This window comes from Balaenoptera ricei, chromosome 1 (genome assembly GCF_028023285.1).
Source record: "Balaenoptera ricei isolate mBalRic1 chromosome 1, mBalRic1.hap2, whole genome shotgun sequence".
Taxonomy (NCBI): domain Eukaryota; kingdom Metazoa; phylum Chordata; class Mammalia; order Artiodactyla; family Balaenopteridae; genus Balaenoptera; species Balaenoptera ricei.
In genome coordinates this window covers 84006761-84150939 of record NC_082639.1, presented here as the reverse complement: position 1 = coordinate 84150939, position 144179 = coordinate 84006761, and the positions used below count along the sequence as shown (strand labels likewise).

Genomic DNA, 144179 nt, shown 5'->3' with positions numbered 1-144179 from the left:
ACACTCAAAAACATGAATGGATCAAAATTATTTTGCTGAATAAAAGAAGCCAGACAAAAAGAGTATGTATTGTATAATTCTATTTATATAGAACTGTAGAAAATGCAAAGTATTCTATAGTGACAGAGAGCACAGCAATAGTTGCTGAGAGATGGTGGGGATGGGGGAGTGAGAGAGATGAATAAGTTCTAGGAATATAATGTGACTATAGGTAGCAATACTGTATTGTATATTTGAAGTTGCTAAAATTTTTTAAGTTCTCACCAAAGAAAATATTATACTCAAGTGATGGATATGTTAACTAACCTCATTGTGGTAATCATTTCACAATATATGTATATATGTATATCAAAGCATCACATTGTGTATCTTAAACTTGCACAGCGTTATATGTCAATTATATCTCCATAAAGCTGGGGAAAAAAGTATTGAGAGACAATAACTGTCAATTTAGAAGATTTCTATCCAGCTAAATTATTATTAAAAATGAAGGTCAAGGGAATTCCCTGGCACGCCAGTGGTTCAGACTTGGTGCTTCCACTGCAGGGGGCACGGATGCGATCCCTGGTCGGGGAACTAAGATCCCGCATGCTGTGCAGCGCGGTCAGAAAAAAAAAAAGAAAAATGAAGATCAAATAAAATGTTTTAGACTAAGATTAAGAAAAAGATTTTGGTGAAAGAACGACTAAAGTGTGTCCTTCAATAGAAGGAAATCAAACTCGAGGGAAATGAATGTGTTGCAAGAAACAATGGTGAGCAAAGAAACTGGCAAATGCATCAGTAATTCTAAATAAGCGTTGATTGAAATAGAGTAAAAATTCAAAACAATGACTAATATTGGACTGTTTACAAATGATAGAATTAAAATACTAGGTAACAATAACATGGAAACTAGGAAGGCAAAGGCCATTAGTACACCATTCTAAATTCCATATACTATTCAGGAGGATCACAAGATGTTGATTAATTTTAGACGTTGTTAAGTTAAGCATATTAAAATTTAAAGACAACTACCAAAGGAATAAGCAGGCAGAAGCAAAGTCAGTTTTGCACAGAAGCAAAACAAAGAAAGCGTTTGCTAAAAAGGTTAAATAGTTATTATCTGTATTTCACATAGCATACCTATATGCTCTTAATATAATGTTATATCTATTATTGAGCTTCATAACTACAAGGATTCTCTCCAGAAACAGAACCACTAGAACATGTAACGGATTCCACAGTCTTAAGACTAAATCCATTAGAGGCAATGAGGCAGTATAAGTGCAAAATTAGGAGCTGGACCTCCTGAGTATAAATTCCAGCTCTGTCATTGATTAACTGAATGATCTTGAGCCAGTTAGTTAATCTCTGATTGTCTCAGTTGCCTTACCTATAATGCTATTATACTTTAAGTGTTGCAATCAATTATTGATCTATTTCATAAGTGAAGTGCTCAATAAGGTATCTGGTACATAGTAAGCATTCAATAAATGGTGGTTTCTATTATTTCTGCATCTCTGTCTTTCTCAGAATATGTTGATAACTTATGAAAACAAGCCTGGATCAGCTGGTGAGTGGTTAAGTGTTGGCTTGCCCAAGACCGATCCCCCGCTTATTCTGGCCTCCTAGAAGAAATCTAGCTCCTGCCATTCCATGGATGCTAGCTATGGCCTACTGTTTAAGACAATCAGTCCTGGTCAACCCCAACCTTGGACCCCACACACAATATGCCAAGGGAAAGGCTGGCATCAAAGAAGCAGATGTGGTGAATCCTTCCCCTAGTTTGCCCTGGTATATAGATCCAACTGCAAGATGTGGAACTCGGCTTCCTGACTCCACAGGGAGAGCCTGGCTCTCCCTCCACTACTAACACTGAGCTGGCAAGATAAGGTTGGAGCCAGGGTTCTGCCATGTCATAGTACTATTGTATCCACACCACTGACTTTGTCAAAGGAGGGGCCAGTGCTTCCCTGTCCAAGCAGTTTTTAAGGCTGACAGCCCCCAGGCTCACCTGGCCCTGCTGGATCTCGACGTGCCACCTTGGAATGCAATGGACAGTGGCGGACCTGCACAGAACTGCTGCTCCAGCTCGGAAAGTTTTCCCCAGTAACACTGCTCCAGCAAGCTTTGTGTGCATACTGCTTGGCCATCTGTCCTTGTCTACATGACAATCAGCTAATCAGACGTAAGATACAGCAACAGGTATTGAACTTCAGTTGACCCTTGAACAACACGGGTTTGTACAGCATAGGTCCACTTGTACACGGATTTTTTTCAATAGTAAATATTACGATCTGTTGGGTGAATCCTAGGATGGAGAAGCGTGTATACAGAGGAAACACAGACACGGAAGGCCCACTATAAATTATACTAGGATTTTTGACTGTTCAGAGGGTCGGTGTCCCTAACCCCCACGTTGTTCGAGGCCCAACTGTACATGGATCCTATTCTACTGGCTCTACCTGACCTCTCCTGACACACTCCTGATCCACAGCCCTTGTGATCTCTTCAGGGATCAGCCCTGATGTCTTCTTTGTTCTACCTTCTCTTAAGCATGAAGTCTTTAACCACTTTTCCCTCATCTATTCTGCAGCTGCCTAGTCTATCCTACATCTACTGCTTCCTTTCCCTGGCCAATTTCACTGGGTAACTTTACACCACAATTGAGATTAAGGTCTCATTTAGTATTGAGCAACGAAACTGTGCTCCTGCTTTCTTGTTGGGGAGATTAGGATGCAGTGGTCAAGGTGGGTAAAGAGATTGAAGTCCCTAGAAGGACTTCCTAACAACGCTGACCTTGGATTGGTTACTGTGTGATCCTTACACAGCTGTTTAATAGGTAAAGCATCATGGAAAGCAGGGAAAGATCTATCAACTTCAACCTGCCGGTCTCTAAGTACCCACTATGTCTAGATGGTAAACTAATTACTGAGAGATCAATAAATACAAAGTGGTAATTGGAAACAATGAAATGGGAAATTGTTAGAAATGCAAGACTCATGTCTGCAACAACCTGTATGATTTAAATAACAGGCTAATCAACCTTTTTTTTAAAACCCTGGATGGCAAAGATTTAGTTTTTTAATCAAGAGATCAAATGTATATAGCAGATTGGGGCCTTTTTCTAATGCAGATCAAAGAAATATCAGCGATCATTGCACAGATGTGGGTTTCACTCCTCTGCTTTCCACCTCCATCTTTCATTCATTCAACAAATACGTGTCAGGCACTAGACTGAGTTACTCATATACAGGGTGGAAACTCTGGGATACTGTTTGAATCTCTGTGTGCTTCCATATAAGAAACAGCAAACAATATCTGTATCACTGCAAGAGAACCTTGGTCTGGAAATAGTGACTTCAGAGAAGGATTCAGCATAAGGCATGTCTAAGGGGGTTTCATTAGTGAGGTAGCAGAAGATGCCAAGGTGCAGTGGTCTCAGCCTGAGGCCGCTCAGGGCTGTGGACCCAAAGGCAGAGTTACAGCAGGGCTCTGCTACAGAACTGCCTGGAAGGTCACCTCTCTTCCCACTCGAACCTGAGGGCAAAGAAACCTAGTGGCTATTTCTTCAACTTAAACAAACCTTTGACCTGAAGGCGAGGGGGGCTCTCTTCACGCCCAAACAAAATCTGTCTGTCAGCTTTCAGGGAAACAAATACAAAAACCAAACATGCCTTTAAAAATCAACTAACTCATATCCCGAGAAAGATCTCACCTTGATTCCTTTGAGGTCTCATCTATTTAACTCCCCGATCCACTCTATGCTCCTTATTAATTATCAAAACTTACTTATGCACTAGCTATTTAGATAGTCTGCTAAGTTCTTATGGAAACAAGCAAACGCATTTTTTTTAATTTGCCAAAATCTGTTGTTCCCTTTCCCTCAGAAGCATGGAGAGTAAGTTCTTGTGGTTTCTTAGATGGATGACAGATTTTGATCTAATTAATCCAGAGCCCTGTGTGTAGAAATGACTGTAAAGCAAACATGTCTATTAACAAAAAGCAGTGATTACTGGTTGGCACTGGGCCAGTAACTCTACATAAGCAATGAATGGATGCCTACAACTGTCTCTCTGCCATATGGGTTCTGCTGTAGCAGTGAATTTGATCCAATGCAAGGTTAAGAGATGTCAAATTTAACTGGGGTTTAATTGATACTGGTAAGCGGTTCTAAATAAAGAAACAGTGTGTGCACTATCAGAAACAGGCAAGATGGCAGGTTCTAGCCTCCCAGTTTGCTGGCAACTCAGTTACAGCCAGACATTCAAATTACTTTTCAAACTCAACTTTTTCAAATGTAACTTTTTTTTGGAAGTTGGGTTAATGGTTTATTAGCAGTTTACTGAAGCAGAACACTCTATCATTAATCAGGCTGTGGTTACTTCTCTCTTCACCACTAAGTTATTGAGTATACAAACCATGTAGAAAACTCAAATTCAACATGTCCAACATGAGCTCATTATCTTCCCTAAACTCACTCTTGCATCTGCATTTCCTGTTCAGATAATGGCCCCTCTGATTACCAAAGTGAAAGATCTCAAAGTCATCTTGACTCCTCCAACTTTCTCATCCCCAACATCCAATAAGCCACCGAGTTCCATCAATTCAACTTCTAAGTGGCTCTCACATGTATTTACTTCTCTCCCACAGCCAGCTGCTAAGCCCTCCTCGTCCCTCACCTGCTTTACAACAGCCTCCCAGCTAGAATGCCTGCCTCTTTCCTCCCAACTGCTGGACACCTTCCTGCTAAAAACCCCCTGATAGCTTGTTTTCTGTATCTCCCAAGACAGAATTCAGACTTTGCTCCAGCCACACTTATCCTTCCCCAGGCACATGCATGCATCTTTGTCTGCACTGTTCCCTCTGCTTAAAATACCCTCACCTTCTGCCCTAAATTTTTACCTGAAAATTAAGAGGGAAAAGCTCAAATCTTACTTTTCTGAGCTTTTCCCATCCTCAAGCAGAACTCATCTCCTCTTTCTCTGCTCCCACAGATCTTTGTTCATAACTTTATTATAGCACTGAACTGATGCATTAGAGCTGTGTTTATGTCTATCTGTCCACCTCAGTTATGAGTCCCTATGATTCCTACCCATCTCAGTTATGGAAAATCATGCCATTTATCTTGATACAGGCGTAACACAGTGTTGGGCCTGACTCTCTGGGGAGAGTGAAGAACACACAGAAGAGCATATTCAAGCCACGTGGATAGTCTTACTGAACCCACATTAACAACAACAGTACCCATCATCTCACCCATAGTGTGACAGGAGATAGCTCTTCTGCCGCAGATGGACTCAAGTTCAACTAGGTGTGTCTCTTACCAATTAGCAATGACAACAACGAATGTTTATTGAACACTACATTTTGCAAAACACTTTACAATCATTGTTTCATTTATTATTCAGAATAGTCCTATAGGGTAAGGATTTTTCTCTGCTTTTTTTCTCTTGGATTTGGCACTTATTGAATAAACCATAAATTGTCAACGAATGAATAACAAACTCACTATATTATTACACTGATTTTACTGATAAAGTAACCGAGAAGTAGAGAAGTTAAATAACTTATCCAGCTTTATAGAATGAATTATGTCCCTCTAAAATCCATATATTGAAGCCCTAACATCCACTATGACTGAATTTGGAGATAGGGCTTTTAATAGGTTAATTAAGGTAAATGACATCATAAGAGTCCTGTAGGATTGGTGGCCTTAAAAGAAGAGGAAGAGAGAGATCTCTCCCCCTCTCTCTCCATGCACATGTACAAGGAAGGGCCATGTGAGGACATAGCAATAAGGCAGCTGTCTACAAGCCAGGAAGAGGATCCTCACCAAAACCCAACCATTGTTGGCACCCTGATCTCAGATTTCCATCCTCCAGAATGGTGAGAAAATAAATTTCTGCTGCTTAAGCCATCCAGTTCATGGTATTTTGTTATGAAAGTTCAAACTGACTAACATATCAAGTTACTTAGGGCAATTAGAACATGGAAGAATCAAGATTTGAACCTAGATTAACAGATCCAGAACCTTTCCTCGGTTGCCTTGTAGTACTTACCAAACTATGTGTTGTGATCCTTTAGTGGGTCCTGAATTCAATCTAATGGTTCACAATCAGCATTTTTTTAGGAAATTGAATGGGCAAGTATAGACTAGAATAGAACTGAATAGAGACTACCAGAGTATATCACATGTAGAAAGGATGCTTTATTTTATAAAGCATTTGTTCCAAGAGAGTGTGGGGAAGTGTGCAGGGGTATAAGAACCGCAATGTAAAACATAATTCTTACTGTGAGTTATAGTCAAAAACATTTTTAAAAACATTGTGGGTTTCTTCTACTCTGCCTCACAAATAGCTCATTCATCCTACCTCTAGTCAGTCCTTTTCTGATGTAAGTAAAGGCCAGCACCACAGGTGAACCCCAATATTCATTTTCTTTATACAGTTTCTTAGTCACAGCTCATCCCAGCATGACACGGTTTGTCACTTAAGCTCTACAAATCACATATGTGTGCGGCCCTACTCATTTTGTGCCATGATTTTTCCTTACAACAGAGCATGGAAGTGGGACCACAAGCTTGACTGTTCATCCTTACTCCCTGTTTCCTATGACCCTTACCTCACTCATCTCAGGGATAATCCATTATACGCGCACACTAAATGTACATAAAATAAATTCAATTAATTGCTCCAATCAAGTATGTGATATCCACTGGAGAGTTTTCATGGTAGGCATCAGTGACCCACCTGTGAAAGCCAGGAGATTACTGGCAGGAAATTCAGTCCCTAAAAAGTCCAGACTCAGTTACAGGGACATAAAGCAGGCACTAGCTCTGTTTCTGGAAAATTTGGGTCTTCAAGCCTAGAATCACACCATCAATGGATTTTTTTTAATGCTGAGACAGTGTAAACATTCATAATTTTCTTTCTGGCTCTCTCTTGATTTCGGCATGGTAGTCAGGCCCCTTCACTGTAATGGGAGGAGGGTCTGGGATGTTCACCCTAGTGGGACAGGCTTGGTAGTGCAGGTTATAGTCAACTCAGGGACCATATCTGAGTATGGGCCAAATGGGTAGCTATCACCACAAAATGATCTGTGTGGATCCTGAGCATCGAGGCCAGACATGCTCCAGAAGGACAGGTATAGCATGTGCAGTCCATTGGTCAGCACCATGCACTGCTCTAAAGTGCACCTGTCTGACTGTGGAATAGCAGGAAGCCCTGTGTTCTGGGGTCGGCCCCAGCACGCTTGGCTTATTGCCTCTCCAATGTGCAGCTGACTCCATAAAGGGAGCCTCACACTGCAAGTATGTGTCCCAGTGGCAGAGGCCAAGCAGTTCTCCACCAAGGAGTCCCCTCTACCAATTTCTGGAGATAGTGCTTCTTCCTCTGGGTGGATATGGATGGGTCCCTCATGTGGGGGTGGGGAGTAGAAAAGGTGGGTTCAGCTCTCCCCCGACCCCTTGTTTCAGCAGCATCCTTTTCCAAGTTCCTATACCTTCTATGACCCAGCTCAGAACCTAACACAGGTTGGAGTTAGGGAAGAGAGTCTCTGGTCTATCTTATTATAATGTAAAATGCATTTGTTGCTTTTTTTTCTGACTGCCCAGCATCTACTCCATCATAATTTAGTAACAGATCCCAATTTCTGACAATCTACTCTCCTCTTGTGGTATATTATGTCTATTAACCAAGCAGCCCCATCATCCCCAGCCAAGGGGACAGACATGGGACCCTAACTGGCCAATCAGATACTTCCTTCCTAGAATTTGAATTGTGAGAGTAACAGTGAAACAGTTAAAATTCCATTATTACTGAGGCAGCCCTTCATTCTGATAAGGCAGTTGGGTAGTTGTTTCTATCCAGAAATACTGGAGCTGCATGTTTCCTGTCTGATCCAAACCTGGTTCTCTGATTTCATGCGCAACTTGCACATCTTTCTATAAATATCTCTTTTGCTTCAATTAGCTAGCATCAGTTTCTATTGCTTATAACCAAAAATTCCTAACAGTTTCATGTACTAAGGACAAAGATTAGGCTTGGGGTTTGGGGGTTGGGAGATGGAGGGTGGGGAGAGTAATAAACCTACAAGTGGCAGAGAACCAAGCCCAATCAAGAGACTAGGAGCCAAGACTCCATAGGATTTATTTCTAAATCCTTACATACCTTAGTACCTGCTTTATACATAGGTGTACTCAAAACATACCTATTGAATTGCATTGTAGATAACATTTACAATAAAGTGGGTATAGCTAGGAGAGAAGGATACATGGTGGTGAACCTTTATTGTGAATAGTATAAATTTTGAAGGAAAGAAATTGCTCTCAAAAAAAGTTACTGTTACCGCCTAGCCTCTCTCACTCTCCTTCTATCTCTCTCCTACTCACATTCCCCCCACTTTCAACCACAAATAAAAATTTCAAAGCCTCATCTTGGCCCTCTCATTTGTTAGGGCAGAAAATGCAGTGTCTGTTACACCATGGAGTAAAGCATTGAAGCAATGTAAAATAAAACCAATGTAAAATAAAGACTTTTCAAAGAATTCCTAAATTCTGATCCTTTCTGATATTCCCCTGACTCCAGTTAATAAAAATAGCTACAGTTAATAAAACATTCTATCCACTCCTTTTCAACGCTGCCTATTATTCTCGAATGCTCAAAAGCCCCAGGCTCCCAGCCAGGTCAAAAGGTTTCACAAAACATCCACAAATTATTTCGAAGCAGTGAGACTCCCACAGCATGTCTCCCCGGAAGCTGTAAGGCAAGAAAATCCATCCTCTCTTTCTGATCGAAAGTTAGAATTCACTGGAGGAGATATAAAGAAACCACCAGATAAAGGTTTATTCTCATTTTTCACCTTCAACCTGTAATCCCGGGTGTGCTCCTCACCTAAGTATAGGAGCATTCTCTACCAGGAGAAGAACCCCAACATACCTTCTATGACAAGGTATTTTCAGCTTCTTTTTATAACAACTACAAATTTGGTTTAAAAAAAAAAAACAACAACAATTCCATTCTCCAGTATGCTGGAGAGCACTAGTAGTTTTCTCTCCCAAGCACTGAAGGGAGAAAATGCTCCCACCTTAGCCCTTTCGTCTATTCTCTTTCAATCAGACTTTAGCAGGTTCAAGTTGAGCCTGCTGAATAGGAGCCTCTGTTCACTCCCCTGTCAAACCAAACCTGTGTGTACAACCCTTTGGCTTTGCTGGATGCTGTCATAATAGTGTGGTCCCTACAATCAACACAGCATGTACAGCGTGAGCCAGCCACCTTTGATTCCTTATCCAAAACCCTGCTTCTTCAGGTGTGGATTGTGACTTTAGAGTGAGACCCCCTAAACCCCAAACTCCTGGAGCTGCTCATTTATATAATTCCACCCTTGTTTGGTCCCAACCCTTATTTGGTCAGCATTACATTCCCTGCTGACATTGCCAACAGCAAAAAGGCTTTGAAAGTCAAAAGGTAATAGGTTCCAGGGAAGGCCAACAGGGACATGCAAATAACTCTGCTTTAATATTCACATTTTTTAAATCAAATCAAACTTTTTGGTAAACAGACTCTACACTCTCCCAATAATTCAAAACCCTAAATTACTAGTTTATCTCCTCCTTTTACTAGGCTGCCTTCAACAAGTGTGTGATAGTTTTGTCAGAATCAAGTCTCCAGAATCTATTTGCTTTGTGGATTCTTCAAATTATTCTTCATCCTGGTCTGGAGAATCTCAAAAGTTGGAGGAGATAGTGGGGTATTTTTTTTTGCTTTGTTTCTACTGCATAATCCTAGTATATGACAATAAAAAAGCAATTTTAAGCCAATTGCATATTATAAGTACCACTTCCTGAGCCCATAACATTTCACATTCATTCATTAAGAGACGTTCCTTGAGCACCTATTTTCTGCCAGGCTTTGTACTAGGCACAACACAGGAAACAGTAAAGTGGATGATGGATTTTTACATTTTAGCACTTTGAATGTGCCACTGGCCATCTTCACCTTGTGAAACAATCTCCTTAATTAGCATAAAGTCTTTTTTGTAGAGATTGCTTTGCTGTCCTATTTCTAGGTAAAATTAGAACTTCCGTTAGAGCCTGCATTTCCACTTAGGCTTCTATCAGACTTGGGCTTTTAAAAATTATGATATTTTATTGCAGCAAATTGAGTCCTCAGGCCAGATCCTTCTACAGCAATTACAATTACAACAAAAAGTCTATTACAACAGAAAATATTCCAAAGTCCTGTTGATGGCATATAGAGGGAGTGCTCAGTTGACTTCTAAATGTCTTCCCACTGGCAGTGACTAGGAGCCACATTAGCTGGTGGATCTCTGTGGCAGATTCTGTCGCTATTGTCCCCTCTCCTCACCATTGCAATGTGCAGGGTTCTCTTCCTGGAGAGATTTTTACTGTAACTAACATCCTCTATAACCCCTGTCCAATTTCTTCTTCAGGGTGATCTAAGACATCAGGGAGCTAAAAATTAACCAAAAATAAAGGAGGAAAATAGTTCTCAACTCTTCAAATACAGCCTAGTCTCCTTCACTGGGTGATCAGAATGCTGCTAAGTCAGGCCCTAACCCAACTTTCCCATCTCATCTTTCTTAATGGAGAATTCTAGTCAACTGCTCAGCTCAGTACCGTCCAAAAGGGCCCTATGCTTTCTCATCATGAGTCCTTCGCTCAAAACATCCTCACCACATAGAATATCCTTCAAAATTCTAACTATTCTTTAATACTTAATTCAAAAACCACCCCCTTAAAAAAGCCCTCCCTTAACTTCCCCAGGCTGACATCATCATACTCACCTTTTCACAAATTACAGTAATTACACAGCTGAAAGACATTGAGGGTCTGAGTTAGAACAATGGTAGCAGGAATGCACAAAAGAGAATAGATTCAAAATCCATAATGGTGATCAAATGATCAGGGCTAGATGGCTGATGGTGGATGTAATTATGGCTGCTTCTTGCCAGAAATCTGTTTGGGAATGAGGCTGAGGCCATGGACAGAACCTGAAGCTTTTTCCTTACAATTCCTACTAAGGTACAATATTTAGAATCTGAGGCAGAAATGACAACTGTTCTGACCTAATGGGAAAATTCTCAAGATTTTGTATTTTCCCAAAGGAAGTAGGAAGTAAAGAAACATCTTCATAGCACAGAGATCTGCTGCTGTCTCTAATTACAATAATCTCTCATTCTGAAATTACTTTTTTTCCTCCTCACTGGTTCTTTTATCACAGACACCCAATTTGAAATCAAAGATAACTGACGTCACCTCTGCCTTTTTCATTACTTGAAGTATGGGAAAGGGAGGATATACCTTTCATGGCCCTTGAGCCATACACGTGCATGTCTCAGTCTGTCTTGACTGAAATAAATTTGCTACAATCACTGTTTTTACAATATGCTAAAGATATATTACCAAAATAAGCTTGCTCCTCCACAGAGAAAGTGAGCCGAAGGCATTGTATTCCATCTTTACGGTGAAATGCAGATTTCTCATTGAAAGACTAATCTTCAGTTTCAAAAGACTGAACAAAATGGTGCTTAAGCAGAATTATAGTTGGTTAAATATAAGCTGCTAAAAACATCAAGGACGAGAATATTCTTTAAGTATCCAAGCGTATTCATCTGCTTATGATTTAAACAAAATTTTTTCCAGCAGATCTTGTCCCAGTATTTTCTTCTGAGATCAGCAAACAAAAATCAGTTAAGTATGCTGACCCAGAGCCTTCTTTACCTAAATGGCCTTATTTCTCCATAACTGTGTCTATAAGAGATTGCTTCATAGTGGCAAGATTGGCCCCTCCCTTGGCCTTGACATCTCACTAGCAGAATTGAAGGGCCACTGGTAAAAACTCCCCTCCCCTGGCCTGGACCCACTTACAGCAGAACTGAAGGGAGTCCTGGTGTGACATTCATGCTCACATTCACTCAACATCTCCTCTCAGACCACTGCTCACGGACAGAGACCAGTTTAAAGAGACTCTGCTTAAAACTAATTATCCATCCCTTCCTTAGAATACTTAGGGACCAATTTCAATGCCTTTCATCCCTGTCACCTACCCAGCCTCATACAGTTTTCTCTATCCCCCAATCTATCCCATCTCCTTTCCCTTCACCACCCTCCAAACCCTTCCCCTGGGTCCTCTGGAACTCATGGTCTGTCAAGAGTAAAAACAGCTTCTACTCAACTTCTCTGAATATACTAAGTTCTCAATCCAACTGAAATCTCAAGTAGATCTTCAAGGCACTGCTTCTGCTGCAGCTCTCCCAAGTGGTGGATGTTTGTTCTCTGATACCATTTGTCCTGAAGGAGGTGGTCAGTCTCTTCATTTCTCATTGCCACTTCCAGACCAGTATTCTGATTCTGCCCTACAAACTTCAGCTATACCACCCATACTTCTCCTTGCAATGATCTACTTTCCTCTCTGCCAACTACTCTCATTAAATGAAAGGATTTGTCTCTTACTCACTGTCTTTCTCTCCACTTCTATTTCCATAATAATTTTTGGTGGATTCAATGGCCACACAGATCTGTCGGATCCTTGATCTTTTCACCTGCCATTGACATTATCCTGTACCCCACCTCAGCTACTTGCTTCCATAATCAAACCCTCTCTCTTTTCATCACCAATAATTTCACTCCTTCAAATTTTCAGTTTCAAGTATTCCTCTAATTATAAACCATGATCTTTTCAGCTTTTCTTTTACCTCAACTCCAACAATGCTTTGGCTCCCCCAGAATATCCAAATCATTGGTCTTACCACTCTTGTACTGCCTGTCCATCAGATTCTCACTTCCCCCCTTCCCCAGCTTAAATTCCACTTCTAAAATCACTCCCTCATATACACTCTCAACTCTCCTGCTCATCTCTCCCACCATGTACTCAGCTGATAAAACTGCAGTCCTGGTTAAATTCAGCTACTCTGTGCCTACACCCAAACCAAGACTAAATGCTAGAGAAAAACACTCAATCCTTCTGACTAATCCCATTTTAAAATCATGACCACAAACTTCAGCTACGTCCTCAACAGTAACCAAGAATTCCAACATATTGTCCTGGCCAATTCATCCTCCTGCCCTCTAAGACAAGTATATCTCACACACTCTTTGCTCAGAACTCCAACATTTCCAATACATTCCTCTCTCAAGTGATAACATCATTTCTTATTTTATAAATTAAAAAGGAACAGGCAGAAGAGAACTTTCTCATCCTGCAACCAAATCTGGCATCCTATCTGCTGCTGTGCCCACACTTTGGTTGTCCTCCTATCATGGTGACCGAGCTGTGTGTCCTTTCTGAGGCCACCCCCTCCTCTTAGGAGGTTGACCAATCTCCCCTTGCCTGCTCAAGGACTTTGGCACAGCAACAATCTCGTCCCCTGAATAAGCATTTTGAGTTTACTACCAGATCACACGTATCAGCGAACAAAATTGTAATATTCTCCTTTGGAAAAAAAAAAGCCTTCCGTTGACCCTGCATCTTCCTCCTCTTCCTGTTAACTCTCCTCTCCACTTCTTGGCTCCCATTCACAACAAAACTATTCAAGTGTCCATGCTCTCTGTATCCAATTTCTCACTCCCATTCTTTCTTGAACCCCTTCCATTCAGGTTAAGTCTCCTAAATGTTAAGCATCTTACTAAAACTGCTCCTTTCAGGGTCTCTAAAGACCTTCTGAATTGCCAAATTTAAGTCTTTTCTTAGTCATCATCTAATTTGGCTTTTCAGCATCATTTAATAACTTCTCTCTCCCTCTTTCTTGGAACACTTTGTTTTCTTGGACTTGGAATATCAGATGTTTCTGGTTTTCTTCTTACCTCACAGTTACTTCCAATCTCATTTACTGGATTCTTCACTCCATCCAAGACTCAGTCCTCAGACCTCTTCTCTCTCAACTCTCATATCTTAATCCTTCCATTGTTTTTGATACTGCCTATGTGTTGATGGCCCCAAATTCATATCTCTGTCCCTTAACTTCTCCCATAAACTTCATATACGTATATCCAACTCCCTACATGACATTTCCACTTGGATGTCCAACAGGAATCTCTGCAGATATACTGCAAAACAATCAAAGATTGTTGGGTCACAGGGTAGTTCTATTTTTACTTTTTTAAGGAAGCTCCGTACTGTTCTCCATAGCGGCTGTACCAATTTACAGTCCCACCAGCAGTATAGGAGGGTTCCTTTTTCTCCACACCCTCTCCAGCATTTATTGTTTGTAGATTTTTTGATGATGGCCATTCTGACTGGTGTGAGGTGATACCTTGATTTGCATTTCTCTAATAATTAATGGTGTTGAGCATCTTTTCATGTGCGTTTTGGTCATCTGTATGTCTTCTTTGGAACAATGTCTGTTTAGATCTTCGGCCCATTTTTTTGATTGGATTATTTGTTTTTTTGGAAATTGAGCTGCATGAGCTGTCTGTATATTTTGGAGATTAATCCCTTGTCAGTTGCTTCGTTTGCAAATATTTTCTCACATTCTGAGGGTTATCTTTTTGTTTTGTTTATGGTTTCCTTTGCTGTGCAAAAGCTTTTAATTAGATCCCATTTATTTTTGTTTTTATTTTCATTACTCTAGGAGGTGGATCAAAAAAGATCTTGCTGCAATTTATGTCAGAGTGTTCTGTCTATGTTTCCTCTAAGAGTTTTATAGTGTCCCAGCAATCCCATTCCTGGGCATATACCCAGAGAAAACCATAATTCGAAAAGATACATGCACCCCAATGTTCACTGCAGCACTATGTACAATAGCCAGGACATGGAAGCAACCTAAATGTCCATCAACAGAGAAATGGATAAAGAAGATGTGGTACATATATACAATGGAATATTACTCAGCCATAAAAAAGAACAAAATAATGCCATCTGCAGCAACATGGATGGACCTAGAGATTGCCATACTGAGTGAAGTAAGTCAGACACAGAAGGACAAATATCATATTATACCGCTCATATGTGGAATCTAAAAAAAAAAAAAGGCAGGGGATACAAATGAACTTATTTACAAAACAGAAGTAGAGTCACAGATGCAGAAAACAAACTTATGGTTACCAGGGGATAAGTGGGGAGAAGGGATAAATTGGGAGATTGGGATTGACAAATACACACTACTAAAATAGATAACTAATAGGATCCTTAACAGGATCCTGCTGTATAGCACAGGGAACTCTACTCAATACTCTGTAATGGCCTATATGTGAAAAGAATCTTAAACAAAAAGAGTGGATAAAAGTATATGTAAAACTGAATCACTTTGCTGTACACCTGAAACTAACACAACATTGTAAATCAACTACTCCAATAAAAATTAAAAAAAAAAAAAAATCAAAGAATCCCCTGCCATCAATGACCAATAACCATGAGAAGGTGGTTAACTTCACTAGTAATCAGGTTGTGGCAAACACAAAGCACAATGCATTTTTCCTATCACATCATTATTACCAGTTGGTTGTGCTGCTATGAATATTCATGTGCATGTCATCAGTGCACGTGCACACACACTTCTATTGGGAACTGTGGGGTCATAGGGCCCGCAGAAGTTCACCTTGAGAAAATGCCAAACATTTCCAAAGCCTTTATATATTCTCAGCAGTGTTTACAATTCCCTATTTTTAACATCCTTGTCACCACTACCAGTCATATTAATTTTCATCATTTTGCTGTGTGTTTAGTGTTATGATGTCATGTTTTTGATTTGCATTTTCTTGATTAGTGATGAGGTTGAAAACTTTTACCATTATTGGTCATGCAAACTAAACTATAATATTTAGGGATGCAAGCTTAGCTAAGTAGTTAAATTATAAAGAAAACCAATGAAAGGATTACCATAAAAAATTACCATAAAAATTGAGGGAAATGGAAGATAAAATACTAGGAGACATGCAGAAGGTAAGGGGCTTTCTGAATGCTGGCAATACTGTCTTTTTGCTCTGCGCAGTAGTTTACACAATGTTCACTCTGTGATAAGACATTGGGCTATAAAGTCTTGTTTTGTATACTTCTCTATATTTATTTTATCTTATAGTAAACATTTCAAATGGAAGGTTAAGTAAACAAAATGAGTATTATCTGAATACCAAGTGCTAGGCTGTATGACAAATACCGGGAATTCAAAGATTAATGAGGAAGGTTCTTTGCCTCAGGTTACTGTGAATCACACAATGAATTGGTGACGGCATGAATTGTTCCTGGAGTACTGAGAACCTGTGAAAGATGCCAAGGAGAGGGGGGACTTGTGATGGGCCTTGAAATGTAAGTGGGACTGAATAAGCAAAGAAAAGGAAGAGGCACCGTGGACACCTTTTGATTTGTAACTAGGGCCACCTCCCAGTCAATGCACACACTGACACTCAGATGCCCACAGTCACACACACACACTCTCTGTATTAGTTGCCTAGGGCTGCCATAACAGAGTACAACAGATGGGGTGGTATTGTCTCACAGTTCTGGAAGCTAGAACTCTGAAATCAAGGTGTCACAGGGTTGTTTCTTTCTGAGGTCTGTGAGGGAAGGATCTGCTCTAGGCCTCTCTCCTTAGTTTGTAGATGGCCAGCTTCTTCCTGTGTCTCTTCACATGGTCTCCCTTATATGAGTGTGTCTGTCAAAATTTTCCCTTTTGATAAGGACACCAGTCATATTCGATGGGGGTCTACCCTGATGACCTCATTTTAACTTGATTACCTCTGTAAAGACCCTATCTCCAAATAAGGTCATATTCTGAGGTACTGGGAGTTAGGACTTCAAAATATGAATTTGAGGGGGGACACGATTCCACCCGTAACACTCACATGTACACACTTACAAATTCATACATACATGTACTCCCATGCATATACACAATCACACATACACACACACATTCACACACAGACTCACTACACATACTCTCACACACATCCATATATATACACAAACACTCCCACACACTCACACTCATACACACACTCACATATTCTTGAAATACACTTAGATACTTGCACCCTTGCACATCCAGATTACCTTTCTTACACACGTCTCACATTTGTAGGGGATCTGTCCTTTCTCCCACTCTGCCTCCCAAGGACCCTGTCACCTTAGGCAGGAATGTGACCTGAGCCAAGGAAAGCAGAGCCTTCACCGAGGATGAGTCAAACTGGAACTAAGGAAAGATCCCCTTACTCTCCGGTGGCAAATTTGGGAAGATGCATACCAGGCCACTGTGAGAAACCCTGTCCCAGGTCACCTGTGGGAAAAGCCTGACTGCCTGAGGAAAATGAAGGAGACCCACATGACAGAAGAAGAAAGTGAGCCTCAGTGACCCTCACTCCCAGGTTCCAGCCACCCATGGGGTCAGCTGCACCCTGACTGGCTCACAGTTCAGTAGTCCCCTTTCCTGACCACATTAGGTGGGTTGGTTTTCTGTCACTTGTAATTTATAGAAGTCAGATTCCTTAAAAGGGTTTTTTCTAAAGGAAGCCTAGGAGGCCTGAAAGATACTGTGATGACAGAAGTTACTGACCAAGAGGGAACTTGTCACCATGCCTGGGTTTTCTTTTCTTTTTGTTCCTTCTTCTTTTAATTGAAGTATAGTTGATGTACATTATTGGCTTCAGATGAACACCACAGTGATTCAACATTGAAATACATTACGAAATAACGGATCACCAAGATAAGTCTAGAAACCATCTGTCGCCACGCAAAGCTTTGTTCCATTTTATTATTCCAGTGCCTGTAACCGCACTGCTTTCTTTCAGCACTTCACCAATCTTGTTTCCCCGTGAAAACTTTGCAGTCCTCCCTTCCCCTTAACACGGAAGGTCTCTATTTGCATGCCAATCTCTTCAAAAGCATATAATGCCCACCCTATGAAAAGTAGTTTACCATCATTTTATCCCCTAACTCAGAACTTTGATTATTTTTCTCATAGCACATTATCACAATTTAGAATGATTTTATTTGTGTGCATTTACTTAGGTTTATCTCTCTTTCCTACTAGCCTATAAGGCCTGTAGGACAAAAACTGGTTGTCTATTGTTCCCCATTTTATCCCTGGAACCCAGCACCTTGGATCAGTGTGGTGATCCAAGAATATCAGTGGAAGAGAAGAGAGAGAAAGGAGGGAGAAGGATGGATTCTCCATTCCTGCATTAACTTGCCAGCTGTGCCCCCAAATCCAGGCCTTCTGCTAAGACTGTTTTCAGTTGGCAATTTCACCGTTGCTACCTATGCCTCTTGCTCACTGAAGGCTGTGCTGCGTCCAGCTCCTCCATGACTCTTCCCCTTAGTCTCCCAGGCTGCTCCCCAGGAACGGCCCTGCTGTGTGACCTGCTTGCTTTAAGGGCATGGTGGCTGGGCCCTTAGTCTTAGCACAGTCACAGGTGGGTCGCTTACCAGGCATTACCTTGTTCTGGTTTGGGCCAAGGAGAAAACAGGCTGAAAACTTTCAAGCTACTGAACAAGTTTTAATCACCCCACCCCTCCATTTTTGCGATTTCTTAACCCTTAAGGCCACAGGCAATGATGGATTTGAGACAGAGCAGTGAAGAGCAATATCTTGCTCATTCAATATCTTGCACGTGAAACATGCACAGTGACCAGTAACAGCCTGGACAGCCTCTTTGGGGCTGAGGACAGAGGACTGCTTTAAGGTCCCTATTCACAAAATCCTGCTGGGGGAGATGGGGGCTGTTTTTCAAAGTAACACATGTGGGAAAATTACTGTGGTTTGTTAACATTCCAGAGTCTTCGATACCAAAGCTCTCATTTACCACAAGGAGTCCTCCAGGGGGAAAAAATAGTTGGCTGTGGTGTTTCTAACGCACCTGCAAACCACATTCCCTCCTCCCTTTCCTTTCAGATACTCAATCTCTGGAAAACCAAACTGGCAAGTTACCGGCAATTCAGTACCATGCAGTATCGCGTGTCAGAAATTAGTATGGAATGTTACACTCACTTTGCCCGTAACTTTTTACAGCCTTTAAATTGCCATCTCTCTAACTACACTTCTTCAAACAATATTGCCATTTGAGTGGTATCAATCAGACAGGGTTGCCCTTTGATGTCAAAATTCTCAGAGTCAGCCCATGTGAATAAATTCTGATTACTTCTGTATTCCAAAGAGAAAATGTATTTTTTTTAGATCATGGTCATGAGCTGTGAGTGGCATTTAATAAAAGATAATATTGACTTCTCATTTGTAGGTGTCTGGTGCTAAAATTAGTGTATTTTGCTAACAGAACCAGCCCAAGCCTAGCTCCTTCTTAGCCGTGGCCTTAACACTCTATTGTTTTGCCTAATTCCTAATTCTAAGCAACTCTCATGACCTAGTTTGTTTTGCTGATTAAAAAAATGCACCGGTTTAAACTTCACATTTCAGGTCTGATCGTTGTGGGACAAAGTGGCTCATAAATCTTCGCTAGGCTACTAGTAACTAGGGAGAAGTCGCTTTCTTCAGTAAACATCCCCTGCTTCTCAGTAATAGGGTGCCTTCCATCACCCAGAGGTTTTTTCCTTTTAATTGAGTGTTTGTTGAAGCATGACTCTGAGATAGGAGGCCTATTCAGGAATAGAAATTGCAACCCAAAGTGCCCATTACTTACCTGAGACAGGGCCTGAGACCAACTGTGCTTTCCAGAGCCTGGACACCCTGGCAGGTGGATTCAGACTGCAGGGCTGGCTGGCGACATTGCCGAAAATCATGGGGGTACAGGAGGATGAGGGGAGCCTAGGTCTGGCTAATCTCTCCACCCCGCTGGAAAAGCTGAGGGGAAAAAATAATGCAGCCACTCTGTCTTTGCTCTCTACCTTAAAAAAAGAAAAAGAAAAAAAATTCAACTTCTCTGCACACCAGAACAACACATCTGTGGTTTTCTAACCCATTTTTCCTCTCTAGGAGTCAGGAGTCCATTTTCAAAGCTTCCCATGCTTGTTGAAAAGAGAACTAATAGCTTTTTGAATCTCCATTTTGAGCCTGGCATTATATTAGCTGCTTTCAGTATATCGTCTTAATTCTTTCAACAGCGCAATTTGCTTGATCCACATGTTATGAACAACTATGAGAAGGACCTTTACTCTGTCTTAGCTCTCCTTGTCCTGACCTCCTGGGCCCCATTTTTCCTAGCCCACAGCTCTTCTTACACATCAACATGGATGAGGTTTTACTTTGAATTGTTCATCCTTCCAGGAATGACAGATGTCGGATTAAACTGCAAAATCCCCCAACTTTATATTCACTGCCTTCACCTCCAATCAATAACCGCGTTCTGGTGCTTCTCAGCAGGAGGACTCCTCATTACCGCCCTCCTCAGCAATGCTCTCCTCCCGGCCCCTCAGAGCTTACACTGTTTTGCACATACACTTCTCACCCCTGATGTGAAGCAGTATAGTGTCTTCAAATGTGATTTATTTGAATTCTAGCAGAAACATCTGAGGTGCATCTGGGTGGTCCCCTGTCCAGAGCTGAATCTTGCCAGTGCTATAGAAATGGGTTATTACTGATCCCTAGAATAGTTAACAGCTTGTCTCTTGGCTGGGATGATTTACGATGACCTCTCTGTGGTATCCAGCATGTTGTGAGCCCTCTGCCTTCAGACAAAATGGCTCCAATGTCACAAATCTCTGCCCACACAAATACTTGAAGGTTGTTCTTCCCTCTATGCTCCAACACAGCAAAACCTCTGCTTTGATCCGTGTCCTCACTGCCCTATCCCTATGCCCACCCCTTCTCTGTCACTGGGCTCCTGAAAGTCCCTGTCCTTCTCACTATCACCTATACACTCTTCAATAACAGCTAAAAACCCTCCTGAGAAGGGCATGGCTGCTGAGCTAGGTTTTCAGAGGATGGGAACACCCGGTGCACCGCCCTCAGGAGAAACATGGGTCCAGGAAGGAAACGTGCCTGTCGACATCCTGATCAGGAATTGTTTCTCGATATGAAGCAGACCCCAACTCTAAGAAGCTCTAGTGAAAAGGAAGCTTATTATTAGTATTTAAGGGAATAGTACAGAAACCAATTTCGGGCAGTAATGCCAGAAACTAGTGCCACACTAACTCTCATCTCCAACCCAAATATCTGCCCCATTCTCCTCTCTCGTAATCAGCTCCCTCTGCCTGCTGTTTTATGCCTATTCTCATAATTTTGACAATATGAGCCCATGGGTTGGGCTACCTGGAAGCATTAGCCTTAATTTCACAGGGCTTAAATCTTCAACACCTCACTGTATTGTCAAACTGTATATAGAAAAGTAATCTGATTGGTTCAGCTTGGGTCAGGTGATCACCCCTGGTCCAATCAGCTGTGGCTGGTGCATTCCACTATGGGTGTGGCTACTGAAGTCTACTTCTGCAGCAGCAACTAAGGGTGGAAGGCACCTCCAAACAGAGGAAGTAGGCAAATCAATTGTGCCTAGAACGGGAAACTCTCAGTAGCTCAGTATTCTGGAAGCTTAAAGAACAAGGAAGAGAATGCTGCAAAAGAAGTCTGGTTTCTTGCTGGCTAATTAGTATTCCTAGACATGGCTCTATAAATTGTTGTCTGGTGTTAAATCATTTTAAAATATTTTTATACTTTCAACCTTTTTAAAATTTTACTAAAATTTCCCCCCATTATTTAAAAACATTATCAACTGATTGGTGTCTCAGGTGGGGGGGAAAGAAAGAAATACTCCAATCAAGCCTTTCTTCTCAAGCATTTCCCAATGACTCTATCAGGACCTCTCTCCCTACTCAAGGTAGTTATTTTTGTCAGTATTCTCTACACCAAATGTCTAACAATTTCATGTAGTCTTTTTCTACTTATCTGTACCATGGAGTCTGCCATAGGTTTACAAATTGTGTACTTAATTCCCAAACTAGTTTGCAAGCTTTTAAATGTCAAAACCTGCTGTTTTTATTTTCTTGCTTCTGTATTTCCTTGACTGTCATATTAGGTATTTAAATAGTTATCAGAGATTGATTTTTTGGGCATCTATTACAATGGACTTCAACATTTTATTACAATTCAGTAAATAACCTCCGATGACATGTATTATCTACTACTCTTTTAGTTACAAATTGTAGAAATCAGCTCAAACTAGCTTAAGCAAAAAATGAGAATTTCTTGGAAAGATGTTAGAGAATGTCGCATCTAAAACATGGAAAGGGCAGAGATATAAGATGGGTAAAAGGTCAAGAGAACTCAGAGACTCAGAGTCTTTCTCTCCATCTCCCCCTCTCCCCTCTCTCCTTCTCCCCCTCTCTCTGACTTTCTCAGTCTTGGTTTTCTCTCACCTTTACTCCCGACGGTTCCTGAGTTTAACATCTACATCTTCTACTGCTGGAGCAGACCTGAGTGACTTTCTTGGTTTGAGTTTTAAAATGCAGGGATAGGACACTAGTTGGCTCAGTTTGAGTCAGGTGGCCACCCTTGAATCAGTAAAGTGTATCTGGGGATCTGGATGAGCTGTGGGCTTTAAGAACATGGCTTTGCCTACATGGACGGAGGAGAACAGCAGGTCCCAAAATAAAAGGTGTTTAAGTTAGGGTAACACTAACTACTGGAAATTGATAAGCCCCTAAACCTCTGTGGTTTAACATGATAAAAGTTTATTTCTCACTCATACACAGTTCTGGTCAGATGACCACAGGGCGCCCAGGAGGAACAGGGAGCATGTTTCAGTGGACGTATACAGTCTCTATCACAAGAGGCATAATGTTTCCTAGGGAAGGGGATGGAGGAAAGGGCATTCTTGGTCTCCCAAACAAGAGGTGTTCATTACACTGGACATGATAACGTCAGTCCATAACACAATTGTCAGGGAATAATTATCTATGAAAAAATCTACAAACAGGCAAAAAAGATATAGATACACAAAACTGAACATGAAATTATGAAAAAACTCAAGGAAAACAGGAAAAACGTGGGTTTCAAGAAAATGTTACAAACATTCACATGGACCATCCTGAGAAATGTTCTTGTTTGATGATCTATGATGTTACAGAGTTACAAAGTAGCAGGTTGTTTTCCTCCTCCACTGTTCCAGAAAATGATAAAATCACTTTATTTGTATACATATTCACTCCAGAAATCTTAATTGGTGCCAGAGGTTGTAATGAACTAACACAGTAAGAGGCTGGAATCAAGACCTTTTCTTCTTCCAATTCTTTGATCCCAGGCTTAATTATGATTCCTCTTAGGATCTTATTTGCCAAAAAGAGACTGCAGCTGGTTCCAGCCCAGACCTCATCATTTCAATTAAGCAGCCTCTTTGAACAAAACATACCACAGCCTTTATCAGTCTCTCTTAGTTACCTCCAGGTCAAAGGGCTGACTCTCACCTGCAGGTTTCTATGATGCCTCTGTGCCTTGCTCCCCTTCATCTTCCTCTTCCCCTCCTGCTGATGGAAGACCAACCAGCTCTACCATTTCACTGTGTTACTGATGAGAATCCATTCCATACCCCATCCAGCCAGTGCCGCTGGTTGCTTTTTTTTTTTTTTTTTTTTTTTTTTTTATTTATTTGTGGCTGTGCTGGTCTTCGTTTCTGTGTGAGGGCTTTCTCTAGTTGCAGCAAGTGGGGGCCACTCTTCATCGCAGTGCGCGGGCCTCTCACTATCGCGGCCTCTCTTGTTGCGGAGCACAGGCTCCAGACGCGCAGGCTCAGTAATTGTGGGTCATGGGCCTAGTTGGTCCGCGGCATGTGGGATCTTCCCAGACCAGGGCTCGAACCCGTGTCCCCTGCATTGGCAGGCAGACTCTCAACCACTGCGCCACCAGGGAAGCCCCCCACTGGTTGCTTTTTATCACCTTTTTTTCTTATACCCTACATCAAAGTAATTGTTGGGCCAGTCCTTGGAGAGGGTGGTAAGAGAGTCAGAACAATCACAGAGGAAGCAAAAAACTGCAGGAGAGAAAGAAAATCTACCCATGTACAATGACAACTCCAAGGAAGCTTTCAAGACTGATGAATGGGTACAAACATGTGTAATTTAGGGAGAATCCCAAGTTAAACCTTTAAACTCACAAAAGCATCCCAAATCACTGCCTCTAAGTCACAGTTCATCATCAGGACTCTTAGAACTTGAGCCCAAGCTGAAACAGGGCACAGCAAGCAAGCATCACACAGCATTCCTCCTATAATCATCTACATTCCCAAAATGCCTTTATGAAAGTATCTGCCAGATATATCATCCGCTTGCCTCTCCTTGACTGGAAACACTGAAGCACAGTAAAAGGTGGAGCGAACCACCCTCCACGTGACAGAGTAGCAGAGAGAGTCCGGGGAATAAAACTCAGGATTACATCCCTGGTGTCTGCCTTACCATGCAGCCATTCTGCTGCACATGTTTTTCATAATGTACCTCAGGGCGTTGAATTATTGCTGGGTTTTGCTTTTTTAGGTGGATAGGGAAAACTCAAGTGGAGAACACTAGTAAAATGCAAGAAGTTAAAGCATTATTGGTATAACAAATAGAGAATGTTTTGTTCCAGTTGAAAGAGCTCCAATATTTCATCCCAAAGTCATCTTCTGGGAAAACCGAAATGTAAGGAGTCTGACACACACTGAATAAGATTCAGTAGACACATTTCCAGGGTATGCACAGAGCTTGTGTTTTGCTGATTTTATACTTCCTCTTTAACCACAGGTCTACCTGGTTAAGTATCTACAGTGACTCATTTGAGCAAACTTTCAGGACAATGTAGTCAATAGAACACAACATTTCCATTATATATTAGTTTCTCTTTTCAGATGCTTGTAATCATAGTCAGCTTTCTCCTTTAAAATTAAATTATGCAAAAACAGTTTCAAAGGTATTTTTCCCCATGAGAAAAAAGACTGAAAGAAAAAATACCCAGATGTTAATAATGATTCCTAGATGAAGGTATTATTATGTGTGATTTTTTTTCTACTTCTGTTTTCTATTCTCTCTGAAATCTCTGCCATGAGTTCAGATTACTTTTGTAATCAGAAATGAAAAATTAAGTTAAAACCGAGGCAGGAAATAGACAGTTCTATGTGTGTCTGTGTCACCTCTAGACGGCAGGTCAAAGCCCTGGAGTGGCAGGTGGGAAGCAGCATCCTGAGGCTACAGCAAAGAAGCGGTGTGGTGAAATGGCCAACCTGAGCACCTACCTGGGTTTAAACCCAGGACAGCTCCGCACTGGTTATTTGACCTTGAACTGGATGCTTCATGCCTCGGTGCTTCAGATTTCTCATTTCTCACCTTTAAATTGCGGCAAATGATCCTAATACCTACTCAGAGTTGAATGAGTTGTAAGGACTAAGTGAAGTAAAATTTTAAAAATTGAGATCAATGTCTGGTACATGTTAATAACTTAATAAACACGAGGTACTGCATCAGCCAAGATCCAATTAGAAACAAGAAACTACTCTAGGTATTTCAACTGAAGGACATATAATACAGGGAATTGATTACATGGAAGACGATAGAAAAGATGAGGAGTCAGAGAGGGACAGAGAGGCAATTCAGAGATAAGCCACAACAAGAAGCTGCTACCACCTCTAATTTGAAGGGAAGAGACAGGACAACATGGCAGAAGGTAGAACCACGGTGGGTGTGCTGAGTGGGAACCCGAGCCACGGAGGAGACCCAGCTGCCACCAGAGAAGCTGCCCAAAGCAGAAAGGGGAAAAATACTGGCTTCTCTCTCTCCCTGCCCTCCAGTCTTCTGCTTGTGTCTCCCATTGGCCAAACCTCTTCTCAAGCTAAAAGACACAGGAGCCTGGAAAATGTAGGTCAGGGTTTGGAAGGGCAGGAAATGAAGTTGACGGGCAAAGTTAATGGGCAAAGTTAAATTAAGTTAAATGGGCAAAAGATTAGCATAGTCATTATCCTTATTTCCCAAGAAATAGCTCTTTAAAAGAGCTTCATATTTGCTTAAAACCATGTTAGGTGGTATTCCATATTATCACCTTTTTTAGCTTCCTCCCAAGCAAATTGTGGGAATATACCAGCCCAAGGATCAGGTGCAGTGACTATCCCCAAACAAAGAATGTCATCTTCCATCCCCACACCAAGATTCAAGCCTCTTACTCCCTTGAAGTGTCGCAAAGTACAATGACTCTCTCCTGGAAGGGTATTCATAACAAGTTGCTAATTTCTCCATGTGGCCTTCAAGGCACGCATAACACGGATATTCTTATGCATATTAAGACCACCTGTATTTCCGTTTCTATATCTGGGTAATGGAATGCTATTACCTACCATACCCTGAAGCCCAAATTTTGCTAAGGTACATTACAAACTGTGAAGCACTTCACACAAATGACTTGTCATTACCTTTTGATTCCTGCTTTTTTGCCACTCCACGCCACTCCTCTTACCAAGGACGACTTGGTCATTCTGACGTGTTGAAAGACATCATGAACGTGTCCAAAAAAAGCAGACACCAAGTAGAATAGCTTCTGCTAAATTTCCATGTGGTCCCAAACTAAATCATCCTTAAGGCATGCTGAAATAGAAAATAAATTTGATCACATATTAGAGTTCTCAGCCAGGCCCGACCACACAAACGCAGTCATATTGGGAGTCAAATTCTAAAATATGACAACTGATGTGTCTAAAAGCATGCTTTTGTTATTTTAGAAGCATATGTAAGCACATTTTAAAACCCAAGGTATTGAGCAAACAAAAAATCTAGTCAACCCTAAAACAGAATCACAAAACCGTTTCCCCTTATGGAATATCTGCTCTGTGGTAGGCACAGTACAAGACATCATCTCATTTTGCCCTCACAGCATCCTGCAAGATGAGTGTTATCACCCCCATTTTACGGATAGGAAAATTGAGGTTCAGCAATCCAAAGTATCTTTCTCAAGGCCAAGCAGCCAGTTAACAGCAGAGCTAAAAACCGGATCAGTAGTAAAGCACTGACGTTCTTTCCACCAAGCCCACACTAACCCTAATTCTACATGGTAGAATGTGCACGTCTTCAGAGATCTGTGTTTTTCCCCTCATCCTCCTTTGGCTACTCCAGACACCACTGTAACCCTAGCAGCTCCACTCCCCACCATGTGGCCCACACCCAGAAAGAGCTCCAAGTGGGCTCCCCTGACTATAGGAACCACCATGGCCTGACCATGCACCCCTCAGATCTCTGCTGACAAGGTGCATGCCTGAGCGACAGCCCCGATAGCCACTCTCTGAACTTCCTCACCACGTTCACACAGAGGCCACACTCCCTACCGCCTACTCCCCCATACAAGGATGGACCACAGCAGGGACACTAAGACGGGGCCACTCCTGGAAAACAGGGGACTGACAGGCACCCTTGGCTCCTTATCAACCTAAAACTCTTCCACCCAACTTTCCTTCCTTCTTTCTCTCATTCACTCGGGTCAGACCTGCATCGTGATCTCACAGGTCTCCCAGCTCCCTCCTTGTGTTCTCTCACAGGCGTTTCTTCTAATAAATCTCTAGTTTGTCTAATCCAGCCTGGCATACGCTTCTCAGAGGACCCAGCCTAGACAGCATCCTAGCTCTTGTTCTTTCTCTCACCTTACACCTCCCGAGCTCATGTTGCAGACCTCAGAGTCCCAGTACCGAACTTTACCATCAATGCACATAACCAATCAACTTATTCCACCCTCACTCCTACTCCCAGGCCCAAAACAGGGGTGGGACTAAATGCTTCCCCCATTTGCAACACCCCCACTGCAAGCATCAATTCAACCCCCCTGTGCTGCCTGAAAGGCCCCTCTCATCAGGGAATAAAAAGAAAGTTATAAATCTACTGCCTCTAAGGTGTAAATATTAACAGCTTAATATGCTATCTCTCCAGGCAGTCTGCATTTTAAAGAGGCCAAATCGAGAGGGCAATCACTTAACCCAAAGAAATGAACAAATCTACAGATATTTCTTGAGTATCCAAGTCAGAGAGCTCGAGAGAAGCTGGATTCAAATTTAAAGAGTATAGCTCTTGGGTGGAATTTGAATAGTCTGCCCCTTGGGTGGGAGATCTTATTCTCATCAGAGCAACTTCCCCTGCTCCACAACACTTTGAAGGCAATCCTGGCTAAAACCTTCTCTCCCCCAAACATTACATTCTTTTTCAAAGGGTGACCAGACATGCTCTTGTTCATGCAGGGGATAGAGGGGTTTCAGTTCAGCCTGAAGCCACCCAAACTCCAGCAGGTTGGTGGGAGTACCTGGATAATTCTCTACCCTGTCTTCCCTGGCTTCCTTCAAGTTACAGTCTTTTAGGTACAACAAGCCGGAGAACTCTCATGTGGCATATTCTATCACAGAGGGTACTCCATCCTGGGTCTTACAAAGCACTGGCCAGTCCCCTCCCTGAGCCCCTTGGGCAAGTTGTTTCCTTTACCTGGGGCTTGCTCCCCTATACATAAGAAAATAAGCAACAGCACGATGGGGATACTCCTTTATCTTCCTAAACACTGAGAGGGGAGAATAAGTTAATACCTTCAGAATACTTTGATACATGACAGTAAATAATTTCCGATTGTTGGCTGGAAGATGTCATGGATGTTCGATATTAAAACAAAATAACAACTTCAAAGCACTTAATAGACAGAGTAATTATGGAGTCATTCAAATGAATGCGCTCAGTGTGAAACCCCCAAGTCAAGCATATTACACACATGCAGATTTCTTTTTTCACTCAAAAAAAGAAAAACCCTCACACATACACACACATGCACACACACACACACAAAAGTAACAAGAAGATTAACCGTGTAATGCAAAGTTAATGCATCATTACTTTCCTACATTTTAAACACAAAAGTCTAGAAATGTGCAATTACTGTAAATCAAGGTCTTTGGTTCCATGCTAGCTAGCACAGTCTGGCAGACAGTGCCCCCCAAGTTAATAATCTGAAGGTCCACTTCCACTTTGGTCATCAACTTAGCAAGTGACACTAACAAAGGCATTTAGGTGTAACTCCATTTTCATCTATTAAAGCAAAACAATGCATGCAAATAATTTCAAGTTCCCCCGTAGTTTCACAGGAAGGTTGCAAATATTCATGAGAGGTAACTCAAAACTCTTCCTCACCCTCAGAACAAAAATCCCACTGCAATCCCCACACCAGAGGGATTCCATGTCCCCTGGGATAACTCACCCACCTGAGTCAGACTGCTGAAGAACCAGTTAAATATTGGTTTAACTCTTGGTTGACTAGAAAAGGACATCCCAACCAAGAAAGAAGGAACTAAGCCAAGAAAGGGCTAAGTCTGGTGACTATGTCCCTCCTGGGTGATGGGACCCAGGGGCTGCTGTAGCCTGGGCTGCTCACAAGGGTCTTCAACAGTTTTTTGTTTGTTTGTTTTTGTTTTTGTTTTGGCCGGGCTGCACGGCATGTGGGATCTTAGTGCCCCAATCGAACCCTCGGCCCTACAGTGGAATTAACTATAGTTCTCTCTGAAGAGCTATGCCAAGGATCCAGCAAACTGCTTCTTCAGTTTTCAGAGCATCAGAATAGAGAATTCCTGTCCCCAACCACAGAGTCCCATGTCCCTTCCCAGAGCCATGGGGCTATATCAGCTGATTCTCTGAGTTTGCTCCAAGAAAATAACTTCTGGGAGATAGTAATAACTGTTCTGCAAGAAGAGGCAAGGGAAAGAGGCCCTGTGATTAAAATATGTTAGGAAATTTTTTATTAAACAAAATTAAGGGAGGAATATTTTGTTTTTTGTTTTTTTTTCACTGCAACGCTTTTCAGGGCCTAGATTATACTGTCATAGTGACTCTCCAGTGTTGTATAATATGCAGGATTTCCAGAACTTATTTGATATTAATTATGAGAATTTCTGAGAAATTCTTTACTGTAGTGGTCTCCAAACTTCCAAGTACTGTGGACTCTTAATCTGAACATGGATATGATAAAAGCTTCAAAGGACAGTTGTGAGAACTAAAAAAAATAATCCACAGCAGCACAATGAACAGTACCTGACACATGGTCAACACTCAGTAAATGGTGGCTATTGTCCATGTCCAAAAAATAGAGTTTTCCCACAAATTTAATGTAATACCTTATAGTTATGTTTATCACTCTTGTACTCCCATCGACCTAGGAAAATGTCATAAAATGCCAGAATAAACAGGGTTCATCTTCTTTGAAGTATCAATTTTGCTTTAAGATTTTGGAATCAAAAAATGAAGTAGTTTAACTTAAAAGTAAATTTAAATATATGTATTTTAAAGAAATTATTTCGGGGGCTTCCCTGACGGTCCAGCGGTTAAGACTCCACACTTCCACTGCAGGGGGCACGGGTTCAATCCCTGGCTGGGGAACAAAGATCCCACATGCTGCACAGCCAAAAAAAAAGAAAAAAGAAAATATTTCAGAATAAAATGCAAACTCTTGTGAAATTCAGAAAACACAAACATTCAAAATATTTCCTGCCTGCAGGAGGCAGCTTTGAGCAAAGCCCCAGAGCCCTTGAGCCATCCTTCCCCTTCCTCTGACATGAGGGGTCCTTTGACAGAACCTCTGAGAGGCACAGCTCAGGACTGAGCCCTACGCATAAACTAAGCAAGGAGAAAAGAACATGTGCTATCAAATATGATTCAGGATTCAAATATATTTTAATATCTTATTCTTTTCATACTCTGAGAAACCATCTGATAATGTGATTGTTTTGTAAAAGAATAAAACTCTTCAGATAATATAAGCTATTGCACTAAAGCTATTATAGCTATTGCACAGATTTAGTAAGCAAAAGACTTGCTAGCATGAACTAGGTTCAACCCAAACCACTGTACAATTTAATTCAACACAATATTCCTCTGTTTAAAGTGCGTGTAATTGCCAATTTATGTAGTCACCAAGACCAAAGATTTGCTAAATAGAGTTCTGCAAACAAACATAGTACGGAAAGCTTTATCCCCAAGTACCATACACCAAGAATGAATGAAACTAATCACTAATCAATCATGTATCTAATTCATTCCAAGAGCTTCTTTCAACTGTACAATTATTCAGTGAGTAAAATCAAATCCACTTCTGTTACTATTTCTCTAGATTTTATCACTATGAAGTTTTAAAAAATCCTTACAAACTCAAGAGAATGTGTAAAATGAAATTGACATTATCTTAAACAGTATTAGATCGTTATTCCCTCCTCTTTTATAAAGATTTCCTTTATGGAGAGTTATTCTTAAATATCACCGATTTTTCTGAAACTTTCCCCAAGTGCTCTTTTCTACTTAAAGAAGTCTTTACTTAATGGACGAACAATATATAGCACTGCCCTCTGGGGGTATGTTTCAGTTAAAGACATTGTACTGTAAAAATTCATTCTGCAACCTTTTCTCAAGGTGAGATTTTTAAGATGCACATTGCTACATAGAGATAGATCTATTTCCACTGACCAAAAGAAAACGTTCATGATAGAGGTTGTTTCTGGGAAGCTGGGAAGAGGACTAAGATAGGGCGTGGCAGACAAAAGGCATGTGAGCTTTGTTTGTAGTGGTTTATTTATTGCACTAAGTACTGAAGTAAATCTGACAAAATGGCAACAGTTGTTCATTGTGGATGGTGATTTCCTTGTGCTTTTCTGCAATTTTTAAATTTCTCAAATTTAAGTAAATATATTAAAGATTTTTAAATATATTCCTCTTTTCTTACCTAATAAAGACAAATTTTCCCCTTTTTATAAGAAAATCTGGGTTTACAAGATGGCAGAGCCCTTGATTCAGCTCCCTCCTTCCCTCCTTTCCTTCAACAACTATTTTTTGAGTCTGCTCTGTGGTTGGCACTGTCCTACGTGCTGGCAAATACAGGAGTGAAAAGGTGGAGATCCATCCTCAGTTTACACTCCAGAGTGGGTAGACTGACAATGAACAAATTAAATAAGTAATTACCTGGTATTTGAAAAGGTGATAAATACTACTATAGAAAGTAATAGAGACAGAGCGCTAGGGGTGGGGGTGGTCAAGAAGACATCACTGCAAAGGTAACATCTGAGAGGCTGAGAAAGAGAAGGTGTGAGCCATGTGGTTACCTACGAATAAAAACATTCCAGGCAGAAGGGAAAGCACATGCAAAGGCCCTGAGGTGGGAGTGGGCACGGAGTGCTCAAAAAAACAGCAAGGAGTCCAGTGTGGCTGGAGTGGAATAAGCAAGGGGTGTGTAGCAGGAAATGATGTCAGATGCGTAATATGAGGGATGGGGCAGGTGGCTAGAGGGAAGCCCAACTGCATAGGAAATTCAATGCAAATTTGAGCAGTAAAGTCCACTCGAACCTCTATGTCAGTGCTACTCAACACGTAGCCAGCAGACCAGCAGTGTCAGCATCACCTGGAGCTTGTCAGAAATACACAGTCTTAGATGTCACCCCACACCTACTGAGTCATAACGTCTGAGGGTATTTGAACTCTTAATGCGATTCTCATTCATGCTACAGTTTGAGAAACACTCTTTGTAATAAATAGAAGAACCCGTCAGGGACTTCCCTGGTGGTCCAGTGATTAAGAATCTGCCTTCCAATGCAAGGGACATGGGTTTTATCCCTGGTCGGGAAACTAAGATCCCACACGTTGCGGGGCAACCAAGCCCGCACGCCACAACTAGAAAGCCACACACTCTGGAGCCCGCATGCCACAACTAGAGAACTTGCGCACTGCAACTACTGAGCCCACGCACTCTGGAGCCCACGCGCTGCAACTAGAGAAGCCCACACGCCGCAACGAAGCGAAGACCCAGCGCAGCCAAAAAAATTTTTTAATTAAAAATTTTTTTAAATAAAAAAAAAGAACCCATCAATCTTAGCTTGAAAACTCCTGAGCTAAAAATTCAGTTCTGTTCCTTACGAATAGTCTAACATTAAACTAATTGCACAATCTGTCCAGTCCTCAGCTTTTCTCGTCTGTAAAGCAGATAAATTCATGTCTGTCACCTTTTTAACAAGAGACTTCCTTTTGAAATGTTTTAAATCAAATTTGATGGTAAATGTTAAAGAAATGTGGTGACTGTGAATCTCTTGACAAATGTGAGTTTTTGTTATCATGAACCTGAGCCTCCAAGTCCTTCCACCCTCAGGGGTCTGCTCTTTTCCTTGGGACCCCCCAGTGAGGTTGGGTAAGTTAAGACTTGCACATGAAAGGCTTACAGTGAGTCTGGTCTGGTTTTGTTAAACCTGGCACGGAACCTCAGCACTTGAGACTGCAGCTGGTGTGGTGCTGTAACAAAATATATGGTACCTGTCCTCACTTTGGCAGGCAAGACCCTCTCATCCAAGCATTTCAGACTAGGATAATGGGACAACAGAGATGCTGTGGGATACTTAGCCCAGAACATTCCATCACTCTTTCTACCCCAAAGTATTTGCTAGGTTTTATGCAAACAACATTCATTTGCTGAGACTTGGTATAGGTTGTGGGAAGGACATTGAATTCAGAGTCAAAAGAGAAGGGCTCAAGCCCCCAGGTTTACAACTTATAAGCTAGGTGACCCAGAGAGCTCACATCACCATGCCAGCCTGCCTTCCCTGTCTGCCCCCCAAGTTGGTGGGAGGTTAAGCAAGATGATGTACATGAAAGCTCTCTGAAAAAAATAAACCAGCATAAAAGAGAATAGGACATTGCTATCATATCCAGTCCCTCAGTCAGTCAGTCAATAAACATTCAACAAATATGTACAAAGTCCACAACATACCTGGCTCTCTGCTAGGCCCTGGGGCACAGCAATGAATGACAGACTAAAATCACACCCCATGTGGCACTTATATTCTAGTATGAGAAGAGCGAAAACAAAGGGCAACATAAACAAAAATATAGTTTTTCAAACGGTGATAAGCACATTAAAGAAAAATGAAGAAAAAGGGGAAGAGGAAATGTTGCGGGGGAAGGGGTTACGAAGTCAGAAACCGTGGTCTCCTCACTGAGAAGGCAAATTTGACCAAAGACCTGAGGGGATGGAGTCCACTTTGGAAAAAAAGCACGTTCAGACCTATTCTAGACTTACTTGGTCTTTATACATCTGTGATTCATTCAGAATACTTGCAGAGTTTTCCTTATTTGTTAATATCTCTTTTTCTTCCTGTATCATTTGTAGTTAGCTATTATCTGTGCCATGAGTAACTCACACAAAGGCACAAACTCAAGCCAGGTGAACAGTTTATTTGAGAACTTATTTGTTTACTGAGGTGTCTGGGACAGTGCCTGATTGTTAAGTGAACCCCTCTTTGCAAACCCCAGAAACCAGCAACTTTCCCTCAGTGTAAGAATGGGAGCCACATACTCTATAGATCAGAGACAAACTCCATGTCTGCCTTGTTTTTATTGTTAATATGATTGTTTTCATTCTATAATTAGCTCCCAATTTGCTGAACACCTATTATAGATTTAGTATTTTGCACTCATAACAAGAAGAGGAACAATTATTGTTTTATAAAAGAACTTACTATAGCACTTTTACACAGTAGGGGAGGGACAGAATTTATGTCGGGATAGATAGATTCCTAAGTGCATTTTTAGATTCAACAAAGGTGGACTCCAGAACCTAGTGTGAAATGGAAGTGTTAAATGCACAACATAATCAATTAAGAGAATGTTTCTGTTTCTAGTGGCAGATGTGCAGACTGGGGTTCGGGGACCAGGAAACATGAGGATCTGAGAGAAGATGGCAGAGACTGTGGGAGTGAATGATCTGAGGGGCTGCCAGAGTTGAAGAAGCAAGACAGCAAATGAGAATCCCCTGGGGCCAGAATGGGCAGGGAATTTAAGAACAGTAAAAATAAATATTTCATTTTAAATGTTTTTTAATTCCATGTTATAGCTCTTCTCCATTGTCTGAGTCTGCAGTAAAAGCAACCTTCTGATATTGCCTTTAAAGACTGAAAAATGAGGGGCTACATCTGCAACAGCATCTATGGAAAACAAGATGGCAAACAAGGTCTTAGCAGAAACCAGAGTTGAAAGCAAGAGACAACCAGGCAAATGAGAGTCCCCTCCACCACACCCTCAGAGAATCCTTGGAAATTTGAGAAAGGTATGGGTCTTGCATCAATCCAAGGGATTGTAGCTCAAGTTGTTTTACATTTACCTTAAAGTTGAGGTAGGTCTCAGATTATTGGAGGGGGTAGCGACCAGACTGTCTCATTGCACAACTCCAGGGGCCACCATTCACATAACCGTATCTATGAGATGGCAGCCTTGTTGGGAACACTCAAGTTACACATACATCACCTCATTTAATCTTCAAAACACTCCTGGAAGAAAGGTATTATTATCCCTGCCTTTCAGATGAGGAAACCGAGACTCTGAGAGACAGTCATTTGTCCAAGTTATCATGAGTATAGGTGAAATCAATATTGAGATTCAGTTCATCCCAACCACAGAATCCATTCTAATTCCATACATCATCTAGTTCCATGAAGTGGTGAATGGAAGCAGGTCCTCCACACACAGTGCTTTGTTGCCACTTTAGAACTACACTCCTCCACCTAAAGCAAGAACCTACAGAAACTCAAATGGACCCAAAAAATCCACTAATTTTGAATCATAGCACCCCAGTTAATACAAACTTATGCAAACCTGTACACATCACGTCTGAAAAAAAAAGGGCAAAGGTAATAGGCAGAAGTGTAGAGAGTTAATAAGTGAAGGGAAATCATGGCATATGGAACACCCCACTTGCTTCTGCCTTATTTCCAAATCTAAACATCATTCCACTTTAAATATATAATGCAGTTTCCTAAGGCAACTCCAAAGAATCAAGTGTGCTCTCCTGTTTCTCTTTCCCCTAAGAAAGCCGCAAATGCAGTTCATTTTAAACATCACCAAGGTTTTAGACTGACTGTAGCCAATCAACTCTCAGCACCAAAGGAGTTCTGAAAGCAAGTCAAGTCTTATTTCCCTGGAGCTTTTCCACCTTCTCCATTATCTTCTCACCAATAACATCCCTGATATCTTCCATTTCACCTCACAGTCAGTGCGTCTGGCTCTGTACACCACGAAACCAAGCCTTCTCTGCATTTCCATTTTCTTGTTTATATCTTCATTTTCATCCAGTCTTTAGACCCTCTCTATGTGACTCAACCTTCAATCAGACAAACTTTGCTCTGCTTCTTTGATGCTGTGAGTCTAGTGAAAATCAAGTGGCTACAGACAAGGGTTCTATTGTCTGTCACTCTAGCTAACCAGCAAAGAATTTAGGCTTGTGACAAGTTGATTCCTTAGAATAAATGACATCATGCCATGTTGCAGAGCACTCACTCTAATGGACTCCGTGACCCTGGTTCCAGGGAAGCTTGTCCAGACTTTAGTCATGATCTGGGAGATTTTATCAAGGAAAGACAGGAGGCACTATTAGTGATAACTGAAAAGGGGCAACCTTTTTTTCCAGGCTGGTTCTCAGTTATTCCTAGCCCCCCGAAATGAAAGTACCAGATCTTACAGTAACTCTGATGCCTACTGTTTGGTGGGAGAAATCTGTTCCGAGAGTTTGTTTCCCCAGTTAATATCTGCAACATAAAAAAATGGAAGGAAGTGGGAAGAAGAGCAAAAGGATGTTTTTCTTTTCTTTCACACAGCTGTTGTTGACAACCTAGGTTTTCCTCTGCTGTAATAATCCAAGCTGTGAAGCTCCTCCCACACTATGGGGACATTTCTGCAGGGGCTCTCACCTTGACCACCCGCACAGATCTTTCCTATTTTAGTTCAAGTTGACAGAGACGTCATTATATCCCTTTTCTAACTATTCTCCACTAGAGCCGGCTAGTGAAAACTACAAGAAGCACTTTGGAGGCTGAGAGTGTCCCTGTCTCCGCAATTTACTGGCCCTCTATTCTGTGGCGTGCAGTGAGCCTGGAGCTAGTCAGAACTCGGTGCTGGGTACATCTGTTAGAAACCAAACTGCTCAAGGCAAAAAGGAAATGTATTGGTTTGTGTCAGTGAAAAGCCTGGGGTAGCTCTGGACTGGCAAGGCTGGATTCAGGTGCTTACCTCTCTCTACCCCCATCTCCCCACTGCATGGCAAGAAGGCTGCCAGCAGCTCCATGTCCATTTCTGTTATCTCATAAGACCTACTGGAAAGAGAGTCTCTTCCCAAAAATTTCAAAGAAAATCTTAGGACTGTATTTCATTGCCATGACCTGAGGGGGTAAAATGTCTAGACCATGTGCCCACCCAGGAGCTGACAGTGAGGTTATAGACTGAACCACATAAACTGTGAATCATGGAGAAATGCTCCGAAATGAAATCAAGTTGTTGTTACCAGAAAAAGAGTGAGCAGGTACTGGACATACAAAGACAATAAACCACTACAGGGAGATGAATGAAGGTGAACAATCAACCCACCAACAAGCATTTGCTCATTTCCAGCTGACCCTAGAAGTTGTCAAGAGCCCCATACTCAGGGTTTTGGACGATGCGCAGAACCAGACGGTAACGAGGGGAAGGGAACAACGTTAGAAGAGAAAGAACATTCTTTGTTGAGGAGCACAATCACCTTTCGGGTAGGCCCGAAGCCTACCACCTTTCCTAGAAAACCAACTGGAATGACTACTCTCCCTCTTCCAGCCACCTTGCTCATCCTGAGACTGCAGAACACAGCTTTTTTATTGCTACTTTCTTTTCCCTTCCAAGTTGTCCTTGATGATTATCTAACATTCTTTTAAAGTAAATCCCCTCTTTATTGATGGCGGGTCAATCAACAAGACCACAGGCAAGTTCAGCTATACCAATAACTAACAGAATTTTAAAGTCAGAACTATAGAATAAACACCTGAAACCAGTCATGTCAAAACAAAGTCAGCAGCACCAGAGCAAAGATCAAAAATCAACTGATAATCCAGATTCCTCACTGTATAAAATTGAAGGAGGCAGAAACAAACACTGCAATTTGCCCCAGATGTTACATCTCCTTAAAGATGACTTTAGGTCCCACACACTCGGTGGGGGATGGCTCCCATGTCCACAACTGTATTGGATAAAAAAGAACCGAAAGATATGGTTCCAATCATATACGTGTTGAATGGTTATTAAGAGATCCAAAACCTAAATTGATAGAAAAATAGAGTTGACAATTATGGTGACTATTCTAGGAACCTTAGGCAGTCGATGAAGGAAGAGTTATTTTAGGGATCCTCAAAGTGATCCAGGAAGGTTTGTCACACAATACGGGATGAGTGTCAGTGTCATTAGTTACATCTGATAGGATTCTTTCATTATAAGCTATTGAAATTTGCTCTGGCTTGCTTAACCAGAAAGAGGTTTATAGAAAAGCAGCTCACAGAATTGAAAGAGTAGGTAAAAAATGGATGCAGAAGGGGCAAGAATAAAGGTTGCTCCAGGGATCAAGGCAGCAGCAGCAAATTGATATCCTGACAGGGCACAGCTTGGGTGAATCATCTCCAGCTGCTTTTCAATCCAGGTGCTCTTCTGCTCAAGTTTAGTGTCTCAAGAGAAAAACTGATTGGCCCTGATTGGGTCACATGTCACTACCCGGCTACAGGGGGGTGGTAGTATGGCGGGGGGAGGGGTGGAAGACCTCCAGATTAGCTTTCCCACCAAGGCTGCACCCAATGTGGAAAAGATAATTCCAGAATGCCATCAGAGAACTATTAGCTGAAGAAAAGGGCAGTGGTGCTCAGCAGAAAAAGAGAGAGAAAAGGAAGGTAGAGAGGGAAGGAAGGAAGGAGGGAAGAAGGGAGGGAGGGAGGGAGAGGAGGATGGGAGGGGGGGAAAACGCTGCAGCATATGTAGTCCTTTATTCCTACCCCATAACCTCTGTAACACAGAGATAATCATACTACCTCTGTTTACTTTTTCCACCTCTGTAACACAGAGATAATCATACTACCAACCTCCCAAAGTACTGCAGAATTAAACGAGATAATATCTTGTATGTAGTAAGAATTCCATAAATTTCAGCTTCTTTTTAATTGTTGCTATTATCATTATCGCTATTCATTAATCACATGAAGTTCAATTCACAAGTGAGCAACGCCTTGGAGGAGGAAGGGGACTTTGGGGAGGCAAGTGGAAGGGAGGCATTCCGGAGAGTGTGGAAAATCAGGAGGGTGGTGATCTGGCTGCAGGGAAGGGGCGGCCAGGGGACCAAAATCCTTTGCCCTTCAGGGTTCTCTGATGGCTGCTGTTGAACACAGCTGCCTCCACATGAACCCTCCAGGTGATCTTAGGGAACTCCAGAGCCATCAGGCTGTGGATGATGAAAACACTAACTGAATCAGCTTTTGTCTAGAATGGCTACCATCACATCACAGTCAACAGCATGGGCTTGGAAGTCAAACCTCAGCTTGAACCCCAGCTCCAGCTCTAAATGGCTGTGTGTCCTTGGGGAAATTACCAAATCTCTTTAAACTGTAGTTTCCTCAGTAGTCAAATGTAAAAACAAGAGCACCTTTCCCATGGGTTATCGTGAGAATTCAATGAGATAATGCAGATGTTGTATTAGCCAAATGATTAGTATTATTAATAGACTATCTGTTGTTATGAAGAAGGTAGGAAACCCCAACCAACCCTTAGAATGGAGCATGGATAGAAGAATAACAGACATATCTAACACCCAAGTCTGGGGACTCCAAGTTCTGCTGAATTTGCTATGCTTTCGTTTGCCCTGGCATATTCTTATTCTTTAGTTTAATCTGCCTTTGGGTGAGTTCAACACACATATATTACCTTCTATAAGGCGCACGCGGCCCTGGGCACTGGGGATACAAGGATGAGCACCACACACTCCTTGCTCTCAGGTAGCTCGTGGTCTTTCAGGGTGGCATACAAATGAAAAATTATAAAGGCATGCTAAATATTCAGACAGGGGCCAAGGGAAGTCCAGTGGAGGGGCAAAAATTGGGTCCAAGCAGACAATTTGAGAAGTTCTACCACAGGAAATGACCCCTGAGCTGAGTCTCAAAGAAGGAATAAAAGTTGGCCAGGTACCAAAGTTGGGAAAGGATGTTCCAGGCAGGAGAAGCAAAGGCCCAGGCACAGAGGAGTGACACTGCATGGGGTCTGGGGAATCACAAGCAGTTAAGCATCGTGTCAAGTGCAAAGCACCACATATGGAGGCAGGAGAGATGGGACACTTTCATGTCCTTCCTGAAGATACTTGTATGCCACAAAGCCCTGTGTGATTTGCTCCCACTCATCCCCCGGCTCTCGGCTCTCGTCACTTCCCCTCTACTCTGCACACTGGCACGGTGACCTGCTTTGTGGTCTTTGAACACAGCACACATATCCCCACTCATGGCCTCTGCCTTTGCAGTTAGCTCTTTCTTCCCACAAAATTTCCGTGTCTGGCTCCTTCTTATTAAGGTCCAAGTTCAAATACCATCTCCTGAGAGAGACCTTCTCTAACCACCCGACCTACTCTTTCTGTTTCCCACCAGTCACTAAAGTACCTGATCCTGGTTCTTTATACTTTCTTATTCCTATTTAAAACCTTTTTTTTTTTTTTTTTTTTTTGCTTGTTTGATGATGTCTGACCTCTTCCATATCACTAGAATGAAGGTTCCATGAGATACTTTACCTATTTTAGCTATAACTCTAACACTTAAATCAGAATCTAGTACATTGGAAGCATTTGAAAAATATTTGTTGTGCCTGATAAGTGCCAAGCCAAGGAACATCGAGTAGAGGGTAAGAACTCAGACTCCAGGATCGAAATGCTTGGATTTAAATCCCTCTCTACCACCGGCAGCTGGGGGACCTTAGACAGGTCACTTAGCCTCTCTATACTTTAGTTTCCCTTCAATAAAATGGAGATCATTATTGCATCTACTTCATAGGAGTGTCATGAGGACCATGTAAAGTGCTTAGCACAGTACCTGAAATATAGTAAATGCTCACTATATTTTAGGTATTCATCCTATATGGAAAGTCACTTAAGGAACTATTATCAAGAAGAAATAGAAAAACATCTGCTTTTCTGAGGTAATTGCTAAATTCTCTGTTTGTATGGACTTAACTTACTTAAAATAATCAAACAATCAATTATCCAAGATAAACGGTGGATCAATGGAAAGAGACATATAATGCAGAGTGTCCCCAAAATGGAAACCTTCAGGAATGCCAAGGCATGTAAGGAACATAAGTTGACAGGATGCTGTCGAACTATGAACATGCAGTAGTTATTCATAAGGTCTGAAGCTGAGTTTTCAGCAAGGATTTTAACACAATTGTGAATGCTTAGCCCAGGTGAAAGTCCCAGATGACTGACACCCCATCCCAGATACACTCGATGAATAGGTGCACATTTCATCACCATATCTTCTCTGCACTGCCCACTAACATGCTTTCTCTTGGAATTCCCTGGTGGTGCAGTGGTTAAGAATCCGCCTGCCAATGCAGGGGACACGGGTTTGATCCCTGGTCCGGGAAGATCTCACATGCCACAGAGCAACTAAGCCCATGCGCCACAACTACTGAACCCTCATGCCACAACTACTGAAGCCCAGGCACCTAAAGCCCGTGTTCTGCAATGAAGACAAGCCACCGCAATGAGAAGGCCGCACACCGCAACGAAGAGTAGCCCCCACTCGCTGCAACTAGAGGAAGCCCATGCGCAGCAACGAAGACCCAATGCAGCCAAAAATAAATAAATTAATTAATTAATAAAGAAAAAAAAAAAAAAAACATGCTTTCTCTCAGCTATGCCAGCACAAGTTTCCCAGGTCTGTCACACTTGGCTTCTGCCTAAGTCTGCTCGGAATGATGACAATCAAGGTTCCACACTGCCCAGCAATCCCTTCCACACAGCCGAGCTAAAGGAAACCCCCAGCAGAGTAGGGGTGTTATCAGAGTCAAACCAGCCCTCGATTTGCTCTGTTCTTAGATGTCAATTACTCACAACCCAGAGTCAATTTTGACCGGGGGGAAGGAGAGATATTTCAGGTAAGAATGCTAAAATAAATATACCCACCAAGGAAGCAAGCTGTCATTCTAGGAACTGTGTTCCTATGCTGGTACATAAGCGACACAGACTGTCGACTAGCCAGTCTATTCTACACACAAACATATGCATGTACACAATAGCAGTGAGTTTCTGATGGGCATTTCTCAGCGAGCAAGTGTATTACTGAAAAAATAGAGATTTGGGTTGAGATGAAATGGGAAAGGGGGAGGCATCCCCATGAGCCTGCTATGTTTTCATCACTAGTATCAGCTGCTCTGTTCCATCCTAAAGGGGAACTACTCTCTTCCCCATCATCATGTCATTTTTATTATGCCAACAAATGATAAGGCAAAAACCCATCACCACAAACCAGCCTGTGAAAAACCAATTAACAACATGAAGTTGAAAATGAAGAAGAAAGTCTTGCATTTCCTTTCACCTGTAGGGGAAAAACTGATGAAACCCAAGGCAAGCCCCCATCACCATTCAGCAGGCCATCTTACTTTAAAATATAGAGCACACAGACTGAACAGGAAGATTTCTGCTATGCATGGCAATTGTTCCATTTTCTGTATTTCATAACCTGCCATTTTGAAGCCATGCTTGGTACACATGCTTGTAAAATGGTCATATCAGATAAAAGCAGAGGGATGCTAAACTATTGGAAAATAAATCAAATTCTCAGCAAGCAGTTATATCCATCATGTTGCAGCAAGCACACATATAGTTTAAGCTCTGCGCACACGGTCTATCCATTGTAATGATTTGGGGTCAGGATCCTGCCACATGCATTTAGCATTCACTAAGAAGTAAGCCCAAGAGTGCAGCAGGGAAGAGTGCAAAGTTGTAACTCGTGGTCCTGGAAGTTGCCCTCAATGCATTTCTTTGAGTACAGCCATTGTTTCTAAGTACAAGGCAGAGAAGAATTAACACATGCATAGAACCTGACCGTTTACAAGGTGCTTACAGGAGCATTATCTCACTTGATCCTTAAAGGAACCTCAGGAGATAAATGGAGAAAAGCATTCCTGTGTTACAGCAGCAAAAGGACATTTGGAAACATCTGTAAAATGTTGAGAAAAAGTCTGAACACCCATCCACATCCACTCCCTTTCAAAATTAGAGTGGAGTTGTGGGAGGGATGTGTTTCAGCAACATCTTGCCCTAAATCCAACATATTTGCATTTGACCACAATAAATATTCCCTGTCTTTGACTTTTTTTTCTTTTAATACAAATAGGCTAGTTTATTAAATTAATTAAGCTAGTTTATTAGATGATTGCACAAGACTCTGTGATGCACCAAACATGAAAATTATTCAGAGAGAGGAACCAAAGCTTGTAAATACCATGAAACCAAAGAACAGTATCCAATTATGAGGTCTTAAAAAATATTTCATAATGTTCTAATGTAAAAAATAAAGAGATTGAAAATCCTTGGGTATTACTTAGGAAAAAAAACCACATAAAGGAAAAAAAACCACATAAAGCTTCAAATTCCAAATCTGAATATCACAGTAAAGCCACATTTACTCACAATGCTACACAATAACAGCCTTAACCTGCTCAATACTGTGCTCTCCCAGACACGAACATCCAATAACCAGCCTCCAGTTCTCTCAAAACTCCACGCCCTCCCACGACGAGCTCTTCTTGACTCTTTCCCTCCCCCGTAGCTTGGACTCCAAATTTGATATCTAAATCATTGTCTCTCTCCTGCCTTCAACTTCATAGTACACTTGTCCTTCCCTTTTACCATATGATGAAAACTCAACCGTGGAACCAGGCTACAATCCATATTTTTCACCTGTGAAAAAGATCACAGAAATCCGTAAATTGGCCCCTGTATTAGTCTTCTCATGCTGCTGTAACAAAACAGCACAGATTGAGTGGCTTACACAACAGACATTTATTTCTCACAGATCTGGAAGCTGGGAAGTCCAAGGTCAAGGTGCTGGACAATTCAGTTTCAGGTGAGGGTCCTCTTCCTGGTTTTCAGATAGCTCCCTTCTCACTTTGTCCTCACATGGAGGAGACAGCTCTGGAGTCGCTTCATCTTCTTATAATGGCACTAATCCCATCATGAGGGCCCCAGCCTCATGACCTCATCTAAATCTAATTATCTCCAAAAGGTCCCATCTCTAAATACCATCACATTGGAGGTTGGGGCTTCAACATACGAATTTGGAGGGGGGTGCACAATTGAGTCCATAGCAGCCCCATTTCTAACATTTGATGTATATCCTCAGCAGTGCTCAACAGCAATTCTTTCACTCAGTCTTGTCATACCCCCTATCTTAAACTTATATATAAAGCCAAAGAATTGCCCTGGTAATAGCTGAGATCATATATATAAGAATAATGTTACCATACACCTGTATAAAAGAATAGAAAGACAAAATCTGATGTATTAAAGAACCCATATAACAAACCCTTTTAATGATCCTGAACACCCCTTCAAGTGTTCCCCTAAAGTTTTAAAAATTCTCTGCTAATTAAAATTGTTTTTCCCAACATCTAGCAATTAATATATTATAAATAAATATTGGTTTCTTTTTCAGTCTTCACATATTTAGTCTTATTTGCTATTTTAGCAATTTTTTTTCTCTTTACTTTTCAATATAAATACACAACATTTCAGGTGCATTATGGATGAAAAGAGTTGTGTGGGAAACTAACCATTTCATAATATGTCTTTGGGAAAAGTGCTTTATGAGTTCCAAATAAGCAATTTTTTTGAAAAATAAACTTACAGGGAAGAAATTGCCTGTAAGTTGGGGACTATCCTGTAAAAGACATCACATTTACCAACATAATATTTAAGATTTGAGGCAATATAATTAAATTTAGAAATTTTTACAAAGGGAGAGAGAGAGATACACAAGGGTCAGATGACAGCAAGTACCAATGTATAATTATTGGATTCTACATGAAAGTGGAAAACTTCATAGTAATGCCAGGGTTTCCAAATAGGAATTGAATAACTCTATCCAACTTCTTAGAAAAGTTGACACTCATTCAAAACAACTTTTTAAAAAATATATTCTAGGAACCAACTATTTCTGTAACATTTAGAACCAAGGACAACCAACCAAAAGGAAAGATACAAGAAAGCACCACAGAGATATAGAGATGACTTTCCCCTAAAGAGAAGATGTGTTCTGCTCAAAAACCGCCAGTTCTTAATCTGAAACGATAAGGCAATTCCAAGGACTCTTGCAGTCCTAGAGCAGACCTTCCCCTGCCCAGAGCTAGCCAAGATATGTCACGAACCACCTGTCACACTAGAAAACTAAAGGACACATCAGGTCCTGCTGAAGAGGATGTTCAAATAAATCTATTACTGTTTATTACCCTACTCCTTCCAACCCCACTTTCAAGTTCTTAAAAACTACTAGCATATCTAAAGACATCTTTGGAGGAAGTGTCCAGCCCTGATCAACAAATGATACATGATCGCTACTCACCATGCTTTCTATTCCTGCAAATTTCAACTCCAACATCTAGAGAGAAGCAGAACCAGGGTATGGGCACGACGAACTGAATCTTTCCAGGATCCTGACGAATTATCATAACCCATTTTGAAATCATCTTTCCCAAAAGCCTCATAAATAAATCAAACAAGGTCACTGAACTGGGAAGAAAACAAATCAAAAGAAAAAGCCTGTGATGCAGGACAAGCAGGAGACGCCCAAACCCTTTCAGCTACTCCATCATTTGTAAGCCCTGCCCCACTGGACTAGCTGCATTGCCACCTTCCTGGAGCTTTTGATCCATTACTCAAGACGGTGAGAATCACTTATCACTGCCCTTTTAAAAAACGACATCAGGGGCTTCCCTGGTGGCGCAGTGGTTGAGAATCTGCCTGCCAATGCAGGGCACACGGGTTCGAGCCCTGGTCTGGGAAGGTCCCACATGCCGCGGAGCAACTAGGCCCGTGAGCCACAACTACTGAGCCTGCGCGTCTGGAGCCTGTGCTCCACAACAAGAGAGGCCGCGATAGTGAGAGGCCCGTGCACCGCGATGAAGAGTGGCCCCCACTTGCCGCAACTAGAGAAAGCCCTCGCACAGAAACGAAGACCCAACACAGCCAAAAATTAATTAATTAAAAAAAAAAAACAAACCGACATCAGGGGGTGGTCATGGTAATAACAATAAGAAGTTCATCTCTATAGCCACTTTAGTCCAACGAGCTCCAGGATCATACTACAAGTCACTGGATTTTAGAGTTTGGGGATTATTGATTTTATCCCTTTGTGTGTGTGTGGGGGGGGGGTTGTTGTTTACAAAAACTGTGGGGCATTTTTAATGTTATGCTGAGCAAAGCATTAACTCCCGCCCTCTCAGCCCCAATACACCATAATTATACTGTGACACGACAACTGCCAAGCGTTCTCAGACTGTTACTTCAAGCCGCACACCCTGTGGCACGGGGGAAGGAGGAAGAGGGAGTTCCCCAGGTGGATCTCAGAAGGGCCTGCTTCTGGAGCCCGGAGAGGACGCCCCGGCCCAAAGCCCACGCCCCTGGGACAACCCCCCCTCCACACCCCTCCGGCCCGCAAGCCTCCCTCCACCCACCGGCTCACCCAGCTGGGCCGCCACCCACCGCCCCCTCCAAGCCAATCCACTCCCTTAGGAGCCCGGTGCCGCCCGCGTACCCGGGCCCGCCGCTTCCACCGCCAGCCATGCCCGTACCCAGGAGCCTCCGCGCGACCGATTCTCCAGCCCGCAGCGCCCCCTGGGAGCGGAAGTCCAGAAGTGCGATCCGGCGGTGCCCCGCCACAAGGTGCCCGCCAGGGGGCGCGCGTCTGCGCCCGCCGCCCGCCTGCCCTGACGCTCCTGCAGCGCCGGCTTTGTGGAGGGGGGTTTGTTTGTTTTTAATTCAGTGTGAAGCATTACGCCTACAGACTTAAAAATATGCCATATAAATTATGTTACAACTTAAAGTAAATATATGTACTGGAAGGAAGAATCCGTTCTCAAAGAAACAAGTGCCTGAAACTTAGGAGGGACTGAATAAATACATTTCAAATGAATGAATGAAGTGTTATTTAGAGAGCGTTAATTAGCGCCAAACCCAATGATGTGCCCATGCGCATTATCGCATCAGTTTGGAGTCGTTCTTACTTTATGAATGAGAAAAGAGTTACTTGCCCAAGGACGCAAAGCTGATAGTGACACTGGAACTCAGGAAGACACTGGATGTGGTTGCGAAGTCAACCGACTGGTGTCTAGACTGGTGTCTGGGAAGCTAGGTTCTAGCCCTGGCCATGCCACTAAAGTTCAATGACCTTGACTACGATTCTTAATTCTTTTGGTCCTTGGTTTCCTCGTATAAGGTTCCCTTCTCTAAAATCCTACAATTCTACAAATGCATGTCATCCCGCACCTGCATTTCAATTAAACATTCTTTCAAACAAGTGGCTGGATGAAAATCTCCCAGATGTGATGTAAAACCACACAGTTCTAACGTGCAGCACTCTCGTATTAGTCATGCCTTGAGTGCACTACCTCGATCTTCTAATCCATGCAAGTGCTTAATTTGTTGTATGTAATTTGTTCCCTTTCAAGTTAATATCCCTGTATTATAAAAATCAATAAACACACATTGAAAATAATTACAAAGATATAAATCTCTTACTTTGCAAAAATACGTGGTAATGCATGAATTTTTGTACCCAGCAACATTTACTATGTGTTAAAATGATGTTCTATGCAATCTTAGGCAGAAGAAAATGTTTCCTAGGGAAATTTCAAACATCTACACAAGAAAAGAGAATACACATAATCAACATAACGATCTCAAGAATGGAATCAACAGAAATAAAATTGCCTCTTTTGGTTCTTCTGGGAGAATAGCTAGTTAAAGATAAAAATCAATGCTAGCAAGAGGGGTTGTTTTGTTAGCAAGGATCAACTTATTGCTGTTCAGTGGGTGCATTTGTTTATGGTTTTGCTACTAAAACATTGCAGGATCAATGAAGTTGCCCTAGATTTCTTACCCTGTACAGCTACTAGTACCAGCCCCATGTGGGCTGATGAGGTAGACAGCATGGAAACGCAGGCCCTCATGGCAGGAACTTGTTTCCTGGGCTCTGACCACTGCTTCCAAGGAGACCTTAAGACCAGAGTTCAGTGGATTCAGGCATTAGGATTCAGGCATTTTCCAAAGTGTGCTTTATGAGATACTCATTCAGGTCAATTAAATTTTAGAAATATTGCATCTTTATCCCCTTTTTGAAGAGTCACAAGGCATATTAGCATATTAAAGTCTCTAAGAAGTCTTTTGTAAAGATATATGCTTAAACTGGTTTAAGTCATAATCTCCAGATTTATTTGCCCAGAGGACCCTCCCCATATCTATTAACACCTCACAAAGCATTCTAGGGAACACACTCTCTTTAGCCATTTCTAGGGCTACTGATTCTCTGACATGAAGGTTAAACAAGAGAGAGGGAAGAGGGACTCCATTCATGGATCACCTGCTGTGGGCCTAGCTTTGCTCTCTGTGCTTTCATGTACAATTTCATTTAATCTTCATAACAATCCTGTGAAATAATATCTTGTTATCCTCATCTAACAGATAAGGGAACTGAAAAATATATGTAAAATTGACTGAGAAAGAAGCTCACAAATAAGTGAAAAAAATCAGATTATAAATATATATATTTATAAATATATGCATATATTTATATATATAGTCTAGAATAAAGATTGTTAACTAGCAGGCTATAGGTTTTTTTAATTAAAAAAAAAAGCTTTAGTTGTCAGTATTTAAAACCCAGGAGATTTCAAATTAAAGAAAAAAAAAACAAAAACCAGAAGCTTTAGCAATGAGAGGCCACTTCCTTTGGGTAATGTCCTACTGAGGCTAAGTAGCAGCTGCCCCCTTATTAAGGCCTGCAATCTCGACTTCCCCAGATCTCAGCTGGCTGGCTTGACTCACCTATGTGAGCTGTCTGGTTCGTACAAACATTCAGGTGCGTGATGTCTGGTCTAAAAAGGCATACCGAAATGCTCTTTTTTAAAAAGTACTGTGAATGGTCCTAGGTTACAACCAGTCAGAACAGTTCCTGCCCTCTCAGAGCTCATACTGTAGCAGGAAAGACAAACAATTATATAAGAAATTTCATAACTGCTTAGAAAGTACTAAGTTGGAAATATTAAAATGAGAAAACAAAGGGATACCTTGGGCGTTCAGGATAGGAGCACACAAGGGAAGTGATTTTTAAGCAGAGAACTGAAAGATTAATAGAAGATGTCCAGGAAAACCGAAAGGGTAAAGTGTATTATAGGCAGACTCCATCAATAAATATTTATTGAGCAACCACTACAAGCTTATAATCATTTGGGAAGACAAGACAACAGGCCATCAGTAAGAGCACACGCGATGTTGACTGGTATCAGGGTTAATCATGTGAACTGGGTACTGAGGCAAGGCGGTGCTCTTCCATAACAAAGTCATTCAGACCGGCAAGAAGAAGGCTGAGAAACAATATAATATGATAATAAGAGCAGACTGCTCCCAAACGCACTACAAATTCTGTTCCCATCATGCACAGGATCCCCGTGTCCAAGCCTCACACCCATAGGGAGCTTGCGTAGAAAGAATGTTCCAGGTGAGGCTGTGGTGGGGAGGTCACAGGGCCATGGGGACAGATAGGCCAGGGAGCTTTGATACATCAGTGAATGATGTATCCGTTCCACCACAGCTCCTGAAAAGTTAGAGCCTCTGATCTTTCAGTTATGCCAGGTCTTATCTTCCCAACCAAAAACATAAAAATAAATACAAATATATATAGAGAGAGAGAGAGCCTATATAAAAATATAAATTAATTTTAGATTAATATTCAATCCAATTATTTTCAATCTCATTATTCAATTACAAAATAGGAAATTAGGTAGGAATTAGTATCCCACTTTACAGAAGAGGCAACAGACCTGGTGATTACACATCTTACTGAATGTTACATAGCAGTAGTAGGTGGAGGAGCCAGAACTAAACGTAGGCATTCCAACCCCAAAGCTCACACCCTAAGTTACGGTTCTGCAAACTGTAGGTTAAGACCCATTATTGAATCATAACATCCAATTAGTGGCTTATAATAATTACTTTTAAGTGAAATAAGATTAAATAGAATAAACGATCATCCTTCACCTACAGTAACACTAAATATTATTTCATGAGGTTTTCCTAATTTTTGTGTCTACTGGGTCCCAGTGTAAAGTTATTTCTTACTATATATCATGGATGAAGAGTTTTAAAGCCATTGTTCTGAGATCTTATAAAGGTATATAAAAAAGCAAATCACATTTAGTTTTACATCCAGTAACTGACCCTTTTTTTAAACAATAAAATTACCCCAAATCAGTGCTGTCCTGAAAATTTAGTGTTTTTATGATCACTATGTAGAGGAGAAGGCAAGAGATAAAGTTTTAGGAATTATATCAGTTAGAATAGCAGGCGATGGTGTGGTAACAAACACCTAGCCTAAAATCACAAAGGTTTATTTCTCAAAACCGTGCAAGTTCAGGTGTTCTGTGTCATACTCACTAGGGCCCCTGGCTCTGCCTGGAAAAGTACTTTCACAATCACTATGACACTGAGGAGGGAACATGGAACATATTTTATTGTCTCTTAAGCTGCCACATTGAAGTTACACATGTCATTTCCCATGTTTCATTAGCAAAGCAAACCGTGTGGTCACATCTAACTTCAAAAATGCAGCAAGGACAATCCTATGATGTGGCTGGGAAGCAGAATCCAAAGTATTGGTTGAACAGCACTAATGACGGCCATAGGAATCACAGTCATGAAGACAATAGTTAAAGCCAAGAAGATGGATGAGGTCTTATTCTACTCTCAATGAGGAAAAAATGCCAAGACACCTTTTAATATTGGGCTGGCCAAAAAGTTCGTTCGGGTTTCCTGTACAATGTTAACCAAAAACCCAAATGAACTTTTTGGCCAACCCAATAATATGGTCCCTATACTCACATTTCCAAACATCCTATTAGTAGCTTAAACTCAAAATGTCCCAAATCAAACTCATTACCCTCCCTACAACATGAGTTCCTTTTACTACATCCTTCATTTTGATTAATATCATCCCCATTCACTCAGTTGCCCAAGTGAGTCACCTTGGAGTCATCTTCAACTCCTTCCCGGCCTTCATTGACCTAGCCAATGAATCACAGCCCCACCTCCAATAAATATCTCACAAATCCATCCTTACTTCACTATTCCCATACTCACTGCATTGGTGACAATCCACATCATCTCAACCAAGGCTAGCTATCCTAAGTAAGACTATATTTCTTTCATATAATTGTCAAATTTGGAAATCTATCTTTTTAAAATTAACTGTTCTTGTGCCATATAAAGTTTCTACAATTTTTTTTTCTGTTTCTTATTGGAATTTTTCAAATATCTTTTCTTGAAAATGCCTCCTATAGTGGAAAAACCCAGGTATAGGTATGATTAAAGAAGAAGAAAACATTTAGAGAATCCTTAAGAGAAGTAAAACAGGAAAAGAGGAGCCAGAAGAGTCAGGCATACGTATATGGCTACTCTATCTTTTAAAGTTCTTCTTTCTGCCTCTAACTTGGAGGGTTTATAGTTTTATATTAATGAGAGAGGCTGATTCCTTGTAGAGAATCTTCTACTGTTCCAGGAGTTGAGACTATAAGACAATAAAATCTCCAAAGAAGAAAATGACAAAAAAAGAATAGAAAAGTGAAGATTTAAATAGACATTGCTCAAAAAAAAAAAAAAAAAAAAAAGACTAGTCCACATTAATAAGCAAAATTTCTACCTGATACTTTTGGTAAGGTTCCAAACTTTGCCCTCCACACCCCAAATAAAAACTCCACCCTTTTATCAAGATATATTTTGAAATAATAATAATATTAGCTAACATTTATTTCATTCTTATCATGGGTCAAAACCCTTGCTAATTATTAACACCAACTTAATGAGGTAGGTGTTACTATGCTCATGGATGAAAAAAATGAGATCAGAGCAGTTAAGCGATTTGCTGGGTCACATTTACTTCACTATCTAAGTGTTCTTATCCACTATAGTGTAATGACTAAGTTAGCAATTTATTATCATATGTAAAAGCTACTAACAACTTCGGAATTTTGCTGGCTTCAAAAATACTATAAAATCAAAAAGAAGGTACAGAGGGTTTTTTCCTCTTTTGTCAGCCATCGAGATGAGAATCAAGTAGAAGTTACAGAATTTGTGTGCTTTCCTACTATCTCTCAAATAACATTAAATAGTATCAGCGATAATGCACATCTTTACCATTTTCCTGTCTCTAAAAGGAATGCCTGTACTGTTTGCCATTCAATTTAATTCGGCTTTTCCACTGAGCCTGATATATCTAATCATGTTAAGGAAATATTCATCTATTCCTATTGAGTACAGAGATATCAATAACTGCTTTTTTAGACTATAATTTGGATCCTTTAACACTGTGGCATATTAAAAACACATCCATAAATTCTTCTACTCCCTTTCCCTAAAGAAGTGAGGTCTCTGCCTCCTTCTAGGATCAGGGTGGATAGCAGAAATGATACTGCGACTCCAAGGCTAGCTCATAATAGGCCAGGTAGCTCTCTCCTTGCTCCCTGGGAACATCTGCCCTTGGATTGCCATTGTAAGAAGTCTGATGATCCTGAAACCACCGTGCTGTGAGGAAGCCCAGGCAGCATGGAGAAATCATACATAAGGGCTCTGGTTAACAGTCCAGCTGAACCCAGCCTTCAGTCATTCCATTCCATGCACCAGCCATGTGAATGAAGAATCTTCCAAATGGTTCTCATTCTCAGCCATTTAGATGAGGTCCCAGATAGTTTGAAGCAGAGACAAGCCACTTCTGCTACGCTCTGTCTAAATTCTCACAGAATCTGAGAATTTGATAAAATGGTTATTTTATACCACTGTTTGGTACAGTTAGTTATGAAGCAATAGATAACCAGAACAAATGTAAATACCTTTCTTTGTCTCATTTTACACTTTCTGTCCTGAATTCATCTTTGTCTGATATTTAGGTTGTAACCCTTAATTTCTTTTGTTTGAATTTGCTTCTTTTGCTTATCATGTTATTTTCAACCTTTCTGAATCATTTTATTTTGTCTCTTTTAAATACAGCAGAGTGTTAGGTTTTTCTTTATACTCCAATCTAAAAATCTTTCTCAGTTGATAGTTGAGCCAAACTCATTTATAATTTTAATATGACAGATATGTTGGATTTCAGTTCAGTTGTATTATTTTATATTATTTTTTATTTTCTCTGTTTAAGTTTAGTGTAGTTTTTCACCATGTGGTCAACTTTGAGAGAGAGAAAGAAAGATGGTGTGTGTTTATGTGTGCGTAGTTATTCTGCTCTTCAGAAAAGTTTGTTTTTATTCCATGAGTTACATCTATAATTATAACTTTATAAAATACTCTCAGTCTTCTGTTTTTAAATAGTAGCTATTAGTTTCTTCCTCCTTCTCTCTCACCTCTTCTTCCTCCTCTTCATACCACTCTTTCTCTCTCTCTCCTCCGCCATCCAGTGGTATATTATTATCTTTCTAATTTTTATCTCTGTAGTGCTAAATAAGCATTTCACTTTTATTACTTCATTTGGCAGCTTTATATGAAATCGTTTGTCAGTCACGACCAATGAGGATTCAGCAAACTTATTCCACCTCTTACCTTCTTTGCCCCCTTCTTTTCTGCACTGTAGTTAGTTGTGTCACTCCTGCATAGTCATGCATATAATACTTGCATTCTGTTCTCTCATCCTAATTTCCACAATTGTCTTAGTCTTGGCTCCATTGTAATTTAAAAAATTTTTTTTATTACACATAATTTTTATTGTGCTTGCACTGTTCCATATTTTTCAAATTCACTGCAAGAATGAGTAATGAAAAAGTGAAACAATGAAGACCTATGTGGGAACTTCATTCATTTATTGGTAATAGTGAGGAACTTCTTTGCTAATTTAATAATAAATTTCAAATACTGGAAGAATATTTCCTCCATTTATTTGTGCTATTCATGATGTAAGGGCTACAGACATGATACAGTTTTAAATTTAATCTGCTTTATTAACATTTTCTTCAGCACATTCTTAAATCTGTACAGTTATCAAAATAATAAACCACACCCTGATTTGTAGACTTTGCTGATGTCCTTGGTGAAAATATTCCCATTGGTTTTCAAGCTACTACCGCAATAATACCAAACTTGTAATTAGGAAAAGGTACACACGTATAGATACGATAGACGTAAATAACCTTCAGGGTATAGATAATAGTGAATTGCAGTCAAATTCTTATAAAATGATGAGTTTTGAGTACTTACCATCATATTTAATTTGAAGTGCATATACTCAATGTTGAATAATAGCTAACAATTACAAAAAAAAAAATAACTGACTCTCACAACTTGGTACGAGCTAGCTCCAGCACACTATTATCCAGGAGAAAAAAAATATATAAGCATAGGAGACAGAAATTAGGCAAATTTTGCAGCTAGTCTGCACTTTAGTTTCCTTGGTTATATGAATGTTGTGAAAACCAGAGATATTCAAACAATTAGTATATATACATATGGTAGAAGATAACCTAAGTACATTAATCTATCACCAACTCTGAACTCTGCTCATATAAAATTCAAACACACATAAATATAATGTATGTTTGTGTGTATATACGTATACACACAGACCTTTATACATATACAGGTAAGTATGTATGTTTAAATACATTTAAACTCACTACCACAAAAGAATGAAGTAGGACCCTTACATTGTACCACATACAAAAATTAACTCAAAATGAATCAAGACCTAAATGTAAAAGCTAAAACTATAAAACTCTTAAAAGGAAACATAGGGGACAAGCTTAGCAACACTGGGTTTGGCAATAATTTATTGTATTGGATACAACAGATAAATTGGACTATATCAAAATTTAAAACAATGCATCAAAGACATAATAATGTAAAAAGACAACCACTGGAATAAGAGAAAATATTTGCACATCACATATATGATAAGGAGTTGATATCCAGATATATAGAGAACTCCTAAACAACAACAACTAAATAACTAAACAACAACAAAAGCTCAATTTTAAAATGGGCAGGGAATTTAGATAGACATTCTCCAAAAAGACATACAGATGGTCAGTTTTCAAGATACACATGAAAAGATGCTCAACATTACTAATCACTAAGGAAATGCAAATCAAAACCACATGAGATACCACCTCACACACATTAGGATGGCTACTATCAAAAAACAGAAAATAGCAAGTGCTGGTGAGAATGCAGAGAACTTGGAACCCTTGTTGCACTGTTGGTGGGAATGTAAAATGGTGAAGCCACTGTGGAAAACAGTGTGGCTGGTCCCCCCAAAATTAAAAAGATAACTACCACATGATCCAGCAATTGCTCTTCTGGGTATATCCCCAAAGAATTGAAAGCCACATCTCTTAGAGATATTTGTATATCCACGTTCATAGCAGCTTTATTCACAATAGCCAAAAGGTGGACGTAACCCAAATGCTCATCAATGGATGAATGGGTAAACAAAATGTGGCATACACATACAATGAAATACAGACATACCTCGGAGACGTTGCAGGTTCGGTTCTAGACCACTGCAATGAAATGAATATCATCACAGTAAGCGAGGCACAAGAAATTTTTGTTTCCCAGTGTATATAAAGTTATGTTTACACCATAATGTAATCTACAAAGTATGCAATAACATACGTCTAAAAAATAATGTACTTACCTTAATTTAAAAATACTTTATTGCTAAAAAATGCCAAAACAATTATAATAAGTAATATCAAAAATCACTGATCACAGATCACCATAACAAATATAATAATAATGATGAAAAGTCACACAAAGACATGAAGCGAGCAAATGCTGTTGGGAAAATGGCTCCCATAGGCTCGCTCAGCGCACGGTTGCCACAAACCTTCAACCTGTAAGAAATGCAGTATCTGCGAAGCAGAATAAGACAAGGTATGCCTTTATTATTCAGACTTAAAAAGGAAGGAAATTCTGACACATACTATGACATGGATGAACCTTTGCACAGGTGCAGTCTATGGTCCACGCCTGCGCTATGCTAGGCCAGCTCGTTTTTTTTTGTTCCCCGCCCTTAATCAGGCACCTTGTTGCTGCACGGGGTTCTTCCCCTGGACATGAAAGCCCTAGGCAAGGAGTATGTGAAGGATGAATTTAGGAGACATAAGACCTTTGGTTCTGACAAGACTCAGTGTTTCTTGCAGGAAAAGGAGGTATATGCCACAGTGCTATGGCAACAAGCTAAAGAAAACACAAAATTCAACTGAAAAAGCATGTTTTGGAACCATCCTCCCAGAAGAAAAACATAATGACTTTGGTGCTGAACAAACTGGACAGTTGCAGGAGCTGATGCAAGAAGCCACTAAACCCAATAGCCAATTTAGTATCACTGACTCTATGAAACCAAAAATTTAGTCTATTACAATAAAGCTTAACAAAGCATTTAAAGTTCAAAAAAATTACTATGCTCAGTGAAATAAGCCAGTCACAAAAAGACAAATACTGTACAATTCCACTTAAACAGGATACCTAGAATAGTCAAATTCATACAAAGTAGAATGGTAGTTGCCAAGGGATGAGGGAAAAAGAAATGGGGAGCTGTTTAATGGGTATAGAGCTTTAGTTCTGCAAGATGAAAAGAGTTTGAGATTGGTTGTACAACGATGTGAACACACTTAACACTAGTGAACTGTACACTTAAAAAATTGGTTAAGATTGTACATTTTATGTTATGTGTATTTTACTGCAATTAAAAATAAAAGTTTTGAAAATAGAGGAAAAAAACATGTATATGAAAAGGATCTCAAAGACATATCAACTGCAATGTATAACCCCTATTTGGAGCTCAATTTGAACAAATCAACTATTTTTAAAATTTATTTTAAAAAATCTATGAGATAATCACAAAATATGAACACTAGATATTTGATGGCATTAAAGAATTACTGTCATTTATTTTTTGGTGTGATAATGGTACTGGGGTTGTATTTTTTAAATATTCCTTACATCTCTTTTGTTTTAGAGATACTACTAAAATTTTTATGGATGAAATGACATAATGGATTATTTCCCAATTGGAGGATAGGGAGAAAATGATTAGGGGTATAGATGAGACAAGATTGGCCACGATAACTGTTGAAGCTGGGTAGTGGGTACATGAGAGTTCATTATACTATTCTCTCTACTTTTGTTTACTTTGAAATTTTTCCTAATAAAAAACTTCAGTTTCAGAAAGAAAAAAAATAGTTCACTGCCAGTACTTTTTCCCCAGACATGCCAGCCATCGCGTGATTGGCAGAACTTCTCCCATGAGTAGTTTATTCAATAAAGGCTCGTGGCAACAGTCATCCCTGAGATTTTCCGCACGCTGTTGAGGTGGATATAACATCCTTGCTTCACACTTTCTTTCCCTGAGAATCTGAGAGGTACTGCCCCTCCGGCTCCTGGTGTTGAATGTGGCTGTGGATATGAGTATGAAGTCAGCCTGATATTTTTCCCTCTCTAAGTCATTGTACTTCAACCTTTTACTGCCGGAAGTATTCTTCCTTCATTTTTAGAGTTCAGTCTCACCAGGATATTTCTGGTGAGATTTCTGGTCATGATGAGCTGGGTCAATATTCCCTGATACACACAGTTTTTTCAGTTTGTAGAGTCACATTTTATTATCAGCGAGTTTCCCTGAATTGCATCTTTAAATGTTTGGGTTTTCTTTCATTCTTTATGTTTTTCTCCTAGAAGTCAATTGTATGTATCCAGGATGTCCTTTTCTTGTCTTTTATGTCCATTATTTCCATCACTGTTTTTATTGTGGCTCTTTTCCTCACGTTTCTTCCAATTGTGTCTTCATTCTGTGATTATTCCCTGCATTTCAGCTCATCTTTTATATTTTCCATTTACCCCCCCACTTCTCCTGTGTTCTTCAATTTTTTCTTTGTGGTCTTCATTCATCAAGGTAATTGCTTCGTCGAGTATACTTTTATTTTAATTCATAGCAAATTGTCAGGATGAGATTTTCATCTGCTTGGGAGTGTTCTCCATCTGCTGGGTAGCTTTGCTTCTCCTTCCCACATTTTTTTCCAATAGGATCTTTCTATCAATGCCTTCTTTTTTCAACTTGTCATCATTAGATGAGTTGCACTTTCCCAAACCAGCTATTTTCAAGTAGTTCTCTGCCTGGGGAGTGGCCAGGGTGGCCTTCCAGGCTGTATTCTCCTCTGCTGCCCCACGAATTCGATTGTTCCCTGCAAATATAGCTCATCTTCGGATTCTTGGTTCAGCTGGTTACTGTACTTCTTGGCGCCAAACCAGGAAAGGCACAGTCCTGCACCAGCCCTGCTAACCTGAATTCCTAGGCAACTGTGTTCACTTTAGCACTTCAAGTGCACCCTTCCCCTTCAGGATGGTATTTTCACGGGCACTTGCTGTGATCTACCATCCCTGACTCTTTGCACTCTCTGTGCTACTTCTTTTTGTTTCCTCCTCTGCAGCTGCTACACAGGTTCAGCTTCTCTTGGCAGTTCTTACAGGTGTTACAGTGTCTGTGGTTTATATTTGTCTGCTGGTTTTTCTGAAAATGGCAGAGATTCTTCCTTTTCTTTTTTTCCTTTTGTATGATCCCTAGGACATGAAGAGGGCAAATGCTGTCATGCACAGCCTCATGCAGATCAGAAGTCTGACGACATTATTAGGGAGACACTCTTGAGAAGCTTTATGCCTCCCATTTTATCGTGGTTGACTTTGGTTTTGTTACTCTGATTTTAATGAATTTACCCTCTATAAAAACAGTTCGCTTTCTTCTCATTCAGTGTGTGTATAAAATGTGCTTAGTTTTATACACACACTGAGGCTTTCTGAGCAAGAGTAAACCATCTCATCTGGGAAAGCATAAAAATAATGTAAAGGTAATGATAAGCCCAGTTGCAACAGAATTCTTCCACTCAGTCAATCCTGAAATGGAAGCAGGATTATTGCAAACCAATTTATGATGCCTTACCAGCTGCTGAACTGGATCCCACTTTAACTCTGCAAGATGACAGAATGAACTTATTTTCTTTCATGTAATGAAACCAGGATCTTTCATGGTCAGTCAGAGTGAGGAAGCATCTGGATTCATTGACTGCAACAGACCTTAATAGTGTGTAACTCGCTGGGGGAAAATTGTGTGTATCGTATTGTCATTTTGCATCTGTTACTCTGATTAGGATCATTGTAATACATTCAGATTCATTAATGATGGCTACTTTGGATCCCTAAATATTTAATGGAATCATAGGTGTCTCCCTCAGCAACAAACTGCTGGCACTGTGTATTAGGCAGTACTGTGAGCTCTGAATAAAAAGCTCTGACACAGCTCCATCTGTTTTTGCCAGGCACCTCCTCTTGCACCAGCTTTCTTAGCCAAGCCCGGAAAAATAAGCAGAGCCAAGAGTAGAAACCAAAGCAGACTCCATGCATCGCGATGGTTTTAAATGCAAGATGCCAGGCTCCAACTCATCTAGTGAATCAGAATCCCTGGATGGTGGTACCTGGGAATTAGCATTTTGATAGGCATCCCAATGTTTCCTATGTGCCCTAAAGACCGAGAAGCTCTGGATGGAGACCTCTTGCCCAGAAAAAAGTCAGCAAGATGGGAAAATATTATGTTGTGAAGCCTAGTCCACTAGAACTCTATCACTTTGTGTGTGGATTTTCCTTACCTCACATGCCCAATATGGTTCCAAGGCTTGAAGGAAAGAATTTCTCCTACTTCTAAATTACAAAACAAATCTCATCCTCCTCCACGGAATTTTGCTGATTTTGTTGCTCTGCCCAGTTCAGAGTACACTCTGAGGATGCGCAGTTGACCACATGTGAAGCAAAAATGTTAATATTCTGAGATTTTTCTGAGAGCCAATCTAAAGGAATAAAAAAGAAATGCCAATTTATTAGGCTATGATTAAAAACACACACACAATTAACCGTGGAAGTGCTTGTTTCCCGATATCCCGAGGACAATGATTCTTGGTAGATTTTTCAATTTATCTGCATTTCATCAAAGTAGAAGACTATACAAATAAATGGCAGTGGCATATCCTGAGGCATTGCAGAGGTCATGAAGAGATCTATAATCCACACAAATTGCAAACATTAATAAAGATAATGCCCTAGTCAGGAACTGTGGAGTTAATGTATATTTGTAAATGTCTCAAGACTAAATGGAAAGAGAAGGTAGGGAGGGAAACATGAAAGTAGATAATGAAGGTGGGGGGAGGGGACCAGGAGAAAATACCAAGGAACTCTGACGCAATTTACATCCCAGAAACCATTCTGCTGCAGTGGAGGGAAGCCAGCCTGGCCTGGCTTTCTCCCAGGCTGCACCTCAGGACGTCCTCCAGAAAGTTTCCACAGATGAGCTCAGTAGCCCTACCCATGGTTACCACTAGAAAATCAAACAATTAGCAGCATATCAAAGTAATCACAGGGAGCCAGAAGATTCTTGCAAACTCCAGATGTCTAAATTACTGCTCAAAATGTCATGGGCACACCGGGCTAATACATGGCAGACAAGAGGCATCACTTGCAAATGGAAACGGGTATTGAGAGAAGAGCAAATTTTAGCAAAGTGTTACTAAAGTAGCGCAAAAGTAGCCACCATGTGCCAGGCCTTATTGTCAAGCATTTATTTATTTAAATTTAATCCTCACTGCAAACTTTCCAGATGACACTCATTTTACTGATGAGGAAACTAAATATGTAATAAGGACACTCATCTAGGGAGTAGTGGAGCCAGGCAGGATACGAACCATACACATCTAACTCCAAAGTCCATGCTTTAAACCACAATCCTACTATGGAAGATGCTGGATCCCTTTAGTGGTATAGGCTTGAAAGCTGCCATTCTGGTAAGATACACAGGAGGAAGAGTCTGCATCTGTGAATCTACACTCAATTTGGCTAAATGAGAGACGCTGCGAGATCTAAGGAAACTAACATGGCTTTGGACATGCCAACACAGTTGACTTTCTGGATGAGGGATGAGATCAGAAGTCAAGAATTCCTGGGACTTCCATGGTGGTGCAGTGGTTAAGAATCCGCCTGTCAATGCAGGGGACATGTGTTCGAGCCCTGGTCTGAGAAGATTCCACATGCCGCAGAGCAACTAAGTCCATGTACCACAACTACTGAAGCCTGCGTGCTTAGAGCCCATGCTCCTCAACAAAAGAAGCCACCGCAATGAGAAGCCTGCGCACTGCAACGAAGAGTAGCCCCCGCTCGCTGCAACTAGAGAAAGCCCATGCGCAGCAACAAGACCCAACGCAGCCAATAAATTTAAAAAAAATAAATTTATTAAAAAAAGAATTCCTGGTTCCATCAGACTTATACGTAGACAATGGATATTCATTCAATTAATTATTTAATTTTGACTTTGTCAATCTGTATTCCCAGTGTTAAATGCAGTACTGCCTGGCATATGGTAAGTGCCCAGTAAATGCCTGATGAATGAGTAAATAAATATATGAACTGGTGAATGGATGAATCAATGTTCAAAGAAATACGCATCCCCATATTCACCTGTAGAAAATCATTGCACACGGACCAGCAAACCAACCCCACCATCATCAATCCTTTTTGCCAGACATTGGTCCCCAAGCTTCTGTACAAGTAAAGAGGGTATAGTCATAGTCACAGCTGCTTATGTAACAGACTGTGGCAAGAGCAGTAAATAAATGAGGCTCAGGCCATGAGCATTCCCAGGCTGATGACTCACCCAGCACCAGGGTTTCTGTCCAGGGCCATTATTTTTTAGCATTTCTTTGCACTGCCCTTTTACTACATGAATCAATCTGAACTTCTAATCATTTGCTCTTTGACCTAAAGTATATGGATTTACAGCACACTTTTCAGGGCTATGGGATCTTTGTCTTGGATTTTCCATTGTTTAAAGTTTAATCTTAACTAATTGGAGCTAATTTGAGATCAACAAAACCTTCCAATCTCTATCCAGGGGCCAGGAAAGTATTAAAAAAAATCCATACAATTTTCCAGCTGAGTTGAAGTTCATTTCATGGGCAAGCATAGGAAGGACCCACGTTTAATAAACAGATTCTTTCTATTTATTGCAGCTCTCAATCGACAGATGCCTTCATGATGGAAAAAACAAAAAGGACAAGAAGTTACACCTCCTAGGTTTGAAACATGTTTTCACCACTATTAGATGTGTGAACTTGAGTAAATCACTGTCACACTGGATCTGTTTGTCCCATTGAAAAATGAAGTGTTGAACTCTCTGCTAGATCTATAAACACACACATGACATTTATTATAGTCCATCTTATTCCATAAGTTCACCTTGTTTATCATTGAGGTTGTGAGTTACTTGAGGATGTGTCATAAACTTTCTTCTTTCATCTCTTCCATTGCTTCCAGACACTGTTAAACACAAAAAGCTAATCAGCAGTCAACTGGATTGAAGTAAATCAAGGTTCCCCACATTTGCCTTCCAAAAACTATCAACATGAAAACCTTTCCAAATTTATGTAAAGAAACACTTCAATAATCAAAACAACATGCTGTATTTGGTGTTTTTTCCTTCTCTTTTATTTCTCACATATGTGTGCTCCCTTGTGTGTGTGTATGTGTGTGTGTGTATTTAAAATAATCCATGCTTCTTTCACTCTTGATTAAAAATTGTAATGGTTTTGTACATGATTTCCCCAAGTGAAATTTTTACTGAAAATGGAAAATACTCAATTTCTGTTTTCACTAAGTGGTTTAAAACACATGACAATTAACAAATGAGTCACAGGCAGCCTCTTCCTGTAACTAATGCACTGCAAGCTGGATTCATCAATTACAGCTAGGATAGAATATCCACTTTACCAAACACCCAGGTTTCCTAGACTTTGTGCCTTTTTTGTTTGTTTGCATTTCTCTTTTCTTTCTACCTGTTTTATTCATCAATTGTCTCCAGCAAATTATAGCAAAGGTGTCTCCCTTCTCTATTGCCACTCTGCGATCTATACTTAACTGCAGAGTAACAGCAATAGAAGCCATAACTAACAGCCCCAGCCTTCTAAATCTGCAAGCTTGGGAAGAATCTCGTATCAGGGCATTACGTGCTAGATTTAATGTGGATGTTGTAGTCTGAAGCGAAAATTATTTGTACAGCTGGAATATAACATTTGCATAAGTTACAATTAAAAGGGAAAATATAATTACAAATTTTCAACTTAATTTGAATGGTTTTTAAAATACTCATTTGGCATAGGCAACAGCTTGCAGGGAAACAGAACACGCTCTCGGAGTTGCATCCCTTTGTCTGAGTATCAGTAGTGAACTCATTTTGAATGGTTTGCTTTAACCCCTGAATCCCAACACTAACCAGCATTGAGAATCTAAGGTACAAGGCACTGTTTGTTTTGAATAGGATTACAACATACACAGCAATTCATAAATATTTGCATCTTTTAATTGTTTCTAAAAATGAAGTGGCAAGTGACATCCAACAGTAATGTTATTTCTCCCATGGAGCGAATGAGCAGTGGAATTTTAACTAGTTTCATTCCCTTTCAGCTCTCAGATCTGAGATCTTTGGTCACATCTCCTGTATAATGTTTTCCTCATATCACAGTCTCTTTAATGGCTCCAGCTTCTGATTTTTTTTTCCCTCCTTAATTACATGTCTTTTTCTTGTAGCGACTTCATGCTGAAGGCATGTCATTCTTCTCAGACACAGGCTCGGCTAGGTGTCCATGCACCAAGTCCATTTGTTCATTTGTTTTCAGGATTTCTTTTCTAAGAAACAAAGGAATCCTTTTATTATCCTCAAACATGAGAATCAAAATTTTCATAAAATATTTTGTACAGCATGTTTACTTGAAACCCTGCTTCCCAAAAGTCGTGATAAATGTGATTATTATGTAACATGCATTGTGTGGCATCAATGAGTTTTGAAAAAGAGACAAAAAAGAGAAAATTATTCCATTCAATCTTTCTCAGAAAAAAAAAATGGATCGAAAAAGACACATAAATGGAAAAAATTGCTATTATTTTGAATTACACAATTAACTATGCCTTTCTATTTTCCTGATCCTTCTTTTCACGGCTATCTCCAAATAATGAGACATCAGAACATACTCTTGGAAAAAAAATGAATTATAAAAACTGATCCTTTGTTCTATTTGCCCTGGAATCTGAAAAGGAAATTCTATGGGAAACAGAAAAATATAAAGTAATAATATAACCTTATTTCACCTTTTTCCTGAGAAACCACAAAGGTGGTCATTTGATTGAGAGTGTTATTACGTAGCATCATTTTTTTAAATCACAGAAACCCTGTTTATTTATGGAATAAAAATACAGGACAATGAGGGCAGCACCACACCACCTTCAGGAAAATGCACTGCTGCTTAGAATGACTCGCTGAAACTAACAAGGAAACTACCTAAGTGATGGCCCTGTGGATAGTCATCTTTTGTGCAACAAGCCTACAATAACTTCATCATTCAAAACTGGGATATAAATTGAATACATATATATGATAAATACATATACATTTTATTTTTATTGAAAAACTTCCAAGATTTTAATAAGCTTTATCCTGGGGCCTATAGGCACCTGTCAACCTCCTGGCCCACCAGCGTTCTCATTTCTTTTCTCTTTGATGCACTGTGGATAACTGTATCAGACCCTAAGTTTACATTCAGAGTCATAAGCCAGAAGCAGACCGTTTCCTAGAATAAATAGTATTTCCCAAACGGTGGAACATTTTTACCACTGGTGAGATAATTTTAGTTTCCATATTCCAAATATTTTCATTGCTATCTATTTATTTTAAAAAATATAATATTACATCAAACTTGTGATCTCACCAATTTTATTACTTAGAATTATATTGAGGAAAAATATCACAGATGGTATACGCAGGCATAGCAAAGTCATGAAAGAGGTACAGAAATGACTAAAGTTTAGGAAACAGTATCCTAAAAAAATCACTTCTCTATATTAACATATCCTCACAGTAGCGGTGTGAGATTTTTTTTTTTAATGTTTATTGGAGTATAGTTGCTCTACAATGTTGTGTTAGTTTCTGCTGTACAGCAAAGTGAATCAGTTACACATATACATATGTATAGCTCTTTTTTAGATTTCCTTCCCATTTAGGTCACCACAGAGCACTGAGTAGAGTTCCCTGTGCTATACAATACGTTCTCATTAGTTATCTACTTTATACATAGTAATGTACATATGTCAATCCCAATCTCCCAGTTCATCCCACTCCCCTTCCCCCCTTGGTATCCATAAGTTTGTTCTCTACATCTGTGACTCTATTTCAGCTTTGCAAATAAGTTCATCTGTACCATTTTTCTAGATTCCACATATAAGCAATATTATACGATATTTGTTTTTCTCTTTCTGACTTACTTCACCCTGCATGACAGTCTCTAGGTCTACCCATGTCTCTGCAAATGGCACTATTTCATTCCTTTTTATGGCTGAGTAATATTCCATTGTATATATGTACCACATCTTCTTTTTCCATTCATCTGTTGATGGACATTTAGGTTGCTTCTATGTCCTGGCTATTGTAAATAGTGCTGCAATGAACACTGGGGTGCATGTATCTTTTTGAATTATGGTTTTCTCTGGGTATATATGCCCAGGAGTGGGATTGCTGGGTCATATGGTAGTTCTATTTTTAGTTTTTTGAGGAACCTCCATACTGTTCTCCATAGTGGCTGTATCAATTTACATTCCCACCAACAGTGCAAGAGGGTTCCCTTTTCTCCACACCCTCTCCAGCATTTATTGTTTGTAGATTTTTTGATGATTGCCATTCTGACTGGTGTGAGGTAATACCTCATTGTAGTTAATATAGGTAAAACATTTAGACAGGTGTCTAACACTTAGTAAGTACTATACAAATGTTTCCTATTATATGATCACTGTAGATCGGAACAAGTGTGACTGGAAATCATGAATAATTTAGTTCCTTCAATTATGAAGTTATTTTAAATGTCAATATTACTTTAATGCCTTAGATATCTTACCAACTAAACAGGATAGTAACTAAAGAGGTTCAAAAACTGGTAGGGATGATATAAACAAAGATCAAAATAAACATGAAATAATATATTATCATCTGTCTCATTCCTTATATTGGTGTTTAAACATATTTTAGGTATTGAAGTAAAAATCTTAAGAAACAAGTTTTTCTACTCTTTGCGACTACAGTTGTTAACCGTTTGCCGTAGAGAATAACACTCCTTGGCTCATATTTTCAGTTACAGAACCACTAAACCTTTGAACTGGAAAGACCTTTAAGATGAAAGGCCAATCCTATCATGGCTTACATAAGTAAACAGGTGGATTTGTAATGGGCTTTTAGGGTCTTAATGAGCAACTCTGTGGAGGATGGGAATTGTAAGCAGTGAGAACAACTGGTTCAAAAGTACTAAAGCAGGGGCTCATGACTTAGTCTAGGTGTCCAAGGTATGTAGTAGAAACCAGTATTAGGAAATAACACTGGAAAATGCTTTTTAATCATCCAACCTTTAAGGTCAGTAATTTCTGAAGTCGGTACAAGTAACCTGACCTGTAACTTTGAAGTGAGACAGATCTAGGTATGACTCCCCATTTGTTATATAAGCAAAGTTTTTGAGCCTCAGATTATGCAACAGGGTTATTATAGTGATTAAGTGATTGTACATAGAACTCATAGCTGAGATGCCTGGCTGATTGAAAATATACTCAAATGTTTGTCTTTCTGACCCCTGTCATCATATGAATAAAAATCTGGAAAAAAAAAAAATCACCTCTCCATCAGGGACTGAGTTCTTAATTTTTTAAGAAAAAAAAAGAATTTCTCAAAAAAATTTTTGGAAGGAAATTAAAACCCCAAGGAAGAGCGAATTATTTTTAACTTTTACTCTTCTCCTTGATTTATGGAACACATTTCTCAAAAAGAGTAAAAACACCCCAGCACAGTGGCTTTCCTTGAATGCAGAGAGTAAATTCAGAACAGGCACTCTCAGGAAAATATGGGAATTTTCCCGAAGGGACCTCACCACAAACCAAGACCTGACGGGATAAAGAAGAGCCTATGCCGAGCTGCGGACATGGTGTGGGTTGCTCCTCGAGGCTCAGGCCACATCAGGGCAGGAACGCAGTGATGCTCACCATCAGGTAAGGGCTGCCCCAGAAAGAGACCCTGAACGGAGCTCCCAGAGGTGGAGGCAAACACTGGAGACGCGGAGCCCCCCTTCCCTCCCCAGCTCTGGCCGCTCCACATCTCTTGCTCTCCCCTCCCTTCCCCCCGCACCTTCCCTGCCCTTCTTTCTTCCTCTTCTCTCTTTCACCAACTGAACTAACTATAACAGCATGGAAATCTGTTTTTTCATTACTGAATGTCTTTATATACACCTTTTTGTTTTCTCTTGAGTTTTAAATGTGTGTGATTTCAAAGTTTTATATTTCCAGTTCCCCAAAAAGGCTAGAATCAGCCTTAAAAAAATAGCCCTAGGTTGGTTTTCACTTGTATGTGGTTCTAAGATAGATAGTTTGTATGATTCAGTGCCCACTCCCACCACCAAGATTGAAAGTAGAGCGATAATCAGAGCTGAAGCAAAGGGACCAATTTTCCCCTCTTGGTAGGAAGAGTAATACATGTAACATAAGAATAACTAATGGAGTGGAAGAACCATTGTGTTTTGTTGCTCTTTGTAGTATCCTGAAGAAGTCATGCCATTTTGAACAGTAATCAAGGGAAGTCTAGTGTAATTCACTATTAAGAGAAAATAGATCATGCTTTAAAAATGTTTCTTTATACCCTTTTTCATGTAAACTCTACCTCCTAGAGCAAATGTCAGAATGAATAAGTGGGATAGAGCAGGGGTTTTCACACTAAATTCCTCAGAGCCCTGCAGCGGCTGGGGTGCAGGGTGAGGAGCCGAGGGGGAAGGGGAGGAGTATTATGTGGAAAGTTCTCCAGGTTCCTCCACCCCCTTCACCTACAGCAACTCTGCTGTTACCTGTTTTATATATGGGAATCATTGAAGATTTCACCTAAAAAAAACATAAAAAGGATTCCACTGTTCTTAAAATTTGGAAAGTCATGGGAATAAAAAAAATCATGTGCCTGCATTGACCCTGGGAAAATGGAAAAGGGTATAAAGATGGTGAATGCTTCTTCAGACTAACAGTTTCTTTTTAATTCTTCAAAAGACTCATTAAGTTATATCCTGCTCTTCTGTGACCTTGGAAAGTACTCCCTACTCCTCCTACCTCCTACTCCTTGCGGTGGGGAGGGAGTCACAAAGATCAGATTGATTGGGTTACTCTCCCTCTACGGTTTTATGTAAATTTGTCAAATAACTAAGATCTCTGTCCTGACAAGAGCCAGGCAAGTCTAAACACTTCTTAAGACAGAGCTGACAAAATTCAAAAGTAGTTTGGGTAAAAGAGACTCATTAATTTCAAACGGGCGTTTGACTCCCAAAGGGAAGACATACATCATCAGTCGGAGCACTGTGATGTCACAGAGGAACTTCATTAGTCTGCCAATTAGAAAGGAGTCATGAGAGTTAAGTAAAATGAAATGTAAATAACTGCTTAATTAGGTGTCCATGAAAACTGGAGAGTCTCCAAAGTTGTTAGATAAGACCATGCTTGGCTGGCAGCTTCTTAGACTGAGGGTTAGTGCTGTCATAACCTTCCATAACAGCTGGAAGGTGGCTGGGAGACTCCACATAGGTCCCCAGAAGACAGGTTGACCTGGATGAAGCATTCAAGACAATTAGGTGTAACTTCGTCCACATGGTTGGGGTCCTCTAGAGCAGTAGTTCCAGAACTTCTTGGGGCCACTCCAGTAGAACAAAATATTTAGGAATCACCTCTACTTCTGCTGAGGCAAGGGGTGGGAGCAGGCATAGAGAGAGAAAACTTTATCGGGAGTGAGGAAACTGGACAGCTACATATACAACAATGAGATTAGAACATTCCCTCACACCATATACCAAAATAAACTCAGAGTGGATTAAAGACCTAAATGTAAGACCTGAAACCATAAAAGTAGAAGAGAACATAGGCAGAACACTCTTTGACATAAATCGCAGCAATATTTTTTGGATCTGTCTCCAAAGGCAAAAGAAATAAAAGCAAAAATAAACAAATGGAACTTAATTAAACTTTAAAGCTTTTGCACAGCAAAAGAAACCATCACTGAAACAAAAAGGCAACCTACAGAATGAGAGAAAACACTATGACCTACAAGGTCATATATATAAACATCTCATACAACCCAATATCAAAAAAACCCAAATAACCCAATCAAAAAATGGGCAGAAGACCTGAACAGATGTTTTTCCAAAGAAGACATACAGATAGCTAAGAAGCACATGAAAAGATGCTCAACATCGTTAATTACTAAAGAAATGCAAACCAAAACAATGAAATACCTCCTCACACCTGTCAGAGTGGCTATCATCCAAAAGTCTGCAAATAACAAATGTTGAAGAGGATGTGGAGAAAATGGACCCTTCCTATACTGTTGGTGGGAATGTAAATTGGCCCAGCCACTATGAAAAACAGTATGGAGGTTCCCCAAAAAACTAAAAATAGATCTCCATATGACCTAGCAATTCCACTTCTAGGGATATATCCCAAGAAAAACCCCACTAATTCAAAAAGATACATGCACCCCAATGTTCATAGCAGCACTATTTACAATAGCCAAGACATGGAAGCAACCCAAGTGTAATATATATATATGTAAAATGGGATGTTACTCAGCTATAAGAAGGAATGAAATTCTGCCATTTGCAGCAATGTGGATGGACCTAGAGAATATTATGCTTATTGTAAAATGTCAGACTGAGAAAAACGAATACTGTATGATATCACTTATATGTGGAATCTAAAAAATAATACAAATGAATGTATATACAACACAGAAACAGGCTCACAGATGTATAAAACAAGCTACTGGTTACTGAAGGGGGAGGGGCAAATTAGGTGTATGGGATTAAGAGATACAAACTACTATGTATAAAATAGATACGCAACAAAGATACATTGTATAGCAGAGGGAATTATAGCCATTATCTTGTAATAACTTTCAATAGAGTATCTGTAAAAATACTGGATCACTATGCTATATATCTGAAACTAATATTGTAAATCAACTATACTTCAATTTCAAAAAAAGGAATGAGGAAAATGAAACATTTTAATATAGGGCATTGTAAGTATTTAGTTCATATTAGAACCATGAAGACAGAGTCCTGTCCCCATCAATATTATAAGAAGTTAGTCAGCAAAATACCCAGAGGCTAAGCAGACATCAAGTAGACTTTGAACCACAGGTTGAAAATCTCCACTTGACAGGAATATTAGAATGCTCTTTGCTGTCTAGCACTCACACGTTCAAGCTGCTGCTAGTTCCCCCAACACTTTCACCCCTACCCTTGCCTACAAAAAACATCCAAATTCCTTAACACGCATCAAGGCCCTTCAAGATCCAACCCATTCTCCTTTCCCAGCCTTACCTCTCACCACAACTTAGCCTGTTCCCTGTCTTACAGGCCAGTCTGTACTGGCCCTCTGGTTTAGGTATGTCCTTTTTTCCAAAATCTCTGAATGGCAAAATCATATTCATCTTTCAGAATCCAGTTCAAATTTCACCTCCTTCCCTGAAGAATTCATGACTCCTCCTATGTGTTACAGACACTGTTCAAGCATCTACTTTAGCATCTTGCTTGGGGAAGGATGTGGGCAAAGCAGTTCTCCCCTGAGTCTGAGGTCAGACATATCTGCACAGATCTAGAAAACCAATGGTGTGCATCCAGGAATCTCTGCACACAGGGCACTGAGGGGGTAGCTGATTGGGTAACAAGCCCCACGATGACAGGGGAAGGGAGATTTGGAGTACCATGTGGTATTAGTCTCTTGTATTTGTCCCCAGTCTAACCCCATGGACACATGTCCAGATGTTTATAGACTGTTGATTAAGAGCATGAATTCTAACATTCAGTGCCTGGATTCAAATCTCAGTTCTGTCACTTACTAGTTGCCTCGAACGAGTTAGTTAACCTCTCCAGCCTCAGTGAAGATGATAATAACAGAGTTCCTACCTCATGTGTCTATCATAGGGATTATACAAGTAAGTGTATATAAAGCTCCCCAGCAGTACCTGTCACACAATAAAGCATCATATAACAAGCGTCAGCTATTATACTTAGGAAGAGAGATGGCAATTAAGTAAAAAATGGAAATGCTGTAAGGCCTTGGGGCACATGCAGCACTAATTCAGAACCTCTGGGTTGAGAGAAAACAAAAAGAGGGTGTTCTTCCCAGCTCCACCATGGACCAGAGGCAGTGTGGTGGCATCTAGTGGGACTAGAAGCAACTGTAGCCCCAGCAGAAGGCTTGGGTGCTTGACTGAGGCAGCAGCACTCAGAGAGGTCCATCCTCTGCAGAGACGGCAGCAGGGCCAGGCAGGAGCGATGGTTGTCGCCATGTGGTCGCTGTGGTACCCAGAAGTGGTGTTGCAAGACATCCAAGGTGTCTAGAGGGTGCAGAGCAATGCAGTAGATGTGGCAGAGGAGCCTGACTGAAGTGAGGACATCCAGTGGACACGGTAACAGTGTCAGCACAGGCAGTGATGACAGCATAAGAGGAGTCATATTCAGTGGACGCCTCGGGCTGATGTCTGTGGAACACATTCCCTGAGGTTGACCAGGAATATGGGGGCGGAGGGGTGATTTGCCAGGGTGCAGAGACCCTCTAGGAGTCCAACGTGATGAGTCAAATTGTCATTGGCATGACCACTTTTCTTCGGAAGGGGAATACCGAGATAACATGAAAAGCACAAGCTTTGGTTTCAGACAGGCTTTTGCTCCATTCAACTGAAGATATTTACTGAGCACCTATTTGTGCCTCAGGCTCTGCTCTCGTTGGTGGAAATACCACAGTGAGCAAGGCCAAAAAATTCCTCCTCACACAGAGCCTACCTTATAGAGGGAATGCAGACAATAAACAAGTAAGAAATCAAGTTAATGAGATCTTTCCTGTTTGAGAGCTGTGAAGGCAGTGAAACAGGTGATCTGGCGTACAGGTGGGGTAGAGGGAGCTCCTTAAATATGGCAGTCAAGTAAAACCTCTCGTTCAGAGTGAGGGCTGATGGCAGTTCAGGGGAGATATGGAGACAGAGAGTGGGACCCTAAGGTTTGGAGACTTGGCATATTGGAGAAAGAAAAAGTAGCAGAGTAAGTCCCAAACGGGGGTCAGCGAACTCTGGTCTGTGGGCCAAATCCAGCCTGCTGCCTGTTTATATAAATAAAGTTTTATCGGAACATTTGTTCATCTATTATCTGCAGCTGTGTTCGTGCTGTAATAGCAGAGTTGAGTAGTGACAACACAAACTGTATGGCCTGAAAAACCTATAATATTTACTACCTGGCCCTTTCCAGAAACAGTGTGCTGATCACTGGTCTACAGCCTAGCCAATGAGCTTGAGTGAGAGCAGTGGGAACTGAAGTTTAAGGGGTGCTGAGGGGCAGCAAACTGTAGGACACCATAAACCATGGCAAAGAACTCGGGTTATATTCGACGTGTAATGGAAAGCCATTATCCAAGCAAGGGAGACATGCGATCTGATTTATATTCTCCACTCTGGGAGCTGTGTGCAGATGGACCGTAGGGTTGACGTGGCAGCAGGGAAACCAACTAGACAGATGCCGTAGAGCCCAGGGAGAGAGGAAGGTGCCGTGGCTGAGGATGGCAGCGGTGCAGATGGGGACGAGTAGTCAAGATGTATTATCTCAGGTATAACAGGTTCAAGGATCCCAACTCAGCTGTATAACCTTAGGCAAGTTACTACTCAAATTCTTTAAGCCTCAGTTCCTTGTGAGTAAAACCCTCAGAGCGCTATTGTGTGGATTAAATTACAAAATGCACCCGAGGTACCTGTCAGAAAATGTGTTCAATAAATGTTGGCTGTTATTGTTGCTGTTGTTGGTTGTTGTTGACAGGTGAGGCCCACGGAGAAGTAGGTCACAGCACATAACCGCACTGGGTCAGTGGTGCCCTTCTCTCTCTGACCAGATTGGCGCATTCCCTGGAGACAGGGAAGTATTGATTCATCTTTACACCCCCAAAACTGTGCCTGGCACACGGTAGATGTTTAATAAATTTGTATTGATTTAACTATTAAGGTTTTTTTGAAGAAAGGAAGGGTATTATTTATTCTGCTATTTTTCACCAGAAGTGTTCTGTTTTTAGGATTGATATGGAACATTTTTATGACACATTATTCTGAAGATACAGAGGTAGTTGTATCTAAGGAGAGCTAGTACCCTGCATCCTGTCTGTTGCAAAGGGAAACTCAGATGCTGCTCCCCAGGAAACCTCTAACCTGATAAAATATGTCAGTGATTGCAATTATATATTAAATCTAGACTAAAAAGTCACTACACACAAGAAATTCAATCATGTCAGATGCTTCTACATATAAAAAAATCTCTGGATTGTTTGAAAGTGTTAAGTTGTTTTTAGACATTTATTTCAAACTAGTTGGACATTCTGATCCCTTGTCCTGCCATGTTGAAGGGTACCCTATTTTTTATTATTACCTTGTTTCTTTTATTGATTCACTATTCTACCTATAATTGAGATTTCAGAATTTTTTGCAACTTTCTTATTCTTCGACACTAACACTTAACAAGACTGGAAACCTCCCCTTCATAAAGGAGTTCAATTTTCTCATCATAAAATGATCAATACTGTCTAAACAATTATTTCAAATGAAATTAAATATGACATGCAAATTTTCAAATGAAATATGACATCCATAAATAGGTACATATTTTGTGACATTTTTGTTTTTTAAAAGAGATTAAATACCATAATGGTTTTGCAATACAAAATTATAAAACCCTAAATGGCCCAACTCAAACAAAATGTTACATTACCTGTTGTATTCACAGTAGCTACATGTGTCTTTAATATGCACTTGTTGCTATATCTAAAAAATTAACCAGAATTTCATTAAAATTAAAATAAGACTAGATGAGAAAATATCTCAGTGGTGGTCACCAAATCATAGCAGTACTCTGCAAACTTATCAATTTAGCTGACAAACTCTAAAAGTATGGGAAACTGAAAATAACAAAAATATTTAAAATAACAGGACAGGAAAGAAGAGAATCCCTTGTAATGGTAAAGAAAAGGTAGAAACCCCTGAAACATCAGAGAGCAGCCATGAGGAGGGAGATTTTTTTTTTTTTTTTGCAACACGAAGCCTGGCATCTCACAAATAACGTATGTTCCATATTATGTGGAGTTGCTATGGTAACAACCTTTATTTTCTGAAACAGTACACAGATGTGTACAACATACTAACTTGCTGGTTATAAATTACAGCTTTTCCCATAGTTCAGTAACTTAGGAATTCTACATTTTCGAAATCTCCGAAGTTCTGTTGTTATTAAATTTCTTTTATGAGATAATTTTCCTTGTACTTTCAAAATGAGAGTGTTCCCAAACAGGCCAAGAGAACGGAGGCATGAGAAAACGGGGCATATCAGAAAGTAGCAGCAGACTGAGTACAAATTTCTACAAAGAGTCTGGATGAAACCCACTGAAAGGAGGAGAAAATTATTTGAATTAATTAGGCGTCATGTACAACAGCAATGAGAAATAAGTCACTAGTAAAATGATGCTACAAATAAAGTTATGAACTGATTCCTTATTACAAGGTGCCATATTTGCAGTTTTAAAATAAATGAAGATTATTTCTTAGAAATGTAACAAGCATTAATATAATTTTACAAGCTACAATGGTGTGGGAAGTGAATTCACCTGGTTACTTGACTTCAAATGAAGTTTTCTGAATCTCGAAAAGGCCTGAGTCTGGGAGTAATTTTATACTGCTATATTTAACAAGGAATTAGCATCCCTTTGTCAGGTTACAAAACAAAAGACATACTGACTGGAATTTTTTCTCTTTAAATTTTAACCTTAATCAACAAGTATTTATCAAGTGCCTTCCACGGGCAAGGAGCTGACTGTCCATATTAGGTGCGTACAGGTATACACCTAAACAGAAATCATAGAAAAACTGAGTTCTGTAGATGATTTTTTTCTACTCTGAGAGCTTATGTAATGTTTTCTATATGCTGGATCTATTTTCTTTGAATAGACTGTTCACTTTGCAGATTCTTAAACCTTATCAAAAAGAGTCATCTCTGCAGCATTTATCAGGCTAAAGTTTATTACCTGAGAAACACATTTGAAAACAAGGTTATATGTTTAGCGTTTACAGTTAAAAATCCATCTATCTAAAACAAGAAAAATATTTCTAATTATAAGAAAAGATGTAAGCACCCTTATATAAAAGGTAACAAAGCACCCCTAATTTAGAAAGTCCAGAAATTACTCTGCTAAAGGATTTTCCTAACAAACATAAAATACTTGGAAATGCTATTTCAAGTCACGATAGCATTACGTTCAATGCAAAATTGTCTTATAGCAGCAAAGACAGAATGAGAAACAACTGAACACCGTGCAGATAAGAACAAATCATTTTGAAAAGCTTGCACCATTAAGTGGTTGTTAAAATTTTTTCTAACGCTTTCCACACACGCTCTTTTCTGTATCTTCCCAAGATATATTAAAAACAGGACCATGACTAATCCATTCCAATTCTTACGTTATCAGAGAGAGTTAAGTTGTCACCTAATGGGGCCTCAGAGGCTAGAACTCGGAACCAGTAGAAAAAGAGTACTTCACTGCTAGTTGCATTTTAAAAGTATTACTTAAATTACATTTAAGTCATCTGATAACTGTGAACTTTCTTCTCTCTTATATTTATATGGCATATTTATTGAATTGCACAGTATGCTTTTACAATAAAGTGCTTTTTACGTTGCCGTCTTTGTTCATCCAAAATAAAATTGACAGTTATCCTTTTATAAGCTATTCCGAGAACATTTTCTCTTCTTTGAAGCTGATTGATGCACTACTTTAAATGTTCCTACAAATATCTTTTCAATTCAAGTTTTTGCATAATGTAATAAGAAGATAAAAGAATTCCATACTTCAACAAGAGACATTACAATGCAAGTAGAGACATTATCAAGAGCATTAACATGCTCCTAATAGCAATAAAACCTTTTAACTGTCTGATGTAGAACATGCTCCCACCAAACCACCACATATTATGGTAATTGGCTCCAATTTCTGACTCTTACATTGTAAAGTTACAAAGAGTTAGGTAGAACTAAAAAACAAATCTAGAATACTCATTTTGTTAGCATTCCCATTATCAAATGTTTGCTTTCTACCTCGAAAGAGGACTGGTCTGGTCTGTTGCATGGCTCTTCCCTGCCCGATCATATTTTTGCATCCTGTCTCATTTTATTCCTACTGACTGATATGAATATACATTTTTTCCCAAATAACCCTTTTCTAACTCCAAAACATCAACAGTAACACAAATAGCATTTTCCTCAGAATTTCAGTGTAACAAATGTGTCCTCCGTGCATGCCTGTGTCACATCTCATTCACTTTATGTGTTCTCTCGTCACAGGAGATACAATGGGGGAAAACATTCCATGAGGACGCTTTGATTTTTCTTTACAACACACTACTAAATTACATGAGTAGCCTTTCCATCCTGGCTGAAAATATAATTTCAAACTAAAGTTGAGCCCAGATTCTGTTAAATTAAATAGCAAAGAAAAAATAGTTCTTGGCTTTATTCCTCTTAGATGGGGAGCAGGGCAATGGGGAATTGACACAAGTTGGTCCTTAGTGATTAACCTGCAGTTTATGGTTGTGTTTCCAGGTGAAGTGCCCATCATGCAGGAATCTTCTCGGAGGCTGTTGAGAGCAGCCTGTCTGCCTTGAGAAGTGCAGATCTATCAGGATCCAGAATCGGGCTCTGAAAAAGCTGTCATTTCATGTCTCTAAAACAGCCTCTGATTTAATGTACAAGATGTCAAGAAGTAAAGGACAATAAAATAAAAGCCAAAAAGGAGAACTATTTCAATTAAGAAGCATTTCTATAACAATTCTTGGACATCAAGTAAAATAAAAGCTGTCAGAATCAATCTGTGTTTAAAGGTTGATTTTTGTGGTGCTTAAATGCAACTTGCAAGGCAGGAAAAAAATACAGATTATTAACAGAACAATTGAACCTTAAAAATTCCTTTCTCACTAGATAGATATTTGGTTATTAAATGTTCCTAATGGATCTAGGAAAAGCATTTATCTGGTAGATGCTGGGATTTGGAGAGAGAAGGCAAGAAACACATCCAAATACATAAAAAAAAAAAGTCACAAATGTAAGCTCCAGTTCTATAAGGAGTTTCATGCATTTCCAAGAATTTAACATTTTGATTGCCAATAATTAAAAGCCTTATATAAGACTCTAGGAATTTACCTTTTATTGCCATGATTTCCAATGGTGTTTGAATGTCCTTTCCAGAGAAAGATAAATATTTCTTCAAGAACTGCCCTATCACCCCAGTAATCAAATATCTTAAAGGTGAATTGAGAAAAAAAAATGTTATGAAATTTGAGGCAACCTTTAATCTGAGTATAATAATATTAAATAAAGATATACATATCACCAAAAATAAATAAAAATTTTCCCAACATGACTTCTTATTATGGAAGACATAACTTTCATTTCCATTTGTTTAAAAAATATGCTGTTTAAGAAACATGCATCATAACTTAATCTTACTCCTATCCTTAGAATTTTTATGATGGTATGCTTTTTATTCCACATTTTCTATTAAGAGGAATGTTGGACAAGGAAAGAAGAGATTTATTCACTTGCTGTCCCCATCTGATTTGTTTATTTCAGGGATATGCCCTTTCAATGGTCTATTTCTGGTTCCTTTATATAAAAAAGAAATTAAGTTTCTCTGATGGGAATACTTTAAAGAAGAAAATTCACTCCTCATCATCAAACTGAGAAGTTTTCTTAAAGTAAGTCTTCCACACGCAATAAGAGAAACAGCCTAAGTACTGCCTCCAATCAAAAGAAGAAAAATTACAAAATCAGCTCACTCGTGATTTCCTTAATATACTTAAAAGAGATAAAATCCCACTGATGCCTCTAAAAATAAAAATGAAGGAAAGGGCAACTTTATTGATTCCCTACAAACCAATGTACATGTAGCTTATTGATAACACTAAACCTTTAGTGATTTTTCAACTGAAAGTCTACCTCTGAATGAAGGTTTAAATCATCATATTAATATAGTAGGGGGAAATTATCATGGGACACACTGTAAATTAATTAAAAACCCTGCACTCAGTTTGTTTGTGAGAGAAGATAAATATCACTCATGGGAAAAGATGCCTGACAACCGCCATAGTTTTCAGATCCAAAATTAGACCCTGACAGCTATGTCTTTGTATGACTCTCCTTGGGGTATCATATGCAGAGATTTAGAATATGAAGATTTCTGAGAGAAGTATTTATTACTGACACTTCCGAAACATTCCATGTGTGGCATCAGCAAAGCATGCTCCACCTCAGACAGAAATGTCAGGTTTTCTTCCAAGATTTTTTTTTTTTTTTCCTATTCCTCTTCCCCCATTCCCATCCCTCCCTCCCCATCCACTACCACCCCCCTTCTCCTCCAAAATATGGGTTTTTTTTAGAAGTTCAACAGCAGCCCCTGGTGGAGCTCAGCAGTTGTTTCAGCCTGAGCATGGTTGTTAAAGAAACTCCATCCATTCTGTCAATAAAAAGAAAAGTATATCCATGTGTATATTACCACATCTGCATGCTGTTCCCACAGGTCAGAGATCAGAAAAGACCCTGAATGTACAAATGCTGTGTTTTATGATGGTAATTTAGGCCAATTTCAGTAGCTGGAGTTTTGAAAAATATATATATGTCACAAACAATAAACACCTGTCTCAAATGTCACATTCATTTTATGCAAGAAGACCAATAATTAACTGCTCGTGAATAATGCTTACCACAGAGTGCGTGCGTGAAACGAAGAGGCTCCACACACACAAGCCGGCGATCACCATTTTGTTTGGCTCCTGTTGTGACCGATTCAGCCTTGTCACTTAGCAAAATGAGCTATACAAAGTGACAATTGTATGCAAAGGAAGGAGTTCTCTTGGTAGGAGCTCATAAAGCCACTGTCTGGCCCCATCAAAATGCAAGCTGGACTTAACAAGAAAGCCCAGAAAATGCCCTTCAGAGAGACCATGATACTCCTTTTCCTGCTTAGTTGGCAGTCACAGATTATCACTTGGGGGCCAAGGGGAGCCAAGTGGCTCCTTGCATAGGCAGGGTAAGTCTTTGCTTCACAAAGGTGCCTGGTAGAGGGGCTCAAATCTGGCTCCCCTTCCTGTGGGGCCCTCTGCCTAGAACACAGTCACCTTTTCTTAGCGCAAAGGCATGGCTCTGTTGCTAAAGCCCTGTGCCTTTGGGGCTGCATCACTGCAGAGAGGTTGCTTTTTCCTAATTCACACAAAGATGCCTTAACGGCTCCAGGTGGCCCTGGTGCTAGGCAAGCAGAGGGAAAACAATATCCTGAAAAAGTTTGCATTCCTGGCTGAGATTCTCAAGTGTGCCAGTGCTGGGGGACCTGGTGAGCATTCATCCTTCATGAGGCTCATGTTAGGACAAAGGAACAATTGGAAATTAACTCAAAAGACCCAAAAGTTTACTTGAGTAAATTTAGCAAACATCTGTCACTTATGTATTTTGACTTTTCTTAAATGATGCAGTTTATTAAAAGGAAAAGCAAATACTATTATTAAAGCTTAAAATAGCTCTATGATAAATACTGGAATAGATAAATATGAATTTATATGAAAAAGTGGTTTTTAAATATTGAAAGTATTGTACTTCACAGTAGCCTGTCACTTGTCCCTGAGGTCACTTGGATCTCTTGGCTGATCTCAGGTGAAACTGAATGAGTAAGCTAATGTGTTAAGACCATAGATCATCCCATGTAGGTCACTTAATGACTACCTAATGGACTCCAAGCACTGTATTTGACACTGGGGAATAAGAGGTATAAGAAGAAATAATACTTGGTCTCCAATGAGTTACAATCTAGTGAAGGACATAGATTTACCTGGATAATTTTAATATATTGTGGTAGCAGCATGCAGAGTCCTAAAAGACACAGTGGGGCACTTAGCTGGCTTTCTATAGGAGTGACTCTTGCATGAAATCTTACCGAAATATTAGAAATTAGCTATAGAAAAGAGTGTTAGAGGACAATGTTGGAGGAGAACCACTGACCCAAGGGTGAAAGTGTAAAACTCCGAGGTGTATTCAAAGAACTACGGGCAGCTTAGTATTGCCAGAGCATAAAGTACAAGGTGGTGAATGACAGAGTAGAGGCTGGAGAGGAGGGTAAGGACAGCCATGGAGAGCCTTGTCTGCCCTCCTAAGGAGATTGGAATGGTCCTATAGGCCACGGGGAACAATGAAAAGACTTATTTAAGGACTGACATAGCTGGGGGAAGAATGAGACTGGTCAGGGATTTGTTGTGATTGTCCAAGAGAAAGAGGATAAGGACCTGAATCCTGGTGGTAGAAATGGAGTTGAAGAAGAAAGGGTCAGAAATAGTCAGAGGCACCAACAGAGAGCAATTAGTGACTTATTGGATATGGGCAGTGAGGGGGAGGCCTTGCATCACTCCCAGGGTTCAGATGTAGGAGACAACGTAGACTGAGGCCACCAAGTGAGTTACAGACACCGGGGCCAGGATAGGTTTGAGGGTCGAAGATGACACGCTAAAGAAGTACTTCTCAAAATATATCCTCTAATACCCTCCACTGGCCTCCAGACACTATTTGTAACACTGATTATTAACACCACCCACAAATGTCCCAGCTGGAGAGGACAGGTCGTTAAGCCCAATCGCTTTCAAACTGTGTGTGGTGGGGGTCTTGGTGGGATGGGGGGCAGAGCAGGCAGGGCTCCAGGCTGCCTTCCCTGATTCAACCCAAGAGGGTCTGCTTTTACCTACTGTGTATATTAGAATTCTTCAGAAGACGTAATTTGAAAAAAGAAAACCACAGGTTGAAAACCACAGACAACCTCTTCCTTTTACAGAGAGGAAAATGAAACCCACGGAGGTGAAATAACTTGTCTACAGACACACGTCTGTAGCAGAGGCTGAGCTAATCTATGACACTTGGTTCCAGTCCACATGTTCTCTACACTGCGGTTTCCTACACGAGTATTTGTCTACTTTTTGCTGTGCTTTACAGAGTTAGCATCACAAACCTTGTCCCCAGCACGCAGTTATCAGTTTCTTCAGTTTTATTCTGTCAGTAAATATTTATTGACCATCTTCCGCATGCCAAGACTTCTTTTACTGAGATCACCTGTGCAGTTTTATTTGGATCCCTAGTTATAGCTTTTGATTCTTTAGTAGAGTTCGAATGGTGTCCCCAATTGGTATTCAACTGTGACTGGATGTCTTATGACCCAAGAAGTAGATAGGTATACTAGGGTTTATTTTAGTCCCAAGTAAACAGTATTATCAGAGGCATGAGTTTCCTAATTTACCGGAGGTTATAGCTAATTTACATTTTTAATCCAATATTTAAAAATCCACTTTTTAAAATCCATGAAGCTCCTGAAGTACGGTAAGGTGCTAGTCATAATTTTTAAAGAATTAGTTTTCAGATGTACACTAATTTTTCCATACACATTCCAGTGCTCACTGGAAATAATGATGCAAAACACTCACTGATATATGAAATAATTACAGGATAGATTGCTTTCAAAAAGTGAGAATTCAAGCCAATAAACTCAATAACCCCTCCTCCCTGTCATACTAACTCGGGACCAATAGGGTAATCCGTAAAATAAAGAAAAGAAAATCTTTGTTTTACCTAGAGGAATAAATAAATAGAGGCAAATGTTAGCTGAGGGGTTACAGCAGCCTACTGTTCCCTTTCTCAAAGATCATCCCATCTTAAAAATTTTGTCCCAGGCCTCCTAGAAGAGAGCAGTGGGCGGGCCCCTTTGTCAAGTGTGTGAGTACAGGTGGGGAACAGGAACCAGCTGTGGAACGCCCTCCCGCTCAAGGGCTGCCAGAGATGAGATGCACACAGGCCTTTCCAGAAACATTATGTAAGATCCTGGAGGCAGAAAGGAAACCATTGCTCTGTCTCTCCTGTTGGGGAATCTATTCTTCACTTTATTAAACTCCTTAAAATAAGGGAACAGGGAATCAGTCTTTCTGCAACTGCCCCTTTATACTTCACCACCTCACCCAAATCAATCTCTCATTTTCTTTCTCTACTCCTTCCATTTGCAGATAATTTTAAAATCAGACACTCTGTATACACCAACATACACAAAACCCAGTTAGTGGAGGTGGGTTGCAAGCAAGAGAAAAGGGGAAAGAAAGGAGAAAATCCAAGATTATAGCTCAAAAAGATTTCAAGGCTCACCTGTTACAACCCCATTTCTTTCCAAGTGAAAAATCCAAGTCAAGTGACTTGTCTAAGATTATGCCACGTCACTGTTCCCATATAGTGGTATTACTGGGTATAGGACAAACAAAAAAGTTTTAAGGATCAAACAAAAGCCTAATTGGCTCTACAGGCACCTATTTACACCAGCCTCTTTCATGTTGTAAAGTATGCTAGTGGGTGTACACACTGAATCCAGACAGAGCAAACATTTGGTTATCGCTTATCCCCTTTGACCTCCCACTTCTCATTTGCACAAGTAAATTCAGAGTTAATGGTCTTCTGAGATAATCGTGTTTATTGTATTTTGGTCTAGTGTCCTAAAACGTCTCCCTTCATAGCAATTGCTTTCATTCACTCAACAAAAGTATTGGAAGCTCACTGTGCACCAGCCCTAGAGAGTACTAAGAAAGAGCATTCTTTTGCTCTCTTGCTTATCTGCTTACCACTTTGTCACTGTGCAGTCATGATGCAGGAACCATATTTCTTTCTCAAATCCAATAAATTCGCCTATCAGCTTTTTCATACAAAGAGGTTTAAATATCCCTTTAAGCCCATCCTCTCTGGTAAATTAACAATACTGGTTTAGTACCCCTCTATGTTCCTCTATGTTTGGGTGTTCTAGCTTCTTTCTGGGAATTCCTCTGACTGCCCTCTGGACTGGCCCTGTCTGAATGGCATGACATTGAGTTCCAAATTAATGGAATTCTACATAGCACACGAAGGCTCACTGGGAACATTTAACAAAATGAAGTGTCTTGATGAGCTCTTCAGATTCCTCAGAGTCCAATGACTGAAGATGTTCTGGAATGGAGAACTGAATGTGGCTTAGAAACACAAGGTAGATGCTAATATGACTATGAAAATTAGCATAGGCCCACATACCCAGGACTGAAAGAGATTAAGCTGGGTCTAAAATATAGCTGGTCACTTTATGAGAAAGCAAACTGTTGAATAAAAAATGGAAAATGTGAACGAGCTTTAAAAGGTAATATTTCCAGTGGTTAAGATATGGCTCATCTAAATAGTCAATAAGTAATAGCTGTTATTACTATTTCTCTTCTGAACATTTCAACTTACTGCTTATTAGTGTGATTAAAAATATTATACAATGCCTCTAATAAGTCTGTAAAAATTTGCTTTAATTACCATGTTAGATATAATTTTACTTTTAGAAATAATAATGAATTTTATGTTAAAAAATTTTTTTTAAATCTATTCTTGCCTCCCCTGCTTCTCAGACCTTATATTAAATTTAGTTAGGATAGGATCAAAAACCAAAGCAAACATCCTGTTAGCTAGTCGCATTCTACTGACACTAGGAAAGTCCTACTGTTATGAGACGTCAACTACAAGTCGATCAGCCTAAAGATTGCGTGAAACAATCCATCTTTTTCAAAATCATCAGAATGCTCTGGAATACCTGAGAAGTATTCCTCTAAGAAATATAAATCAGTAGATTTAATCACACATTCAATGAACATTAATTTTGCACAAAATATCATGCATGTTGCTCTGAGAGAAGTTAGGAAGTACCATGCGGGTCCCTGTCCTCATGGAGCTTGCTGTCATAAAGAGTTCACTTCTTTAGAAGGTTTTGATTACACACTTCTTCCAGACTATTCTGAATAAAGATGAGGAGAGCCAATTTTTTTTTTTTCTAAACTGTAAGAAACCTTTGGTTGAATCACTGTCTTGTACCGCAGCTTAAAGAATATATTTTCCGTCGTGCATTTTGATATTTGAGAATAATGAATTCAAAAATTATTGGGAAAAGTAGGTCTGTAATTGACCACCTAGGGAAACTATGCAAAATCCCTTCAAAATTCCCACCAGGAGCAGAAGAGAAGTGGATTCAGATACAGCACTCTGAAACCTTCCCAAGCTTTCTCCACTGGAATTCTAATTAGTAAGACCCCTTTAAGCAGTTTTAAAGTTGCTTAATTTAAATATAGGAAGTGTTTCCTTGGGCTCTATAATAACTTTGGCAGAGCTGATCCTATTTCCTGAGATTAAACAGAAGAAGATTCTTTCCTCAGGAAATTGAACCACACACAATAAGATCATTCATTAGAATGTTCATATAAATTCAAAATATGCCACAGGAAGAGTGTCTTCTTCATAAAAAGTAACACCCTAGAAATGCTAAGGAGAGCCATGACTGGTTTTTAGTCTTGAGTTTTGGCCTTTGTGTGTACAAGTTCTCCAGGAAGAATTACTGAGGTGATAACTCATTTTGACAATGAAATCAAGTGCAGGATAACTAAAAAAAATGAAATCCTTTTTCCTAAATAAAAAATATCTTTCAGTATTATTTGCTTCCTCAAAGTTTTGCTTCTATTCATGAAATAAAGCTGTACCTTCTGTAACCTAATTTACTCCACTTTGTACCACTTAAGACTTAGCAAAAGGAAAATCTCAGAAACTTTGTACCAAAACCTGCTACTCAAAAGTCCGACTGGTAAGGGGACTGGGGAGGCTATGCTTCTAAAACTTTTTTATTGTCCAAGAGCACAAAGGGGAACACTCTTCAGTTTCTTGCCACCCTTCTGTAAATTTACGTCACCTCACTAAATTTGAGAGCTAACTAGTGTTCTGACAGTGTTGTTGAGACTTGTGTGTCAGACTTAGAAATGTTATTGTGGAGGCTTACTTGGATGGTGAGATTTGAGAAGCCTATTTCCCTGCTAAACACATGTATTATAGAGTGATGGATAACAGAGATTCAAAGGATTGCAATGAGAGATCAAGGAGTTCACCTGTAACATCTATCGCATTGACAGCCGACTTTATTGAAGTTTCACCATATTAACTGCCTCTCTGGACTGGCTTAGCCGGCTAGGTGATTATCAATTTATCGCCAGTCAAAACACAGATTGCTTCAGGTACAGTGTCTGTGGCATAATCATGTACCTTGAATCCGATCAAACTGGAATGATCCTACTAGGACGATTCTTGTAAGAGTGAGGACGAAACATCAGTTAGGAACTTCTCTGATGAAATTGTGTCTAGTTTGTGGTTTGATAGAACATTTTTCCTAGATCCTAGATCAAGAATGCACCACTCCAAAAGGAAATGAAGTCAAACCCTGAGAGGTAGAATGGGGAGAATATTAGAGGAATATTATATATATATATATCCCTCTTCCTGAGCTTTGCTGACTCTAACCACCCCTGAAGTCCACTCCAGAGAAGACAGTAAGTAAAAAACTGACCAGTTCTTGAAATAGACTTGCACCTTGAAACTTCACATAGCACTGTGGGAATTGACTGAATTACATGTAGGAAATGATCTGAGCTAACCATAGACCATCACTGAGATGCTAACATTACCTCTTTGACTCTGTTTTCAATATATCAAGAGCTTTTAATTCTACCCTATTTCCTGATCCTATCCTCTAACAAGGTCTAATCTTCCTCCACATATTGAGTTCTACCAGTAGCCACTCCAATTAATATTTGTTAAATGCAGTAACAGAAGGAGATGATTTTGGCCTTAGGCAAAAATTAATACCTACACTAGCAAACACTTAATGGACACTTTCTATGTGTTGGGTACTAGTTTAAGTACTTTTTATATATTAACTCATTTAATCTTCTTAACTATGCCATGAGGAAAGTATTATTATTTTCCCTGGGCTATCAATGAGAAAATTGATGAACAGAAATATTATAAAACTTGCCCAAGATTATCCAGCCTGCAAGTTGAACCCAGGCAGATAACTCTAGAACCTTAAAAATTCTGAAACCCAGACTTTTCAGTCATATACTGATTGGACTGAGTTGTTCTGTTCCTATTCTAGCTGCCTACCATTTTATAAAATGTATTTTTCTCTAGAGAAAAATAGCATCATCCAGAGTCTCTACAATTTTGCATGCAAAATGTCTGGCATTCAATAAAAAAATTACCAGATATACCAAGAAATCAGATCAAAAAAAAGAAAGAAAGAAAGTAAAAATAGGCCATAGATGATCCAGAAACATGGATTAAAATGTTTTTAAAAAATAGATGAGGGCTTCCCTGGTGGCGCAGTGGTTGAGAATCTGCCTGCTAATGCAGGGGACACAGGTTCGAGCCCTGGTCTGGAAAGATCCCACATGCCGCGGAGCAACTAGGCCCGTGAGCCACAACTACTGAGCCTGCGTGTCTGGAGCCTGTGCTCCACAACAAGAGAGGCTACGATAGTGAGAGGCTCGCGCACCGCGATGAAGAGTGGCCCCCACTTGCCGCAGCTAGAGGAAGCCCTCGCACAGAAACGAAGACCCAACACAGCCAAATAAATAAATAAATAAATAAATAATAATTTAAAAAAAAATAGATGAAAAGATACCCTTACCAGAGAAACAGAATCCATAAGAAGAGAATCAAGTGGAAATTCTAAAACTGAAAAATACAGTAATTAAAACTAAGAACTCAACAGATGAGCTTACTAGCAGATTAAACACAAATAAGAACAGAATTAGTACTGTAAGATACTAAATACTAGTATTCTCTGTCGGCAGAGAATATTCAGACCAAAGGACCAAAAAAAAAAAAAATGGAAATATAGAAAAAAGTGAGAGACACATGGGAGATGGCAAAGTTCTAAGTGTAACTGGAGCTCCAGAAGTACAGAAATAGATTAGAGGAGAAATGGAGGCAAAAGCATTGTTCGAATAGGTAATGTCTGAGAAATTTGCAAAACAGATGAACAATATCAAATCCCAAGAAGGATACAGACATTACTAGTCTCATCATAGTAAAACTGCCAAATGACAAAGACAAAGAATAAGCCATAAGAACAGCCAGACAAAAAAGCATAGTACCTTCAAAGAAACTACAACAATGATAACTAAGTTCTCAACAGAAACCATAGAAGCCAGAAGAAAACAGAATGATATCTTGAAGTGCTGGAAGAAATTACTGATGACTGAGAAGTCTATACACAGTGAAAATATCCTTCAAACATAAAGGCATCAAAAGAAGTTTGTTGTCAGCAGATCCATATTAAAAGAAATGCTGAAGGAGTTTAGACAAGAGGAAAATGATCCCAGATGGAAAGACAGAAATTCAGGAAAGAATGAAGAGCAACAGGAGTTAAATATATAAATGACAATAATAACATGTGGTGAAGTTTACATACATATAAAATTAAAATAAATGTATGACAGCAGTAAATCGAACAGCAGAAAGGGATAAATGGATTTAATGTGTTCTTAAATCCTAGCATTGTCTGGGAAGTGGTAAAACTATTAATTTACATTAGACTTTATTAGGTTAAGGTTGTTGTTATATCCAGTAAATATAATTCCAAATATATCAGTAATTATATTAAATGTACATGGACTAAATACTTCGACTGAAAGACAAAGTTTGTCCAACTAGATGAAAAATTAAAAATTTAATTATATGTTGCCTAAATAAGGACATCTTAAATATAAGGATACAGAAAGGTTGACAGTAAAAGAATGGAGATATATCATGTAAATACCATGATTAAACATAAAAAAGGACATTTAAAACTGATGCTTAAAAGTTAATCTACTAGATATGGAAATGAAAACTGGTAAAACTAAACAATAATTTAGGGATGCTTACATTAATGAAAAAGTTTTTAAAAGCAAGGGCGAGTAACAAAAAATTCAGGATAGAAGTATGAGAGTGGACTAGGTAGCAACACAAATGAGGAGATTAAGGGGCTTCTGTATCTTTAAGTTGTTCTTTTTTTTATTATTATTGTTGAAGCTGAGTAATAGTATGGGCTTTATTATACTATTTTCTATACTTTTGTAGATGTTTGAAATTAAAAATAATTTTTTAAAAATAATTCAATTACAAAATAAATGACACAAGGAAAGATATATTGTTAAAACATGGCAACATGGACAAAAACAAAGCTTTAAAATATATAAAGCAAAATGGATAAAAATGCAAGGAGAAATTGACAAATTCATAATCAGGAGAACATTTTACAATTTATCAGCAATCGAAGGTCAAGTAGGACAGAAATAGTAAAGATATTGATGATCTAATTATACAATTAGCAAGCTAAACACTTATTCACACTCACACACATTCACATGTATTTGCACCTGACAGGCTACATATTCTTTTCAAACACTTGAACATCCCCCAAATTGGTCACATATTAGGTTACTCTATATGCTCAATTATTGTTTTTTGTTGACTTTTTTACAATTAGAACATATTTACCTGACACCTGTATTCAATACAATCAAAAATATGTTTAAAAAAATGAAAAGAAGCATTTATATTTTACTCAGTTGTGGCAGGCCTTTTAAACATATTATCTTGTTTCACCTCACACAAAACAATGAGGCTGGTATGAAAGCAGGAGGGAGGTTCAGCCACTGGCCTCAGGCCACTGAGATGATGAGTGGCGGTCAGGACTTGCACTCAGTTCTGCTGGATGCTAGAGCCTGGTCATGTGCCTTACTGCACTGCCTCACACAATGCCAATTCGTATTTTCAGCATGCCACGGAATAACTCCGGGTTATCGGAGATGATCCAGCCAATATGAATGACCGGTTCTTGCTGAATGACCGCCTCCCTCTCATCATGGGTATTACACTTGTAATAGATGATGTTCTTAATCACTCTTGGAGACAAAGGATTAGAGATAACCTCTTCTTCATGTCCAGAGGCACCCAGAGTTACCTGCTGGCCCTGCACTAAAGCATTAGTAATGGATGGGGCCAGGCTGTCCACTAGTTTACTTAAAAGGCTTGCTGTATGGCGCACCACCGACCGACATTTTTTGCTGCCAGCTCTTCTGTAGACTCTCTCAATGTGATCAGAAACAATACCTTCCTTTGTGATAAAGTTGGGTCCTTCTCTTTTGAGCAGTATACCCAGCAGGATGGCTTGGCTAGCCAGACAACTACAGTCATTCAGTTTTTGAAGAATTTCATGGGTGGGTTTGTTTTTCCATTTAGTAGTGGTAACATCTGGCTGCTGTTCTTGTTCAGGAGCATTGGAGGAGCTGCTTTGTTGTTTGACTTTTGAATGTTTGGGAACTTCTAGTTCCTCACAACTCTTAAATTCTGGAAGCTCTTCTGTGTCATTGATTCATAAGAAGTCAAGTTGTTCTACCACAGCTCCAGATATTAGTGTCTGTAGACGATCAACGTGAACTTTGACTCCTCCGACCACTCCTTTCTTAAAAGCTGCCAGCATATCTAATACGGGATTGAATTGGCTACCTCTTATACTGTCTTCCTGGATGAGAATAAGGAAAAGTGCATGTCCATGCATTTTCCAGTATTGTTTAATAAACTGTACTGCATTCTTTATGTCATCTATCAGCAGTAAAACATCTTGAGACATTTAGAAATCACTTAGGTCAAAGATGATAGGGTAACAAACCACAGTCTTTCTTAGAATGCAATAAATCTTTGATGTATGGAGGCAGCCAATGGGCCTATCTAGCCTTCCACAGAGTCCTAATTTTTCATTGATCCCAAGATGGAAATAAGCTTTCACAAGCTCCTGCTGGGCCCAGATCTGAATGGGTTCTACCTGTTGAGGAGTTAGAGTCTGAATACCATATGTGTTGAAGAAAATTTGAAGGCATTGGCTTTCTGCTATAAGCGTTATATAAACAACCAAATCATTTTCCAGTGGGCCCTGATTGGAAAACCTTATGCTCACATTACATTGATTCTGTAGTGGGACATAACACTGAACAGGATCAATGTCTTTAGGACTAATTAATTCATCAGCCAGGAGTTTTGCAATGACATAAAGGGCTTGTCCCCAAAGTAATAGTTTTCCATCACAGCCATAGTTGCTAGGAAATCACTTCTAACTACCAGGGTTTCTTTTTTCATATTCTACAAAATCAGCTGGAACATAGTAGTACTTTGGTATGACAGGATAACCTTCTGTGGTCTGATGAATACTGGAGTCAGAAGATCCTGATATTCTTTTACTTGCTTGGGATTGCCTCTAAAAACACCATCAATCATCATGCAAAGGAAAAATATGGGAAATTCACATTCAATGCCATCAAACAGCTTAATTTCAGCTGGTCTACAGTAGCATCTATTAGGATCTTCCAATGATGTTCTATACCCATCTCTCAAGAAACGCTTAAATCCATATTTTCCTTTTAATTTTCTAACCACTTTATCGAGTGTCTGGCTAAACAGAACTTCATCATCCAAGGCAAATATAGGATAACTGATGCAGGGGAGCAGGGCAACATCTGTGTTATGAGATCTTGATTCTCTGGGTAACGGTGAGCACAAAGTTTGCTAGTTGCGATTGTGGGCATCGAGATCCACAAATATAACCGACCAAGAACAGCCCTGGTTGCCAAAGAGGTTGAATCCATTAATTGCTTCTACAGCTGCTTTTGCTAAGCCAACAGAGCTCGAATGCAACTCTGTGCTGCCATTATTATATTTGCTTCCTCTTTCCCAGACACCAAAGTCAGGCACACAGTAAACTCTTTCCACACAAAATACAAGGTTCTGAATAAAAGAAACCTCATCAGTGTTATAGATAATCTGGAGTCCTGAGGAAATCATTTCCACAAGGTAAAGGAGATAGAGTGACACTGCATTTAGCTGAAGATGACCATAATCCTCATAGGAGAGAATCTCATCCCTGTATGTACATTGAAAACAGAGTGAAGACATGTTGTCGGGCATGGATCCTGCTTAAACTGCTGGACCTTATAGGCCTGACGCATATAGCAGTAGACAATTCCCCTCATACATTTTATAGCTGAGTGCTTCAGCTCATGGGTCCTTCCCTTGTCATCATCAATGCACCTGTATACAAGGGCCAAAGCCCAGGGCACAGCAGTGCAGTATAGACTGTCATGGATCTTGGCCTTCTGATCATCACCACATGTTTTTGTGCGAAAGAGACCTGCGGTTAGACTTCGATACAGCAGCAGTGTTGACTTGACAATTCTGTAATAGTGATCCAATTTATCCCACAGTTTCATTATCAGGTCTTGGAAGATTAATGCTTTTAAGAGGTTCATAAACTGAGCCACACCTTAAGAAAGCTGGTGGAGAAGAGACAACTGTATCAGGTGAGCTGGCCATTTCAAACTGTTGACTCTAATCATAAGCATCGCAGGCTAAACTATAGCAATTTGTCCGGGCTCTTCACTCCAAGCCCTTCCAGCTCACTTCGGCCATGCAACCTGCCATTGCACTCGGGCCAATGCCTTGGCCTCCCCGGGGCCGCCTGTCAGCTCCTCCCGGCCGGCTGCTATTATTCTTTAAACTGTACACATATGTGATACATTATCTCTCTTTTGCGTATATGCTTTATTTTATAATAAAATCACTTTTTAAATAGTAAAAAAAACAAGCCTCTTAGGTAGCCTCATCCACCAGAGGGCAGACAGCAGAAGCAAGAAGAACTACAATCATCCAGCCTGTGGAACAAAAACCACATTCACAGAAAGATAGACAAGATGAAAAGGTAGAGGGCTATGTAGCAGATAAAGGAACGAGATAAAACCCAAGAAAAACAACTAAATGAAGTGGACATAGGCAAACTTCCAGAAAAAGAATTCAGAATAATGATAGTGAAGATGATACAGGCCTTTGGAAAAAGAATGGAGGCAAAGATCGAGAAGATGCAAGAAACATTTAACAAAGACCTAGAAGAATTAAAGAACAAACAAACATAGATGAACAATAAAATAACTGAAATGAAAACTACACTAGAAGGAATAAATAGCAGAATAACTGAGGCAGAAGAATGGATAAGTGACCTGGAAGACAGAATGGTGGAATTCACTGCTGCGGAACAGACTAAAGAAAAAAGAATGAAAAGAAATGAAGACAGCCTAAGAGACCTCTGGGACAACATTAAACGCAACAACATTCTCATTATAGGGGTCCAGAAGGAGAAGAGAGAGAGAAAGGACCCGAGAAAATACTTGAAGAGACTATAGTAGAAAACTTCCCTAACATGGGAAAGGAAATAGCCACCCAAGTCCAGGAAGCACAGTGAATCCCACACAGGATAAACCCAAGGAGAAACACGCCGAGACACATAGTAATCAAATTGGCAACAATTAAAGACAAAGAAAAGTTATTGAAAGCAGCAAGGGAAAAACAACAAATAACATACAAGGGAACTCCCATAAGGTTAACAGAAACTCTACAAGCCAGAAGGGAGTGGCATGATATACGTAAAGTGATGAAAGGTAAGAACCTACAAACAAGATTACTCTACCCAGCAAGGATCTCATTCAGATTCAATGGAGAAATGAAAAGCTTTACAGACAAGCAAAAGCTAAGAGAATTCAGCACCACCAAACCAGCTCTACAACAAATGCTAAAGGAACTTCGCTGAGTGGGAAACACAAAAGAAGAAAAGGACCTACAAAAACAAACCCAAAACAATTAAGAAAATGGTCATAGGAACATACATATCAATAATTACCTTAAACAGGAATGGATTAAATGCTCCAACCAAAAGACACAGGCTTGCTGAATGGATACAAAAACAAGACCAATATATACGCTGTCTACAAAAGACCAACTTCAGACCTAGGGACACATACAGACTGAAAGTGAGGGGTTGGAAAAACATATTCCATGCAAATGGAAATCAAAAGAAAGCTGGAGTAGCAATACTCATATCAGATAAAATAGACATTAAAATAAAGAATGCTACAAGAGACAAGGAAGGACACTACATAATGACCAAGGGATCAATCCAAGAAGAATATATAACAATTATAAATATATATGCACCCAACATAGGAGCATCTCAATACATAAGGCAACTGCTAACAGCTATAAAAGAGGAAATCGACAGTAACACAATAACAGTGGGGGACTTTAACACCTCACTTACAGCAATGGACAGATCATCCAAAATGAAAATAAATAAAGAAACAGAAGCTTTAAATGACACAATAGACCAGAGATTTAACTGATATTTATAGGACATTCCATCCAAAAACAGCAGATTACACTTTTGTCTCAAGTGCGCACGGAACATTCTCCAGGATAGATCACATCCTGGGTCACAAATCGAGCCTCAGTAAATTTAAGAAAATTGAAATCGTATCAAGCATCTTTTCTGACCATGACGCTATGAGATTACAAATGAATTACAGGGGAAAAAACGTAAAAAACACAAACACATGGAGGCTAAACAATACGTTACTAAATAACCAAGAGATCACTGAAGAAATCAAAGAGGAAATCAAAAAATACCTAGAGACAAATGACAATGAAAACACGACGATCCAAAACCTATGGGATGCAGCAAAAGCAGTTCTAAGAGGGAAGTTTATAGCTATACAAGCCTACCTCAAGAAACAAGAAAAATCTCAAATAAACAATCTAACCTTACACCTAAAGGAACTAGAGAAAGAAGAACAAACAAAACTCAAAGTTAGCAGAAGGAAAGAAATCATAAAGATCAGAGCAGAAATAAATGAAATAGGAACAAAGAAAACAATAGCAAAGATCAATAAAACTAAAAGCTGGTTCTTTGAGAAGATAAACATAATTGATAAACCATTAGCCAGACTCATCAAGAAAAAGAGGGAGAGGACTCAAATCAATAAAATTAGAAATGAAAAAGGAGAAGTTACAACAGACACCACAGAAATACAAAGCATTCTAAGAGACTACTACAAGCAACTCTATGCCAACAAAATGGACAACCTGGAAGAAATGGACTAATTCTTAGAACGGTATAACCTTCCAAGACTGAACCAGGAAGAAATAGAAAATATGAACAGACCAATCACAAGTAATGAAATTGAAACCTGTGATTAAAAATCTTCCAACAAACAAAAGTCCAGGACCAGATGGCTTCACAGGTGAATTCTATCAAACATTTAGAGAAGAGCTAACCCCCATCCTTCTCAAACTCTTCCAAAAAAATGCAGAGGAAGGAACACTCCCAAGCTCATTCTATGAGGCCACCATCACCCTGATACCAAAACCAGACAAAGATACTACAAAAAAAGAAAATTACAGACCAATATCACTGATGAATATAGATGCAAAAATCCTCAACAAAATACTAGCAAACAGAATCCAACAACACATTAAAAGGATCATACACCATGATCAAGTGAGATTTATCCCAGAGATGCAAGGATTCTTCAATATATGCAAATCAATCAATGTGATACACTATATTAACAAATTGAAGAATAAAAACCATATGATCATCTCAATAGATGCAGAAAAAGCTTTTGACAAAATTCAACACCCATTTATGATAAAAACTCTCCAGAAAGTGGGCATAGGGGAACCTACCTCAACATAATAAAGGCCATGTACGACAAACCCACAGCAAACATTATTCTCAATGGTGAAAAACTGAAAGCATTTCCTCTAAGATCAGGAACAAGACAAGGATGTCCACTCTCACCACTATTATTCAACATAGTTTTGGAAGTCCTAGCCACAGCAATCAGAGAAGAAAAAGAAATAAAAGGAATCCAAATTGGAAAAGAAGAAGTAAAAGTGTCACTGTTTGCAGATGACATGATACTATACATAGAGAATCCTAAAAATGCCACCAGAAAACTACTAGAGCTAATCAATGAGTTTGGTAAAGTTGCAGGATACAAAATTAAAGCACAGAAATCTCTTGCATTCCTATACAGTAATGATGAAAAATCTGAAAGAGAAATTAAGGACACACTCCCATTTACCACTGCAACAAAAAGAATAAAATACCTAGGAATAAACCTACCTAGGGAGACAAAAGACCTGTATGCAGAAAACGATAAGACACTGATGAAAGAAATTAAAGATGATACCAACAGATGGAGAGATATACCGTGTTCTTGGATTGGAAGAATCAATATTGTGAAAACGACTATACTACCCAAAGCAATCTACAGATTCAACGCAATCCCTATCAAATTACCAATGGCATTTTTTACAGAACTAGAACAAAGCATCTTAAAATTTGTATGGAGACACAAAAGACCCCGAATAGCCAAAGCAGTCTTGTGGGAAAAAAACGGAGCTGAAGGAATCAGACTCCCTGACTTCAGGCTATACTACAAAGCTACAGTAATCAAGACAATATGGCACTGGCACAAAAACAGAAACATAGATCAACGGAACAAGATAGAAAGTCCAGAGATAAACCCACGCACCTATGGTCAACTAACCTATGACAAAGGAGGCAAGGATATACAATGGAGAAAAGACAGTCTCTTCAATAAGTGGTGCTGGGAAAACTGGACAGCTACATGTAAAAGAATGAAATTAGAACACTCCCTATCACCATATACAAAAATAAACTCAAAATGGATTAGAGACCTAAATGTAGGACCAGACACTATAAAACTGTTAGAGGAAAACATAGGAAGAACACTCTTTGACATAAATCACAGAAAGATCTTTTTTGATCCACCTCCTAGAGTAATGGAAATAAAAACAAAAATAAACAAATGGGAACAAATGAAACTTCAAAGCTTTTGCACAGCAAAGGAAACCATAAACAAGATGAAAAGACAACCCTCAGAATGGGAGAAAATATTTGCAAATGAATCAATGGACAAAGGATTAATCTCCAAAATATATAAACAGCTCATGCAGCTCAATATGAAAAAAACAAACAACCCAATCTAAAAATGGGCAGAAGACCTAAATAGACATTTCTAGAAAGAAGACATACAGATGGCCCAGAAGCACATGAAAAGCTGCTCAACATCACTAATTATTAGAGAAATGCAAATCAAAACTACAATGAGGTATCACCTCACACCAGTTAGAATGGGCATCATCAGAAAATCTACAAACAACAAATGCTGGAGAGGGTGTGGAGAAAAGGGAACCCTCTTGCACTGTTGGGAATGTAAATTGATACAGCCACTATGGAGAACAGTATGGAGGTTCCTTAAAGAACTAAAAATAGAATTACCATATGACCCAGCAACCCCACTACTGGGCATATACCCAGAGAAAACCATAATTCAAAAAGACACATGCACCCCAATGTTCATTGCAGCACTATTTACAATAGCCAGGTCATGGAAGCAACCTAAATGCCCATTGACAGACGAATGGATAAAGAAGATGTGGTACATATATACAATGGAATATTACTCAGCCATAAAAAGGAACGAAATTGGGTCATTTGTTGAGACATGGATGCATCTAGAGACTGTCATACAGAGTGAAGTAAGTCAGAAAGAGAAAAACAAATATCGTATATTAACGCATGTATGTGGAATCTAGAAAAATGGTACAGATGAACCGGTTTGCAGGGCAGAAGTTGAGACACAGATGTAGAGAACAAACGTATGGACACCAAGGGGGGAAAGCGGCAGGGGGTGGGGGTGGTGGTGTGATGAATTGGGCGATTGGGATTGACATGTATACACTGATGTGTATAAAATGGATGACTAATAAGAACCTGCTGTGTAACAAAATAAATAAAATGAAATTCAAAAATTACAAAAAAATAGTAAAAAAAATTTAATTTACCAGAAAGATATGACTATTTTAAATTCATATTCTCTCATTAAGTAAAGCAAAAATTGACCTAACTAAAAGCACAGTAAGTCCAAGATGATAGTAGGAGACTTTAATAAACTTTTCTCAATTACTCACTGAATAATCATACTAAATGATATATTAATAAACTTCCCTTAATTGACATATATATAATTCTGCCACTAATGTATTAAAGGGACATAAGACATTTACCAAAACTGACTATATGCTGGGCCATAAAACAAGTCCCCAAGTTCCCCAAAATTTCAAAATATTGAAACCATTAATGTATTCTCTGACCCCAGTGTAATTAAGCTAGAAATCAGTAACGAAATAACTAGAACATCCACCAAATATTTGGAAACTGGTTAAAGAAGAAATCAAAATGGAAATTAGAAAATATTTTGAAATAATAATGAAAATATGACCTATCAAAACTTGTGAATACAGGTTCAGCGGTGCTTAGTGGGAAAACTCAATGACAGTGGTTACACTGAGAATGAGGGGAAATGACTGAGAAGCAGAATAGGAGGGGCCTCTTGGGGGCTGGTAATGTTCTAGGTCTTACTGGAAAAGGTGACTACTTGAGTCTTGTCCCTCTGTGAAAAATTCACTAAGCTGTACATTTATGATTTGGGCATTTTTCTACATGCCTGTTATATTGTAAAAAAATTTTACTTAAAAAATAAACAGAAATTATTCCTGGCTCCTCTTTTTCTCACACCTCACATCTAGATCATCAGCATTTCCTGTTGGCTTGAATTCAAAATTAATACAACATCTGGCCATATCTCACTACCTCCCAGCTGCTAATCTTGTGTAAACCAACAGCATCTCTTTCTTGATTTATTTCAGAGTTTTATATCAGTCTTCCTGCTTCTGCCCTTGCTCCCTATAGTCTATCGTCAATTCAGTCACCACAGTGAACTGTTCAAGCTGAATCAGATCATGTTACTACTCCACAAAATTGTCCAACTGCCTTCTCATTTCATTCACAATAAAAGCCAAATAATTGTCATGACCTTCATCTCTGAATGATCTGGACTACCATCCCCTTACTCCACCTTCTACCCACCCCCACCCTACCCCTGATTCACTCTACTCCAGTCTTAACTGCCTCTTTACTCTTCACAGAACACACCAGGGACATTCCTGCCCCATGACATTTGCACTCGCTGTGTCCTCTGCCTGGATGTTTCTCCCCCTAGATTCACACAGCTCATTCACTCAGGTCTCTGCATAAAAATCACCTTTGTCCCTGACCATTATCATTGCAATTCCCTCCACCAACAACTTCCAATTCCTCTTCACCAAACATGTATCCAGTGTCAATATGAACAGGTACTGGTCTAGTGCCCAGGACAAATTAGTAAACAAAATAGGCAATGATTCCTGCCTTCATGGGACTTACATTCTAGCAGGAGGAGACAATAACAGATTGAATGAGGAGTGTAAGAGAAAGAGGAAGAATGACTTCCAGGGTTTTGATCCAAACAACTAGAAGAACGGAGTTGCCATCTGCTAGGATAAGAGAGACTGAACATACAGCAAGTTCAAAGAGGAAAAAAAAAATTAGTTCCGCATTAGGCATGTTACATCCCCTTTTCTGCTTAATTTTCCTCCATAGCTCTTATCAACATTGACATCCTATACATTTTACATATTTACTTGTTTATTATCTATGTTCACCCACTGGACTGTAACCTCCAAGAGGGCAAAGACTTGTTTATTTTGTTCACCGCTATATCGCAGGTATCTAGAATAAATTTATCTGTTCCATAAGCATTTATGGAGTGCCTTCTAGATGACTGGAACTGTGCTAGGCTAGACCCTATATGTTTTCTACCTGTAAGGAGCTTAGAGTATAATGGGATATATAGACAAATAAACAGTCTGCATACAATAACTCTAGGAATCCAGGACACCATGGGAGTGTGCAGGAGGGGTATCACACATAGACTCTGAAGGGGAATTCGAGAAGCTTCCTGAAAGAAGTGATATTGTAATATTGTAACCAAGAGTCAAGTTATCTACTTGAAAAGGAGAAGAGCATTTCAGGAAGATGGAACAGCATGAGTCAAGCTTGGAGGCCAGAGGGACCATGGACTACCCAGGAAGTTGCAAATTCACCTGGTATCTTAGCTGTACCCTAGAGAACATATCTGTGTAAGATGGGAATTGAAAGAGTTATGTCACCAAAAAACACACTTGGCTGAGCAATAACTCCACCAGAGATCCCAGCCAAGGCCAGCAAACACAGGCACCTGCAGCCAGCAGCAAGAGCAGCGATGGCCACCATCTTCCCCACCCACCAGACAGCTGGGGTGGCGGCAACAGCAGAGGGTTCTGAGATTCACTACCCACCAATAGCACTTGGTCAGGCTTGACCATCAAGACCAAGGGCAAAATGGAGGCCAGTTCCTCTACAGTTCATCCTTGAAGGTAGTGTCTGTGTTCCCAGTTCGCCTGCAGGCAGAAACAGGAAGACGGGACAAAGACTGATTTCATAAAAACAGGTAAACACTCCTGAGGAGTTTGAGGAGGGAAGAAACTGCATAGAAAAGACTGGAATTTCTGTTCGCGGAATGGGAGGCTGGTGTCATGTGTAACTTTGTTTGAACCCACAGAACACAGGGAGAGTCTGGTGACATTCAAGTTCTACGAGAGCGTGCATTCTCTACAGGGGTGATCTCACCCCCAGGGAGGTGAAATTGGTTCTTGGGGTGAAAATATCTTAGATATTATAATGGTTTGTTGCCCTCCAAAGGCTGCAATACATAAACAGATGTGTAGTCTATCTACGGTACTAAAAGTACACAAGAGGATGGGGAGTGGGCACGGGGAAGACCCAGGAGAGTTTTTAAAGTGTCTAAAAAGGCTACTTAGGAAGGTTGGAATTTTTTTTTTTTTAAGGATAAGAACTGAACTAGAACGAAGCTCTACTTGAGAGATGGAGACCAGGAAGGTTTAAAAGATGTGTTCTTCTGAAATACGAAAGAGTAGGGGGCAGGGATAGAAAGGAGCAAAAAGGAAAGCATTCTGGGTGGTGGAAACAGCATACGCACAGGCTTCGAGTAAAAGGAAAAGGTGAGCTACACAAAATGCAATAGAGTGGCCGAGTAAGATAAGGTCCAGGCAGGCTTTATTGGATTTAGCTATTAGGAGGTCACTGATCATTTAACCTCTTTGCACTTCAGTTTCAATACTTGTTAAATTAAATTGAAAAATAATCTCCAAGGCAACTTACAGCTCTAAAGACTCTCTCACCTGGGCTGGGTCTGTTTACACACAGAGACACACATAAAACATATCCATACACTTCTACATACTCCCAACACACATGTTAATCTATTTCTATAATCTAATTTTCCTGTCTCTCTGCAGCTATATTCGCCTTTGGAGATTAACAGTTCTCTTTGTTTAATTATAACAATCCTTTTAAAAATCAGCTACAAGAGTGTACAGTTCCCTGATAAGCTGAGCTACTGGACAATAAACTGGTCAATATCAGTTCCTATAAACATTCCTAATGCCTTGTAAATACCTTTTATAATGCAATAAACTCTTTAGAATGTGGATACCAGATTTTATTTCATGTAAAAAAAAAAAAGATGTTAAAACCCAGATTCATTCAAATGGGCAAAAAGTTATCTCCTTTTGAACTATCATTCGTTCATTAGACAGTTACTAAGTGCCTACTGTGTGTCAAACAGTACCACATGTGCTTGGGAAATCATCAGTGAATAAGACAAACAGTTCACAGCTTCCAGGAGTCTAGGGTAGAAAAGCAGGGGAGTAACTGAGAAGTTGATAATGTTAGCACACCTCAGTCACTGCTAGCATCTGGCCATGTGGGTAACATGTTTGAACCTTAGACCTATTCCTGACAACAGAGTCTGAGGAATAGGAGAAGGATCGACTTACCAGGGGGAAAGATGGCAGCACAGACACAGTCACTCAAAAAGGGGGGTTTTCTTCACCGTCTGGGGGCCATAGACCCCTTCTCAGAATCATGTGTAAAATAAGATTATAAATGAAACCAATTATATTAAAATACAGTTATCAATTTTAAAATTTGCGATATAGTAATATATGTGTGCTTCTTTACTAACACAGTAAATAACCAGATGGAGTGGCTGTCGTAATAATGACTGGTTAACCCTGAAGCAGTGAGGAGCATAAATGACGTGTTGAGGTACTTACAACCTTATAACGTGTTATGAAAATACCTGTGGTTTCTATGGATGACAAAGTCACAGCTACTATTAATAATACTGTGGTCTGTTGCCTATGTTCATAATTGAACAGAATGTTAAATCTCAGTAGAGGTTAATGAAAGTACAGAATTTTTTTACTATCTAAATTCACAGACTCCCCTGAATCCCATCCAGAAACGCCTTGCAGACTGCAGCCCCCTGTTCTGGAACGTAAAGCTAAATCAGGATTTCTGCTTTCAATCACATGGCTCCACAGTCACTTCTAGAGCTACAGCTCCATCACTGGGATTTCCCAAAGAAGTAGCTCGTCCATTATTTGGAGCACACTGCCATCCCATGGCTCCTCCTGAAGAGTTTAGCGTTAATAACATCCACAACAAAGCAGCCTTTTAGGGCATTAGACCAAACCTGCAAATTAATGCACTGGCTCATCACAATTCATTAATCAAACTCAGACTGGATTTAACAACAGATTATTAAAGATCAAAATTATACCCACAGAAAAAAAAAGGCAGCTCCCAGAGGGTCAAATGTAATGTGAATGGTTTTGCATAAAACCATAAACCTGCTATTAAATTAAAAACAGGAAAAATTATGTCCACTGCTTATCTTCAGTCATTCTTTTTTTTTAAAGGAATGTTACGCTAATTTATTTCTTTGCTGTTCCTGGTTACACAGTAAAAGACTAAAAGGTTAAAATGCAATGGTTCTTTTGATGTTTGGTTGAGCAGCTTACACTAACATCTACTGACTGAGGTAAAGAAATTAATGAAATTACTCCCATAATTCATTACTAATGGAACACTGTCAATGCTTTCAACTGACGGTTCACACAAATCCGCCTCAGACACCGAGACACCTCATGGTGACTGACAGTAGGGATCCCTTCTCCTGATAATGCTCCGCAAAGCAGAACTCAGCTGCCTTGTCCTACAATTTCCTGATCCCTCACCTCTGTGCTCTTGCTTTTCATGAGCAGGTCCGTTCTCTCTGTGAACAAAAGCAGGAAGGGGGAAACAAGGATTTGAATTTTTCTCTCTCTTCAGGGAATTTAGGCAGACCTGCTGGGGATTCCCAAAGACATAAACATTCAGAATGCTCTAATTTGGCAGATCACAGTGCTGCAACCAACTGTGCAATGAATTTTTTTTAAAGGTTAATATTTTAGAGCAGCAAACATAGATGAGAGCATAACAATAATAAGAAGGATGGGGAAAATTCATTTAAAGAACTGTATGATTTTGTGACATCTTTTCTCGTTCCCCATTAGGACTGAACCATTAGTTCTTTCTGTTTTTGCAGAAACAGAAGCAAAAATTACTAGCACACATGCTGATTAAGGTAGGTAAGTAACATTTCTGCAAATACAAAATGTTTTATTCAATGTAGGTACCCGTTTGATATTTATAGGGTGTTTTGGTCTTAGTAGTGTCTATTTTAAACTGTAAATTCCTAAAGGGAAGGGACTACGTCTTTGTTGTATATCTGAAGATAGTTAATAACTTCTCTTTGAAGTTATACCAAGATGGTATAGAATGATGTTATGGGTGAGACAAAATATACCAAATGATCATATATGTATAATACATTATTATATGCATATATAAAAGTCCAAAAGAGTCAACATATTCAAAACACTTTATAAATACAGGGAGTGTCTAACGCAGCGACTCAAGTGTGGATTTTGCTTGTGTTGTTGTAGTTAGTTACGTCCTAAGCAGCAAGTACACGGTCCAATTTTGTCATCCCCCTCTTTCAATCCCTGGCAATCTTTTCTGCCAGCTCAAGATCACAATTCATCTTAACACAGCATTACAAACGGCCTCCATCAATCACTCAGTGATCACTTAAAATGAAATCTATTCCCTCTACCCAGGTACAGTACCTGGCACATAGTAAGTACTCTGTAAGTATTTGCTGAAATGAAAAAATGAAACTCCCTCTCCTCTTTCCAAATGAAAACATACTATGTTAGGACTGTTTTTCCAGAATCAATTTAACCACCACTAATTCCCACAAAGTGTTATCATAGAGATTAACTACAAATAAGTGCCTTATAAAAATATTTTTTATTTTTGCAGTGAGCCTCCAATGTCATGCAGATGCTTATTACTCTCTCACGTGGGAAAATGGATACACCTGCAGAGAAAGCGATATTTATTTGAAAACACAATTGTAAAACCCATATCATAGAAACTAGGGACATTGTAGGCCACCAAGATTAACAAAAATGGAGCAGAGTTTAACTTCTGAGTGGAAGCACTTTGGGCAGAAGAGTTCTGCTGAGATACCATACTTCTCTAAGGTGAAATAAGTGGGAAAATTGTAATAATAACTACAGTGTAGAAAGCCTGTGCTCTGGAACAGGCATCTGTTTTGTGGGTGGCATGAAACAACAATCCCATCATGTAGACATTAGCATCACCACTTTACTGAGCAGGAAATTCAAAGCGCTTCAGCAGCTCACCTGAGGTCACGCCAGGGAGTCGCTGAGCCAACGCGAAAAATCATGTCTGACTCCAAAGCCCCTGGGACATGACTATGCTCTGTGCTGCCGCTCTTCTCTCAGACCCTTTCCCTTGTGTGCCCTCCACTAGCACTGCCTCAAACCTAAAAATTAATCATTGAAGAAAAGATCTGAGTCCCACACATATCCTTGTACCAATTCTCCTTAGACAGGCCACAAAATATAAGTGGCAGAATAGCAAAGAAGTTAACAGTGTAGGCCATGGCATTAATGGCTTAGATTAGCTTCCCTGTTCTATACCCTCCTTGCACGGGCAATTTTCTTACCTTCTTTGTGCCTTGGTTTTCTTCTAAATAAAATGGAAGTGGTAATAATGCCAATATTGTGAGGTTATAGTGATAATTAAATGAGTTAATACATGTGAAGTGTTTGGTGCCTGGCACACATAAAGTGCTGAATAAAGTTGGCTGTTATTTTTAGTTCTTTTGGCCGTAATGCAATGGACATTTGGACATTGCATATCCACAGTTCAGCAAGTGAGTTGACCAGCTTTCAAACACCAGGTTTTATTGAGCATCTAATACATTGCAACCTAAACAACAAAACAGCCTGAAAGTCGTTCTCATCCAAGACATTAGGCTGTAAATTCTTTGACATAATGGACAATTTGGCAAGCCCTCCCTAAGTCCCTGTGGTATAACTCTGTGCTCCATCCCACACAGATGAGCAAGTGGTAGTGAAAACAGAATAAGAGGGAATAGTTGTCATAAATTTTGTCTATAAAATCACTAAAGCTTTCAAATTAATCTATTCTTTTAACATTGAGGAAATAGGGACCTCATACTTAACCTTGCAACCCAGATCACCCAGGCAGTAATTACAATTTTGAGATTTGAACCCACAACAGATGTCTGCTATTTCTATAGCTTTAACCTGCCCTTCTAATAAAAGAAGAATTCAAACATCCTCTTTCATTGCTATTATTTCTTAGATACAACTCGTTTTAACACATTATAACTATTTGACTCTTTTAGCCGATTATATAATAATAATAAAAAATATTGATAGCATAGAAATATCTAAATTTTGAGAATAGCTTGAAACGCCACCTTCCATATGGGCTCCAATACGATAAAACTAAGTACCCAAGTATTTTATAGTTTTTATTAGAACTGATGCAATGCTGAATTAAAAATCATGAGTCGTTCAGTGCCCACACCCACATAACCTGAATTAGTCCTTTGAAACATGATATTCATTGAATGAATGTTGAATAAACACTTGCATTCCCTGCCAAGGGGAAACTTTAAAATTACTACAAGCTAGAGGAACCCATGAACTCTGTAGATACTGCTGGCGATCACTCTCTTGGTTCTTTCCTCTTGGTTGGAAAAAGCAAGGGGACTTAGTTTATGGAAGAAGATAATAAGGATACACAGCAATCTAACGTAAACTGAATAAAGTATACATTCATTCTTTTCTGAGGAGCCCAGCTCTTCATATCCTAAGTCACCCACAGGTGAAAATGTCTAAGTGACACTCTGACCACAAGTCAAAAATCCATATGACCACAGGTGAACTGGGCTTGTTGAGCCTTATCCTAAGCTATATTTCATAAAAATACTCTCTCTGGATCAATAAAATGCAAATGCTAAAATTATCTTGTAGTACCATCAAAATAAAAAGAAACTTGAGAATTAAGTTGTCATTCTTCATTAAAATGAGCTTTTTAATTTCTTTACTCTAAATAACTAAAGTAGATATTAATACTATAAACACTTAACTGACTAAAGAAAGATTCTACCCACAGCCCCAGTTAGAGAACACTTAATTTATATATGAGGCAGCTTATAAGTATTTAGCAGTGTGGCTGGGGTTAGCTCTTTGGTCTACTTTTTAAATGATTAAATACTCTCCATCCAAGTGAATAGATGACTTTGGAGTTGCATTTTGCATGCTAAAACCTTCTTTAAACACATAAGCCTTGCTCAAGATTTAAGAGGAAAAAAAAATCTTAGTGACAGTACATTCATTATGTCTTTATTAAAGATGGACTTTTCCATAGGGTTATGTGCAGCTGAAAATGAGGCTCAGTTTAATAATAAAGCAAGCTTTCCTAGTACTACAAAAATTATACAATTTTAATGTTTGATGTGTTCCTTAATTATAGAAAACTCTGCAAAGAATAACATCCTTGAAATTTATTATGCAAATGCTCTTAATTTATAACAAATTGCTCCTTAAAACACAAGTATTAAATCTCTATTAGATTTGTTGAAGTAATGTACTAATATGCATCACTAAGATCTTAAATTTCTAAGTAGCAATGCTGTTTGTTAGATGCAAATAAGGATTTCCTTAATTAAAATACACTATCCCCAGCCTCTCAGCAGATTTCGCTCAGTCTTTATATAGGACAGGTTCATTATCTACCTCAAGTTAATAGAAGTATGACCTACTGTGGTTATTTCCTTTAAAATTTAATTTTAATTACTATTTTGTTAATGGAAATAAAGCACTAAAGAATTGTGAAGATGATCCAAAAGCAATTTTGAAAACTTAATTAAAATACCTCTTGAAATCTTCAAAAGGAATTTAGCACTTAGATGGTTTGATAACTGATGGCCTTACAAATATAGCATTAGATAACCAACTCTATAAAAAAAAAAATCTTTGGATGAAGCATACTTTACAACTGTAGTGCTTCCTTAGTCTGCATCTTGAACTAATGGTCCAACTAAATAGGTATAAACGTAAAACTTGTAATTCAAAATTTTAACATTAGGCAAGGGTTCTTAACAAAGAAATGAAATGAATAACCATTACACATGCCTTCACAATACATAAACCTTAAATGCATTCAGAGTTTTTGCATAAAACCATCATGGTTTAATCCAGATAATTGCAGATGTGTTCAGTTTGTCTTTTGGTCCTTTGGGACCTGAATATAAAATTAAAAGGCTGGTAAGATGTTGTATAAAATTCACTAGCAGAGTTTTATTAGGCGGCTTCCTCTCCAATCTAAATTTCAAAGGTTTACACATATATTATTGATCTTATCTGTGAAAATATTGGTTCAGTGAGTAGCCTTTAAACATAACACAATCCATAGATTTTATTGAGATTCACTACTTCTCATGAAAAAGATAAGAATATGAGATGCAGAGTATAACAAAGAGCAAGCTCCAGGCAAGAAACACAGCCTTTGTGATGTTCAAAATATATTTAGCAGCTCTTATATTACAAACCTTGCAATGTTATGGTTCATAATGCAATGTGCATTTTTGTACCAGACTACTTGACTACTTCCAGTAAGTAAAATCCCTGAATTCATTAGCAGTAATGACTTTTTTTCCTTATAGATCTATTTAACGGAAAAGGCATTTTGCCAGACACCACCCCCTACCCTGTCAAAACAAAAAACAAAAAACAAAAAAACAAAAACCAGTATGCCATTCCATTAGCATAAAATCATGGATCTATTCTCTTAAACACTGGAATTCCAACTTCATAAATTAAATAAATTTTATTAAAAATGAAAAATAAACGTATGACTAAAATGATGGGAGAGCAATTAAGCTGAAGTACCACTGAATTTCTCTAATTCTGTATTAACCTGGAAATGTGATTTAGATTCACACCCCCAAAATTTGACCTTACTGATCTAACAAAAGAAATCCTGTAAAAATAGGAGAGTCCATCTTTTGGTTTTGTTTCTTTTTTTTTTTTAATTCACCACACAGGAATTGCCAATTTATAAGTGAGTTATTTTCTAAGGCTTTATTTACATGTCAGTTTTTCTAAAACTAAGGATGAATATTACCCTAAAAGCAATAAATAGGGATTAGGTTTATCCTAAAAAAATCTATAAAAGCTTAATTTAGCCTTATAGCATAGCTGAAAGACTTAACAATGAAATATAGCAGGAAGCAAAACTGTTTCAATGCTAGTAATTAAAGAAAATGGAAAGTTAAATTGAATAAAAGATAGTTTATTATTCTTAAATGCTCTGATAATAACAGATTTAATTCGAAGAGAAAGCAAATGTAGATGAGACATCTATCAGAATTCTGAAGGCGACTTCTGAGCTTTTTCAAGGTCTTTGGAGGTTGTTGTCATCAATTCTATCTCAGAGCTTAATTTCATGTGAACACGTAACAACACGTATTACTTGGGCAGTTAAGATAAGTTTAATAACGAGTGACTTTCCCTTCTCTTGTTGCAGGTATTCTTTAATATTAACTTCATCAACAACAGTAAGAGTAATTTTTAATTAATAATCAGAATGGAAAAAGAGCAATGATGGAGAAAGATTTTTCTGGAGATAACTAAACATGCATTGGAAGAAAGGAAAGGAGGGAGTAAGGAACAATGAAAAAGTATTGGAGAGAAGGGGTAGGGGGCCAATAAAGAAGCATGGACATTGTAAGAAAATAGTAACTTGAGGTCTGTTGGTTCTTGGAATTTTTTATTTGTTTGGTTGTTTGTGTATATGTGTATGTGTGTATAAAACACATACCCAGAGAAGAAAGACAGGGAGAGAGAACAGTATGATTTCCTGATATCCGTCCTTCCATTTAAGTTAGCTTTTAAAATCTCAATTGTTTCTTTTGAGAGCAAAACATGCCAAAGTGGAGGATGAGTCATATGATCCCTTAAATACAAAATATAGTGGCTTACGTATCTACACTAATAAGCACTGAGCCTTAGAATAATTCAGAATTTTTACATAAAACCACAGCGGTTTAACTATATTGTTACAAAATTTTTTGTTTGTGTTTTGGCTCTCCAGGACCTGTGCAAATTATTGAGCTGATAATGAACTGCATAACATTCAGTATCAGAGCTAATATTAAGCAAGAACCAAAAACAAAAAGACGCAGAGCCCTTAACACACTCACATGCACTGGGACTCTCTAAGAGCGTACAATGCTTCCCGCATGAGTCTGAACTTTCCTCAAGGGGTATCCGTCAGTGTTAGAGTTCTGTGAAACACACTCTGGGTTAGAGTCAGGAATCAGACCAAGATTCGCACCACCGCCACTATTGTTCAATAGTGATTTGGAGGACCTAGCCAATGTAGTAAAACAGGGTAAAGAAATGAGGCATAAATCAGAAAGGAAGATATGGCATTATTATTCTTTGCAAATGATATTGGAAAATCCAAGAGAATCAGCTAAAATCTGTTAAAACAAAAGAGTTCAGAGGAATGGCAAAATACGAAAGCAATAATTTTCACTTATACTAACAACAATCAGTTGGAAAATATAATAGAAAAAATATTCCACTCAAAATAAGAATTTAAAAGGGAGGGGGGAGATCACCCAAAAGAAAAATGGGCAAAGAATGTTAACAAGCAATTAAGAGAAATATGCAAATAGCCAATTAACATGTGAACAGATGTTCAAACTCAATAATAATCAAAAATATATAAATTAAAACAAGATACCATTTTCCCCTTATGAGGACTGAAATGATTAAAAACATGGGTAATACCCTATCTTGACATGAAATGTGGAAGGAAGAGCCACTCTTATACAAGTAGTATTACCCAGAATCCACACAGGAAATAAACAGCACGCTCAAATTAGGAAATTTGAAGAGCATTTAATAAAAGGATTATTCATAAGGGTGTGGGCAGGGTGGAGGGAACCCAAAAGGGATAAGGCAGTCCCCAAGGCTGGAGCAACAAAGTTGAGCAGAGAGGCTCACCTACCAGAACTCTGACCTTGGGTCTAGGGAGGCAGCCATCCCTCAGCAACCCCACAGGGAGGACCAGGAGAAGCAGTACCTCAGCTGAATTCTCCTTCCCTCTCACCTCCTGCCAGGGCCCCACCCTGCAACACTTCCATCAGTCGACCCAACCCTACCAAAAGCCAGAAGCCAAGGGACCCGTACTCCCAGGTCAGCCTCCCAGAGCACACAACAAGGGAGAGAAAGGTAGACTGTGCACTCGAAGGGGCAACAGAAGATATCTAGCATATAAGTGTTCAGAGAAATATAAATTAGTGAAGCCAAACTGGATGATAACTTGACAGCACATATCACACATTTAAATACTCACACATACAACAAAGGAAGCAAGAATCTACAATGAAGAAAAGACAGTCTCTTCAATAAGTGGTGCTGGGAAAACTGGACAGCTATATGTAAAAGAATGAAATTAGAACATTCTCTAACACCATATACAAAAATAAATTCGTAGTGGATTAAAGACCTAAACGTAAGACTGGAAACCATAAAACTGCCAGAGGAAAACATAGAACACTCTTTGACATAAATCATAGCAATATTTTTTTTGGATCTGTCTCCCAAAGCAAAGGAAATAAAAGCAAAAATAAACAAATTGGACCTAATTAAACTTAAAAGCTTTTGCACAGCAAAGGAAAACATCGACAAAACCAACAGACAACCTACTGAATGGGAGAAAATATTTGCAAATAATATGACCGATAAGGGGTTAATATCCAAAATACATAAACAGCTCGTACAACTTAACATCAAAAAAAAAAAAACCTGATTAAAAAATGGGCAGAAGACCTAAATAGACATTTGTCCCAAGAGGACATGCAGATGACCAACAGGCACATAAAAAGACTCAACATTGCTAATCACCAGGGAAATACAAATCAAAACCACAATGAGATATCACCTTACACCTCTCAGAATAGCTATCATCAAAAAGAACACAAATAACAAATTTTGGTGAGGATGTGGAGAAAAGGGAATCCTCGTACTCTTGGTGGGAATGTAAATTGGTGCAGCCACTGTGGAAAACCAGTATGGAGGTTTCTCAAAAAACTAAAAATGGAACCACCACATGACCCAGCAATTCTACTCCTGGGGATATATCCGAAAAAAACAAAAACACTAATGCACCCCAATGTTCATAGTAGCTTTATTTACAATTGCCAAGATAGGGAAGCAACCTAAGTGCTTATCCAACAGATGAATGGATAACGAATATGTGGTATATATATACAATGGAATATTACTCAGCCATTACAAAGAATGAAATTTTGCCATTTGCAACAACATGGATGGACTTGAAGGGTATTATGCTAAGTGAAATAAGTCAGACAGAGAAAGGCAAACACTGTACAGTATCACTTATATGTGGAATCTAAAAAATACAACAAACTAGTGAATATAACAAAAAAGAAACAGACTCACAGACAGAGAGAACAAAACTAGTGGTTACCAGTGGGGGGTGAGGGGGAGCAAGATAGGGGTAGGGGATTAAGAGGTACAAACTGTTACATATAAAATAAGCTACATGGATATATTGTACAACACAGGGAATATACCTAATATTTTATAATACCTAAAAATGAGGTAAAACCTTTAAAAATTGTGATTCACTATATTGTACACCTGTAACATATAATATTGTACATTCACCACACTTCATTTAAAATATATATATATATATAAATATTCACATATACTATAATATTGGTTTAGTCGTTTAAAAAAGAAAAGAAGTTGGTAAGAAAAATTCAAACTATTAGCTGTGTTTCTCTATGAGGAGGATTGGGAAGAAAGCTCAGGGCTCCAGGGTCAGCCAGGTCTGGGTTTGTATCCCATTGACTTGCTCAGTCAGTGTTCTTTTGACTGCAAAAAACAGAGAGAAAATCAAACTGACCTGAGAAAAAAGTTTTGGTAAAGACTCACACCACCAAACCATGAGGAAGCCTTCAGAAACACCTGGATCCAGAGAATGGAACGTCATCAGGTTCTTTCTTTCTCTTCCTGCCACCTACTGACTGTCCCCTCCCAGAGTCTACCAGCTCTGCTCCTTATAGTTGGTATCATTCTCTCAGGCCCTCTGTTCCCACAAGTTCAATCCATGGCCACTGGCAATACTAAAAATATATTCTCCAAGCTTCATGGCCAGAGAGAAAAGAGCTTCCTGGTGCTTCAATTGAAACTGTCTCAGGAAATGGCACTGGTCAGACAAGCCTGGATCACATGGCCAACCAAGAATGAATCATCAGGGCTTCCCTGGTGGCGCAGTGGTTGAGAATCCGCCTGCCAATGCAGGGGACACGGGTTTGAGCCCTGGTCCGGGAAGATCCCACATGCCACGGAGCAGCTAAGCCTGTGCGCCACAACTACTGAGCCTGCGCTCTAGAGCCCGTGAGCCACAACTACTGAGCAAGCATTCCGCAACTACTGAAGCCCGCACGCCTAGAGCCCATGCTCCACAACGAGGGAAGCCACTGCAATGAGAAGCCCGTGCACCGCAACGAAGAGTAGCCCCCACTCCCCGCAACTAGAGAAAGCCCGCGCGCAGCAATGAAGACCCAATGCAGCCAAGAATAAATAAATTAAATAAATAAATTAAAAAAAAAAAAAGAATGAATCATATGGCAAGCCAGGGCAACAGGGCGTGACGACTGGCCCTGTCTGGCACAAATGTCCACTCTGTGGCCAAAGGACAGAAGCATTCTGTTTGGCCCTCACCACAACTACAGGTATCAGATAGAGGAAACACGATCTCCCCAAAAGAGAAATATTCTTCTGGACAATAAAAAGGTAAGTAAACACTACATACATAGTAACCTTGGACAAATTACTTAACATCTCTGAACCTCAGTTTCCTCATATGTATGGATAAAATGAAGGAGGTGATGGTACCTATATCATAGGTTTGTTGTGGGATTAACATTGTGGGTTAATTTTATTCTTATTACTTTATCATTCTCTTTATCTTTGTATTTCCATATTATTTTATTTTTTAAAAGAACATGTAGTACTTTTATTTACGAATAAGAAAGCTATTTCCATTTTGAGAAGAGAGTTCAACAATATAATTAAGGAAAAGCCAACAGGCAAGTTAATCATTAATTATTTAAAATTTGCCTAAGTTTTATATCTACCATTTACAATGTAACTGTCATTAACAGTTACCACATTGTGTGTTTTACATTATCAAGTTTAATTCTCACAATCACTCCATGAAGTAGGTACAATTCCCATTTTAGTGACCAAACTGAAACTCAAAGAAGTAACTTACCCAAGTGTTGGGCTGTACCCCACAGGCCTACAAGGCTTGTACTTGCCCAGCTTCAAGATGGAAGAAAGAATGGGGAGTTAGCGACAGAGACATCAGTGGTTTAAAGGATGGGGGAGCTTACACGTCTGAAGCAAGGTCCTGGAGTGACACCCCATTGTGTGCTGCAGACTGTTGTCAGGATATGGTGGCAGTCTTCAGGGAAGGGGAGGTTACCAGTTATAGGGGGAATTGATGTCAGGTTGGCTCATCAGTTACCAGGGAAACCAGCAGAGGGGCACGCCCCTCACCCCAACTTTGATAAGAACAATCACTCGCTGGGGCCTGGGGCAAGTACTCAGGAAGGTCAGTCAGGTGCATAGGGTGTAGGCGCAGCAGGCACTGTTCAGGCAGGGGACGTACAGAAAGCAAGAGGACTGCCATCTTGAGTGGTCTGACCATACACCAAGGACACAGACCAGTAATTAACAGAGCTGCTGTGTAAACTCAGGATTGTCTAAAGGGGTCTGCAAACTACAACCTGTGGGCCAAATCCCACGTGCCACCTGTTTTTCTATGGCCCATGAACTGAGAATGGCTTTTCCACTTTTTAACTGTCGAAACAAATGAAATAAATACTTTGTGACATATGAAAATTAAATGAACTTCAAATTTCAGTGTCCGTAAGTAATGTTTTGATGGAACACAGTCATACCCATTTGTTTTCATCTCTCTATGGCTGCTCTAGTGCTGCAGTGGCAGAAGAAAGTAGCTGGGACAGAGATCACATGGCCCACAAAGCCTAAAATATTTACTATCTGGTCCTTTATAGAAAAAGCGTGCCAACCCTGGTCGAAATCCAAAATCCACTGTCTTTCAAGTACATCTCACTGCCTCTCCTTGATAGTGCCTAAAAATTATCTGTTGGATGCTGTCATTAGGAATCTCTGGTGGCCCAAACAAGAGAATTTCAGCGCAAGAAAACAGAAGAGCATGAGCAATTCATCTTGGGGGGAATGCAGAGAGATAAAGGAGGCAAAAAAGTGTCTGCAGCCATACCACCCTAAATGCGCCAGTTCTCAAAAGCTAAGCAAGGGGGGCCTCCCTGGTGGCGCAGTGGTTAAGAATCTGCCTGCCAATGCAGGGGACACAGGTTCGATCCCTGGTCCGGGAAGATCCCACACACCACGGAGCAACTAAGCGCATGCGACACAACTACTGAGCCCGCGTGCTGCAACTACCGAAGCCCGCATGCCTAGAGCTCATGCTCCACAACAAGAGAAGCCACCACAATGAGAAGCCTGCACACCACAATGAAGAGTAGCCCCCGCTCGCTGCAAGTAGAGGAAGCCCGTATGCAGGAACAAAGACCCAATGCAGCAATAAATAAATAAGGAACAAAGACCCAATGCAGCCATAAATTAATTAATTAATTAGTTAATTAATTAATTAAAATTAAAAAAAAAACTAAGCAAGGTCGGGGCCTGTTAGTACTTGGATGGGAGATAAAAACTGCACCAAATGATGACATCTGCTCAGGACAGAGTAGGGGAAGGAAACAAGGTTATCGGTTCCCACATGGAGTGACCATCCACTGACAGCACGCTGTCAAGATCAATGCCTGAACTAAATATCACATATTATTCACAACACCTAGTGGGGTAGGAAACTTTTTATAATAAAAAATTTAGACGTAAACCCTGCACTATTATAAATTTACACCACACAAAAGCAACAAAAATAAAAGGGGTGGGGGTAAGAAGTGATCTATTAAAATTCTTATAATCAAAACTAAAAAACTTTGAATCAGTTTGTAAATATCAGAAGATAGTCTGCTTTTCACTATACATAAAAAATATGGACTTCCAGATTCAAAGCGATCCTAGGGGGTTTTCTAATATATTCCCTGCTTCATTATACCAGTGCTACATTTACACCATCCTTGGAAAATAATTATCTACTATATTCTCAAAAATCTCTTAAGGCTGTACAACCACATGTGTTCACACAATCTTTTCTCATAACCTTTATACATAAGCGATGTTTCTGATATAATCAAAACATCACCATTGAGAATAATTTTTAATCAGAGCGATGGGATAGTAAATCCATGACTTTCTTTTACTTCTTCACTGATCTACCGTGTAGCTTAGATATATATGACTCTTACCCAGGCTCTAAGTTCTTTACTTATGAATCTAAGCTAATATGGAGTATTTAAAGACTTAGGCTTACAAATTTTATGAATTCCCTTACAGTTTCTGACAATAGCTGTCAAGTAAGTACAAGGCATTCTCATCATGGTATCACTAGACTCTATTTCTCAAGGTTAAAAATCTGAGTTCCCCTAAAAGAACTAAGGAGCCACTGAGCCACCAGAGAAGGAGGACTAGACTGAAGACACAATGAGAGGGCTGACCACCACTTGTTAGCTGCATGATCTTAAGCAAATTACTTAATCTCTTAGCCTCCACTTTCTTTACTGTTGAGTGGTTGTGTGTATTAATGTCTCTTAAAGCCCTCTGTACACTACTAAGTGCTGTAAGAAATGTGAGTTTGTATTATTGTCCTAAATAATTGTCCCTAGGATCTCAAAGACTACTGATTTAGAAACACAGTACATTTCATACATAGAGCCAGATCATTTTTAAGCTTCTGAGGACGGCTTAGGGTTAAGAAAGCATAGCATATATTTCATGAGCAGCATTACAGGTAGGAATTAAATAGGAAAAGGTTGATGGTTTGAGAGAAATAGAGAACATTTGGTTCTAACTCACTCATATTTTCTTTGTCTCATTGGGCTTCATAAAGCTACAGTGACGTCTTGATTGGAGATTTCATATTACCTGGCAGGTTAACCTTTCTCTTCTACAGGATTTGGGTTCAAAAGATGATGACAAAACCACCATGTGTCTAAAAACTGATCTTTTCAGTTCTACTGTGTAAGCAGGTTGAGACTGCTGTGCCTGTTAATTAACCCCTGAATCCCCTCAAGGTAATTGAAGCATAAATTTAAGATTTATACGGTAGATAAAGAATCCAGAGCATGCTTCTCCGACCCTTTGCCCCTTCCTATCTCAGTTTGACAAAAAGCAGATTCCACAGCCTGAGCCCAGATCCACTGAGAGGAGTGAGGTGTGCACTTTGAAATAAAATAAAGCATAACACTTCACACAATATTGTCAAATGTATATTTTATAAATGTCTGGTCTTACAGAATTTTCCTGTTCTCCTTATGTATACTTTTGTGTAGAGAAAGGATAAACAGATCCCGTTGTCTTTTCTCATTTTGTTAAACGTTGTAGTATTAGGCCAATTCTAACATATCAACTACTTTAACTTAGAAATTATTTTAGTTACAGACAATGATCTGTTTGGCTTTGTTCAAAATCAGCTCCAGGATGATCCTTCTTATATTTCCATTAACTATGAAATTAAATAGAGGAGGCAGTTTTTAAAAGACAAATATTACTTTTAGCCTGAAACCCTAAGTGTTGAGTTTTGCCTGCGGTGGGTTTTTTTCAATTAAATTATAAACCATGGGTAATAGAGATTTATAATGGGAGTGCTGATACAATCTTAACTATAGGGAAACCATCCTACGTGCTCTATGCAGTATATGGATGGATTATTTGCATTAAATTATCTTTAGGAAATGCAAACAAAACAAAGAAAAATGTAAAGCTTGTTGCATTATTATCATAAAATTAAAGTCCTTGAATGCATAATTGTTCCATACCCAAAGCACTGACGGATTTTATTCTTAGAGTTCAAAGACCTCCTGATTAATATGCAAAATGGCCTCATTTCATAAGCAGGGTTTTTTTTTCCCCTCTCAGAAAACAGACAGTTCTTTCCTGGAGAAAAATACTATGAAGTTTAGAAAACACTAACTAATACTGATATAAAAGCCCACACGTCTGTATAGCCAAAAACAATAACAACTAGGTGCTATTAGAATATTTATATTTCTTCAGTCTGCGAATGACTATAAATTGTATGTTTAACCAAATAATATCTAGCTTAGGAAGATTAAGTTTACAAAATAAAAAGGGAAAACACTGTCTTTCTCTAGAAAGGTTTACCTATTTGTATAGTAACTTTTTAAAACTATTTAAAAGAAAGAAAATCCAATAGAAAGAGAAATTCTGGATCTAGTAGTATAAATTTAAATTATCTGACTCCAAATCTAATTTTACAAAGCAGGCTCCCTCTGATTTACATGGCCCCAGTCACCAAAGACTTGTAACAAGAAAACAATAATAAAGATTAAATAAAGTTAAAAAGTATGTCAACAAATAAATGATTCTCCAGAATTCTAATTTTTTCTTATTTTTCTCTAAATAAATATCAGAATACTTTAATCCTTGGAAGTGATTTACTGGGTTATTTTCTTTAATAAATTTCTTTCCAGTGTGGACAGTACAGAACAACTGATTTTTATTCTGAATATTTAAATAATTTTAAATAATTTATGTTCTTTAGAGTATCTGACCCATGTTGCAAATCAAACTATAACCACCACAACACATTGTCAAGTTCGAGAAAATGTAGTAATTTCTCTCGACCAAGAAATGTTTCTTAAAAAGAGATATGAGGTCTTGAAATTCAGTGCAGTCCCAAATGTGTCTCATTCATTTGAACAATGGCACGTCAGTCTATGCAACTCAACCTCCAGCTGTTAACACCAGGTTCACTACCTGATTAGGAGTAATACTCTCTTAATATGCAGTATTCATATGGCACGTACTGATTAAGAATCTAGTATGTGCCAGGGAGTGTGTTGGGCTTCCCAGCATTACCATTATCCCATTTGGGCCTCATATTTATATTTCACATTCATATTCACCAACTATAACCTGATACAGCTAGTTTTGAGATTATTCTATCTAGCAGTGTGTTAAATTCTTAGTCAGAATGTTCAGAGTATAAACTCATGCCAAACACACTAGGTAAAAAGTTACTCTTTTCAAAAACTCTTCTAGAGTTAGTGAAGAAAGAAGGATAAACAATTCATCAATGTCTTTTTCAAGTCCTTAACATGTAATTGATACTCAATAAGCAACTGAGAATAAATGGTTAGATGACAATGTTAAACCATATTCCCATTCTACTCAAAATTCATAAAATTCAGAAATGTTTAAAAGTATACTTTGAAATGGAAGGAATACAGATTACATATTTAAAACTCTACTTTGAATGTGAAAATGGTTTTACTTATTAAGTTGTCTTGTCAATAGGAGACTCTGCTATTGCCTCATTAAATAAGTATGTACAGACATTTATTATATGATAAAATGTCATTACATTTATCATATGAGTCAACAAAAAGCATGTTCCAAAAATGACTAGATGATTTAAAAATCGTTCAACTCAGAAAGGGCCCAGTACTCCAACATAATGGCTGAGATTAAAACTGTTTTTATATTTTTGCCACAAGGAAAAAACATCAGCCTTTTTGCTCACTCTACTAATTTTGCTAACCTAAATGTTGAAATCAGCATTGTTACTGGCAAGAAAAAAAAACATACATTCATTATTTTTTATATTTTTAAAGTTTTTTAATAGAATATAACAAAGTGTTTCATTTATAAAGTACTTTACAGTCTACCAAGTGTTTTCATACAAGCCACCTTCTTTTAAGGGATTTAAAAGAGGCTTCCCTGAGAAATTACTACCCACAGATCACTACCTGTGACAGTTCTATTGTATTTCTAGCTGGTTAAACCACATCTGTAATATAGAATTCAATTGTAGGTGCCACATTTTCAGAGGGACATTGACCAATTAGAGTGTAATGAAAAGCAAATGTCCAGGGGCATCCCTCGTGGCTCAGTGGTTAAGAATCCACCTGCCAATGCAGGGGAGACGGGTTCGAGCCCTGGTCTTGGAAGATCCCACATACCGCAGAGCAACTAATCCCGTGCACCACAACTACTGAGCCTGCGCTCTAGAGCCCGCGAGCCACAACTACTGAGCCCTCACACCACAACTACTGAAACCCATGCACCTAGAGCCTGTGCTCCACAACAAGGGAAGCCACCGTAATGAGAAACCCGCACACCGCAACGAAGAGTGGCCCCCACTCGCTGCAACTAGAGAAAGCCCGCGCGCAGCAACGAAGACCCAACGCGGTCAAAAATAAATAAAATAAATAAATTTTTTTAGAAAAAGCAAATGTCCAGGTGAATAGGAGAAGCTATAATTTTTGATAAATTATTCAAGCAACTTGGGAAGTGAAGAATAAGGAAAGGCATAATATCAGCTTTCAAATATTCAAAGGGCTGTCATGGAGAGATGAGTATACTAATTCTGTGTTGCTCCAGAGGCTAGAATTAGGATAAAAAGCTGGAAGTAAAGGAAGGCAGATTCTGACTGAATGCAAGAAAGAACTTTGAATCTGCTTGTGCTGTCCAATAACAATAACACCTGCCTCATGAGGGCAGTACAAATCTCTGGAGGTTTTCAAGCAGAAGTGGATGTCTGTCAGAGTTATAATTTTTAAAAATTACTGTACCAGGTGGAGAATTAGGCTAAAAATCTCTAAGTTTCTTTCTAAATCTCAGATTCTAATTTTCTAGATAAAATGAAATACATAAACACAGTACAAAATGAGATTTTTATTGTATGCTCATTTCTCTAACAGCTAAATATCTTCAATTACATTTTTAAAAATAAATATAAGATTCTATGATACACAGAATGCTTACTTCTAACCAAAAAGAGTCACTTGGTCTTTAAAACATCCAATGTATGAAACAAGAAATATAACAAGTTTCAGGCAACAGGCCCTGTATGTCCTATTCACACATAAATTAATGCAATCATAAGAAAATATCTTTTATTTGTGAGGAAGCCATATAAAATTGACTATGAGTAAGTGTAAACTTAAGTATAGTTTTACGAATCAAGAATAAAGGAAATTCTCTCTCCTCTCTAACATGCCAGACAGAATGGAGCAGATGTTTTCCTAGGAGACTGTAACGATTGGACAACAATTGTTCACTTGGCTCCCTGAGTCCTCCTTGATCATATATAAGACTATAAAGAGCTAATACAATTCTCTTTCAAAGTAGATTTATAGACCTAGGTCCTAGTCCCAGTTTTGCTACCAGATACATGGCCTTGGGTAAGTAACTTACTTCAGTATCACACTTTAAAAAAAAAAAAAAAAGCAGTTGGATTAAAATCATTTTAGTTCTTTCTGGTTCTAAGGCCTATTACTTCTACATATATGATACCCGACTTATGCAGTCAAGCACTGTCGACCTTCAGGAACAAACTATAAACCTAAAAACAATGTTTAAAGCCTGTAATTGTGAGTACCAATGGAAATAACATAAAGGAAAAAGAGATAAAGTTTAAGAGGACACATTGTGATCAGTTGGCATACTGATGGCAAGAAAATGCTCTCTCACTGGGTGATGATGGCTATAAAAGCTAAGCCCTGTTACCCTAAAGTCATAAAATTTGGAAGAAGTGTCAAGAAAGGGAGAGAAGAGACCACAAAGGAGAAAAAAAGGGAAGAGAGGAAAGAAATCAATAAGCAGCCAATCTCTTCAATGGCAGGACTTCAAAAAAGCATCAGAAATGGTGAGCAAGAAAAAGAGAGAGAGAGAAGAGAAACAGAGCAGAGAGAGCAAAAAGAAAGGAACAAACACTTGCTGGAGCATGAAACAACAGGGTTCCCTTAGTAGAGCTGGAAGCTGAGGCTCATTCCCCTCCACAGACCAGGAGAGGGCTTCCTTCCACCACAGCAGAGCGAAGTCGTGGTGTTGGTGACAACACTGACACACTGAGCTTATGTGTATGTGTTCAATCCGCTCTGCTTATCAGATGAGTGTACAACAACTTTAAAATGTTTTCATCTCTAGAATGTTTCCAAAAGAGTCTTGTTGATTAAGGAACTGACCTTTGGATTGTGAGGAACCTCATTCATCCAAAGTTAACCGAGATGCTCCCTGGTACGTGAAGTGAATTTATGGATATATATACGTGGATGATTTATAAATAGATATAAATAACTTCATACTTGAGGGCTTAGCACAAAGCCCTAGCCATAAAGAACTCAAATACATTTTGCCCTTCTCTCTATCCTCTTTCTACCTGGATTTCTTGGGAATTCACATTTGTGTGGGCTGACGATGTAAATCCAGCAATGGGCTTAATGAAAACCATGAAGTGCACATAAATTAAACTCACAGCAGATTGCTCCATTTTTTTCCCTGTGTGTTATTTTCATAGGAATCTGTGTTTTCAGGAGAACTCTAAGCAAAAAGCTTAAAGTCATTCTAGGTCTACTGGCTATCTTAGCACCATGCAGATTTCCAATAATTATTAGTAATAATTCTGGGAAACAGAAAGATTATAATAATAAAAATAAAAGAATGCCAAATTAGCTTGTACTTAATTAGAAACACTGGAACATAAACTAAGAATGTGATAAGTTGCTATTTCCTTACAAAGAGTCAAAGGAATATTTATCTATAGGATATGATGTGAGATGGTATTTAGAAATACTAACTTAACATGTCTTCTCCCCTGGCATTTTCTTGTATCCTTTCCTCAGCCCAAACAATTAGAGTGTCCCACTTTCTCTGCAATAGAGAATGGTTGTTGAAGCTGGACACAGGTAAACAAAATAATTCAATTCTTAGACAACATGTTTTGAAAGCTTACTTTGAATTAAGAAAATCTAGAATTCTAAGAGCTCCAAGCAAAAGTTTAAGCCTTAAATAATAGATTTCGAATCATTCATAATCAGTCACATTTTAGCTTCTATTATTTATACTAGGTATAAAACTTCATATCCATCAGGACAGGATTTGATGACATATGATAGAAAACTTCAAACGTGGCTTAAAGCCACAAACGTATATTCTTTCACATAAAACACGTTCAGAAGGTAGCTCCTATGCTCTGCTCCACCTTCACCCTCAAGCTCACCTCATAACCCAAGATTGCCTTTGGAGTTTCAGCCATTCTGTCCACGTTCCAGGCGGTAGAAGGGAGGAAAAGGCAGCAGCTCCCAGTGAGTCAACGCCTTCAAGAAGCCCTTCTGGAAACCACATACGGTACCTCCATTTACCCAGAATTTAGTCTTATGGTCATACCGAGCTTCAAGGAAAGCTGCAAAATATAGTTTTTATTCTAGATAGCAATGTACCCAGGTAAGAAATTACTTGGAAAATTACTAACAAAAAACTACTAAGAAAGCAAGCTAGAATGGAAATTAGGTAAACGCTTAGTGATCTCTACCACCACTAGCTTTCCTCTCTCTGGAGGACATAATATTCTCTCGGCTAGGGGTTAAAGGGGCTTTAGAGGAGATGTTTTGAGTGAGAGAGAGAGAGAGAGAGAGCAGAGCCTAGAGATAAAGGAACCAACCTGAAAGGACCAAGTGGGCAAAAGCAAAAGTGGCGTTCAGAGACCCCCCAGAGTGAGCCCAGGAACAGACCAGTGAGCCCCAGGGAACAATGTGGGAGCACAGTCGGTGCTTTCTCACTATCCAGGTTCCATGAAAGTGAGCACCAAACTCGTGAGTGCAGAGGAGCTGTGTTAGTCATCCTGCCCACTGGTTTCTGGCAAGAGCTTCCCAAGAGCTCAATGGCCTATTAATGCACCAAAAAAAAATGTGCTCCTCTAGGCTCTGAGACTTGCCATGGTCTGGGTGAGCAATCTCCCTTACAATGCCTCAGGACATCCAGAGGACCAATGAAGCAGAAATTATGCTATTTAGCATCAAGATGGGTCCTGTCATCATAGTTTTTTTCATTTTGTTTTGTTTTGTTTGAGTTTTTTAATATATATTCCTATGTACACAAACCAGTCTTTCCAGAATCCAGAGGGGGAGTTGAAATTCCTCCAGTAACACCATTTGTATTCATTTCGCATAACTGAATATTTACTGAGCTTCCAATAAGCAAGGTTCTAGCCTCAAAAACCTTTTATCTAGTAGTGGGGACAATAAAAGTACTTTTAAAACTATAACATAAAGTACAGTATATACTAAGAAAAAGGAAGGGAGGAGGAGGAGAGGAAAAGAAAAGAACTAACCTCAATTAAGTTCCTATTATGTATCTCACACTGTGCTAGGTGCATTTGTACATTATTTAATCCACTGACAAGTCTAAGAGGTAAGAAAGTGGAATTATTCTCACTTTACATATGGGACAACTGAAGCTTGCTACAAGAATTTAGACCAGAGAACAACTACTGATCCCAGAATGGGGATCAGAGGAAAAAGTTCTGGAAACAGAAAAAAATGTCAACAGATAGTTGACAGAAAAACGGACAAGAGGAAAGGACATTTCAGCGAGAAGGATGAACCTGAGTATATGCAGAAAAAAAAAAAAAAAAAAAAAGAGTTATTTATCCACTTTAGCTAGGGCAAAAGGATATATAGAGGATGAGTGGAAGATAAATCTAGAAATAATGGATTGTAATCAAATTGAGAAGGCATTTGAAAATAGCAGAGTGAAGAGTCTGCAACTAATCCAGTAGGAAATAGGATATGGTTATTTGAGGAAGATTTATCTAGTTCAGGTCTACCAATCCTTATCAACAATTCCAAAGTCCAAAAGTTCTAAAACTCAAAAATATGTGGTTTTTTAATAATGTATTTGGAGACAAAAGCCAATCTGATCTGAACACATTAGGTATTAAAGTTTACCATGAACAATGAGAGACCATTTATTTATTTATACCAATTATACCATTTATTTATACCAATTATATCATTATTTATATTACTTAATGTGAGTATTCATACATTTCACTGAAGAAATAACAGTGTTTGATTACAGGATGCTGCCCCAGTCTCCATTAGGGGGATTTTATAATATACAGTATTTTCTCCATATTACCTTTCTAAAACTCCAAGAATTAACAAGAAAAGTCTGTATTCTAAAATATATTTAAAATAAATTAATTAATTAAAATAAAATACATCTGACCCCAATTGTTTAATATTAGATATTAGGAACTGTAGCTATGTATAAGATGGGACGGGGGGAACAGAGGTGAGAAGACTAGTTTGGACACTTCCAATAGTCCTGGCTAGGAAAAACAAGTAAAGTATGGTGGCCGTGAGAATGGAAAAGATGGGTGGAATGTAAGAATCACTGAGAATTAGATTTGGCAGCTAATTGGATGCAAGGGAGTGAGGAAGTAATCAAAGGAAAATCCTGGGAGCCTAGTGATAGTTTCAATATCAACAACAACAAAAATGGGATCGTTAATGAGTTTGCTCTAATCATATTGGATTTAAGGCGTTGGCAGAACATCTAAGTTGTCATCTAAGTTGTGATGTTACGCACAGTTAGAAATGAGTGTTTTAGAGTTCAGGAGAGAGATCAGTACCTGAGGTGTAAATCTGAGACTCAGCCACATAGAGGGGATAATGGAAATGGATGAAATTCCCAAGAAACATAGAAGTGAAAAAACACATGCACAGAATTTTGGGAAATCACTAGCACTTTACTACATAGTTCTCTTTAGTTGCACGAAAGGTCTACTGCTGCAGATTAGCAGAGGATAATCATCTCTTAATGAGGGAGAAGCAGCATTGTCAGACATATCAGAAATACACCAGGTTCATATAGGAAGGAGCACAATTCCAGAATTCCCTCCTAATAACACTTCAGGGTATCTGTTGCCAACAAAAAACTGAGCAAACATCATTTTGAGATGTCCCAAAGCAGATGAGTTCACTTTTTTCTAAAATCAATATATGTCATTGAGTCTACATTTTTTTATACTCCCAGGCTGGTAGAAATGTAGCTTTCTGTGGAGTGTATTATTGTGGCCAGTCCTGTCTCAAGAGGGTCATTCAAGCCAAGGTAAACTACAACTTGCCGAGTTGTTAACTTATGTGAAAATGGTGTCTTTCTTACCAATGCTGCTACAGATTCATATCACTATTTAATGTTTTGTAGCAGTGAAAACATGGTAGGAATATACTGCAATGAGTTAAGCAGATACGAATGGAAAGCCACATTCCTCACCTCTAAAAGCAAAGCTACAGATGGGATAGTTCTCCAGGGGTGTGATGGCTAATTTTATGTGTCAGCTTGGCTGGACCACATTGCCCAGAGATGTGGTCAGACGTTATTCTGGATGTTTCTGTGAGGGTGTTTTGAGGTGAGATTTACATTTAAATTTGTGGACTTTATGGTAGATTGCCCTCCATAACGTGGGTGGACCTCATGTAATCAGTTGAAAACATGAATTGAACAAAAGACTGACCTCCCCTGACCAAGAGTGCATTCTTCCAGCCTCGGCCTCCAGACTTGAACTGCAGCATTGACTCTTTCCTGGGTCTCCTGTCTGACAACTCTGGGACTTTAACTACAACATGGGCTCTTCCTGAGCCTGCTGGCCCACTGCAAATTTTGGATTTGCCAATCTCCATAATTGCTTGAGCCACTTCCTTAAAATAAATAAATATATATCCTATTGGTTCTGTTTCTCTGGAGAATCCTGACTAATACAAGAGGGATAGAAGGAATGAAGCTACATAACATCAGGTAATCTGAAGAAACTGGAGAAATTGAAATCTGTGATCCCGGTTGTTTGGAAAAAAGCAATCTAGTCAAAAACCAAACGGTGAAAAGCAAACTGATTGGGGCATTAGATTAGTTAAAATGGCAAATTGATCAAAAATAAAGATGCCACTCCCCAACTTTTTTATTTCTTGAAAATTTTTATACATCACTGGCAGTTTTACAACCTTTAGACATTTTTGTCTTTTTCACAAGATGAGGGATATGCTATTTTTTTAATTTTAAATTCATTTTCCTGACCAATCAAATTCAGACTTTTGTGCATCAAGTGACAAATGAGTCAGCTATCCTATGACAATTCCAAGATTTCAACAGCATCTTTTTATATAGCTGGATTTGTACAATTATTTAAATGTTACATTTTCCCTTTTGTTTAAAAATAAATGGAAAACAGCAAATTAAAGGGCCAAAAATAATGCTAGCAAGCAAAGGTCTCATAAAGTTAGCACAATTGTGACAAGATGGAGATCATTTGGCATGCAAAGAAAGGTGGACGTACAGCTTGTGTCATACAATCGTTAATCTTTACTCAACTGCATGTTAATTATGAGACAAAGAACAAGATTAAGAATATGTAAGAAATGCCACAAATATATGATCAAATATTGTTTGATAGACAAAGGTAATTAGGAATTTTATAATATTTTTAGCTTTCCAGGACTGGAATGCCCCTTACAACATGTATGTCTATTATTCAACTTTTCACATATGACCCCCTCACATATTTTAAGAACATAGATATGTTGACAGGATAGTGCTTCTCAAACTTCAATGTGCATACAAATCACCTTGGGGTCTTGTTAAATTGTAGATTCTAGTTCCGTGGGTCTGGGGTAGTGCATGAGATTGTGTCCATGAACCACACCATGAGTGGCATGGTTACAGGAGACTCACACTCAAAGGTGCATACAAACATTGCAAAAATTACTCCGTCCATGGTTCACCAAAATTACCACTAGATGAAAAACCAGTAACTGATATTACTCAATCGAAACAATTGATTTTAAACCAATTTTTTTAACCAATCCGCTTTTGGAAAAATTATTTTAAATTATTTCATTTGCTGCCAAAACTTCCATTTGTTAACTTGTTGTTGGCTCGTAGCTTGCCCCCATACATGGAGGGCAAGGAGAGACCCAAGAAAGAGGCAGATCACTCCAGATTGGTAGGTTGTGGTTTTAATAAGCAAGTGAACTTACAGACGAGGCTTGTGTTGGATGGCCATAATATGAGTAGATCTCTGCAACCCACCAGAATCTTAAAAGTTTATATAGAGGCCTTAACTGGGTTCAGTCACATATTCAGTCCAGGCGCTCTCAACCACACCTTACTGTCTCAAGGCTGCATCCTTGAATGGCTCCTAGTGTAGGAACGGTGGGCAGAATATATATTCCAAGGACAGGGGAGGGGTGAGGAGCCTCTGATTGCCCAGGTCCAGCTCTTGGGTCAACCGGCAGTTCATATCCTCTCAATGACCTCCTCCAACACTAGTTGAATTCATTTTTTTTAAATCCTCTTTTCCAATAGACCTATAATGGCAGCAAAGAAGAGGCAAGGAAATATAATGACTTTTTCTAATATAGCTCTCAAATAGGCTCCTTCCTCAGACTTCCTTAATTCACAAGTCAATGGTACCATCATTCACCCAGCTACTAAGGACAAAAACCTAAATATTGCCTTCCATTTCTTTCTCATTCATCTTCTACATCCAATCTGGCATCAAATATACTCAGCTCTACCTCCAAAAATGTATCTAATATCTGACCACTTTTCTCCAATGCCATCACAACCGAGCCACCATCATCCCTCAGCTAGACCACTGCAACAGGTTCCTAACTGGCCTTCTTTCTTCCATTATTGCTCTCCTATTACTCATTTGCTCTGCAACAGCCAGATGATCTTATTAAAGTGTAAATTAGATATCACACCTGTTTCCAGTGCAATGAACTCCCACTGCAGTTAGCAAAGCAAAAAAAGGCTTATACTGGGTTTTAAGACTCAACAGGATCAGGCTCCTGTATCTGTCTCTCTCCAAACTTATCACTGTGCATGTAGATTGTAGATGTCACCCCATACATCATTCTTTCCCATACAGGTCACTCTTGTTTTTGACTATTTCAAACAGGCCATGCTCCTTCAGGTCTCAGCTCTTTCACACTTATTGTTCCTACTGCCTGGAATTCCTGCTGCCTCCTTTTCCTGTGGTTGGTCCCTTTCATTCAGCTATTGGTTCCAATGGCATGCCCTTACAGAAGACTTCCCTAACCACTCTGCTTGAAATAGCCTACCTTCTTCACGTAACTTACAATTTTGTCTGAACCAAACTTTAGGATTAGAGAAATTGATATTAATTACAAAGATTTAAGAATTACCCTCAGTATTTTTCTTATTTACCAAAAATATAATAACTGGCATTTTTTAAGCCAAGCCTACTTTTATAGGGGAAGAAATACAGAAATATGCATTAAAGTAACTTATAGCTTAGTGAATTATTATAGGGACTTCCCTGGTGGCGCAGTGGTTAAGAATCCACCTGCCAATGCAGGGGACACGGGTTCAAGCCCTGGTCCAGGAAGATCCCACGTGCCGCGGAACAACTAGGCCCGTGAGCCACAACTGCTGAAGCCCACACGCCTGGAGCCCGCGCTCCACAACAAGAGAAGCCACCGCAGTGAGAAGCCCACACACTGCAGCGAAGAGTAGCCCCTGCTCGCCACAACTAGAGAAAGGCGACGCACAGCAACGAAGACCCAATGCAGCCAAAAATAAATAAATAAATATATTAAAGAAATAAAAATAAAAAATAATGAATTATTATAAAAGAAGCATCTGAGAAACAGCACCCTGGTCAGGAAGTAGAACATAGCCATTCCCTACCCACCCCCCAGAAAAAACCCTCTTTCCAACCACAACCCCATCCTTTCACCCTATAGGTGACTGCCATCCTGACTTTTATTATACCAACTTCTTTTCTTGTCTTTTAGTTTCAAAACTTGAATATGCATCCATAATTTAATATCATTTTGCTTGCTTTTGAACTTTTACCATCATAGGGTATCTTTTGTGTTTACTTCATTTGTTCAATATTGCTTTTTAAAGATGAATCCATGTTGGCTATAGTTCACTCATTTAGTTTGCTGTGCAGTATTTCATTGCATGAATATACCACAATTTACTTGTCCATTCTATGTTGATGGGTGTTTGGGTTGCTTCCTTTGGGCTATTAAAAATAATACTGTTATGAACATTCTTATACAGGTAACCTCACACATACATGCACACATCTATAAGGTATATGCCTAGAAGCAGAAATACCGGGTTAGGGCTTCCCTGGTGGCGCAGTGGTTGAGAATCTGCCTGCCAATGCAGGGGACACGGTCGAGCCCTGGTCTGGGAGGATCCCACATGCCGCGGAGCGACTAGGCTCGTGAGCCACAATTGCTGAGCCTGCGCGTCTGGAGCCTGTGCTCTGCAACAGGAGAGGCCACGATGGTGAGAGGCCCGCGCACCGCAATGAAGAGTGGCCCCCACTTGCCGCAATTAGAGAAAGCCCTCACACAGAAACGAAGACCCAACACAGCCATAAATAAATAAATAAATAAATTAAATTAAAAAAAAAAAAAGAAATACCGGGTTATAAGGTATGGAATCGTCAGTTTTTCTAGATTATGCCAAACTGCTTGTTCAAAGCATTTGGGTCGATTTATATTCCTACCAATGGTGTATCAATGTTGCCATTACTCTACTTCTTTGTCAACTCTTGCTATTGTCCATCTTTTAAATTTTAGGTATTCTAGTGGGTGGCTAGAGGTGTCATTGTGGTTTTAATTTGCATTTCTCCTGATTACTAATGAGGTATTATTTCATCCATGAAATCATGAAGTTGCACATGTACAAATGAAGTGATATGTACAAGATCAGGCTCAAGCCGGTCCTGAAGGCACAAGTAAGCTGCATGATCAAGTGGCTCAAATGCCTATAGCGACTACTCCTGCACTGCTGCTTCCTCCTCAGTCCACACCTATGCTGTCATGGGGATACCCATAACTTATTTACTGAGGAAGAAAGAACTCAGGCCTGGTATAGGGATGGTTCTTCACAATGTGCTTTGGCAATTATCACTGCAATCTAGAGCATCTCTGAAAGGTAGTGAAGAGAAATTTTCTCAGGGGGCAGAACTCTGAGCAGTACTTCTGGTTGTCTACTTATCTAGGTAAAGAGATGTCCACAGGTGTAGATCTACAGTATTTCATGGGCAGTGGCTAATGGGTTGGCCAGGTAGTCAGGGACTTTGAAAGAATAAGATCAGAAGCCTGATGACAAGGAAATCTGGGGCAGGAGTATGTGAATGGACCTCTCAGGATGAGCACAAAATGTGAGGATATTCGTGTCCCATGTGATGTTCATAGGGCAACCACTGCAGTGAATGTGTTCCTTGCTCAAATGGACAGGCTGACTCATCCTCTGGATGTCAGTCATCCTCTTTCCGTAGCGTCCCAGTGCTTGCTCAGCGGGCTCATGTACAAAGTAACTGTGGCAGCAGGGACAGAGGTTATACATGGACTCAGCAACATGAAATTCTTCTCACCAATACTGATCTTACTATTGTCACTGCTGAGTGCCTAACCTTCTAAGAACAGAGACCAATCCTGAGCCACCAGTAGGGCCTCACCTCCTGGGAGACACCAGCCACCTGGTGCAAGCAGAGACCCTTTTGGCTGGTGGCTAATTAATTACATTGGATCCCTTCTCTAGTGGAAGGGTCAGCAATTGTTCTCATGAAAATATTAATTCTGGATATGAATCCTAAGTCTCTTCCTATAAGACTACCAACCATAATCTTACAGACATGGTTATCTCTCACAACATAAATTCTAAATGAGAAATTCATTTCACAACAAAAGAAATGTAGCAATGGGCCCATAGCTATGAAATTCATAGGTCTTTCCATGTACCAAATCACCCAGAAGTGGCTGGCTTGATAGAATAATATAATGACCTACTAAGACTTTGAACCAGTGACCAATATATGATGTTATTTCTCCCACTGCCAGAATACATGGGTCCAGGAATCGTGGAATAAAAATAGGATGGATTTCTCTCAGTATTATGTTTAATAACCCACTCACAGAATTTTTTATTACCATCCCTATAAAGGGGCTATGCTGATTTGGTGGTCTTAGTTCCCATGGAAAAAGAATGTTTCTACCAGGGCACACAAAATGGTTCAAGTGAATTTGAAGTTGAGATTGACACCTGAATATATTAGGGTCCCTATGACACTAAACCAACAAGCAACAAAAGAGGTTCCTATAATGGCTGGGGTGGTTGATCCACATTATTACAGGGAAATTGACCTACTGCTACACAATGGGTTCAACAAGAACTACGTCAGGAGCCCAGGGGTTCTCTGGGTTGCCTCTTAATATTCTCTTATTCAAGAGTGAAAGTTAATAAACCACCAACTCCTAAGGACTCAGACCTTCCAGAATGAAGATTCACCCACCCTACTAGGTAAAGAGGTGGCCAGGAGCAAAGAAAAATGGAGTAGAGGGAGAAGTTATAAATATCAACTACAGCTTCATGACCAGTTATAGAAACAAGTACTTAAGCAAATCTACTTCATCGTTTGTTCTGTATATTTTTGTATATATTAACTACTTTTTCCTTCCCCCACCCCCTATCAAGTTATATAAGAAATGTTGGTCGTAGTGCACTTGACAGTTTAATCGAGGTGGGATTGTGACTGAACCAGAATAAGTAACACCGCTAAGGATAATAGTAACTGATGGAACTTTACTTTTCCCCTTTTGGGGGAGAGGTGAGAGTTTCTTCCTTTGTACAAAAGATAGTAAAATCTGCATAGACTGAAGCATAAACTGTTGCTGTTGTACAGAAATTTAAATATGGGTAGAAGGGTATGCGTGGCTGCTTAATAGCTAGAAGGGAAGGTTGTGCTTGTCACTCGCCATAGGCACTCAGCTCCCTCTCCCTCACTTACACACCCACCCTCCTATATTCTGCTCTGTTCTCCTGGGGCTGGGACATGCAAACTACATTTCCCGACTTCTCTGCCAACTGGACTCCTGTTAGGTTTGGTCAATAGGAGGCACCACTGGGAAGTCAGAGGCAGCACAGGTTCTAGCACCGTGGTAGTTGTTGGCAGTGGCTGCCCTGGCAGCAGGGGTGGAGTGACTGGGAACGCCAACAGGCCACAGATAGTACCTATCAGCAACCTTAGCTCTGGTCCAGGCAGTACCACTTGAGCAGATCTAGGATCAATTACAACAGTCTCCAATAGTGCAGCGGCGGGTCCAGGCTCCTAGCAGTTTCTGAACTCTGAGACTATCACCCTCCTATAGAACAGCCTAACTACATTTACCAGTTCTCCAGGAAAAAATCATCAACACCCTAGAATGACATAAAACGAACCAAAAATCCCCTCTGATTAACGGAATGATCAACAGGTAGGTCTAATTTAATTACAAGGGTGTCTGAAAATGAGACAATCAGACTGTACTGCCACAGTCACAGAGCAGCGCTGTCAAGAAGCACTACTGGGCGTGCCACAGCGTCTCCTTATTTCTCTCTCCCATCAGTTATAATTCATAATGACATCACTGTACCTCAGATCACAGTGAGGGAGATTTGCCTGGCCTTTCTTCCATCACTTGGCCCCTTATTTTAGAAGCACAGGTGGCTTCAGGAACACAAATATCCTTTCTCAAACATAAATGCTTGTCTATACTTTTGGTACAGAGTTTAACACAAGCTTTTATTTTGTGGCTTCTCTCCTTAGGTCATAATAAATATATTCTGAGATTATCAGACTTTAACAAATTTCATCAGAAATAAAAAATACTATCTCCATATGATTTCTTCCCTCTGGTAAGCCAAGTTCATTTTGTGTAAAACACTTCTTCCCTTGTAAGTTTTAATTTAAATTGAAGAATTTTATTTTAATTTGACTCTCCAGTCCTATCACTAGTAAGTATCATGCAATTCTGGGACCCCAAAGAAAGCAATTGTAAATCAAGTTCTATAGAACTTCTTTAGTTTGTATTTAAACTAACCATTTATCCAATTCCACAAAGAAATCAGTGTTATATTTTTCTTAACATTCAACTTAAAACATTAGACAGAATAAGCTGAATGGGGGAAAAATCATTATCAAATGCTAAAAGTGTAAACATGAAGGAAGTAAACATGAAAACAAATCTCTATTTAAAAATTCATTTAATTACAAGAAAATCAGCCAGAAAATTGCACAGTTCCAAACAAATCCTCTGTATAAACACAAGGGTTCACTCACCATCATCTTTTTGTATTTATCTCTCAAATAACATTCCATCTACTGAACCCAGCCTATACTGGCAAAATTAGAACACATGGATATTTTTACTGTTTAATATTCCATAAACAGAATTGGCTTTTGTCCTGAAGTTATGATGGTGTCTGTCATTTTGCTTCAGAGAAAACTCTAAAATTGTTCCCTTATGAGTATTTCAATTAGCCACTCTCAAAATCCAACACAAAAAACAAAAACAAAACAAAACAAAAAACGCTGTTGTTTCACTAAAAGATACCTGTCTTCCACTTCATTTTACCAGCCTAAGTACAAGTTCGGAGAAAAGCTTCTTAAGTCCTGCAGTTTCAAATTCCTTTTGTAACTCATCCAACGATGAATACTCTTTGACTTCAAATGCCAGAAACCTGCATTATACAAGAGAAACTCATGAATATGCCTAAATTTGTCAGAGTATAATTATCGATTCAGTTGCTTTTCCATCTGCAATAGTACTAAATTATACCTTTTGTGTTCTGTCTGTACTTTTGTTTCAAACAGTACACTAATCATTTTCTCTTTGCATTTCTTTCCACTTGAGTCCACATCTACTGTGCAGGTTTTCTGAAGAATCAGGTACTCCTAAATGATAAATCAGTACGTTAAATACATATCTTACTCTGAATCTCAAAGTCCTAGTTTGAAAGGAGCTATAAACCTATAGGCTTATTTCCACGCTTACAGAGTACTCGCTTTCTGATTCAAGCAGTAAGAGAGTTACACAGTGTTTTCACATACTTTGAAGCATAACATTCTGGTGAATGCTGGAGTAAAGAAGGGTCTAATCGAACTACCTAGGCTTAAATCTAGACTAGATCTGATTCTGGGGTTAGTTATCTAGATCCTCTGTGCCTCAGTAACCTATTCCATAAAATGGTACTCATAACACCTACCTTATGGGGAAGTTGTGATGATTAAATGAGTTCATACATATAAAGCACTTAGAGGAGTGCTTGGCACAACAGTGCTTAATATAGTACCAGCTACTGTCATTATTATCACTTCCTCAAGGTTGGAATGAAGTTAACAGGCACATAGTACCGAACATTCCAAATTGATGGCATCTATAAATATGTACCTGTAATTCTCAATCCTGATACACAATCTTATAAAAATTTAAGGGATATTTACATTAAATGGCATTTTAGGAATAGCTAATAAAAACGAAAGAACTCCTTAAAAAGTACTCTACATTACCAGAGGTCAAGCCATATGATTAAATAAATAAATTAACTGATGGATCCAATCTGAGAAACAACATCTGCAAAACAGCTACACTTAGCCTAATATGCCCGAGCTGGCTTAAAGAAAAATCTGAGTCTTTTGGGGATATATGAGCAAAGAAATTAATTTGTATTCATTTTGTCAGCCAGTATTTTATCCAAAAGGATCAAGTTTTATAGATATACTGTAAATCACCTTAAAATATGTGGTTCCGGGGCTTCCCTGGTGGCGCAGTGGTTAAGAATCTGCCTGCCAATGCAAGGGACACAGGTTCGAGCCCTGGTCCGGGAAGATCCCGCATGCCAAGGAGCAACTAGGCTCGTGCGCCACAACTACTGAGCCTGAGCTCTAGAGCCCGTGAGCCACAACTACTGAGCCCACACGCCTAGAGCCCATGCTCCGCAACAAAAGAAGCCACCGCAATGAGAAACCCATGCACCGCAACGAAGAGTAGCCCCCACTCGCCGCAACTAGAGAAAGCCCGCGCACAGCAACAAAGACCCAATGTAGCCAAAAATAAATTAATTAATTAAATAAATTTTTAAAAATATATGTGGTTCCTTGGTCAGACCCCAACCCAAGATCTTTATTAAATCTGAAAATTTGTTGTACCTATACGCTATAACCCAGCACTACTCTGGTCAACTGAAGTTATTAACCAACAAGTTTTGTGATAAGAGCCCATCACAAAAAAGCTAGGTAGTTACCCTACAAATCTTTAAGATGATAGGTTATGCAAGATAAATCTGTTTCAAATAAATTCCACTGTAATTATTCTTGACCCAACCCACCTGAAAGCATAAAACCTATTAAGTGATTTGCAGCTCTTTTAAGATTTAAAATATAATAAGCAGCTTTCTTTGTCCGGTCCCACATAAAGCAGGTTAGATGAGTTTAGAATGAGAACTTGAAAACTCTGAAGGAGATGATGATTTTGAAAGCAGCTGCTGAGACAAGTCAGGTGGAAAGCAAAAGTTAGGGAGGAGGTGACAAGCTGACAGCCCTAATGATCCTACTTCCACTCACACTAAATCCTGGTTAGGAGGGAACAGCTCCTCATTTCAGGTATAACAGATACCAAGTTCAAGCGTCAGAACATATCTTTAACTTCCAAAAAGTTAAAATTTTTGCAGGCTACCCACAAATATACACCTTGCTGTGCGCCTACCTAAGGAAAGAACTATAAATACGCACAAACTTTTAGTGCAAATTTATAAAATTTAGGCTCAAAGCTGATTACAGAAACAAACACTCATGTACCACAGAGATTTTTTTAATAACCTATCACTTTCATTAAGTGGCATGATTTTTAAAACATAATCTTCTACTTATTCTTCAAGCTTTTCAAGTCTGTAGTTGTAATTAGAAGTTAAAGACAGTCTTTAAAAAGAAAGATCCATTAACATGGTAAGAGTGAAAGCAGAAACATCTTAACGATTAATCTGTCCCATTGTTATCAAACACACTTATAGACACACCATTTTAGCAGAAAATAGCCAAATTCATATTCAACATTAAAACTTTTTGGCACCTTGATGTTGTTTCTGTCTCCCTGCAGTAAAATCAGTATTATTTTACCCATGAACATCAGTCTTCCTGTCAGCCTTAAATCGGAAGCCCACTTCTCCACAGTTTTGACATATTTAGTCTTTGCTCTCATGTGATCTAAATGCAAAAGAGTCATCCACAATCCATCATCCACAGTCGTGCTTGCTGCAGAAGTGCACTTTTCACTGCCACCTCCAGTTTCTGGTCGCTTGAGGATGTGCCTGAGATTCTGTTGAATCCAGAGAACCAGCTCATGAACCATAGGTTCCGACAAAAGGGTCTCTGCTTGCTCCAGTAACTTCTCTTTCACAATCTCACACTCAGCCCTGGTCAGGTGTTCGGAGTTAACCACAATACCAGGCAGACACGACGGGTAATTGACCGGTAAATGGAACACCAATTGTAAGGGTATATCCGCATCCATAAATCCTTCGGCTCTTGTGAGAATTCTGAACACAGTCCCATCTGTCTCTGGAAAGCATCCAAAAATAATGATTAGCTGTACCTAATTCAATTTGAATGGAACACTAACAAGTTAAAATTTTTGTTTCAAGTGTCAATTTATTTTTCATGTGAAAACTAAGTTATTTTATGAAGAGATACATCACACTAAGAAAGCCATGATTTACAGATTCTTACTTTCAGCCATACATATATATTCATAGAATCATGCTCACCAGCGCCCAGGATTTCACTGGCATTTACAATTGCCCTTATCCCATTTTTATTAAGGTTACCAGAAAGGTTTCTCATCATATGATTTTTTTCCTCCCCAGACTTGGTTGATAATTCGGAAATTCCTAATAAACTCATATGAACATTCAAAGAAACAGTATTGTGTATTTATAAAATCAGTGATTAGTTTAAAAGTTATACACTAAATCCGGTGAAAGTCATGTTGCAGTGAGTCTGAATCAGACCAAATACTGGATCCCGTGTGGTTGCAGGGGTACAGAGAAAACCATGACTGAGCATACACAGTAAATGCCTGGACCCGCTCTTTCTCACTTCAAATATATTCGTATCAGTGTAACATGAAGGCAGCGGGAGGAACTAAAATTGGGCAGACATCAGTTCCGCTGTCTCTGGCTCCATAAGGAGGAGGGGGAAAGGGGAAAGCGCACACAGGATACGAGATGAAACACTCTGCCCTCTTTCAGATTTGCTCCACTTCACCCCTCTGATGTGTTCCACACCACTTCACCCCACTTTTCAAAAGTTGATAAAACGTCAGGCTGATTCATTCTGCAGGGGGCAGAAGCACACAGATCAGAAGAGCAGAGTAGAACCGAACTGGGTGCTGACGAGGCTCTTTGAAGCTAACTTGCCTCCGTCTACCCTACTTCTTTCTCCACAGCCCTTGTTTCATTCTCCTTCACAAGACAGGCAGTCAGACTGTTCTAATTTTCATACCTGGTTCGCTGCTCAACACCCTCAACAATGGAAACCTGAGTGCGTTCCCATTTTAAAGAACCTAACAGAACATTAAAATGGCTCTCTAGCCATCCAATTCCATTTATACAGCAGCTGTTGTTACAGACATGGATTCATACAGGACCAAACACATCCATTACACCAGGTTTTTCTTTAATAGAATCTTCAGTATCAGCTGCAAAGCACTGCCGTTTTAGGACACCACCCCGAAACCCAGGCAGTAACCATTATAAAGATCATATTAGGGCTTCCCTGGTGGCGCAGGGGTTAAGAATCCACCTGCCAATGCAGGGGACACGGGTTCGAGCCCGGGGCCGGGAAGGTCCCACATGCCGTGGAGCAACTAAGCCCGTGCGCCACAACTACTGAGCCTGCGCTCTAGAGCCCGCGAGCCGCAACTACTGAGCCCGTGTGCCACAACTACTGAAGCCTGCGTGCCTAGAGCCCGTGCTCTGCAACAAGAGAAGCCACCGCAATGAGAAACCCGCACACCGCAACGAAGAGCAGCCCCCGCTCACCGCAACTAGAGAAAGCCCGCGCGCAGCAACAAAGATCCAACGCAGCCAAAAATAAATAAATAAAATAAATAAGTTTATTTAAAAAAAAAGATCATATTAAAGTGATATAACTTAAATTTGTATTACATAAGTAAAATATATGCTGCATAAAGGAAGATTTTCCAAACAACTTAGTACATTCCTCTAAAATCCATCGCCAGTTTCTCAAAACCCTTCTTTCTTCTATCCTGTTACTTATCCTTTTTAAAAAATATTTTATTATAAAGTAGGCTCCCTAGATGTCAGTTAGATCACTGCATTTCACTAGATAAAATGGGCATTATAAATAGACCTACAGACATGTGACCACTAGGCTAAATAAACCCTCCAGAAATCATCTAGAGGGTCCACTTTCCCTCTCAAGGGGGAGGCATAACTTTTAAAGCTCTTCATTCATCATTCAACAAACATTCACTGAGTACCTACTAGGTCCAAGGCACTGTACTAGTCTGAAAGAAAACAACGGGTAAGACACAGATCCTGTCCTCTTAAGTCAATCCAGTTTCATAACATGAAAAAGTGGACAGAGCCAAAGTGATCTTCCTCAACTTCTCTTCTACACCTAAAAATGCCTTTACTTATAAACATACATACATATAATTTCTATAAACCTGTATTTTATATATTTTTTATTTCCATGGAGATAAATCTCCACGGGAATGGCATTTTTTAATGTTTTCTGAGCAAAGGGTGCCCCCCTGCTGACAACTTGACTACAGCCCCGTGAAAATGATTTCAGACTTCTGACCTCCAGAACTGTAAGAGAATAAATATGTGTTGTTCTAAGACACCATATTCGTGGTTATTTGTCACAGCAGCCACAAGAAACTAACACAGTACCTGTGCTCACAAAGCAAGCTTTTCCCCGCAAGCAAGACTCCCTTTCTGGTAAAAACCCTGAAACCTAGAGTGTTCTCCAATCTCTGCCATCTAAACAGCCACCTGTTCCTCCCCAGTGCAGTGACCTGACAGAAACAGGCAGTCCAGGGAGAATGTCTTGAAAGGCTACTGAGCTGGCTCTTCAAATCCTTACCAACTTTCATTCTTCTCTCTTAGTGATTTTCTGGCCCTAGTCAGCAAAGAGAAAAGCAATAGGAGAAAATCCTGACTTCTGCCTTAGGAAACTGTGACATTATTAGTTATAAGCTTAGAAGGAAAACTGCTTTAATTTTATCAAGAATTGGAAAGGATTAACAACCTTCCTACTTGGTCTTCTCTTTGACTCCCTCCGTAGCTACACATACACACACAAACACACACAGGAGCTGCAAACTGAAATTACACAAAATGACGCTATCTCTGTAAGAAAATGAAAATCCCAACAACATACCCCATTCTGCTGATATTTAATGCAGGAATAAAATTACGTATTCTTTTAAAAACTCATTTTCTCCCTAAAACTCTAGAAGTATGTATATTACCCTTCCATTTCTCATCTGCCTTGGTTTGTACATGCAATTAAACTGGCTCTTTTTTGCCTCAGAATTTTTCATGTAATCACATGTACTGTCAGTCTGATTTTGGGGGCTTTTTTCCATTAAAAAAAGGAAAACACGGTTGTCCCTAACTACTTTAAGTTTATTAACAGCTTAGAAACAGAGTGATTAACAGAAAAATAATGGTGTTCTATATCTAATGCTAATCTCTGGCCTTCCCTGGCACCAAAAAACTCTAGTCATTAAGTTTAACTCACAAACTCATCATTCTCAATAAACATCTATGCCCTAGAAAATTTATGCCTGCCCTACAAATCTAAAATTTTCATGAGTTCCAAGACTATTTTCATCTATTCTAAAGATCCTACCAAAAGATGCAAGTCTTGCCTCTGGTTGAAGCTTGCATACATATTCCCTAGTTTGGGATTTTTGTTTTTTTTTAATAAGTCATTGTACCTTAAAATAAGTATATCAATTTCATAACTAAAATAGGTTACTTAGTTTCAAACCTTATTCTTCCTTACAAGTACATGAAAGAAATTATGCTCCTAACCACACTCCAAACAACAGAAATTCAAACTAGAGAAACTGAACTGAACCCCAAATTCCATACTGTTATTTTTAAGACTTCACCCTACTTCATAATCACACGCAACAGAAATTCAATAAATGCTGTCCAATAACAGAAGACAGTGGAAAATGTAAACAAAATTTAAGAGGATGAGTTCTTCAAGATTCATTTAGAGCCCATTAAGAAATCATTTAGGGCTTCCCTGGTGGCGCAGTGGTTGGGGGTCTGCCTGCCAATGCAGGGGACACGGGTTCGAGCCCTGGTCTGGGAGGATCCCACATGCCGCGGAGCAACTGGGCCCGTGAGCCACAATTACTGAGCCTGCACGTCTGGAGCCTGTGCTCCGCAACAAGAGAGGCCGCGATAGTGAGAGGCCCGCGCACCGCGATGAAGAGTGGCCCCCGCTTGCCACAACTAGAGAGAGCCCTCGCACAGAAATGAAGACCCAACACAGCCGTAAATAAATAAATAAATAAATAAATAAATAAATAAATAAAGTGGTTAAGATGAAAAATTTAAAAAGAAAATGAAAATTGATCATTGAATTTGATAACATCAAAAAAAAGAAATCATTTATATACCATATACAACTAAATTTCCCTATATTTGCTTTTTTTTTTTCTTTTTTGCAGTTTTTTTTTTTTCTTTTTTTTTTCTTTTTTGCAGTTTTATACGTCCTCAGGGTAAGACTTTGTTCAGAAAACCACTAAAAAGCCCCCAACACCCTCTCTTACCTCACTGCACAGGATTTTTTTCCTCTCGCTCCCAGGTGGCTCCCCACAAGTATACACCCACCAGTGCTTCTTTTTATGTTACAGCTTGATTTTTATATATGTTTAACGTGGTTACAGAAAAAAATAAACTAAAAATAAGTGAAGCTAAAAGTGGCAATCCCATCCTTTAGAAGTGAAGTTCAAGGTTGATTTGTTTTTAGAGATGACCTCAGTACTGACAATCAGCAGGAAACAGGGCTGAGCAGATTTAGAGGGGTCAGTGGGTGACAGTCATGATTCATTTTTCAAGACGGCCCAATCCAATCTGAACATTAGCGTTAGCAGAATACAAAAAGTTACTCTGAAGCTACTGTGCGAACATATCATATGATATTGAGTCTTACACACCTCCCATTTTACAACTTTTTTATCTGTAAGATGATTTCCAGAAACACAACTCCACATATAATGAGCAATAACTATGGCACTATAACCTCTGTGGCCTTCAATTACCTCATCAGGAAAATGAAGATTTATAACAATACCAATCTCATCTACCTCATAGGTACCCACACAGGCATGCACACACACTCCCCTTCAGAACTATTCTGAACGTAAGTGGGGTCATCCCCGTTTGTTTGCTCTGGGTGCTCTTCTTGCTCTCTTTTTTCTGGGCAAGTGTCATCCTTGCGCTCCAAGAACTGTTTTCCTGATGCAATGGCCGCATCTCTGTTAAGGAGCATGACGCAATGCAAGAGTCCATATACTCTGGAGCCTGGTGGTTACTCAACCAGCCTGAGCATCTGTTATCTTCTTTATAAAATAAAGTTAAGAATACCCCTCATCAAGTAAGATGCATTTAAAGTATCAGGTCTGTGGTAGGTGACCCCATTAAACCTGGCACCTTGCCTGACTGCACTGCACAGGGAGAAGCAGAATACCCCTGGTTTGATCTGCCCACAGCACCCCCTAGTGGACAGGAATAGGAGCTTACATAACTTGCACCCATCAGAGACAGTTACACCTGATGCCTCTTACGAGCTTTCTACAACCATCACAAAGAGGCCACAGTGTATGTAAGTCCCCTGAAATTCTCAGCACAAATTAGTCCAGCTAAAAGAATCCAACTATTCAAACTCTTCAATCTTATGAGCTTCATAGATGACCCTAGAGTTGGCAGCCTGAGCCTTCCTGGGCTATCTCGTACCAGAAGTGCAAGTCTACCCAATGTTAACCTGATTCCAGTGGCAACAAGAAGCAGCTTATTTGAGGGGAAGGCCAGGAAGGAACTGATGGTGTTCAGAATGTTCTGGTGTTCAGAATGTTCTTATATCCTCCAACCCAAGCTGACAGTGACCATGACAGTGGTAGCCAGCAGCCCACTGTATATTTACTGAGGTCTATTACAGAAGTCCTTACTTTACCCTTAATTCCCAGTTGTGAATATCAAACGTCCCAATTTCAATCACTGAATTGTTCTATTCTCCAATGAACCTTTCAGCAACAAAATGTCCTAAGTTGTTACACTGAATTCTTTTATAATTCAATTACTTATTGATGCCAGAACACTGAATTAAATTAATTAGGAGGCATGGCTTGAAAGTCATGCTCAATTTAACCGCAGATAAAGGGTCCACAGTGCTCTTCATATTAAGAAATTGCTCTTTCTTTCTTTCTTTCTATGCTTACTTTTTTGGGTGTTCTCTGACCTGTCAGTAGTGTCATATGCTCAACCACACACTCATGACCCAGACCACCACCACTCCATCCTCTTTCAGGTGTAATGGGAAATCATAGGTTCATTTTCCCAGGATATTCCTAGTTGAGCCATAATAAAGGAATTTAAGAAAACTGATGATCTCTTCAAATAGCCTGCCTCAAGCAGAAGGAATTATCAATAAAGAGAGCCATAGAGACAGCAAAGCAAGATGACGAAGAATAACAAATGCTATCCAATCAGAAGAGAGGTGACGAGAAAACACTAAGAGTAAATCCTTTCATATGGATTTTAAAGAGTTGTTTCAGAAAGCTACAAGACAGGCTAGGCACTGAAAAGAAAGCCGCTTCATTACATGAATTGGTTCACAGTGCCCAGAACATAACAGTGCTCAATGAACGTATATACACGGGTGATCAAGAAAGAATAAATGAAAAGGAGACAACTCCTGCTCTGTAGGTGAATAACACACCACATAGATACCAGGAATGGATCCTAACCCTTGATGGCTTTCTCACAACATTCAGAACATTTTAGACTACCTTCTTAAAGGTCAACCAATGTACGGTCAGAAGGACAATTTTAATAGTAGCTGAAACATAAGAGAAGTTTAAATCTTATGCCAAAAAATTCACATAATGTATTTGAAAGCTAAGTGAAAACTGAAAATTATGTGCATCACTGCACTTTTTCATAAACTGAAGTTTTGGTTTTTACTTAATAGAAGCCATAGACAGGTAGAGAATAAGTTTTCACTATCATGAAAATATAGCCAAAAGAACCGTTCTAGACTCTAAACTGCTAGAGGACCTGAGCAGTGTCTTTGAAACCTTGTCAGCGTTTCCGGGGACTCAAAAAATGAGTTGAATGATTAATGCGTCCCCAAGAGCCTGTAACTGGCAACCACCTTTGAGCCGACTAGAAAAAGTAGGAGAAAAGCAATCAAGCTGAGAGTCCTAACTGAGCACTGGTCGAATTCAAAACTTCATTTAACAAGCATTTACTGCATACCTACCACGTGCCTGGCACTGTCCTAGGTTCCTGGAGTTTTGTGATCACAAAACGGACAGGGTCCCTGCCCTCTTGCAACTTGAGACAACCAAATACCCATATAGTTAAACCGTGGTGGGTGCCCTGAAGGACATAATGCATGGTGCTTACAAAGCATGTAGTTCAATTTGGGGAAGCTGGATTTAAACTAGGGGTGTCAGGAGAAACCTCTTTTCAAGGTCAGATCTGACGGGTAAGTACAGGACGGCCAGGGAAAGCGTGAGGGGACGCTTTCCAGGAGGGCGCGGCTGGCTTGTAGCGCTCAGCGAGTTGAGGAGTGAGACAGGCGAGTTAGAGGGTGCAACGGCAGAGTGGGGGGGTGGTAACATTAGGATGGAGGGGGAAGGGCGAGTGCGGGTGCGACGGGAGAGTGGAGGGTGGGACGCACGAGTGGGTGGAGCGGCGCGGGAAGCAGGAACCGGTCCACGGGCCGCACGAGCCTGAGCATTATGCTCTCCGTTCACTGCAGAGTAGCGAGCAGGGGCGCGATACTATTCACGTTTTGGGGGTCGCCGCACTCTCCCGCCTGCTCCCACACACGCCCAGTCCCGGGGCGTGTCATTCCATCATTCAACTACCCCGGCCCCCAAGCGTGGGCCCGGGGCGGAGAGCCCAGCCTTGGTGGTGGGGAGCAGAGGGCGCCCGGTCCGTCTGGCACGGGGGTAGTCACCTGAGAGACTCAGCACTTCCCACTCGTCGGGCCCGCAGAAAATCGCACCCAGGACCGAGAGCTCCTCCCGCACCGCCTCCGCCATGGCCGCACCGCTCGGCGGGTTCAACACCTCCCCTTCCGCCGCCGCCGCCGCCGCCGCCGGCCCCGAGCAGCGCGGCAGGGCGGCCACCGGGGGGCGCCCCGCGTCTCCGCAGCGCGCGGTGGGCGGGAGGCCCCGAGAAGCCCCGCCCACAAGCTCCCCTTCACTTACTCCAGACGCGAGGCTCCGCACCCTCTCGGGGGGTTTCTGTCCGAGGGGGAAGGCCCCTTGGTGTCTGCCAGAGGCCACCGTGCAGCTCACCCGCTGCTTTCCTGACAGAGGGAGGCCTCCCAGCAAAGCCCGAAATTCTCTAACTTTAGCTCGGGCTTTGAACACTAGCCCTTCCCGCCCAGACTTGGCCTTGAAAGGAACTTGGAGGTTAAGAGGAAAAAACAAGCAGCGAAGTGACCAGAAGAGGTTAGCCCCTGTCTGGCTCAGAATTGAACTAGGTGTTGGGGGTACTGCAGTTAACAGAACAGACGAGATTCTCCGCCCTCCTGGAGGCACTAGCGACCCAGGCGGTCTGGGACACCCGGAAAACGTCCGGGGCAGGAGCAACCCCCAGATGCTGAGCGGCAACTGGAGCTCGGACTCCGGACCAGAACCGGGTTCCTGGGACATCCTTCTCCTAACAACGGTTGCAGAAGGGGAGGGTTGGACCTACCCGCTCTGGCATTCTAAGGATGTGACTGGGGTGGCCCAGAACCTTTGGGGGAACTATGCGCCCAGGTGCTGGGAACAACGACATAACTTCCCATTTGTCTCCCGCCTTCACAGGGGACAG

The 144179-nt window shown here is 39.6% G+C and overlaps 1 protein-coding gene and 1 pseudogene across 5 annotated transcripts; both read right to left on the bottom strand.

The window, feature by feature from the left end:
- Positions 1-63311: 63311 nt before the first annotated feature.
- RWDD3 (RWD domain containing 3) lies at positions 63312-143425 on the bottom strand. 5 transcript variants are annotated; one of them, XM_059900273.1, is made up of 5 exons: positions 143314-143425; positions 135149-135636; positions 132860-132975; positions 132635-132761; positions 63312-63663 (listed from the first exon to the last, which is right to left on the bottom strand). In XM_059900273.1, the coding sequence occupies exons 1-4, from the start codon at positions 143396-143398 to the stop codon at positions 132647-132649; spliced, it is 804 nt and encodes a 267-aa protein (XP_059756256.1). In that variant the 5' UTR covers positions 143399-143425; the 3' UTR covers positions 63312-63663; positions 132635-132646. The 5 variants fall into 5 exon arrangements, with proteins under 5 accessions (XP_059756256.1, XP_059756247.1, XP_059756266.1 ...); XM_059900264.1 differs by lacking the exon at positions 63312-63663 and adding an exon at positions 110960-111104; XM_059900283.1 differs by lacking the exon at positions 63312-63663 and adding an exon at positions 126083-126577.
- Positions 88795-91409, bottom strand: LOC132362002 (phosphorylase b kinase regulatory subunit beta-like; annotated as a pseudogene).
- Positions 143426-144179: the final 754 nt, after the last annotated feature.

Excerpts from the sequence above, each read along its gene's own strand:
- RWDD3 (XM_059900273.1), bottom strand. The coding sequence starts at position 143,398 with ATGGCGGAGGCGGTGCGGGAGGAGCTCTCGGTCCTGGGTGCGATTTTC. Across the intron at positions 135,637-143,313 it reads GGAAGTGCTGAGTCTCTCAG|AGACAGATGGGACTGTGTTC; the intron begins GTGACTACCCCC and ends GATGCTTTCCAG. Across the intron at positions 132,762-132,859 it reads GTACAGACAGAACACAAAAG|GTTTCTGGCATTTGAAGTCA; the intron begins GTATAATTTAGT and ends TGTATAATGCAG.